Source organism: Erythrolamprus reginae, chromosome 3 (genome assembly GCF_031021105.1).
Source record: "Erythrolamprus reginae isolate rEryReg1 chromosome 3, rEryReg1.hap1, whole genome shotgun sequence".
NCBI classification, from domain to species: Eukaryota; Metazoa; Chordata; class Lepidosauria; order Squamata; family Dipsadidae; genus Erythrolamprus; species Erythrolamprus reginae.
The window spans coordinates 21,787,704-21,931,882 of NC_091952.1; the positions used below are offsets into that span (position 1 = coordinate 21,787,704).

The following is a 144,179-nucleotide window of genomic DNA, read 5'->3' on the forward strand; positions in this document are numbered from 1 at the left end:
TTTTACAGTCAAGTTTGGAGCGGTTCGTATTAAGTTTGAATCTGTGTGTGCTCTTGTGTTGTTGCGGTTGAAGCTGAAGTAGTCATTGACCAGTAGGACATTGCAGCATATGATCTTGTGGGCAATACTTAAATCATGTTTTAGGCGCCGTAGTTCTAAGCTTTCTAGACACAGGATTGTTAGTCTATTTTCATAGGGTATTCTGTTTCGAGTGGAGGAGTGAAGGGCTCTTCTGGTGAAATATCTTTGGACATTTTCAAGGGTGTTCTTGTCCAAGATGTGGTATGGGTTCCAGACATATGAGCTGTATTCAAGAATGGGTCTGGCAAAAGTTTTGTACGCTCTTGTGAGTAGTGTGAGATTGCCGGAGAAGAAGCTACATAGGATCAGGTTAACAACTCTAGAAGCCTTTTTGGCGATATTGTTGCAGTGGGCTTTAGCACTTAGGTCATTTGATATACTTAAGAGACTGCCACACAGAGAAGGGGGTCAGATTGTTTTCTAAGGCACCAAAAGGCCAGACATGGAATAATGGATGGAAACTGACCAAGGAGAGATTCAACCTGGAAATAAGGAGAAACTTTCTGACAGTCAGAGCAATCAACCAGTGGAACAGCTTGCCTGTGGAGATTGTGAGAGCTCCAACATTTGAGACTTTCAAGAGGAGAATGGTCATTTGTCTGAAATGATGTAGGGACTCCTGTTTGAGTGTGGGGTTGGACTAGATCAGTGTTTCCCAAGCTTGGCAACTTGAAGATATTTGGACTTCAACTCCCAGCATTCGCTGGCTGGGGAATTCTGGGAGTGGAAGTCCAAATATCTTCAAGTTGCCAAGGTTGGTAAAAACTGGACTAGATAGAAACATAGAAACATAGAAGACTGACGGCAGAAAAAGACCCCATGGTCCATCTAGTCTGCCCTTTTACTATTTCCTGTATTTTATCTTACAATGGATATATGTTTATCCCAGGCATGTTTAAATTCGGTTACTGTGGATTTACCAACCACGTCTGCTGGAAGTTTGTTCCAAGGATCTACTACTCTTTCAGTAAAATAATACTTTCTCATGTTGCCTTTGATCTTTCCCCCAACTAACTTCAGATTGTGTCCCCTTGTTCTTGTGTTCACTTTCCTGTTAAAAACACTTCCCTCCTGAACCCTATTTAACCCTTTAACATATTTAAATGTTTCGATCATGTCCCCCCTTTTCCTTCTGTCCTCCAGACTATACAGATTGAGTTCATTAAGTCTTTCCTGATACGTTTTATACTTCAGACCTTCCACCATTCTTGTAGCCCGTCTTTGGACCCGTTCAATTTTGTCAATATCTTTTTGTAGGTGAGGTCTCCAGAACTGAACACAGTACTCCAAATGTGGTCTATAAGGTGTCTTACAACTGTAGTAATCTCTCTATCAAGTGTCTTGACTATCCTCTGCTATGATCCACTGATGGATGACCTCACCTGTATTGTTTTCTGAGATATTTTGTTAGATTTTTAGAAGGGCATTATCAGAAGCCATTTTTGCTCCCTTGTGTTTTGAATAAAATAAAACTATTCTCTTGAAAATGCTACATCATCATCTGTGATGTTGGATTCTGAAAGGGACTTTGGAGGACTTTGAGTCTAATCCCTGACAAAGGCAGGAGATCTTATTGAATCCCTGCATTGACCCTGGACTTAATGAAGCACAGTGGACCAACACCAGCAGATGACATCGCTCCCCAAATCAACACAGACTATGGGAACGTCACACTGGAGTTCAAGCATCTTGCAGTGTGTGCCTCTCCATTCTTCCTCTATACTTGGGGACCTTGGCCTTCTTTTCAGCCATTTTTCACCATCCCCAGGCTTCAGGAAAGCCTCCTTTCACCTTCCCCAGCCTCCAAAGACTTACCTGGAGCCAGGAGAGGGTAAAAACACCCCCAACCCCCCAAAGTCTCCCTGGAAGCCAAAAACACCCATCCAGAGCCTCTGTGCAAGCCAAAAACCAGCTGGCCAGCACATACATGCACATTGGAGTTGAGATAGGGCAATGACTCGCGTGCCAGCAGATATGGCTCCACGTGCCACCTGTGGCACCCGTGCCATAGGTTCGCAATCACAGCTCTATATCATTGAGGGCCACCTCAGGGTTGGGTTTGACCTCAGGAGCCAGGGTGAGTGGATATGGCCTGCTTGATGTCACTCACGTCAGGGGATTCAATGGCTGCCCCAGCGCTCTGCCAGAGAAAACGAGCTCCCGAGCTCCGTTTCCAGTTGTGACCGCCTCTGAGTTGCAGGAGGCCATTGCAGCCAGAAGCAGAGCTCAAAAGCCCATTTCCCTAGCAGAGGCACTCAGGGACAGATTACTCTTACAGCCGCTACCAGGGCGCTTCCCCAGGAAGCAAAAAAATTAGCGAAGATTAGATTAGATTTCTAATTGCCGAAATCTCACACTCACATGCGTCCTGGTGCAAGATTTGGCTTCCTGTGCATGCACAGGAAGCAAACCTCACTCCAACGCATCTGCCTGCCCACCAGCCCGTCTGCACGCCTGCCCACTGGTCAGCGCATGCAGTTCCATTTTCCCAACCAGCACACCATCCCTCACCGTCCCCCCATGAAGCCAATACTGGAGTCACTACAGGCCGATCCCTCCTACTTCCAGGCCAGATATAAGCACTCCATGCGCCAGATTCGACCCATGGGCTTTCAGTTTGACTCCCCTGATCGATCTCCATGGAAGACCTCAGTAGTTTTATTGCAAGCATGCAACTAAAAGAAGTCTGAGTTCTCTGGATTATAATTAAGTCAGGTTTTTTTTTCATGGCTTTAACTGCACTCAAGATGTACATATTCCAGGACCCCCCGCAACGAGCGGAATTTTGCAAAGTAGCGCTGCGGAAGTAAAAACACCATCTGCGCATGTGCAGATGGTGTTTTTACTTCCGCAGTGCTAGCGAGGAGCCGAAGATTGGGGGCGGCGCGGCTGTTTTAAAACGTTGCCGCCGACATGGGGGGCTCGCTAGCACCCCCCCTAACCCGGGTTGGGTGTTCGGGGGGGTGCTAGCGAGCCCCCCATGTCGGCGGCGACGTTTTAAAACACCCGCGCGGCTTTCCAATGAGTCCCGAAGACAAACGTCAAACTTCCGCGTTTGTCTTCGGGACTCATTGGAAAGCCGCGCGGGTGTTTTAAAACATCGCCGCCGACATGGGGGGCTCGCTAGCACCCCCCCGAACCCCCAACCCGGGTTTGGGGGGTGCTAGCGAGCCCCCCATGTCGGCGACGACGTTTTAAAACACCCGCGCGGCTTTCCAATGAGTCCTGAAGACAAACGCGGAAGTTTGACGTTTGTCTTCGTGACTCATTGGAAAGCCGTGCGGGTGTTTTAAAACGTCGCCGCCGACATGGGGGGCTCGCTAGCACCCCCCCGAACACCCAACCCGGGTTAGGGGGGGTGCTAGCAAGCCCCCCATGCCGGCAGCGACGTTTTAAAACACCCGCGCGCCTTCCCAACTGAGCCCTCAAGCCAAACGAACCCGGGTGGCCGGGCGAGCAGCGAGCGAACGGCGGGTGGCCGGGCGAAGGGCGGGGAGCGGCGAACGGCAGGCGAGCGGGTGCTGGGGAGGGCTTCTCGCTCTCCTGCCAGTAAGAGGGGGAGCGAATGGCGTGGGCAGGCTGCGGACAAGCCGTTCGCTCGGGCCGCTTCCCAGCTGAGTACTCAGCTGGGAAGCGGCCCGAGCAAACGGCGTGGGCGGGAGAAGGGCGCGCAAGCCGCGGGCGCGCAGGCAGGCTGCGGACAAGCCGTTCGCTCGGGCCGCTTCCCAGCTGAGTACTCAGCTGGGAAGCGGCCCGAGCGAAGTGGCAGCAGCGAGGAGTTTGCGTGGGCGGTGGGGAAACTCCTCGCTGATGCCCGCCAAGAGGGGGAAGACCTAGGGAAGCCGCCCAGAAGCTGATCTGCCCGGCGCCATCTACGCATGCGTGCCCATAGAAAAAAAAGGGCACGCATGCGCAGATGGTGTTCTGACTTCCGGGTTCAAAAATCGCAAATTAGCCTGTTCGCAATGGTCGGGGACGCAATAACCGGGGGATCACTGTATACTGTATATATGAGTTGGTAACTTAACCCAAGTAAACATTTTTTCCCAATAAGATTAATTAATGGTTCTGTTTGCTCTCTCCCTCTCCACCTCTCCATCTCTCCCTCTCCCATATTTATTTATTTATTTATTTATTTATTTATTTATTTATTTATTTATTTATTTATTGTAAATAAATAAATAAACTTAACCCAACTGAACATTTTTTCACTTAAGGTTAATTAACGGCTGCATAAGTTCCCCCCTCTCTCTCCTCTCTCTTCCTCTCCCTCTCTCTCCCCTCTCTCCCTCTCCTTCTCTCTCTCCCTCTCTTCTCTCTCCCTCTCTCTCCCCTCTCTCCCTCTCCTTCTCCCTCTCCCTTTTTCCCTCTCCCTCTCCTCTCTCTCCCTCTTCTTCTCTCTCTCCCTCTCTTCTATCTCCCCCTCCCCCTCTCCTTCTCTCTCTCCTTCTCTCTCTCCCTCATCCTTTCTCCCTCTCTCTCTCCCTCTCCCACATTTAATGTATCAACAGTTCTAAAGTCAAGCAATGAAGGCAATAAATACCCAGCATTCTTTCTGAGGTTTCACAAACTGGGAGAGTGGACACACTCCGAAATTTCAACAAATGAATGGGTTTTACACAGCCTAAGTGGGTGTATGATTGCAAGTAATGTATCTTGATCTTTAAGTGTCAGGTTCTCAAGCCCAGAGTGAGGATGAGCTGACAGAACTGATATGTCTGGTTATGTTTTTATGCTCTGTTAGCGGTGTTTGGGAGCAGATGCCTGTAGCTTTTCATTAACGTCTTCCCTGGGAACATGTAGGAATTTTAACCTTTCTTTGCTGGTGCGATGATTGCACTGTATTTCTGGGGTCTTGCTTTAGTTTATATAGACACCACAATGTACAGTGTTAGGGCAACACCTTTTGGTCAAGCAGAGCACAGCAAAGAAGCTTGTCGAAGAGAAATGATCACAATGTTATTTTTTCTTCTGTAATCATGAGTGTTGAGAAACTCCTACAAGGTCAGAATAAAAAGGATGTCGAGACTCTAAAAAGAATACAGAGAAGAGCAACAAAGATGATTAGGGGACTGGAGGTTAAAAGATATGAAGATTGGTTGCATTCTTCTTCTGGTTGCAAGAACTAGGTATGTTTAGTTTAATGAAAAAAAGGACTAGGGGAGACATGATAGTAGTGTTCCAATATCTCAGGGGTTGCCACAAAGAAGCCAAACTATTCTTCAAAGCACCTGAAGGTAGAAAAAGAAGAAGTGGGTGGAAACTAATCAAGGAGAGAAGCAACTTAGAACTAAAGTGTTGTGGTTCAGCCTGAGGCTGCTCAGGGACCGACTGTGTCTCTGCTGGCTCCATGCCCGGAGGAGGAGGACAGCGAAGAGGAGGGGGCTGAACAGTCGGACTGGGGAGAGGAAAGTCAGGAATGGGATGAAGGAGAACAGCATGAGAGCCCCGGGGGGGGGGGCCCTCTCCCCAGCCAGTAGCTTGGAGTCATTAGGTGATGAAGCACAAGCCGTCATTGACATGCGACAGAGACATTCAGATCAAAGAAAGGAGCAATTAAAGAAGTATTATCAGCACTTAATTAGGAACAGCTGGGCTTGGGTGTGGTCCTCCTTAGCAGGGTTTAAAAGGCAGGCTAGCCCTTGAAGCCATGTGGAGTGTTATCAGTTGGAGTTACGGTGTCCTGCTTTGTTCTCGGCGTCTCTGTTCCTGGCTTGTGGCCCAGCAGTTTGAAAGACCCGTGGGAGGTGTAGGTCTGCTATCTACAGCCTCGTCTTGGCAGCAAGAATCCTGTATTGCTGCATGGACTTTTGCCTTCGTGGATATATCTGAAGATACAGCATTTTCCTGTTTGTAAGGACATTTTCTGTTACCTGTGTTTTTCTTGAATTTTATAAAACTGCCTTTGCCTTTTACCGGTGTGTTTGGCTTCTCTTTTTGGGTTGGTATTGGCTTCCGGAGTGACCCAGACAGAACATAAAGAGAAATTTCCTGACAGTTAGAACAATTAGTCAATGGAACAGCTTATCTCCAGAAGTTGTGAATGCTCCAACACTGGCTGTTTTTAAGAAAATGCTGGATAACCATTTGTCTGAAGTAGTATAGGGTTCCCTGCCTAAGCAGAGCATTGACTAGAAGGCGTCCAAGGTACTTTCCAATGTTGTTGTTGTTGTTATTATTGTTGTTGTTATTGTTATTGTTATTGTTATTGTTTTTGTTTTTGTTATCGTCATCTTCATCATCATCATCAGCAGCAGCAGAAGGCAATCATGAACGAATACCTAGAAAGCATAATAGTGTAGATAGAAACTTTTTTAAAAAAAAAGTTGAAGGATTTTGTGTCAAAGTCAAATGCACACACATATGCACACAAACACAAGTGATTGTGAAAATTCCATTTGGTCTTTAATGGAGACAATTAAATGAATCCTGCCAACAGCAAAATGACCCCGTCTCATGAGCATCAGATGAGGGGGAAGAAAGAACAGGGTTTGTATTTAAAATATCTGCACATTGTATATCTTGTTGGGGGAAGAGGGAACAACCTGAGACTTCAATGAAGTTCCTGGACCAATTTTTATGTAGCTTTGGAGTCTCATTTGTCTACTAAAAGTTGTGGGACAGTGGTTAGAATGTGGTATTGCAGGCAGACTCTGCCCACAGTCTAGCCTTTGATCCTGACCAACTCAGCTTTCTATCTTTTTGTAGTCAGTAAAATGAGGACTCATGTTGTTGGGAGGTTATCAAACATTATTCAATTCAATTCAATTTATTAGATTCGTATGCCGCCCCTCTCCATAGACTCTATTCATTTTCACCTATTTTATGGACTAAATATGATAAATGTGTTTAGTTAGGTACATCTAAGATTTAGGCAGGGAACCCTACACTACTTCAGACAAATGGTTATCCAACATTTTATGTACATCTAACCAGGCTAAATCTTAGAAAAGCCAAAGCATCTGTTCTGTCTCACATGGCAGCCGGCCAGTAATTAACCTCAAATTAAAACTCAAACACAAAGGTTTCAAAATGAGCAAGAGTCATGAACAATGATGTTTGTTGGAAAGCACAAACAAGGATCAATGAATGTCTTTCAACTGCCAAAGTTCAGGCAGAAGGCCAAGTTGATAAGATAAATTCCCAAATAAGTGATTCTTAAGCCAAGGATTACTTACAAGATTCTTAAAATTGTCCAGTACTGCAGCAAGGTTTGGTAGAACAACAGGCCAAAAACAACTCTTCATATGCTCTTCTCCTCCGGAGGAACAAATGTTGGCTTTTTGCAAAGGACACCTCCCAACTCCTCCCCCTTATATACCCTCTGGGAGTGCAGACTATGCACAGCTGTGCTTACTTCCACCTTCTGAGCCTGCTTAACTGCTCTTGCCTCCCCCGCATCCTTCTGACCCATACATCCAGAATCGGATCCTCCTCTTCCTCATCAGACCCAGGCAAATCCCCAGTTTGGGGTTCTATAGCCTCTGCAGGCTCCTCACACCCAATCTCTCCCTCCTCCTCCTCACTGTCCGACTCCTCTGACAGCCACACAGGCCGACCATGCCTAGATAACCACAGTTCATCAGACTCAAAGTCTGTTGCCAGAGGACCTGGATGTGAACCAACCCACAACAGGATCTGGCTATGTTTTAGGTAAAATTTTATCTTAAAGAAGTGAACTTAAGAATAAAGGTTTATTTTCTGTTTGTGAGAGCTACTAAACCGCAGGACAGGTTCTTCCTGAAGTTACAGATAGTAATCTCCATCACTAAAGATTTTCAAAGTTTGAGCAACCAGCCATTTATCTGGAATTATTTTAGAACTCTCTAGGATTAGTGCCATGGGCAGGGGGGTTATACTCTAAATCAGAGGTCTTCAAACTTGGCAACTTTAAAACTTGTTACTGATTGGAGAATTCTGGGAGTTGAAGTCCATAAGTCTTAAAGTTGCAAAGTTTGAGGCCCCCTGCCCTAAATCATTTTAACCATAATTATGATAGTTAAGGTCATAATGTCAGGCCAAAGCCATTGATTTGGAGACTTTGGCCTGCCACATATTAAGCATTAGACCGTGTTCATGCTGTGGGGATTTGGAAGGGGTTTCTGCATGAGGGAAGTAGAAATGCCATAACAAATACCTTCTAGTGTCTCAAGGTCATCCTTTGTTCATCACCTGCCCGGAAGTTGATGGGAGTAACGGACACTTTGGCGTAAGGAGACTGGTCAGCGCGATGAACTTGCAGGTGTGGGAACAAAGGAATGAACTTTAAACTGGGTGGAGAAACCCTGTACCCTTAGATTCAGTTTCTCACAAATGTGCCAACATGGCTCTACTAATAAATTGCAACTTTGAGGTATGCTATGCCTCAGACTCTGATTTAATTTCAGATGCTATTTGGAACCCTGACACACAAGCTATCCTTTCTGTATCACAATTGGAAGCAGAATTTCCATTGCTAAGCAAGGGAATTATTAAGTGACTTGTACATGGCTTTAGAGGTTTTTTTTGCCATGGCTGTTAAAGTGACTCATATGGCTTCCTCCATTGACTCTGTTTGTTGGAAGTTGGATGAGAAGGTCACAAATGGCCTGAATTGCTGTAAATACATGCTGGTTGCCAATTCCCTGAATTTTGATCACATGACTATGAGGATGCGGGGTGGCGCAGCAGGTAGAGTACTGTACTGCAGGCCACTGAAGCTGACTGTAGATCAATCAATCAATCAGTTCAAATCTCATCACCGGCTCAAGGTTGACTCAGCCTTCCATCCTTCCGAGGTGGGTAAAATGAGGACCCGGATTGTGGGGGCCATATGCTGGCTCTGTTAAAAAGTGCTATTGCTAACATGTTGTAAGCCGCCCTGAGTCTAAGAAGAAGGGCGGCATAAAAATCGAATAAATAAATAAATAAATGCTGGAGTGGTCCTAAGTGTAAGAATTGGTTATAACTCCCTTCATTTCAGTGCCATTTTGCTAAATGAATGGTTATAAATTGAGGACTACCTGTCATTAACACGCCATCCAGTGATGGGCTCCTACGGGTACAGTCAAGTACCCAGAACCAGTAGAAAAATTTTGAATTTTCCCCCCTTTTTTTCCCTTCTGGGCTCTGGGTATATTTTTCCTAACACAGTAAATGAGGTAGAATGTGTATAATTTTAGAAGAGCTGTGCATGCGTTTGTATGTGTACATACACATACAGTTAATGTAGTAGATAATTTATAGCTTTGTGTGCCTGTGTGTAATATGTATGTACACATATGGCATATATACATAAAACTAAATAATAAATTTTGGATGTTCAGTAATAGTAAATAGATAGGGAAATTGTATCTCTTTGAGGCAAGGAGAGGCCAGGCACCCGAACCCGAACCCTTGACACGAGTGACATCAAGTTGGCCATCTTTAAGCCAGTCACATGACCTTTTAGCCATCCCCGGTCACATGATATGGTCATATGGTCAGCAAGCCACACCCACAAAATAAGCCATGCCCACAGTGTGGTAGTAAAATTTTTTGCAGACGTTCACTGATGATATCATATTAGAAACTGCAAATATTTAAAAGCTCTGCTCTGTATTCTGAATAGGTATTGAACCATTTATACAATCTGAACAAAGGTGATATTCACTTGCCTGCAAGCTGCGTATTATTATTATTATTATTATTATTATTATTATTATTATTATTATTATTAATTGGATTTGTATGCCGCTCCTCTCCGCAGACTCGGGGCGGGTAACAACAGTGATAAAAAACCAGCATGTAACAATCCAATACTAAACAACTAAAAAAACCCTTATTATAAAACCAAACATACAAACAAACATACCATGCATAAATTGTAAAGGCCTAGGGGGAAAGAATATCTCAGTTTCCCCATGCCTGACGGCAGAGGTGGGTTTTAAGAAGCTTACGAAAGGCAAGAATGGTGGGGGCAATTCTAATCTCCGGGGGGAGTTGGTTCCAAAGAGCCGGGGCCGCCACAGAGAAGGCTCTTCCCCTGGGTCCCGCCAAACAACATTGTTTAGTTGACGGGACCCGGAGAAGGCCCACTCTGTAGGACTGGTCGCTGGGATTCGTGCAGCAGAAGGCAGTCCCTGAGATAATCTGGTCCGGTGCCATAAAGGGCTTTATAGGTCATAACCAACACTTTGAATTGTGACCGGAAACTGATTGGCAACCAATGCAGACTGCGGAGTGTTGGAGTGACATGGGCATACCTGGGGAAGCCCATAATTGCTCTCACAGCTGCATTCTGCACGATCTGAAGTTTCCGAACACTTTTCAGAAGTAGCCCCATGTAGAGAACGTTACAGTAGTTGAGCCTCGAGGTGATGAGGGCATGAGTGACTGTGAGCAGTGACTCCCGGTCGAAATAGGGCCGCAACTGGTGCACCAGGCGAACCTGGGCAAACGCCCCCCCTTGCCACAACTGAAAGGTGTTTCTCTAATGTAAGCTGTGGATCGAGGAGGATGCCCAAGTTGCGGACCCTCTCTGAGGGGTCAGTGATTCCCCCCCCCCCCCAGGGTAATGGACGGACAGATGGAATTGTCCTTGGGAGGCAAAACCCACAGCCACTCTGTCTTATCAGGGTTGAGTTTGAGTCTGTTGACACATATCCAGACCCCAACAGCCTCCAGGCACCAGCACATCAGTTCCACTGCTTCGCTACAATCTGAACAGATGTGATATTCAGCTGGTTCAGGTGCACACTGGCCTGCAAGCTGCATATATGAGCAAAGAGGGAGCATGCACACATTTTCAGGGCTGAGCAATCTGATAGGTAAATTATGTGAATCCCACCTCTGAATCTGAAATCTTTACAACGCATGTTAACATGGGGCTTAAACAGAAGTGTTGCTGGTGCCAAATAGAGTAGTAGTATTACCTACAGAATCCTGGGCACTATTGCTCTTCTTGAATAGCCCAGAAAAGTCACAGGTGTAATCTTTCTAACAATATGGGAAAGGTTTGGGAGTATGATATGTACCGAAAGTAAATAGTTTGGAATTTGGAATTTATTCTTTGGATTATACATGACTAATTAATGAAATATTGTTTTTATTGTAACATGAACAGAAGATATTTTGTAATGTATTGAAAAAGTTTGTATGGAGGAAAAAATAAAAAAAATATACCTGTAATGTGAATTAAACAAAGAGACACAAGAATTATCTTTAGATAGCTTAGCTGAGACAAAACCAGACTTTAATAGACAGGGAGACAACTGATTTCAGTTCCTAAAAATAAGCAACCAGTCTTAAAAGTGGAAAAGTGCTACAGTCAGCGTTGTAACAAGAAAATAAAACCATAAACTACATTATTAAAGAAATCACCGAAAGGGATGAACTAAATGTTGAACAACTGATAGCAAAGGACAAATCAACAGCAGAGATTCACTACATATGAAGCCCATACTGAAATAAAGTGTCTTTGTTCCAGGTGTGATTATGAAACATTGCAGATTACAAATGATAATTTTCAAGCCCAGTCTCCTCTTCTCCTGAAAATTAAGAAATAATCTAGCAGTTATAATGCAGTCTTTCTTCCTTTCATCTGCTTTATTTTTGATGTCCAGGTCAGTTGCAAGCCTTGCTGTTGGATCAGTCCATTTCAATGCATACACACACAGCTTGTTAAAGTCCTTGGCTCCGTTTTATCAATGTTCTGACCGATAGGTGGGAAATGTTTCTGTTCTGTGGATCTTCAGTGGGCTATCTTCTCCAAATCAAAGAAAAAAGGAGAAAGAAAAATGATATCATCAAATAATCACACATTCTGGATGTAATCAGTTTCTCTGATTGAGCAGCTGCTCACTTTCACCGTTAAAATTAAGATTTGAGATGACAACGAAATCCTGCCAAAGAAAAGTACTGTGTTTTTCGGATGCACTTTAGTTTTTGGGAAGGAAAACAAGGGAAAAAAATTCTGCTTCTGCCTCCCAGCAATTTGCCTCCCAGCAAACAGCACGGATGATATACCCTGTTTGTTGTGTATTTCGGTGCATGTATGCCTGACCCATAGAAAGAGCAAAGAATTTGAGAAATCTACATTATGGCAGTATAATAATGCCAGAAAGTTTTCTTAAGTGTAGTCACAATTATTTAAATAGATCTACTCCAAACATGACTAAGTCAAAATTTAACTCAGCTGCCTTATTTTAATACTAAACAGGACACTGTTACGTTTCAGATGATACTTTTACAGATCTTTAAAATTGATATGGCTTTCTGAAAGTATAGTTATTCTCTCTTATTTAAACCACTGGGCCTCTTCAGATCAAGCATTTATTTTAAAAAGCTTTATTTTGTTGTCTAGAACAGTGTTTTTCAACCAGTGTGCCGTGGCACACAAGTGAGACATGGTCAGGTGTGCTGCGAAGCTCAGAGAGAGAGAGAAAGAAAGAGAGAGAGAAAGAAAGAAAGAAAAAGAAAGAAAGCAAGAGAGAGAGAGAAAAAAAGCAAGAGAGAGAGAAATAGAACAAGAGAAAGAAAGCAAGAGAGAGAGCAAGAGAGAGAGAGCAAGAGAGGGAGGGAAGGAGGGAGAGAAAAAGACATAGAGGGAGGTAAGGAGGGAGAGAAAGAGAGCAAAAAAGAGAGGAAGGAAGGAAGAGAAAGAAAGAGGGATGGAGAGAGAGAAAGAAAGAGGAAGGAAGGGAGAGAGAGAGAGAATTGTTTTGTCTAAACTGTTTTAGCCCCCCCCCCATCCACCCCGCTCAATGTGCCCCAGGGTTTTGTAAATGTAAAAAATGTGCCGTGGCTCAAAAAAGGTTGAAAATCACTGGTCTAGAACAATAATAAAGCAGTCTTTAAAAATGAATCTAATAATTTGAAAATTCTACAGACAATTATAGTTATAGTCGTCAGAGAGGGGCGGCATACAAGTCTAATAAATTATTATGATTAATTATTATTACTGACTTACCTTCTTGTATCCAGTTCAGTATTTTTATGCATACAATAAAAATCAGTGTCTCCTTCCCAGCAATTTGCCTCCTTGCAGCTAGTTTCACTTTCAGTTTAGCAGTGGCCCAACCTCAAATCAGCTGGGAAGCTGATAATGAGTTGTTTGGTTTAACAGGCTCTGTTCTGTTTGCTGCAAAGAGGCAAACTGCTGGGAGGCAGGGGCCGAATGGGGTAGGACTACATTCAGTGTGTAAGACGCACCCATGTTTTCACCCTCTTTGGGGGGTAAAAAGTTGTGTCTTACACTCCAAAAAATATGGTATTTTTCCCTTCATTCTAATGTTCAGATTTTTATAAAGCTTTACATATTGTTATTCATTCTATTTGCCTGAGATGTTGAAATGCCAATTCAAACCTCCTTCACTTTGTCCTCACCCAAAGGTTTCTGTAGAAACTATATTGTATTATGTTTTCATATAGACAAATGTCAGGGTCCAAAAACCAACAGACACTGAGATTCTTCTAAGCAATTTCCTTTATAGCAATAGCATTTACACTTATATACAGCTTCAGAGAGCTTTACAGCCCTCTCTAACTGATTTACGGAGTCAGCATAATGCCGTCAACAATCTGGATCCTCTTTTTACTGACCTTGGAGGAATGAAAGGCTGAGTCAACCTTAAGCCAGTGAGATTCAAACTGTTGGCAGGTGGCAGTCAGTAGAAGTAGCCTGCAGTACTGCATTCTAACCAGTGTGCCACCATGGCTCATGGCTTATAGTTTCTCACCTATAGGTAAAAAGTACTGCCAAACTCAAGCAGATTACATACACCGTGAGGCATATATAAACTTCAGATCGTGCAGAATGCAGCTGTGAGAGTAATCATGGGCTTCCACAAATATGCCCATGTCACATCAACACTCCGCAGTCTGCATTGGTTGCCGATCAGTTTCCGGTCACAATTCAAAGTGTTGGTTATGACCTATAAAGCCCTTCATGGCACCGGACCAGATTATCTCTGGAACCGCCTTCTGCCGCACGAATCCCAGCGACCAGTTAGGTCCCACAGAGTGGGCCTTCTCTGAGTCCCGTCAACTAAACAATGCCATTTGGCGGGACCCAGAGGAAGTGCCTTCTCTGTGGTGGCGCCGGCCCTCTGGAACCAACTCCCCCCCCCAGAGATTAGAATTGCCCCCACCCTCCTTGCCTTTCGTAAGCTCCTTAAAACCCACCTCTGCCGTCAGGCATGGGGGAACTGAGATATTCTTTCCCCCTAGGCCTCTACAATTTATGCATGGTATGTTTGTATGTATGTTTGGTTTTATAAATAAGGGTTTTTTAGTTGTTTTAGTATTGGATTGTTACATGCTGTTTTTATCACTGTTGTTAGCCGCCCCAAGTTCACGGAGAGGGGCGGCATACAAATCCAATAAATAAGTAAGTAAGTAAGTAAACAAACAAACAAATAAATAAATAAACAAACAAATAAATATATTCTGGGAACTATTAAGGAATAGCCATATTTACCTTTTTTCTCTCGCACAAACGATCTAAACTAGAAACATGGTTGCACAATGGTTAGAATGTAAAATTGCAGCCTGACTCTGCCCACTGCCAGGAGTTCGATCCTGACTGGCTCAAGGTTGACTCAGCCTTCCATCCTTCCAAGGTCAGTAAAATGAGGACCCAGGTTGCTGGGGGAAATATGCTGATTCTGTAAATTGCTTAGAGAATGCTGCCAAGCAATATGAAGCGGTATATAAGTCTAAATGTTAGTGCTATTGCCACTTTGTCTCTTGGTCCTCTGGAATGCACCCCATCCCTCCTGGGAACCTAAGAACATTCCATTGCAAAGGGTAGATTAGGGTTTTGATGATACAAGTATGGCAACCAACTTGTCTTTCTTGATCTGCTGTGGACCGCCCTTCCTGAACAAAAAGATAATTAAAACACTTTCTTGCTTTCAGTCAAAACTGTTTTATTATTTATTTATTTATTTTATTTGTCAAACATGTATAGGATAAGGTGACCAGATGTCCCACTTTCCGCGGGACAGTCACGCTTTTGAATCATTTGTACCGCATCCCGCCGGGTTTCCAAAATCTGGTACTTGTTGTGGTTAGCTCTGGCCCTGCTCCTGCCCCAAGGACTGTGGATGTTGGGGAGACATCCACATGCTGCAGGCCTGTTTTGCCCCCAGTGGAATCTGCTGATGAAGGCTCCTCTGACCAAGAAGACATGAGTGACAGGAAGGAGGAGAGTGTGGCAGACAGCTCAGAAGGAGATCAATTATCTAGCTCCTCCTTGGATTCAGAACAAGAGTTAATGATACAGCCACGCATGCGGAGAGCGATGCATAGGGAACAACAACTGAGAGATTATTATCAAAGAAAATGAGGCCACCTATGGTTGGGTGGGGCTGTGGTAATTAGTGAGGCTGCTATAAATAGCAACCTGTGGGTTTGGCCATTGTGGAGGATTATCTGATCCTTGTGTTTCATGACTGCTTTACTGACTTTGACCTTTTGTGTGCTGATTTTTCCCCACTTCGAAACTAAACCAGAGCAAAGTGTGTTTCACCTTGTAAAAGAAGAAGCACTGTGAATTGCCTCACAGCTACAAGCTAAGTATCACAGAACTGATAAGGGACTTGTACAAATTACCAGTTTGTTTGGAGACAAGTGCTCTTTGCTATACCAAAAGAGGGCTTAGTTTAAGTGACTTTTCATTATAAAGAACATTGTTTTGAATTTTCAAACATGTGTGTGTCTGAAATTTGTACCTGTGAATTTTTGGGAGAAGTCTGCCAGAGAGCCCGACAGAACAGGTACTTGGTAACCAGATACTCTTTACAGCTGTTTGCAGCTCTCCTGGTCATCTTACTGTAATTTGTGACATTTTTTGACAATTTAGAAACATAGAAACATAAAAGATTGACAGCAAAAAAAGACCTCCTGGTCCATCTAGTCTGCCCTTATACTATATCCTGTATTTTATTTTAGGATGGATATATATTTATCCCAGGCATGTTTAAATTCAGTTACTGTGGATTTACCAACCATGTCTGCTGGAGGTTTGTTTCAAGCATCTACTACTCTTTCAGTAAAATAATATTTTCTCACGTTGCTTCTGATCTTTCCCCCAACTAACCTCAGATTGTGCCCCCTTGTTCTTGTGTTCACTTTCCTATTAAAAACACTTTCCTCCTGAACCTTATTTAACCCTTTAACATATTTAAATGTTTCGATCATGTCCCCCCTTTCCCTTCTGTCCTCCAGACTATACATATTAAACAATTTATGTTGTTTAATTTTGGTTGCCAACAGCACTGGAGAATATGAATTTGCTTAACAACCAGTGGGGATCATTTAACCTGACTGTCATGTTCACTTAGCAACTGCTGCAAAAAGAAAAAAAGTGTTGAAAATTTGGATCTGGTCATGTTATGCCTTGATTTACAACCATAACGTATGACTATTCATTCAATTACAGTTGTAAATCAAGGACTACACATACATATTTTTTAAACCTTTCGTAACACTTCATTTTCCATTACTTTTCTTTCCAGTCCCTCCCAAATAAACTACTGTATATTGGATGTTATATAAACACTTTCCTTGGCCACTAGATGTCCTCAGAGATTATAAAACAAATCAGCAAGATTTGAACTGAAGCTACAAAAATATGGGCAATATTTTCATCTTACTAGAAAAAAAGTGTATTCAGGAGAGAGAGAGAGATGAAATGTGCTTTTGTTTGTTTGTTTGTTTGTTTGTTTGTTTGTTTGTTTGTTTGAACAAGTATAGGATTGTAATTTGTATAATTATAACATAAGTAAGGACATTTTGGTATATGATTTTATAAATTACTGTTAGATCAGACCATAAGTGACGTAGTTGTAAATTGTCTAATCACAGTATTTCAAGTCTGGTGAAATAAGGTGTTTTGTTGTCAGAGGAGGAGCGAAGGACTCTTCTTGTGAAATATTCATGGCATCGGGCCAGAATATATCCGGGACCGCCTTCTGCCACACGAATGCCAGCGACCGGTTAGGTCCCACAGAGTTGGCCTTCTCTGGGTCCCGTCGACTAAACAATGTCGTCTGGCGGGACCCAGGGGAAGAGCCTTCTCTGTGGTGGCTCCGACCCTCTGGAACCAGCTCCCCCCAGAGATTAGGATTGCCCCCAGCCTCCTTACCTTTCAGAAACTCCTTAAAACCCACCTCTGCCGTCAGGCATGGGGGAATTGAAACATCTCCCCCTTGCTCATTTAGTTTTTATGTATGATTCGATTGTGTGCTTGTTTTTTATATATTGGGGCTCTTTTGGATTTATTTTAACTTAAAACTGTAATTTAGATTGCAAAATATTAGATTTGTTACTATGTTTTGTTTACCATTGTTGTGAGCCACCCCAAATCTATAGAGAGGGGTGGCATATAAATCCAATAAATCTAATCTAATCTAATCTATTTCTGGACTCTCTCAATGTGATATGCAATGTGGGTTCCATACAGGTGAACTGTATTCTAGAATTTGTCTGATAAAAGTTTTGTAAGCTCCAGTTAGCAGTTCAATGTTTTTGGAGAAGAAGCTACATAAGATTAGATTAACAATTCTTAATGCTTTAAAATTATGCACAACACCATCTAAGCTACTACAATTAGAGGTGCATTTGAAAACTAATAATATTTTTTTCTATTGAGAATAAGAAATAAAACATTCAGATTGTTTACCAGACTGGGAAGCAAGTTTGGAGTTTGATGCTTGTTATTTCCTAATTTTGAAGAATTGTAGATACATCCATTTCTTAAACTTTCACACCAGAGAGGTGTTGCATGTAAGATGTGCTCATTTACAAGGTTTGATATGACAGCTGCTCTGCCCAAATAAATATTTTTATTTATATTGAGTACTAGAAGGTCATCAGGCGTGAATAGGAATGAATTTAGGATGAATGTATATTAATACCCTACCTTGTAACCCAAAGAGCTGTCCAGTACTGTGCTGCCTTGTGATGTGCTGCCAATAGGCACTCCTGGGCAAAGGGACCATGGTGCCAAGAGAAACAGCTCGGTCAGTCATTTTCATCTGAAGCTGAAAGAGAACCCAAGACATAATGGGATGAATACCTGAGGACCAAATGAAATTCATCTTCAACTTGTATCAACCTACCAACCACTACTAACCTTAAATAGAAACATAGAAGAAACATAGAAGACTGACGGCAGAAAAAGACCTCATGGTCCATCTAGTCTGCCCTTTTACTATTTCCTGTATTTTATCTTACAATGGATATATGTTTATCCCAGGCATGTTTAAATTCAGTTACTGTGGATTTCCCAACCACGTCTGCTGGAAGTTTGTTCCAAGGATCTACTACTCTTTCAGTAAAATAATATTTTCTCATGTTGCCTTTGATCTTTCCCCCAACTAACTTCAGATTGTGTCCCCTGGTTCTTGTGTTCACTTTCCTATTAAAAACACTTTCCTCCTGGACCTTATTTAACCCTTTAACATATTTAAATGTTTCGATCATGTCCCCCCTTTTCCTTCTGTCTTCCAGACTATACAGATTGAGTTCATTCAGTCTTTCCTGATACGTTTTATACTTAAGACCTTCCATTAACAATAACTCTCTGATGTCTATGCTTCAGCCAGCTTGAAATCCACTGAACTATCCAGGGATTAAGTCCAATCTTCACTAATTTATCTATCAGCTCTTTATGTGGAACCGTATCAAAGGCTTTGCTGAAGTCCAGATAGGCAATATCCACGGCACCACCTTGATCCAACACCTTTGTGACATAGTCAAAGAACTCAATGAGATTAGTCTGACACGATTTGCCTTCAGTAAAGCCATGCTGATTTGGGTCCAATAAGTTATTGTTTTTTAGATGCTGATTTATCCTCTTTTTGAGTAGAGTCTCCATCATTTTAACTACAACTGATGTCAAGCTAACTGGCCTGTAGTTACCAGCTTCTTCTCTACTGGCCTTCTTGTGGATAGGCACAACACTGGCCATTCTCCAATCCTCAGGAACATCTCCTGTTAACAGGGATTGGTTAAACAAATCAGTCAGGGGGGTAGCAATGACAGATCTGAGTTCTTTAAGAACTCTGGGGTGGATGCCATCTGGACCCATTGCCTTATTTATCTTTAATCTTTCAAGTTCTTCTAAGATATCGGCTTCTAAGATCACTGGAGCTGAATCCGTACAGCTGGAAGCAATGCTATACCCCTCTATAGTATTATTATTATTTTGTAAGGTGTCTTTTGAGAAAACTGAACAGAAGTAGCTATTGAAATGGTCAGCGATCTCCTTATTCCCATCAATGCATGTATTATTCCCGGTACTAAGCTTTGTGATGCTGCAGTTTTTCTTCTTCCTATCACTAATATATCTGAAGAAGGTTTTATCCCCCTTCTTTACAGATTTTGCTATTTCTTCCTCTTTTGAGGCTTTAGCAGCATATATTATCTGTTTCGCCTCCTTCTGTCTCATTTTATACACCTCTCTATCAGCTATACTTCCAGACTCTTTATACCTCCTATAGGCAGCCTTTTTTTCATTGACTATAGCCCTTACATCATTGCTAAACCATAGCAGTTTCTTCTTCCTAATTAACACAAGAAACATCATAAACATTGTTAGTACAGGGTGCATGATTGTTAGGGATTGCCATTGTAAACTGCTTATTGTAAACTGTACCAGACTTGTACTTAAAGAGTTAATGTGCACTTAACGGGTTAACTTGTACTTGAAGAGTTAATATTCAAGGCTGTTTCGTCACTTCCTCATTGAAGCTATAAAAGCTCATTATTTTGCTCGGTCATTTACTTTACTTTACTTTTGCCTGAGACGGGGGAGTTGTGTCCAAGCTTCGTGCTTGTATAAGCTTTGTGCTTTTATCTGTATTGTATTTTAGCTTTGTGCTTGTTAACTATATTGTGTTTTGCTTTGTGCTAATCTTGTCATTGCTCAGTACGTATTATTCTGTATTTGCTTCGTGCTTATTCTGGATTGTTTATATTTTGTTTATATGTAAATAATACTTATTTAACTAAGTCTGTGTCTTGGCTTTATCACACATCCACACTCTGCTAAAATTCTCTGCTTGGAATTGTCGAAGGTTTCATAGCTTAGCTAACCGAGACAAGCCAACAAGCATCAAATCATATTTTCGAAGGGAATCGAAAATAAGTCGGTAAGTGTTGTATTGTCTCTGTACAAATCGATGGTGAGACCACACTTGGAGTACTGTGTACAGTTCTGGTCACTGCACCTCAAGAAGGATATAATGGAACTGGGAAAGGTGCAAAAAAGGGCAACAAGAATGATCAAGGGAATGGAACATCTCCCTTATGAAACCAGGTTGCAACGCCTTGGTCTCTTCAGCCTTGAAAGACAGCGTTTAGGGGGTGACTTGATCAAAGTGTATAAAATCATGCATGGGATAGAAAAGGGGGCACTAGGACAGGGGGGCACTCCCTAAAGCTCATAGGTAAGAAAGTGAGGATAAATCAAAGGAAATATTTCTTCACCCTGAGAGTCGTTGGTTTATAGAATTCACTTCCAGAAGAGGTGTTGACAGCTGTCAGCCTGGATAGCTTCAAGGCAGGATTAGATAGATTCATGGATGCCAAGTGTATTGGTGGTTATTGAAATGGATGTCCATGTGCCACCTCTATGTTGGTTGAGGCAGACAGGATTCCCCTGAGTACCATTTGTTGGGGGGCAGGGGAAAGGGAGGGTCTTGCATTCTCTTTCTGCTCATGATCCCCAAGGACAATTGGTGGGCCACTGTGTGATACAGAATGCTGGACTCGATGGGCTTTGGCCTGATTCAGCATGGCTCTTCTTATGTTCTTATAAACAAAATGCCTGAACTCCTTCTCTTATTAAATATTGCTGTGAGACATGTCTAAATGCATCCGTCATTGACCCTATTATCACAGTAAGAGACTATCATGTTTACCAGCCTGACTGTGAAACCCACAGGGGAGGTGGAGTAGCTATCTTTTATAAAAAGTCATTAAATAAAAAGAATACTCAAAAATTATTTTGAATATTCAAAAATATTCAAAAAAAAATTACACATGAGCTTGCTCTTCCTAAAACCATCATCTGTGAACTGTCCTTAAATACCACACTTTGCTTCCTACTATGTTACAAAGTCCCTGATTACAACATTGCACACACAAACAAGTATGTGTGATGTCGTAGTGCGATGTCACTACTAGCATGGGCAGCCTCTTGCCCATGCCTTCTAATCTTTCTTGGTGACCCCAATCTACCTCTTATTAATTGGACCCTAAATGAATATACAACTGAACTCATCCATAAAACCCTGTAAAACGTTGTTACTAATCTGGGACTAGATCAATTAGTATCTAACAACATTAGACTCAACAACTGCCTTGATCTCATCTTGTGCAACAATTTAAACCCAATGTATGGACCACAAACGTGGCATCAAAACCTAGGTCTTTGCAATGTGCAAAAAGGAAGCTCATATATAAAATTAAAGATAGTTTATATAACTGAAGAAAGCAGAAGAATGTTAGAATAATCTGCTTATTATCTTCAATATCTTCAGTCTGGAATTCAATTCTGATGGCTTGAGGTTGACTCTGTCTTCCATTATTCAAAGGCTGGTAAAAATGAGGAGCCAAATTCAATTCAATTCAATTCAATTCAATTTATTGGATTTATATGCCACCCCTCTCCGAAAACTCGGGGGCAAATTGTTGGGGGCAATATGCTGAGGCTGCCCATGTTAGTAGTGACATCGCACTACGACATCACACATACTTGTTTGTATGTGCAATGTTGTAATCAGGGACTTTGTAACATAGTAGGAAGCAAAGTGTGGTATTTAAGGACAGTTCACAGATGATGGTTTTAGGAAGAGCATATGCTGACTGTATAAACCACATTTATTTATTTATTTATTTATTTTTATTTATTAGATTTGTATGCTGCCCCTCTCCGAAGACTCGGGGTGGCTCACAACAATAAAAACAATATTATAATAAAACAAATCTAATATATTTAAAAACCAAACAGCACATTCATACCAAACATGAAACAAAATATAAAGAAGCCTGGGGGGAAAGGTGTCTCAACTCCCCCATGCCTGGCGGTATAAGTGAGTCTTGGGTAAATTACGAAAGACAAGGAGGGTGGGGGCAGTTCAAATCTCCGGGGGAAGATTCCAGAGGGCCAGGGCCACCACAGAGAAGGCTCTTCCCCTGGATACAGTGGTGTATGCTCAATCTATGTAGAGATGTCAAGTTTCACACTGAGAAATCCTTTGAGAAAAGTGATCCCATAAGCCAAGATTTTACCATATTACCTTGGCTGAGAAATCACACTGGTGCAATTTTGGGCATTTATACAGCCTTCCTTTGTTGGGTTTAAGATGAGTAATTTAGGAGGTAAAGAATTAATGACACATCATGCATTTGACAGCATTGCATTCAAAGGTGGGAGATATGTTCAAAAGCAATTACCAGAATTAATTACCAGAAGCCATTCTACCAATTTGTCTCTTCCAAGACATGTACACACACACACACACACAGAGAGAGAGAGATTTTGGGTCTCTGGGACAGATGAATCACTGAAATAAAAACTGGATGACATACTTTTTTTTTATGAGAATACCATAATCTCCTTCTTGACGGCCAAAGAAATAAGTGATTTCTTAAGATAATTGATAACAATGGGAGACAAACCATGATTGCTATATAGCAACTCCACACACACACACACCTTTATGCCTTGTTCCACATGAGTCATTTTACTTCTGTGGCTTCTGCTCTCTTCTATCTTTACATTGGTCAATGAAAGCAACTTATCCTCCATTTCCAGCACAGTATCACAACTTTCCTCAGTTCTTGGTAAGAAGTTTAAGTAAGAATGACATCGTTCATAACTGTTTGTATTTCAGCTTGAAGTTGTTTTGGGATTACAACTTTGGCCATAGTTTAAAACTGATTGCAGTCATTCTCTGATATACTTTTCCACGAATGAAAATGTGTGATTAGATTTTCACAGTATAAAATGGAAAAAAAAAAAGAAAAGCATGCCATTTGCTGGAAAGTCGATTTCATAACAATTCTACCTTAGGGAGTTAGGAGGGAGTTAGAATAAGCTACAGATTATCACACTTGTTCAGAACAAACAAGCTATTCTAAGAGTAGGGAAAATAACACATGACATTTAAACATGCCTGGGATAAACATATATCCATCCTAAGATAAAATACAGAAAATAGTATAAGGGCAGACTCGATGGGCCATGAGGTCTTTTTCTGCCGTCAGACTTCTATGTTTCTATGTTTCTATGGCCATTCAAGGACAAAAACACTGGGAAAAATATATAATTCTTCTCCCCTGGGGAAAAAGCATGAATTTTAACAAACTATATTCCATTAACGTCAAAGAACGTTGTCACAATTTCTTCTGGAAGAAAATTTGCAGACTGCATTTTCCTCACAGGAGCCTGTGTCAGGATGAATATTAGGTACAGATGAGGTTTTGTCTATTTTTTCCTCCTTTCCCTCCTTCTCTTTCTCCATATGCACACAGAAAAGGCAGAGCTGAAGAATAACAGTTTTCAAAAGAGAAGTTGATGACTTCCGACTTTGGCTTAAACTTTTACGAGTTGCTGTAACTCTCATAAAAGAGAGATATGGTTCTACCATTTCTTGGGTTGACCGGGTGACAAAATCATGCTAAATATCTCCAGGGAGCACCAGAGAAGAGAAGTCTACCACTACAGTGATAAGCCCACCAAAGTTTATGAAGGTTAAAAATATCTGAAAAAGTTCTTGTAGATTTTCAAAGGCGGTAACTTTTTTTTTTTTTAAATAATTTTATTTATTGATTTTTAACAATTTTAAAATCACACAACATAAAACAGTGCGTAGTGAAATGTGAATTGTGCCCACCACCCCGACATACACACATTCCCCACCACCAAATTGGGGGTATTTCTTTTATAATCCACTTAACCCAAGAGCAATATATCTGTCTATATATTATAGAGTGATTCTAGTTTATTTCTTGTAGCTTGGTCTCGGATTCTACTCGTCATATATCGTCTTACCTTGTCCCACCGTCCCATCAGCCGTCCCAAATCAGTTTCATTATCCAAATTTATCCTTTTTTCCATAATTTCAAATTGAATATGATCCACCATGTACCTATACCAATTTTGCATTGTCCATTTTGTCGCATCCTTCCAACCCAAAACTATTACTGCCTGAGCACTTTCTATTGCTGCTTTTTTTATTTCTCTAAATTCTCCCATCGCATTGCTTTTTACTAGTACTGCCATTTCTTTAGTGATTGTCCATTGTATATTTAACATTCCATTGATATCCTCTTTCACTTTTTGCCAAAATTCCTGCACTATCGGGCATTCCCAAAACATATGCATAAACACTCCTTTATCTTGACAACCATGCCAACAATTCCCCCTGACATTCTGCTGAAAATGTGCAAATTGAACGGGAGTAAAATACCACTTATGTAATATTTTCCTTCTCATTTCCCTAATTCTTGTATTTTTAATTTTCCTTATATCTTCTACTATATTTTCCATTTCTTGTACCTCTACTAATATCTCATTTTGCCACCATTTAGTCAATCCATCAATCGTGTCCCCCTCTGACTGCACTAGCAGTTTGTATATATTAGTTGCTTGCGCCTTTATCCCCTCACTTTTTTCTCTTATTATTTTCTCTAATCCTGTCTCCTCCCGCCATAATACTTCTTTGTTCTCCCTTTCATTTAGATATTTACATATTGCATTTATTTGTAGCCACCTTCCCTTACCTAACCACCATTCTATACGATTTCTACTTGCCATCCTTCTCGTATAACTGTTCTATCTTAGTTATCCCTCTTCCCTTCAACTCTCCTATAACCCTATTTAAGTTAATTTCGTTTTCTCTATTTATTACATAAAGCGATGACAGTTTAGATTTATATAATCCTATTTTCCCTTGCCATTTTTTCCAAATTTCCATAGTCCCTTTCATTGGGCCTATTAATTTACCTATATTTCTCCTATTCCACTTCCTAAAAATTGAGATTGTGCATGTGCCGAATTGCTTTCTAGGCATTTCACCTCTGGCTCCGAATAAATATAAAATGTAAAGAGTTTTCTCCCCCTTAAAAAGACTATAAATCTTCCTTAGAAAAATATAGGAAGAAACAAGAATCTGTCGGCATCAAAGTGAATTTGAAGATTTATGATTTCAAGCAAAGACGGAGGCGCTTTCGCTGTAACAAGGAAGTGATAAGTGAGTACAATAAATCTTAAAATGGCGGAGGGAGGGAAAAAAGAAGACCTCTCTAGCCTGGCTAATATTGAGAGAAAGCTGGATAAACTGCTCGATATTTGCAGTGGGTTTGAACAGAGATTCAACAAAGTTGAAACTAAAATGGAACAGATGGATTTAGAAGTTAAACAAATTAAAAAGGAAGGGGATTCTTCTGCTGGAAAGATACTGAAAGTTGAGAAACAAGTGATGGATTACGATGGAAAAATAAGACAAATAAATGACAGAATTGCAAATTTGGAGGACAGACAGAGAAGGAGGAATTTGCGTTTACGAGGGTTCAGAATGGATTTGTCCTCTGATTTTAAGTTAACAGAAGCTGTCTGTGCTTGGTTAAATAAACAGACAGGCGTGCAGGTCAGCGTGGAGGAGCTGTTGCGTGTTCATTGGGCAGCCCCCAGGAGAGATGGCAGACAGAGAGATGTGATCATCGCATTCCTCAGTGAAAAAAAAGCAGAGATGATTTATAAAACTTTGAAGACTTCGACGAGCCTTAAACAAGACGGAAATGAGATAAGGGTTCTGAGGGATCTTTCCTGGGAAACCCTGAGAGCGAGAGCTGTGTTGAAACCAATTGCAAGCCGGCTATATCAAAGTGGAACCAGATTTAGCTGGGGCTACCCAGTGGCCATCTTGGTGTTCCAGGACAATAAAATGTACAGAGCACGTTCATTGGAGGAGGGAAAGGCTTTACTGGATCAACTGGGGATTAAGTTTGATGAAACTGGAGCACTAGCATATGAAGAAGAAGAGGCTTTTGACGGTCGGGGTACCCCAGATGAGGAGGAAAGACGAAGGGAAGAGCAGCTGAAGGAGTTAAGCGGGCAGGTGGAGGCCATCAGAAAGGAGCAGAGAAGAACACGGGCTCAGCGTGAGAAGAGAGCCAGAAAGTGATGGTGTTTGGTCCCTTGTCTTGTTGTGGGGGGGGGGGGGAAGGAAAAGGAAAAGAATCAAAGGCGGTAACTTCACCCACACAAACACACACACTAGATCTATTAGTGCAGTGATGACCAAGACTTACGAAGAGAGACTGTGGGAACTGGGCATGGATAGCCTAGAGAAAAGGAGGACCAGAGTGGACATTATAGCAGTCTACAAGTATACGAGGGGATGTCACAGAGAGGAGGGGATCAGTTTATTCTCCAGGGCACCAGAGGGCCGGATGAGGAACAATGACTGGAAGCTGACCAAGGAGAGATTCAACATGACGGTCAGAGCGATCAACCAATGGAACAACCTACCAGCGGACGTTGTGAACTCCAACACTCTGGACATTTTAAAGATAAAATTGAACTGCCACTTGACTGGTGTACTATAGGGTTCCTGCTTGGGCAGGGGGTTGAACGTGATGGCCTTCATGGTCCCTTTCAACTCTAACAATAAATAAATAAACGACGAACCTTTTTTCTCTTGGGTGCCGAAAGAGCAGTTGTGTACACTATTGTGCATGCGTGAATGTCCATACCCATAATTCAATGCCTGTAGAGGGTGAAAACAGCTTCCCCTGCCCCCCCAGAGGTCCTCTGGAGGCCAGAAATGGCCTGTTTTTCAACTTCTGGTGGGCCCAGTATGCTGGTATTTCACACTTCCCAGGCTTCAAAGGCTTCCCTGGAGCTGTGGTGAGGGTTAAAATGCGCCCCAGAGGCTTTTGGAAGCCAAAAATGCCCTCCCAGAGCCTCTGTGAGAGCCAAAAATCAGCTGGCTGGCACACACATGCATGATGGAGCTGAGATTGGCAAAGGCTCGTGTGCCAGTAGATATAAACATAGAAACATAGAAGTCTGACGGCAGAAAAAGACCTCATGGTCCATCTAGTCTGCCCTTATACTATTTTCTGTATTTTATCTTAGGATGGATATATGTTTATCCCAGGCATGTTTAAATTCAGTTACTGTGGATTTATCTACCACGTCTGCTGGAAGTTTGTTCCAAGGATCTACTACTCTTTCAGTAAAATAATATTTTCTCATGTTGCTTTTGATCTTTCCCCCAACTAACTTCAGATTGTGTCCCCTTGTTCTTGTGTTCACTTTCCTATTAAAAACACTTCCCTCCTGGACCTTATTTAACCCTTTAACATATTTAAATGTTTCAATCATGTCCCACCTTTTCCTTCTGTCCTCCAGACTATACAGATTGAGTTCATTAAGTCTTTCCTGATACGTTCCACCATTCTTGTAGCCGTCTTTGGACCCATTCAATTTTGTCAATATCTTTTTGTAGGTGAGGTCTCCAGAACTGAACACAGTATTCCAAATGTGGTCTCACCAGCACTCTATATAGCGGGATCATAATCTCCCTCTTCCTGCTTGTTATACCTCTAGCTATGCAGCCAAGCATCCTACTTGATTTTCCTACCGCTTGACTGATATGACTCCATGTGCTACCTGTGGCACCAGTGCCATAGGTTCACCATCACTGTATTAGTATCTATGTTAATTTCTTCTCTGTGACTGCTCCGTCCCTCTGGAATCAACTCCCCCCCGGAGATTCGTTCACAAAACAATAAAAAGATAAAATCCAAAAAAACTTTAGAAATAAAAACTTGGTGGTCTGGGGGAAACCAGTCTCCAACACATCAGTGTTTTAGCTTGCTGGGTTTCAGCCTCATTCTTTCTACAGGCATCTGGATTACAAATACACAATGCACTAAAAGCTTCTACCCACACTGTTAAATAAATATGTTCCATCAGGTAAACCTTCAAAAGAATGTGCAAAATTATCCTATATTTTACTGTCATGGAAACAATTAGAAATCTATTTTAGTAACTGTAGCACATTTTAAAAGCTTGCATTTGAAAACAGCTTTAAAATGTATCCCTTCATATCGTTCATCCTTTTGAATGAAAGGTATCTTTCTTGTTTAAAATAAAAGACAAGTAAAATATTTTTAAAAGATTACTTTTAAAGAAACTTCAAATACTCTAATAGAAGGGCTGGAGAAAAGCATTTAATCAAAGGAAACAAATAGATTTAAATAAACCTTATTTTTAACAAGAGAAAAACATTGAAAAGAACTGTATAAGGAAAAAAACTTATTTATAAATCACAAGCAATTAATAGATTAAGGAAATATACCTAATAACAATTTCTAATAATTATTATTATTGCCATATCAAAAAATCTTGGACAAGCCTGTGCACTGACAAATTTCCATCTATCAATTACATTGTCTATATCGGCACATATAGTATACCAGGGATGGCGAACCTTTTTTCCCTCGACTGCTGAAAGAGCACGTGCGCTATGCTGTATGTGTGAGTGTCCACACCCATAGTTCAATGCCTGGGGAGGGCTAAAATAGCTTCCCCCAACCCAGGGAGGCCCTCTGGAGGCTGGAAACAGCCTGTTTCCCAACTTCTGGTGGACCCAGTAGGCTCGTGTTTCGCCCTCCCCAGACTCCAAAGGCTTCCCTTGAGCCGGAGGAGGGTAAAAATACCCTCACTCATTCCCTGGAGGCTCTCTAGAAGCCAAAAAACCCTCCAAGAGCCTCTGTGAGAGCCAAAAATCAGCTGGCCAGCACACACATGTACGTTTAAGCTGAGTTAGGGCAACAGCTCACATATGGTTCCATATGCCACCTATTGCACCAGTGCCATAGGTTCGCCATCACTACAGTATACTATGCTAGTACATTATGTCCTAGGTCAGTGTTGCCCAACCTTTTCGGCATCAAGTGCTGAAATGGGGAGAACACCAGAAACTCGAAGAGCATCTCCCCAACAGGCATGTGGGGGAGCACCAGAAACCACAAGAGTTGCTCCCTGGTGCTTACACATGGGAACGCCAGAAACCAGAAGAGTTTCGCAACAATGTGAACTGACAGCTGTCAGTTCTTTAGCTAATAGAAACATAGAAGACTGACAGCAGAAAAAGACCTCATGATCCATCTAGTCTGCCCTTATACTATTTTCTGTATTTTATCTTAGGATGGATATATTTTTATCCCAGGCATATTTAAATTCAGTTACTGTGGATTTATCTACCACGTCTGCTGGAAGTTTGTTCCAAGGATCTACTACTCTTTCAGTAAAATAATATTTTCTCATGTTGCTTTTGATCTTTCCCCCAACTAACTTCAGATTGTGTCCCCTTGTTCTTGTCTTCACTTTCCTATTAAAAACACTTCCCTCCTGGACCTTATTTAACCCTTTAACATATTTAAATTTGCCGATGACTCTAAAGTGTGCAATAGGGTTGATATTCCTGGAGGGGTCTGTAATATGGTAAATGATTTAGCTTTACTAGATAAATGGTCAAAGCAATGGAAACTGCAGTTTAATGTTTCCAAATGTAAAATAATGCACTTGGGGAAAAGGAATCCTCAGTCTGAGTATTGTATTGGCAGTTCTGTGTTAGCAAATACTTCAAAAGAAAAGGATTTAGGGGTAATGATTTCTGACAGTCTCAAAATGGGTGAACAGTGCAGTCAGGCGGTAGGGAAAGCAAGTAGGATGCTTGGCTGCATAGCTAGAGGTATAACAAGCAGGAAGAGGGAGATTATGATCCCGCTATATAGAATGCTGGTGAGACCACATTTGGAATACTGTGTTCAGTTCTGGAGACCTCACCTACAAAAAGATATTGACAAAATTGAACGGGTCCAAAGACGGGCTACAAGAATGGTGGAAGGTCTTAAGCATAAAACGTATCAGGAAAGACTTAATGAACTCAATCTGTATAGTCTGGAGGACAGAAGGAAAAGGGGGGACATGATCGAAACATTTAAATATATTAAAGGGTTAAATAAGGTTCAGGAGGGAAGTGTTTTTAATAGGAAAGTGAACACAAGAACAAGGGGACACAATCTGAAGTTAGTTGGGGGAAAGATCAAAAGCAACATGAGAAAATATTATTTTACTGAAAGAGTAGTAGATCCTTGGAACAAACTTCCAGCAGACGTGGTAGATAAATCCACAGTAACTGAATTTAAACATGCCTGGGATAAACATATATCCATCCTAAGATAAAATACAGAAAATAGTATAAGGGCAGACTAGATGGACCATGAGGTCTTTTTCTGCCGTCAGACTTCTATGTTTCTATGTTTCTAAATGTTTCGATCATGTCCCCCCTTTTCCTTCTGTCCTCCAGACTATACAGATTGAGTTCATTAAGTCTTTCCTGATAAGTTTTATGCTTAAGACCTTCCACCAGTCTTGTAGCCCATCTTTGGACCCGTTCAATTTTGTCAATATCTTTTTGTAGGTGAGGTCTCCAGAACTGAACACAGTATTCCAAATGTGGTCTCACCAGCACTCTATATAAGGGGATCACAATCTCCTCTTCCTGCTTGTTATACCTCTAGCTATGCAACCAAGCATCCTACTTGCTCACCCATTTTGAGACTGTCAGAAATCACTACCCCTAAATCCTTCTCTTCTGACGTTTTTGCTAACACATAACTGCCAATACAATACTCAGATTGAGGATTCCTTTTCCCCAAGTGCATTATTTTACATTTGGAAACATTAAACTGCAGTTTCCATTGCTAATGTTGACCTTCATAAGCAGCAAGTTATTCCCAAGAACTTAGGATGGTGATGGCACGTGTGCCAAAAGTAGCGCACAGAGCCATTTCTCCAGGCATGCCAACCATCGCTCTTCTGGGTTCTGGTGCATGAATGTGCACCGACCACCTAGTCTTCTGGTTTCTGGTTTGCATGAAGACCAGCTGGCTGGCATGCATGTGTGTGCAAGAAATCAGAAGCTCAACTTCCCAGCACAAGTGCCAGGGAGCAGCTTTTCCGGTTTCTGGCGCTAACGCATGTGCAAAGACCAGCTGACCAGCATGCATACACTCACCAGAACCCAGAAAAGCAACAGGCAATGACTGTTGGGGAAAACTTGGTGCTTAGAAAGTCAACATTAGCTAAAGAACTGACAGCTCTGACTTCACATTTTTGTGACAGGGAATTATAATAAGCATCAATCGAGAGTTCCACTTGAACCCCATCAACACTGACAAAATCACCAAGAGCCAGTTACAAAAGGCAGCTTTACATGGACCAACTTACATCCTGCAACCATACCTGTAACACCACCCAACAATATCTGCCTATATCCCAGATCCTTGGGAAGGAATTGATAGATGGGTAAAAATTCCAAATCCAACCCTAATAAACTAATCTAACATCTCAGGATTTGCATGACAATTTTAGGTAACGGCTGATCTATCTCTGGTTCAATTTCCATAAAGTCAAAGAATACATTCCTGTTTTCCAGCACAATTCCAGGGAGATTTGGGGCAAAATATCACATATATTCCAAATGAACTTTGTAGTTTAAGATACATTTGTTCTCAATTGGATAGTTTTCCTCAATCTCATATTGAATCATGAAGTTTGTTGATTTAAAACTGGGTAAACAAGTCAACACAACTTTGGTCAAGGTAAAAAATAATGGCAAGATGTTTCCCATTTGGGAAATGGACTAAAATCTGAGGAGGACAAGCTTATCGATCCAACTGTTTGGTTTAATGCAGCAGTTCTGTACATGAGCCACACAGGGATTACCTATCTGAGATGCCAAACCTTTCCTTTCAGCTCCTATTATAATGTGTACTTGATTTATCCAAATTTCACATTGAAGAAAAATCTGGGTACAAATAAGCAATCAAATCATATTAGGAACCAGTCAATATAAATTGTAAGGACACAAACAACAAAGTTATAATCATGCAGTCATTTGTGGTGGAAGACGGGTGATGGGAACAATGGAGATTAATAGTATTGCAGGGTTAGTAAATAGTTTGACAGTGGTGAGGGAATTATTTATATAGCAGAGTGATGGTGTTCAGGAAAAAACTGTTCTTGCGTCTAATTGTTCTGGCTCTATATAATTGTTTTGAGGGTAGAAGTTGAAGCAGTTTGTGTCCAGGATGTAAGGTTTACAATATCTGGTAAAATTCTACAGATTTGCTCAGAAAGGCAGTGTGAATAGAATAATACCCCAAAACCTTACCTTATAATGTCTTTTTTTTTCTTACTTGTTTTATACACACACACCGCCCCAAAGACTCATGCCTTTACAAGGAGCAGGGACTTGGTGTTCTTTTAATACTTAAGGGTTAAATGAATAGCTCAGCAACAAAGGTGAAGCCAGGAGTAGATAAACTGCAGTCCTGGAAATACAGAGTTCCAACTACCCTTCTGCCAAGCCCTAGAGCAGAGGTGTTAATCCTTGGCAAGGCAAGAGAGGGTGTGACCCATAGGGACCCAGTCCTTTTTGACTATGGTCGGTGTCATTCCCATCCTTGGAGACTAGCTCCACCCACTATGGAGAAGTGGGATTCCAGCAGATATCCAGGAGATAGGAATAATTACTCAGTCATACAAGACAGATATATTGTGAGCTGCCCCGAGTCTTTGGAGAGGGGTGGCATACAAGTCTAATAAATTATTACTATTATTATTATTATTATTATTATTATTATTATTATTATTATTATTATTATGTATAAAATAGTGTTTACTTTAGAAATAGCACAGTCACGTTAAACAGTCCAATCATACACATTCAACTCAGTCAATATCTCTCAATACAATAATAATATTACAAGCCTGTCTCTGTCTTGCATATCAATCATACCTTACAGTTTACAAATACAGCAAATTAACACAGAGATTACTACATCAGTCACAGTGAATCAGCAGAAAGAACAGAGAGAGCAGAGAGAGAGAATCATGCTTTCTGGCTCCCTCTTATGGCAATTTGCAACACTACCTCTTAAAGCTATAATACTTCAATACATAAAAGCATCCATTGTTAGCTTGTTTATATATTGCAAACCCAACTGTTTTGTACAGAGTACTAATATGGTCCACAAGTCTTCAAAGTGCCAAGGATGGCTATCCCACCCTAGAGGATATCCCAATACCTGATTCTGAAAATGAGAGGCAATGTGGCCTACTGTTCTATTGCACAGGCTAATCAATCCATCAGGATACTTGAGGTAGCTTTCATTTGCCATGTTCATCAATCAAACAGCAATTGCAGCTACAGGTTGACTCAACAAACCCATTGCTTAGAAACAAAGATGTGGAGAAAGCTAGCAAGAGCAAGCATACTGCTTTGCTGTTCGTAACATCCAACCTGAACACTTGCTTAAGGCGGTGACTTGTTTGGCTCAATAAATTAGAAGGCCTACCATGGAGGTTTTCACACTCTGCAGTAAGTGGTCGTGTTGTTCTGCTATGGTCAAGGCAGCTGAGTGGACTTTCTGATAGATTGCCTCCCCGTCTCTTGTCTGGAAGATGAATAGGCCTTCCCCAGTATCACACATCCTGCCAGAAAAAAAGAACAGAGTGTGGTTCCACATGATCAGAATAATTTATAACTGTGCATTCCTACAGCAGGGTCTCTGCTTGGGGGAAAGAAAGGGGCAGCCAAGGATGAAGCAAAAATAGCAGATAACAATGTATTAAATTCAGATTAATTTCTGCCGGCCCCATTTCTTGCAATGTTACCACGTTTCTTGATGCAGAAGTTGATCCAATTCCAATTTTATGCTCCTGTGTAGCTTTTCCATTGCAAAATACTGCTATAGAAATACATTTATCTGTGGGTCTTAATATGCAATTTTTCATAAGGTATGTTTTTACTGTTGCGCTGTACCACAAGATGTAGAAATATGAAAGAAAATCTAAGGTTCTTTAGAGTCCAGTTTGCACATGCTTCTCGTATTCAAATTTAAACCACCATCATTAGTCAAACATAAAGTAAGAAAGATAAGAGAATGTGAGGATGAGAGGGAAATATTAAGAAGTGGGGTGTATAGGAGACTAAATGAGAATAAAGGAATAAAGAAGCACAATGGGAAATATGATACATATAAGTAGACTGTGTTAAGATCAATATGTGTAGTTGTATTTGATTATGATATGATGAATGAAATACAAAAAGGAAAAGAAATATAGTATATAATTAAAATTGTTTGAATAGTAAATATTAATGACTGCAATAAAGTTAACTGGTGAAAGTAATATCTATAGACAGAAGCTAAATATATATAGATTAATATTGGTGAATGGAATAGGTGATTGATTGTTTATTAGATGATGTTGGATAGTTGACGAAGGAAAGGTAAATAAGAAAATATTGGGAAATTTAAAAAAAATGTTAATGATATAATTAAAGGAAAGAATGGGTGGCACGATAAAATGAATTGTATTATGATTAACATATATTATTGTAATACTGGAACAAGAAGATGATATAATGAATGAAATAGAAATAGGGGGAAATGTTATATATACAGTGGTACCTCTACTTATGAACTTAATTTGTTACGTGACCAAGTTCTTAAGTAGAAAAGTTTGTAAGAAGAAGCAATTTTACTCATAGGAATCAATGTAAAAGCAAATAATGGTTGGGGAAACCACAGGGAGGGTGGAGGCCCTGTTTCCTCCCAGGAGATTCCTAGAGAGGCTCCACGGAGGCTTCTCCCTGCCTTTTCTGGTTACATTTTCGGAGGCTTGGGTTTGTAAGTGGAAAATGGTTCTTGAGAAGAGGCAAAAAAATCTTGAACACCTGGTTCTTATCTACAAAAGTTCATAAGTAGAGGCATTCTTAGGTAGAGGTACCACTATAGGTGTGGGTGGGTGGGTGGGTATAGCTAAATGGAAAAGGTATTGAAATGTATTGTATTATAGTAAATGAGAAATAAGGAATTAAGATGGAAAGGACTGTTTTTTCAAGGGTATTAAGTAGATAAGGGAAAAAGAAAGCTTTGGGGTAAGCGCAAGTGGTGATATTGTTTAAATGTAAGAAAAGAAGTAGGGAGAAAAATAGAATTTTAAAAACAGAGAACAAATATAATGGCAGAAATGGGAAACAAATAAAAATTATGTATAAAAATTGTGTGGATGTTCTAAACACTGAAAGATATTGAAAGAAAATGTAGGGCATCCTGCATAAGCCACACCCAGTGTGGTAGTAAAAATTTTGGTAGCCCTTCACTGGTTATAAGCTATAAAAAAATTGACGAATGATACTCTGTTCAGAAAAAATACATTGTTTGTATGTCTGTATGTCTAAAACAATTTAGTTATGCTGCCATTTTGGCTAATTATTTCAGCCAGGTTAAATCTGTACATTTTAAGAGAACTTTCACTACAAGGAAAAAAAATCCTTTTTTGCTCATCTCTAAAGCAGAAAAGATTGTTCTTCGAGTACTGGATTTATTTATTTGTTTGTTTGTTTGTTTGTTTATTTATTTATTATTTATTGTTAGAGTTGGAAGGGACCATGCAGGTCATCAAGTCCAACCCCCTGCCTAAGCAGGAACCCTATAGCATCCCAGCCAAATGGCAGTCCAATTTCCTCTTAAAAATGTCCAGAGTATTGGAGTTCACAACGTCCGCTGGTAGGTTGTTCCACTGGTTGATCGTTCTGACCATCAGGAAGTTCTTCCTTATTTCCAGGTTGAATCTCTCCTTGGTCAGCTTCCAGCCGTTGTTCCTTGTCCGGCCCTCCGGTGCCCTGGAGAATAAAGTGATCCCCTCCTCTCTGTGACAACCCCTCGTATACCTGTAGACTGCTATCATGTTCGCTCTGGCCCTGCTTTTCTCTAGGCTATCCATGCCCAGTTCCTGCAGTCTCTCTTCGTAAGTCTTGGTTTCTAGACCCCTGATCATTTTGGTTGCTCTTTTCTGTACCTTCTCCAGAGTTTCAATGTCTTTTTTGAAGTGTGGTGACCAGAACTGAACACAGTACTCCAGGTGTGGTCTGACCAGGGCGTAGTCTTGGAGTGTATTCCCCTGTTGATGCAGCTTGGGATTGTATTGGCTTTTTTGGCTGCTGCTGCCCATCGTTGGCTCATGTTTAGTCGATTATCCACAAAGACTCCGAGATCTCTTTCGCCGTCGCTACTGCTGAGAGGGGTTTCTCCCAGGTTGTATGTGTGTCCAGGTTTTTTTTTACCTAGGTGAAGGACTTTGCTCTTGTCGATGTTGAACATCATTCTGTTGGTGTTCTAATTAATATTCTAATTAATCCATTCTTAAATGCTCTACCACCCAGGCCCAAAATTGTACTCGTGTATGAATATATATGTGTGAATATATATGTATATAGGTGGGAAATATGATTTTATTCTTCCTTTAAAATTATCCTGAATAGAAAGCAAACCTGGTGTATGTATGTTGCATAGAGAAAAATATAGGTTTGATTCTGCCGCATTGGGCTAAATATTATATTTTTTTAATGTAGAAGGACCCCCAAAAGTCCTTGTTACCCAATGTAACACCAGAAAAGATACAGTCCAGTCTGAATCGCGCTTTTATAGTTCACAGTGCAACTGACTGCAATCAGATTCACACTTGTCAAGAGATTTAAAATATTGGCTGTTCTCCCAAAATCAAATAGACCTCTACTTCCTCTGCCATCAAATACTGTATATCAGATGTTATATTAATAGGACAGAGAACAGTTGTTGCTGCTGTATATGTCTGTGGCTTGTTGTGTGTCTTGAAGGGGTTCCAATGCAGAGGGGATTTCCTGCTTTCAACAACAAAGAAAAGAAATTGCTCACCTTCCAGCTTCGAATGTAAACCATGTTGAATCCCTCCCATATCTCCGGAGGGCACTTAAAGGCCAAGATACGAGTTTTATTCTGGGATTCTGTATGTCCCAAAGACAGATATTTTCAAATGTTATCTGCAAGGTACATTCCCCATGGACATCTAAATTAGGCGACGGCATCAAATACACATGGAATCTCTCTGGGGGAGAAAAAAAACAAAAGATTTAAATTAAAAACCCTTGCAAGAAGAACTAAAAGCCAGCATAATCATAACAAATCGTGCAACAATTTTTTGTGGCATTTTCAAATTGATCCATAATTATTCCAACATTTTTTTTTCGTTCTTAACATCCTACAAAGTGAAAGAGCAATCTTGCACGGCTTGGAGGACTTTTGTTTCATTGTACCACTTCCACTGGCAGAAGAAAATCATTATTTTTGCATGTCAATGAAAAAGACGACTGGTTCACGGAGGATAAAAGTTCAATTTAGTCAGGCATGTCTTTTGCCTGACATGCTATGTTGCTCTACGGTTTATGCACATAAAATCACTTTAAAAACACAGAGCCCCAATGCAATTGTTAAAACTTAAATTCTGAGAATTTGGGGTACTGAACTGTGCATGATGTCTACAGCCAAAGAAACAAACTTTCTGTTTTTGGAAGTTAGGAAGTCAACAGGATAGATAGATGATAGAAAGATAGATGGATAGATGGATGGATGGGTGGGTGGGTGGGTGGATGGATGGATGGATGGATGGATGGATGGATAGATAGATAGATAGATAGATAGATAGATAGATAGATAGATAGATAGATAGATAGATAGACAGACAGACAGACAGATAGATAGATAGATAGATAGATAGATAGATAGATAGATAGATAGGTGAATAGATAGATAGGTGAATAGATAGATAGGTGAATAGATAGATAGGTGGATAGGTGGATGGGTGGATGGGTGGATAGGTGGATGGATGATAGAATTCTTTATTGGCCAAGTGTGATTGGACGCACAAGGAATTTGTCATTGGTGCATATGCTCTCACTGTACACAAAAGAAAAGAAACATTTGTCAAGAATCATGAGGTACAACACTTAATGATCGTCATAGGTACAAATAAACAATTAGGAAACAATACTAATATAAATTGTAAGGATACAAGCAACAAGTAACAGTCATGCAGTCATAAGTGGGTGGAGATGGGTGATAGGAACAAAGAGAAGACTAAGAGTAATAGTAATGCAGCCTTAGTGAATAGTTAGACAGTGGTGAGGGAATTATTTGTTTAGCAGAGTGATGGTGTTCAGGAAAAACAACTGTTCTTGTGTCTAATTGTCTTGGTGTGCAGTGCTCTATAGTGTCATTTTGAGGGTAGGAGTTGAAACATTTTATTTCTAGCATGCAAGGAAAAAGTAACTTTTTTCACAGCCCTCTTTTTGACTCATGCAGTATACAGGTCCTCAATGGAAGGCAGGTTGGCAGTAATTGTTTTATTCTGCAGTTCTGCAGTTAGTGATATAGAAGAGCAATTGTTGGACATGAACACAAGGTGCAATCCAAAAAACCCTTAGATCCTACTAGGATAAGCCACTGTTCAGATAGAGATTTTTAAAAATGCATACTGTTAAAATTGATGTTCACCTAGCAGAATAACAGCATTGGAAGGGACATTAGAGGTCTTCGAGTCCAACCTCCTGCTCAAGCAAGAAACCCTATCTATACCATTTCAGACAAATGGCGTCCTATCACAGCATTCCTTGCATTCCTAAACAACAGGTGAGATTTATTCTCATTTCACATAATTTCTCCTTTGCTTAGAAGCATAGGACTGAAACATTATTGATTGATTGATTGATTGATTGATTGATTGATTGATTGATTGATTGATTGTTAGAGTTGAAAGGGACCATGCAGGTCATCAAGTTCAATCCCCTGCCTGAGCAGGAATCCTAGAGCACCCCAGCCAAATGGCAGTCCAATCTCCTCTTGAAAGTGTCCAGAGTTGGGAAATTCACAACCTCCGCAGGCAGGTTGTTCCACTGGTTGATCGCTCTGACCATCAGGAAGTTCTTCCTTACTTCTAGGTTGAATCTCTCCTTGGTCAGCTTCCAGCCATTGTTCCTCGTTCAGCCCTCTGGTGCTTTGCAGAATAGAGTGACCCCCTCCTCTCTGTGGCAGCCCCTCATATACCTGTATACAGCTATCATGTCCCCTCTGGCCCTCCTTTTCTCAAGGCTATCCATGCCCAGTGCTTGCAATCTCTCTTCATAAGTCTTGGTTTCAAGTCCCCTAATTATTTTGGTTGCTCTTTTCTGCACCTTCTCCAGAGTTTCAATGTCTCTTTTGAAGTGTGGTGACCAGAACTGGATGCAGTACTACAGATGTGGTCTGACCAGGGCATAGTAGACTGGTATTAATACTTCCCTGGTCTTGGAGTGTATCCCTCTGTTGATGCAGCTTAGGGTGGTGTTGGCTTTTTTGGCCGCTGCTGCACATTGCTGGCTCATGTTTAGTTGATTATCCACCAAGACTCCAAGATCTCTTTTGCAGTCGCTACTGCTAAGTGGGGTTTCTCCCAGGCTGTATGTGTGTCTAGTTTGTTTTTTTTACCAAGGTAAAGGACTTTGCTGTTGTCGACGTTGAACATCATGTTGTTAGTGTAGGCCCATAGTGTTAATCTGTCTAGATCTTTTTGTATTTTGAGCCTGTCCTCTCGGGTGTTGGCTACACCTGCCAACTTGGTGTCATCTGCGAATTTGATTAGTTCCCCTTCTACTCCCACGTCCAGGTCATTGATGAAAATATTGAAGAGTACAGGGCCCAGCAATGCTGAATGTTCCTCTGCTGAGCGACACATAGTTTAACTGGCAAAAGGAAAGAATGGGGCAAGAAAGAGGAGGACAGAATCTAAACAGAGATGTCACTTGCAGATTTTTTAAAAATGACCAAATTAAAGAAATTAACAAAGGAGCATTTCCGGATTTTATCAAGCCGTTTTGAAGACACCCTGAATGTGTCTACTTGTGGTTACATACAACATGTATTTACTTACCATTCTGTTCCCTCTCCACACCAGAAGCCAACAGGTCAGGTTCTCCCAGGCTAATATCATTAATCTGAGTCCCCAGGCACTCGATTTGAAGGACTTTGCACCATTCGTCTGCTTCAAGTTCTGCATACAAATGACCAAAAATTTGCAGGTTGTTATGAAACATTTGTAATATTTACAACTACCACAATTATGCACACACACATTAGTCAATGTCACTGCTTCTCAATTGTTTTCTATTATGCCCCCACCTTCAGAAAGAAGAAAACAACTCTCTAATCTGGGGCCCAATGGAATTTTAATATTAATATTTATCATTTTAATTATTATAAGCTGCAAGCAAACTATTGGCAGGGGAAGGCTCCTCTACCCACTTACCTGGGAGTAAGTCACATTGAGCCTAGTGGAGCCTGTTTTCAGTTAGATAGCCACTGCCACCATGGTTAGGACCCTCTTTTGACACAGAGCCAGGCCAACTTAATCAGGCTGATGTTTTGGGGTTGCCAGACTGGCCCATAAGTGCCAGCTTTGCTGGGCACTCATAGCAAATGGTGTGGAAGGAAGCTTTAGGGTGCTGTTCAAATCTTTTGCAAAGCTGCAGAGGATGCTTCTCCTTGTCTAGCAACAGGTTCTCCACACTGTTCGTGGCTACTGCAGTGCCCCCTGAGAACAACAAGAACCCACGCAGCCACTCTACCCCGCCTGGCCACCTTCTCTTCCTGGCTCAGAGCAGTGTGCAACTGGGAAAATACTCCCCATCGGGGAATCAACTGAGAGAGATCAAGCGTGTTTCCTCGGATCACATTAGGTGCGGGCAACCAATCCCGGCCCTACTGGAAGAGGTCGGGAGTGCGACCCCGCACCAAGGCAGAAGCGTGAGCGAACAAGATTTCCATGTTTTTTCACTTCTGCTCATGCTGAAATGGGCAAAGGTAAATGCTCGCTTGCTGCTGTCCAATGCCGTTTGCCCCACCACCACCCACTCGCCACCATTCACGCTATGCGGTGGCTTGCCCCCCACCTGCTTGCCACTATGCAGTGGCTTCCCCCACTGCCTGCTCACCGCCGTTCGCATTACGTGGCGGCTTCCCCCCCTCCGCTGACTTGCCACCATTCGCGGTATGAAGTGGCTTCCCCTCCACCACCTGCTTGCCGCCGTTCACCCATCCCTGACCACACCACGCGCCTCTCACGCCGGCTTTCCCACCACCACCACCCACTCCAACCACCATGCCATGCTGCGAGCGGCCCACTCAGTCCTTATCTTGCCTGCAGGGACACCGTAGGCATCTCTCTCCTGTGGCATGAGAGAACATCATGTGATGGGAGCTTGGCAGCAGCCAGAACAGGCAGGCCACTTTTGGCAACTGCCTGTCTAGGCGCCGCAGCGAGATTCCGGCTGCTGCGCATGTGCAGCAGCCAATATCTCGCACGTGGACATCTTTCCAGCAGTAAAAATTGCCAGTTTCTTTGCTTCCGCGCATACACGCCAGCAAAAAACCTGGCAATTTTTTACTGGAATCGCTCCGGCTGCTCATGCACACGCATGCACCAGCAACTTGAACCGGAACAAGCCTACACGCTTCACTTTCCACAGTGGAATGTTCCGGCTGGAGCCCATGACTGGGCCAAATGCAGTAATGGCCTGCTACTGGAATGTTAAGGTGCTATGTTCCGGTAGCAATTTTCAGGATGCGCATGCAGCTGAACACCCCCAATATGCACCTATGTGCTCCTGAGGGAGATTTTGCATCTGTGCATGTGCAGCAAGTGAAATCTTGTGTGAAGATGCTCACACAAGCAAGATTTCAGTGATTTGTGGCTATTTTTTTGCTTCTGTGCATGCACAGAAGCAAAAATATTGCTGAAAAATTCTGAAATCTCATTCACAAGTGCATCCTCACACAAGATTCCGCTTCCTGTGCATGTGCAAAAGCCAAATCTCATGTCAATGGGCGCATGCACGCCCATCAAACATGTGCACACCAGCAATGGCCTCAGAGGGCGCACCAGTAGTGTTGAAGACTGCAGTCCTTCGCTGGTTACATGAGCCCCCCTAACATCACTCTGCGCCTCCACAGGGGGATGCACCCCGTGATGGGCTACCAAAAGTTTTACTACCAAACTGTGGGTGTGGCTTATGCATTTTGTTTTAACATCTTTCAGTGCAAATTGGGTGCTCTGGGGGGGAGCTCCATTTTTGCTACCCCACTGCGTTCCACCCCCACCCCCAAACCAGGCAGCAGTAGCCCACACCTGGTTATCTACTATGCACAGCTCTTCTAAAATTATACACATTCTGAAAAGTCAGGACTCCGGTGGTTTGATCAGAACAGGTTTTTATTCATAACAAGACAGGATACAAGCACTGGAACAGTAATTTCCGAATTGAGGGCAACGGCTACTCCGTTGCCCTATTTATACTCTTAAAAACGACGGGCTTTCTTTAACTGACAATGATTTAACCTTCGCGGCTATTTTCTAAATAGCCGCGTCTTAACCAATCACCGAATTTCTGTGAATACTTTTAAAACAAACACAACACCCCTCCCTCTTTAGACGAAACTATGATTACGTGTTAATCCACGTCACATAGTCCTGTAAGCGGATTGGTGGCTTTACAGATCTCTGGGACCTGCGCAGTTCACTTTGCTGGGAGCTGCTTGCCTGGACGGCCGGCTCTGTTGCTCCGCTAAGGCTAGTCTCTGACGGGCCTGGTTGCGATGATGCATTTTGATCTCCGCCGGCCGCCAGGGGCAACATGCAGCCATCGCTGGAGTCTTGAAGTGGTTCTGGTAAGTCCTCTATTGGTTTTTCTATAGTAGGCAAAATGTCTGTGTTAGCTTTAACTCTTTTGCGTAGTTGGTCGATATGTCGATGCCAACTACGCCCATCTGTTAATATTATGACATAAGTCTTTAACCCAGTTTTTTCTAATACTGTTCCTTCTTTCCATTTATCATTCGAATCATAGTCTTTAGCGTAAATTAAATCCCCAATGCTAAACTGTCTCTCATTTTGTAATTTAACTTCTTTTTGGTCACTTTGGTAATTTGGGTGAATTCTGTCTAATTTGGAGCGGAGATTCCTGCCCATTAAAAGTTCTGCCGGGCTTTTGTTCATGGATGCTGATGGTGTTATGTGCTGAATGGTTAGAAATTCATCGATTTGTTGCTGCCAATCTCCTAGTGGTGCTTTGTTTAATGCTTCCTTTGTGGATCTAACCATTCGTTCTGCTTGCCTATTCGCTTGGGGAAAATGAGGTGGAGTGAGCACATGTTTTATGCCCTGGTCTGCAAAAAATAGTTCCATTTGACGGGCTGTTAACTGGGGCCCGTTGTCAGAGACCACAATGTCTGGAATACCATGTGTGGCAAACATTTTCCTTAATGCCTTTATGGTTGCACTAGTAGTGGTAGATGCCATGAGTTCAATTTCCAGCCATTTGGAGTATGCATCTACAACTAGTAGAAAGGATTGGCCCCTGATTGGTCCTGCAAAGTCAATATGTATTCTGGACCAGGGCCCTCTTGGTGTTGGCCACTCTGATGGTGTGGCTTTTGGTGGATTGGGTCTTGTTCTTTGGCAGGGCACACAACCACCAATCCATGATTCTATGTCCCTGTCCAAACCAGGCCACCATAAATGACTTCTGGCAATAGTTTTCATTTTGACTATTCCTGGGTGACCTATATGCAATAATTGCAATGCTTGCTTCTGTAAGGCTTTTGGAATAACAACTCTATCTCCCCATAATATACAATCTTTTAACACATTTAATTCAAGCTGTCTGTTCTTAAAAGATTGAAATTGATCTGGTTGCTGTTCATTTGGCCATCCTTTTAATATCCATTGTTTAATATATTTTAAAATTGGGTCTACTTGTGTCTGTTTGGCTATTTCTGCTGCTGTTAATAAATCTTGTTTACTTGTTTCAATTAATAAAATACTTGAGGCAGGAGCGGGATCACTGACCAATTCTTTTTGGGGGCACCTGCTTAATGCATCGGCATTTCCTATATCCTTCCCCCCCCCTGTGGATTAAAGTATAATTGTAAGCGGCTAGGAAAATAGCCCATCTAGTCATGCGAGGGGAAAGAAAGGCGGGAGTTTGTTTGTTTCCCGCCAAAATGCCTAAGAGCGGTTTGTGGTCTGTAATTAAAGTAAAAGAACGACCACAAAGGTAATAATGACTCCGTTTAACTCCGGCTACAATGGCCAACGCCTCTTTGTCAAGTTGTGAGTAATTTCTTTCAGCTGAAGAGAGAGTTTTAGAGTAATAGGCAATTGGGGCTTCTGTGCCATCGGGAAAATTATGGCTAAGGACAGCTCCTATGCCGAACGGTGAAGCATCGCAAGTTAAGGTTAAAGGCATAGCGATATTATATTGTACTAAGACACTGTTAGATGAAAGCAAATTTTTTACTGCGGTAAAAGCGGCTTGTTCTTTTGGTCCCCACATCCAGGCAGATTCTTTCTTTAGAAGATTATGGAGCGGTTCTGCCACCGTCACTTTCTGTTTAAGAAAGACAGAATAAAAGTTAAGGAGTCCTAGGAACGCTTGTAAATCTGTCTTATTTAAGGGGGTGGGAGCATTTTTTATAGCGTCCACTTTGTCATTCGTGGGGTGAATTCCAAAGCTCTCTATGGAAAAGCCTAAGAATTCTACATTGGGAACTGCCCAGGAACATTTGTCTGCTTTTAAATGGAGCCCTGTCTCTTTAAATTTAGTTAAAACGCGCCTGATTCTGTCCTACAATTCTGGTTTAGATGTGGCCGATATTAATACGTCGTCGAAATATGGGACGACCCCTGGAATATTGTTTAAAATTCGTTCCATGAGACCTTGAAAAATGCCAGGGGCGGTAGAGACTCCAAACTGGAGCCTGGTGCATTTAAAGGCACCTCTGTGCATTACAATCGTCTGGGCCTCAGAGGTGTTCTGATCAACGGGAAGTTGCTGATATGCCTGGGCAAGGTCCAACTTCGCAAAGATGGACCCATTTCCTAAAGTGTGCAAGAGTTGTTGCACGACTGGTATTGGGTAGGCATTGTGCTGTAAAGCTTTATTAATTGTGGCTTTATAATCTGTGCAAATTCTAATAGATCCATCCGGTTTAATAGGGGTTACGATAGGAGTTTCCCATTTAGCGTGATCAGTGGGAATCAAAATGCCCTGAGCTATTAATTTGTCCAATTGTTCATCCACTTTAGGCAAAAGTGGAATGGGAATTCTGCGGGGCTTTAAACGGATGGGAGAAATGTTTGGGTCCAAATTAAAGGAAATGGGGCTGCCTGTATATTTACCCAGGGTGCTAGAAAAGACTTCGGGAAATTCTTTCAATAAATCATTTGAGTCAAAAGAGTCACATACATTGTTAACCCCTGAAATTTCAATGCCTAGGGGTTGTAACCATCTAAGTCCCAATAATGTGTGTTTAGGACCGTCAACCACTATAAGAGGTAAAAACCCTTGAAATTTTTTAAAGACAATTGGCACATTTAAACATCCTAAGACTGGAATCCTATGTCCCTGAAAATCACTCAAACCCGGTTCCCACGGTTCTAAATCAGTCTCTTTTACACGAGGTAAATATAATTTAAGTTTTTTCCAAGGCATTATGGAATGTCTGGAGCCCGTGTCCAATTCCATTTCGCAGGGAAGGCCGTTTAGGAAAAGAGAAACAAATAGCTTGTTTTCCGAAGTGGGGAAATTGAAGTTTACAGAAGAAGGGCAATTACCTCGTTGGTTAGGAGAGTGTGAGCTGTCAGCTGGGCGGGAAGTGTTGCGTGCGAACGGCGGTCGTCGATTCCTCGGTGAGAAATACGGCCTTTGGTTTTGCGGATTTGCCGGAGTTGGATTGGCGGCGCGGCAGACTTCTGCGATGTGGCCGCGGCGCTGGCAACGGCGACAATAGGCATCTTTGAAATGGCAGCGAAAATGTGGGTGATTCCCGTTGCAGCCGGCGCATCTGTCAGAACGGGGTGTCTCTTTGGCGTCGTGGTCGGAAGATCTGCGGATTTGGAGGCAGGTGTCGTCTGGAGTGGTGGATTCTAGGTGTTTCTCATCGGAAGGGCCGGTGTGCCAATTTGATTCATCAGGGATGTGATGAATGGTTGAGGTTGAGCGTTTAATCTCGGCAACAGAAGTTTCAGAAACCTCGGAGGCTTTTTCCGCCTTAAGAATGTCCTGGAGGGAGGCATCCTCATCTACTAGGTATTTTTTCTGTAGCGTGATGTTGGTTAACCCGAAAATGAGGCGGTCAACCAGTTGTTCTTCAGGATCCTTGTATTTGCATTTCGGAAGGAGGGCGCGGAGCCGAGTAATGAAGTCGTTGGTAGATTCTCCGTCCGCTTGCCGCATTTGAGCGAATTGGTGGCGGTATACACGGACAGGAGTTGTCGGCTGGTAATGTGCGGCGAGTTTTGCTTGGAGAGTTGACCATGCGACGGTTTCCAGAGTGTCTGGGTCAACGAGTGTAGAGGCTAAGCTGTAGACTTCTGTGCCGCAATAAGTCAGGAATATGGCTTTCTTTCTTTCATCTTCGGCGTCATGTAGATTGCTCGCTTTGAGAAAAAGTCTGAATTTGGACATGTACGAGGTCCAAGCTTCTGTTTCGGAGTTGAACATAGGCGGTGGTGGAGCCATGGCTGAGTTCATGGCTGCGTTCGCGGGAGTTCGACCTCCTCGTCGCCACTGAAAAGTCAGGACTCCGGTGGTTTGATCAGAACAGGTTTTTATTCATAACAAGACAGGATACAAGCACTGGAACAGTAATTTCCGAATTGAGGGCAACGGCTACTCCGTTGCCCTATTTATACTCTTAAAAACGGCGGGCTTTCTTTAACTGACAACGATTTAACCTTCGCGGCTATTTTCTAAATAGCCGCGTCTTAACCAATCACCGAATTTCTGTGAATACTTTTAAAACAAACACAACACATTCAACCTCATTTACTGCGATAGGAAAAACATACCCGGAGCCCAGAAGCGAGAAGGACTGGACTACGTCATTAGACCTACCTGATTCACAAGCAAAAGTCCTGGATGTGTCATCATTAAAATATATCCCTACAGCATGTTTCCTTGTACCTTTTGGCAACCGCAATATATTCTTCACATGATTAAGTTCTGTAACCTGGAATTAAAAGTTAAAATATTTTTTTAAAAAAACACCACTAGTGAATCTCCTTAAAGTTGTTTCACAATGAATATTGTAGGTAACAGTTGCAACCTGACACATCGACACCAACCATTTGAGGTAAAGAACTTAAATAACTTTTTGTTTTGTTTTCTACATCCATTTCCATGGCCAGATAAGCTTACCTGTGCCTAGACAGGGTCTGGATTGTAGCTACTGATGCAGGAAAGGAGAAATGGAAATACAGCATAGTATACAGGTGGTCCTTGGTTTACAACCATAATTGAGCCCCACAATTCTGTTGCAAAGCAATACATCTGTTAACTGAATGTTGTCCCATGTTATAACTATTCTTGCCACAATTTGTTAAATGAATCACTGCAGTTATTAAATTAGTAACATGGTTGTTAAGTGAATCTGGCTTCCCTGCTGAATTTGCTCATTAGAAGATTGCAAAAAGGGAATCACATGAACCCCAGGACAGAGCAACTGTCATAAATAGTCTGCAAATGTCTGAATTTTGATAATGTGACCATGGAGATGCTGCAACAATTGTAAGTGTGAAAAACGATCATAAGTCGCTTTTTTTTCAGTGCTGTTATAACTTCGAATGGCCACTACATAAAACTGTAGTAAGTCAAGGGCTTCCCATATTAACTTAAAAGGAGAAATGAAGAGCAAAGAACTGGAATATGCTTTATCAAGGAACTGGATTATGAATGTTGAAAGATTAGCAGGGTGACATATGGTTTGGTGGCCCAACAGAGGGGAGATAGGAACTGGCCCATGCAAGTATGTGCCGACCCTCCACTCCTGCAAGCAGTGGACCATTGCCCAGGGTTTGCGGACCCCCGTAATATACAGTAGTCTCTTGGACTGAAAGGGCACAGGAAAACTACCACATATATATTTTGTTTGTTTGTTTGTTTGTTTGTTTGTTTGTTTGTTTGTTTGTTTGTTTGTTTGTTTGTTTGTTTGTTTATTTATTTATTTATTTATTTATTTATTTATATTTGTATGCCGCCCCTCTCCGCAGACTTGGGGCGGCTCACAACAAGACACAACAAATCGTAACAAATCCAAATAAATTTAAATATTTAAAAAGTTTAAAAAGAACCCCAATATACTAACACACACACACACACACAAACATACCATGCATAATTGTACATGCCCGGGGGAGGTGTTTTAGTTCCCCCATGTCTGACGGCAAAGGTGGGTTTTAAGGAGTTTACGGAAGGCAGGGAGAGTAGGGGCAGTTCTAATCTCTGGGGGGAGTTGGTTCCAGAGAGTCGGGGCCATCACAGAGAAGGCTCTTCCCCTGGGGCCCACCAACCGACATTGTTTAGTTGACGGGACCCGGAGAAGGCCCACTCTGTGGGACCTAATCGGTCGCTGGGATTCGTGCGGCTGGAGGTGGTCTCGGAGTAGTAGCCTATATATAACATGTCTGTTATATATAGGCTACTACTAAACTACTAAGCAATGCTCCCAATTTTTATCCACCTATGCATGCAGATGTATTTTCTCTCTCTGGGGGTGAGCAATACCGTAAAGAGTGTACAAAAGGAACAAAGAATTAAAAGCTAAAGAAATTAAAGGCATGAAATAAGAAAGAGAAAACTGCTAAGTCAAGTTATCCAACATGTCGTTCGCTATTCTCCTCTATATCTTTCTATTCTTGCCAAGCTTCTTTGTTTGCCTTGTTCTTTAAATGTTTCTTATATCTTTCTGAGGATCCACTCAACTTCAAGCATTCTTCTTAAGAACATTCATTCTTTCTTGACATATTTATTTTGCGATTCATTCTAAATTGATTCCACCTTTATGACCAAACTATATCCATTCCTTTCTCTCATTCATTTTTATATTCGATCCATAGACATTCAAGCAACGGTTGCATTCTTGACCTCATCCTTTCTTCTTTGATTGTACACACATCTTAAGTGTTCCATTTAATCTACAGTACATTCAAGCCCTACTTCCATATAACAAAGAAGGCAAAATCACACACTTGGGTTTTATATCTTCCTCTTTCAATTTTTTCACTTGATCACTAACATTTATAGCATTGGTTTTCCATCCATTCCTCAACATCATACTATCATACAATCCTATCGCCTCTAAAATACTCCTTCCAGAATTCCAACATTTCAGTTTCAATATGAATATTGTGAAGTATGCTTACACTTTTTTTTCTTACTGTATTGTGCAAGATCAATCCTTTCAGTTAGTCTGCAACTCAATGTACCGTATTTTCCGGAGTATAAGATGCACCGGAATATAAGACACACCTCAGTTTTGGGAGAGGAAAATAGGGAAAAGAATATGCTTACCAGGTATTCATCTGGCTAGCATCCTTAGTCTGGTCAGCTTCAGCACATTATTTTATCCCCTGGTTAAGGGCTTAAACATTCTTGGCAGAGATTAACAATGAAAGAACTTGCAAGCCCGTAAGAGCTGGGAACATCATTAGCACCTGGTTAGGGCTGGAAAGAAACTTACTCAGAGCAAGTTAGAGTAATAAAAAAAACCTGCAATGACTTAGGGTTTGGAAAACATTCTTTGCAGAGAGAAACAATGAAAGAGCCTGCAAGGTAAGTGCTGGGAAAATCATTAGCAGCTAGTTAGGGAGGGGGGAAGCTACAATCAGAGTATAAGAAACACCCTAATTATCAGCCTATTTTAGGGAGGAAAAAGGTGCATCTTACACACCCAAAATACGTTAATTGTGCAAATTCAGAAATTGTGCAAATTCAGGTTCAGTGTACTGGACAGACTTACAACTATTAAAACCGGCCTCTGGGGAATAGAATATTAAATTCCTCTACTTGGTTTAATTTGTAAATACTTCTAGTTTTAAATGTTAATCTGTTATCTCCTCTACCTGCTGGAAGAAAAATCCAGGTCCAGTTGTAAACTGGGAATAAAATGGAGGCTGATTGGAAAAAAAGATTTTATTTATTGGTGAATCGAACCAACACGCACAGCAGGCAGTTCTGGGACAGCTGGCAAAATGGAGTTGAGAGTAGGGTGGGTTTTTATACCTTTTTGATTTCTGTGGGGTCATGTAAGGGTCAGGGCTGGCTCTATAGGTAAAAGGGAGAATGCAAATCCTAGGTGCTTGCCTGAGCTAATCTTGTCTTGCCTAATTACTTATCTGGAGTTTCCGTCTGACCCAGTCTTTCTGAAAGGATTACCAAATCTGCATTTCTAAAAGATGGCCTTTCTGCTTGGAGCAGGTAGACTGGTGCTGGTTTCTACTTCCCTTAATATTTTTCCCACTTCTTCTGTAGGGGAAATATTCTACCCTACCTTTTTTAATATTCCTCCAAATATTTCATTCTCTAGAGCAGTGATGGTAAACCTTTTTTTTAGTGCCGAAAGCACATGCACACACAATATTGCACCTGCACAAGTGCCCACACCCATAATTCAATGCCTGGGGAGGGTGAAAATTGCCTCCCCTGTCCCCCCCCCCCCCCCCCGAGGCCTATGGAGGTCAGAAACAGCCTGTTTCCCAAACACACTTTGTTCTGCTTTAGTTTCAAAGCGGGGGGAAATCAACACACAAAGGTCGAAGTCAGCAAGACAGGCACGAAACACAATGACCAGATAATCCTCAACAATGGCCAAACCCACACGCTGCTATTTATAGCAGCCACACTAATTACCAGAGCCCCACCCAACCACAGGTGGCTTCATTTTCTTTGATAATAATCTCTCAGTTGTTGCTGCCTATGCATCGCTCTCCACATGCGTGACTGTATCATTAACTCTTGTTCTGAATTCAAGGAGGAGCTAGATAATTGATCTCCTTCTGAGCTGTCTGCCACACTCTTCTCCCTGTCACTCATGTCTTCTTGGTCAGAGGAGCCTTCATCAGCAGATTCCACCGGGAGCAAAACAGGCCTGCGGCATGTGGATGTCTCCCCCACATCCACAGTCCTTGGGGCAGGAGCTGGGCCAGAGTTAACCACAACACGTGCGCACATGCACATTGGAATTGAGCTAGTGTAATGGTTCACATGCTGGCAGATTTGGCTCTGGGTGCCACCTCTGGCACCCGTGTCATAGGTTCGCCATCATTGCTCTAGAGCAGGGATAGGCAATTAATTTTGCCATGGGGCCGCATGAGAAATTGGGATGGTTTCGAGGTTTTAGAATTAACTCAGTTCTACCCTCTTGATCCTTATTTATTCATTTGCCCCTCCGCTCTCCTCCCCCTCCTCCCTTCCCTTCCTCACTCACGCTGCCCCTCCCCAGCAGTCTATACCCCCATTCCCGGCTGGTCCTGCCCCTGCATTATCACAATAACACTCATTTATGGCACAATAACACCCAATATGGCATGAAGCCGTCTGCCCACCTTCCTCCCCTCTGTGTCAGCCCTCACCTCCCCCAGCAGACCTCTGCCTTTACATCCGCCCCGAGTCTACAGAGAGGGGCGGCATACAAATCTAATAAATAAATCCTATCCTCTGGGCTGTTGCCCCCCCCCCTGGTCTCAGCTGCCCAGCCTGTTCCCACCTCAGCAACTGCCCCCCCCCATCCCGCTGCTTTTTGTCGGACACCGCAAAGAGGAGACAGCCATGAGGAAGGAGGGATTGTTGCTTTCCTGCGGCCAAATGAGACTAAAAAGGGCAACCCCAATTTGTCCTACGATGGTGGGGCTCTAAGGGAGCCTTGTTGGCGGCAGTGTTCCCTCTAATTTTTTTGGGGGGTGGGCGGAAAAGTATAGTGTCTGAGCGGCAGTCCCTTCGGCACAGAAATATTAAATAAATAAACAAACAAACAAACGAACAAACAAACAAACAAGTAAAAAACCCACCCTGTTTTGCCTCAGAGAATTTCAAAATAAAATACTGTACTGTGTGTCTATAACAGTGAGCTCATAATAGGGCAACTCTATCAATATCAAAATGCCACTTAAATAGTTGAGCTAGTTTCAAACTAGATTTTGATTTTCTTTCTCTCTTCCTTACTCCCATTCTTTTTCTTTCTCTTTTCCTTCCTCTCTTTTTTCTATCTGTTTCTCTCCCTTCCTCTCTCTCTCCTTCCCTCTCACTCTTTCCCTCTCGGCTTCTGGGCAGGTTTGGAAAACTCTGAGTTGATTATGATTTTTAAGTGAGCGATTGCTCACTGCTCAGCTTAGAGGGAACTATGGTTGGCGGGTGCTTTTTTGTCCTGTTCATTCGAAGCGCTTGTTCCTCCCCCCCCACACACACACTCCATGGCTTCCTCCTCCAGGAAACCGGTCACAGATAGCAGGCGGGCCAGTCACAGGCAGCAGGCGGGCCGGATATGGCTCACGGGCCGCCCCTTGCCCAGATCTGCTCTAGAGGGTGGGTGGATGCTGACTTTCTTCATGCCACAGAACAACCAGAAGCCAAGTAGGTAAGAATTGCCTCCTTCTACCTAGAAGCCCGGCCTACATTTAAATTTCTCCCTGGGAAAAAAAACACACCATACATCTAAATTGTATATTTCAATAGGCATAATTCAATTTCATGGATAAGCTATAATACATAAGCCAACAGTTTCTTGAATATGCCTATAATGTGCCTATTACCTATGCCTAGAAAGTTTAACAAAATTCTTATCAAAAAACAGTTTCCCAAATCTGGGATATCAGAAAGAAGTAGGTACTTATAGAAACTGGGGAGAGAGGGGGTTAAACTTTAAATATACTGTAGTTAGAATGAAAATGTCAGAGCAGATAATCGATAAAGGTTGCTACTCCCTGTAAAGAAAAGTTTCAGACTGTCAGAGATCTTTACTTCTAAGGATGAAATTCAAAAATGTCTTTGTGAGAGAATGGTTTCAATAGATTCAAGAAACAACAACACAGTCTGCGTATGTTTGTGTGTGTGTGCATGTGCATACCTGTATTATTATTATTGTTGTTGTTGTTGTTGTTTTGTTGTTGTTGTTGTTGTTGTTATTATTATTATTATTATTATTATTATTATTATTATTATTATTATTATTATTATGCTGTCCTTCTCCGAAGACAGGGTGGCTCACAGAATACGTATGTGTGCATGTGAGTATACACACACACACACACACACACATTGAGGGGATAGAGATTATTATTAGGGGGCTGGAGGCTAAAACATAAAGAATGGTTGCAGAAATTGGGTATGTCTAGTCTAGTCTCTTGGATAGCAGTGATCCAATATTTGAGGGAGGTGGTCAACCTCTTTTCCAAAGCACCAGAAGGAAGACAAGAACTAATGGATTGAAACTAATCTAGGAGAGAAGCTAAGTAGAAGGAGAAATTTCTAGTGATGGGTCTGTACAGAATTTTGCGGTGTTCGGTATGCCGAACATGAACCCGAATTTTTTTCAAACTTCGGGCAAAGTTTGGGGTCGTGTTCGGCGTTCGAAGCTTTGACGTCACCGGCAGGTTGCTAAGGATGCCAAGGTGATCACTTCCTGTGTATATGTATCTTTGACCACTCAGAGATAACTCTGCACACTCCCTAACAGGGGGTTGGGTTAAAAGATCTGCAAGCTCTCTTCCAACAGTTTTTCTATTATTTTTTATCTCAGTCTATACCATTGGGACCACATCGAATAGAATAGAATAGAATTTTATTGGCCAAGTGTGATTGGACACACAAGGAATTTGTCTTGGTGCATATGCTCTCAGCGTCCATAAAAGAAAAAGATACATTTGTCAAGAATCATGTGGTACAACACTTAATTGGACTTTATTTTCCACACCCTCTCTAGGTTCTCCATGTCCTGGTATATTTCTCCAATTACTCATAATCCTTTCTGATCTTACTATCACTTGGCATTGCTGTATCTATCACCAATCTATATACACATCACACAGATACACATTTCTAGATGTATTATTGAAAATTAACTTTCTGTCTCTCGCAATTATCTATAACACTTTGTCTTTGGTAACAGCTTTTTTTTTTTTTCATTTTTCTACCGCTGAAATCTGAATCTTGCCAATTCAATTTCTTTGTTAAGGTAACTAGATATACAGTAGATGAGATATGAGCTACTGACTGCCCATAATGGCTTTATGAGGTTTAGGAGAGAATGGTGTAATACAAAAGATGTTTCCCAATCTATTCCCATTATCAATTCATCCTTAACGGTCAGATGGGGAAAGAACAATTGCTTTGTCAAAATTGAAAATAAAGAACGATGAGTTTCAGCAAACATTTCGCAAGCCTCACTTCACATCTGGTGCTTCAGAGTTCATCCATCCGAAGAGCAAAATGGGTTTGCTTTGGGTTAGTTTGTTCTCCCACATCTGCACTTTATCAGTTCATAAAGCAGACAATGAAGATTGTTCATCACCAGTGACTATTATCTAGATTGAATGAGGTTCTGATTTCATACTACAGATAGCAAGAAAGATTAATGTTCTGCACCCAACAGCTTGACTCAAACATCTGCGAACCAAGGCAATACACTGATTAGGCAGAATTTCATTAAAAATTCCCAGGGGGACAACGGAATCTGGAATGGAGTCTGAAGTCACATTGAATGTTTTCAGAGAAGCCAAGTTCAAACTATTGCAATCCTGGAAAACACAGAGCACTGTTCATATTAGAACACCCCTTCTAACACAGAACTCAATTGAGAGGTGAGGTGTGGTGGGAACAGCAACCATTTTACATTGTTGTTCATTCTGAATTTCAATTAAGCTACTTATTCAGAATGATAGAAGATAACAACGACCAATAAACAATGATCATCCCTAAAGAGATACCTGGGCATCCCTACATTTAATTTCTGTGAATGGCTGCAAGTTTTAACATTACTAGAATGTAATGTTTATGCACATGTTTATGCTAAGCAAAACATATGTGCCTATATGTGATTCTCGATAGCTACCAGTCCTAGACAACTTTTTCAAAATCAACAGCCCAAATTTTGTCATTTAAACAAAGGATGCTATGAGAATAGTATAGAGGTCACAAGATGGAGCATGACCTTATTTTTCTTGAGGACTTTTCATATAATTTTAATGTTTTGAAATGCCTCTCACGTTTTTAATAGCAATAGCATTTAGACTTATATACCGCTTCATAGTGCTTTTACAGCCCTCTCTAAGTTATTTACATAATCAGCATATTGCCCCCAACAATCTGGATTCTCATTTTACCCACTTCAGAAGGATGGAGGCTGAGTAAACCACCACCATCACCAACCCCCCCAAAACCCTAGCCATTTTGCCACTGATCTAGGGGGCTATAGAGTGCAAACTGAACATTATTTTATTTATTTATTTATTTATTTATTCATTTGTCCAATACACAAATACATAGGAAGAAAAATAGACATGTAGTAATATATATAAGCGTAAAAGTGAACTTAGAGGAGAGGATATATAAAAGAAAGAAAATATATATGATAAGTGAGAGAAAGGAAAGACAATTGGACAGGGGATGAAAGGCACACCAGTGCACTTATGTACGCCCCTTACTGGCCTCTTAGGAACCTGGAGAGGTCAATCGTGGAGAGTCTAAGGGAGAAGTGTTGGGAGTTAGGGGTTGACACAATTGAGTCTGGTAATGAGTTCCACGCTTCGATAACTCGATTGTTGAAATCATATTTTTTACAGTCAAGTTTGGAGCGGTTCGTATTAAGTTTGAATGCAGAGGTAGATTGATTGATGCAGAGGTAGATCCCTCATGGTTCACATGGTTCACCCATGTTAGTGACATCATGAAGCCAGTTTGTTGGTTCCAGGCCATGGTCGCCACCATCTATTTTTTGGATTGGGGGGGGGGGGGATTTTTTGCTGATTTTTTCTTCTGCCCATGTGCAGAAGCCCCCAGCACTGTGCATGTGCAGTTTTTTGCTTTTCTGTTTTGAGGGGCAATTTTTTGTGAATTTTTGGCACTACACATGTGCAGCACAACCATGCGGCATTCAATGCACATGCAGCCATGCGGCATGAAAGGAAGCCAACCAGAGGTGAGGTAAGTTAGAACCTGCCTCTGCATTGATGGCTATGGTGTCCACATCTACCCTAAATTTAAATGCCCCAGATGTGTATCTGTGGGGTCGTTGGTGCTTTCTGAGCTTGGTTATTTCCTTGTGGAGATTCCATTATAAACTAGGTGACATCATGATGTTGCCTAGTTTGGGAATGAAATGACTGGAACAAAACAACCAAGATCAGAGAGCACCAAGGACTACATGATTTACTGATTGTTTGCTTGTTTGTTTGCTTGTTTGTTTGCTTGTTTGTTTGCTTGTTTGCTTGCTTGCTTGCTTGCTTGCTTGCTTGCTTGATTGATTGATTGATTGATTGATTGATTGATGCATGGATGGATGGATTGTTTGATTGATTGTTTGATGGATGGATGGATGGATTGATCGATTGATCGATGGATTGGATTGGATTGGATTTGTATGTTGCCGCTCTCCAAGGACTCGGGGTGGCTCACAACATATCAAACAATATACAATGTACATCTCTAAAAACTCCAATTAATGTCACTTTAAAACTTTAAAAATTCTAAGATTTAAAATCATTTCTTCAAATTCACACAGCAAGACATACTACCCTTGTTGGCCAGGGGGCTAAGGTCTAATGGCCCCAAGCCTGGCAGCACAGATTGGTCTTTAAACTTTTACAAAAGGCGAGGAGGGTGGGGGCAGTGCGAATCTCTTGGGGGAGCTGATTCCAGAGGGTCGTCCTCCCCCCCCACTGAGAAGGCTCTTCCCCTAGGTCCCGCCAAACGACATTGTCTAGTGTACAACCCTGTGTTTCAAATACGAATTCTCTTCTGTACTATCTGTTCTCACAGGGAAACTGTGATATTTTAATATTTTATTTTATTTTATTTTATTTTATTTTATTTTATTTTATTTTATTTTATTTTATTTTATTTTATTTTATTTTATTTTATTTTATTTTATTTTATTTTATTTTATTTTATTTTATTTTATTTTATTTTATTTTATTTTATTTTATTTTATTTTATTTTATTTTATTTTATTTTATTTTATTTTATTTTATTTTATTTTTGATTGATTGATTGATTGATTTGATTTGATTTGATTTGATTTGTATTCCGTCCCTCTCTGTAGACTCGGGGCGGCTCCTTATTCTCCTTATACTGCTGCTAACTTTTGTTACTTAAAATTAAATTGGTCAGATTTGAATTGAAAACTCCTTTCCAATGCACATTGGAGGATTCTGACACATTGAGCCGGGGTGGCACAGTGGTTAGGGTATAGCACTCCAGCTAACTGCTAGCTGAAGTTCAGGAGTTCACATTTCACCACCAGCTCAAGGTCCACTCAGCTTTCCATCCTTCTGAGGTGGGTAAAATGAGGACCCAGATTGTTGGGGGCAATAGGCTGATTCTGTAAACCGCTTAGAGAGGGCTGTAAAAGCACTATGAAGTGGTATGTAAGTCTATGCTATTACTATCTTTGTCTTTATCATGTCTTTATCATGTTTTAGATGTTGAATTTTGTTCCTTGCAAGGAAGAGTTTACAATCAGATGAAGAAACATTCGTCCTTCCTGATGATGGAAAAGTTCATCCAAGACTTCATATCTATAAATAAGAGTGTTAGTTATAAGTTAGCCTAAGATATCACCCAAGGAGCTAAGCATAAGTCAGCTGAACAACTGCAATAAATCATTAAAGTGATAAGAACAAAATTATCAGATCTGGCTCTGTGAAATTAAAACAAACTTCAATCTATGATGCTTATTGGAACACACAGCAAGTTCAATATCTTCAGTAATGGCTGTTCAAGCTTTATCATTCTAAATCTGACCATAAAAAACATTATATAATTAGGTCTTATCAGTAATGGCCACCCCAATTTTCACCACTCATCATCACCCTGCAGTAGATTTCAAACTGTTGAATTCTTGATGGTAATTGAAAATGTGTATTTATTACTACAGTGTTCCCTCGATTTTCGTGGGTTCGAACTTCGCGGAAAGTCTATACCACGGTTTTTCAAAAATATTAATTAAAAAATACTTTGCGGGTTTTTTCCCTATACCACGGTTTTTCCCACCCGATGACGTCATATGTCATCGCCAAACTTTGTCTGCCTTTAATAAATATTTTTTTAAATAAACTTTAATAAATAAACATGGTGAGTAATAATCTGAATGGTTGCTAAGGGAATGGAAAATTGCCATTTAGGGGTTTAAAGTGTTAAGGGAAGGCTTGTGATACTGTTCATAGCCAAAAAATAGTGCATTTACTTCCGCATCTCTACTTCGCGGAAATTCGACTTTCGCGGGCGGTCTCGGAACGCATCCCCCGCGGAAAGCGAGGGAACGCTGTACTTAACAACATGTTTCAAAACCAGTCTAAATTGCAAGTCTATTCCTAGAGAGGCCCCACAGAGGCTTCTCCTCACCTTTTCCAGCACTGTTTCCTCCCAGGAGATTCCTAGAGAGGCCCCAAAGAGGCTTCTCCCTGCCTTTTCCAGTTACAGTTTCAGAGGCTCAGGTTTGTAAGTGGGAAATGGTTCTTGAGAAGAGGCAAAAAAATCTTGAACACCCAGTTCTTATCTAGAAAAGTTCGTAAGTAGAGGCATTTGTAGGTAGAGGTACCACTGTCAGCCGCTCTGAGCCCATTTCAGAATGAGCAGCATATAAATACAATAAAATAAATAAATAAAATCCTTCCAAGGTTGGTAAAAGGAGGACCTAGATTGTTGGGGGCAATATGCTTACCCTCTGTAAACCACTTAGAGAGGGCTGTAAGCCACTGTGAAGCAGTATATAAGTCTAAATGCTATTACTATAATAACAACAGGAATTAGACTACAAAAATCCAGACCACAGGGAAAAAATGTAAATTAATAAAGCTAATATTAAAACTTTATTAATTCTCACTGAAATATCTCAATATATTTTATCTATCTATCTATCTATCTATCTATCTATCTATCTATCTATCTATCTATTTATTAGATTTGTATGCCACCCCTCTCCGAAGACTCGGGGTGGCTAACAACAATAAAGAAGACAATGTAACAAATCTAATATTAAAAACAATCTTAAAAACCCCAATTTAAGAGACCAATCATACAAACAAGCATACCATGTATAAATTCTATAAGCCTGGGGGGAAGGGGAAAAGTTCAATTCCCCCATGCCTGACGACAGAGGTGGGTTTTAAGGAGCTTGCAAAAGGCAAGGAGGGTGGGGGCAACTCTGATATCTGGGGGGAGGTGGTTCCAGAGGGTCGGGGCCGCCACAGAGAAGGCTCTTCTCCTGGGTCCTGCCAAATAACATTGTTTATATCCTAAATCAGGGGTGTGAAACTCAATTTCATTGAGGGCCACATCAGGGCTGTGGTTCTAAAGATGGATCTCCCCAATTTCTATAAGCAAACAAATGAAGAGGATAAAAGAATTGGTTAGATTTAAAATACATCTTTAGTTTGGTCCTCAGCAAAACAAGCACAGTTGCATAACACAGCAAGGAAAAAACCCAGCATATTCAATATTTTCATAGTATAGAGCAGAGGTCCCCAACCTTTTTTGCACCAGGGACCGGCTTTCAGCTAGACCAGTTTTCCATGGCCCGGTGGGGGGGGGGGAGCTAGCTGTCAGCGGCGCCGTAAAAGGGGCGATCAAGAGAGGAATGGGTGAATGAATGGACGGAGGGTGGGAAGGAAGGAAGGAAAAAGGGAAGGTACAGGAACAGAAGAAGGGTGCAAAGAAGCAAAGAAAGGTGTGAAAGGGGAGAGTAAGAGAGGAAGGAGTGAAAGAAGGGAATGAGGGAGGAAAGAAGGGAGGAAGGAAAAGGAAAGCAAGAAATGGAGGGAGGAAAGGAAGGAAGGAAGGAAGAAAGAAGGAAAGAGGGAAGGGACAGGAACAGAGGAAGGAAGCAAGGAAACTTATGAAAGGGGAGAGTAAGAGAGGAAGGACTGGAGGGAGGGAGGGAAGAAGGTAGGAAGGAGAAAGAAAAGAAATAGAGGAAGGAAACGTAAAAGAGAGAAAGAAAAAGAGCAAGAAAGAAAGAAAGAAAAAGAAAGAAAGAAAGAAAGGCAACTTCAAAGAAAGGCTCACTGAGCATCTCTCACTCTCTCTCTTTCTATCCCTCTTTCTTTCTTTCTCTTCCTTTCTCTCTCTCCTCTTCCTTTATCTCCTCTTTCTCTCCCCCCTCTCTCCCCCTTTCCCTCTCTCTTTCTCTCTCCCTCTCTTGCTATCTCTCCCCCCTTTCCCTCTCTTTCTCCCTCTCTTTCTCTCTCTCCCCCCTCTCTCTTTCTCTCTCTCTCCTCCTCTTTCTCTCTCTTCTTCTCACTTTCTCTCTCTTGTTTTCTTTCTGTCTCTTTTGCTTTCTCTCTCTCTCACTCTTTCTCTCTTGTTTTGTTTCTCACGCTCTTTCTCTCTCTTGTTCTCTCTCTCTTGCTATCTCTTTCTCTCCCCCCTTTCTCTCACTCTCTCTTTCTCACTTTCTCTCTATCTTGCTGTCTGTTGCTTTCACTCACTCTCGTTCTCTCTCCGTTCTTCTCAGCGGTGACGCGCGCACGCCCTGCCCGCCTCACATTTGCCGAGAGGACTTTCGCCCCGGGCTCTCAGCAAGGGGGTTTGCATGAGAGGCGGGGCCGGCGGAAGGTGATATTCAATGTCGGGGGCGCACGGGCGGTCTTGCGCGCGCTCCCTATCTCCCTGCTAGCCCACTCGGAATACGTATTCAAAATAAGAAAAGCCTTTGCCGGCGAAGGCTTTTCTTATTTTGAATACAGTATTCCGAGTGGGCTAGCAGGGAGATAGGGAGCGCGCGCAAAACCACCCGTGCGCCCCCGACATTGAATATCACCTTCCGCCGGCCCCGCCTCTCATGCAGCCCCCTTGCTGAGAGCCCGGGGCGAAAGTCCTCTCGGCAAATGTGAGGCGGGCAGGGCGTGTGTTCCGGGTGCGGGAGGAGCTGCGGTGAAAGGCAGGAGGTGGCAGAGGAGCAGAGGGGGCAAATCGGGCGGGCGGTGGGCAGCGCGGAAAGGCCGAGGGGTCCCTGGTGCCGCGGACCGGCTGAAAACCCCCAACGGCCTGGTCCCGGTCCGCGGACCGGCGGTTGGAGACCCCTGGTATAGAGGAACAAGGAATTGGACTAACCAGCATAGGCATTTCAGATAATAAGTTCTTCCATATCAAATAGCACATTTAATTATGTGATGCAAATTAACAAAGACCAGACCATTGGGTCAGTATCTGTATGCAGCAGCACAGATATTGGTCATTTTGAAAAGTCCTTGGCCTTGGCCTTGGCCTTTTCTCTGTCCCTCCCCACCCCATGACATGATTTGGAAATCCGTACGTTTTTATTACTTAAGATTGCATGGCACATCATTTCAAAGCTTTAATAATCAATACCATGCACATTATGCAGCAAGCAAAGTAGACAGATGGGATAAATTTAAGGGGATTTAAAAAGATTCAAATGCAGTTTACACATGATTTTTATTTCTTAAATGTTTCTCAAGTCAAACAAAACTGGATCAGCTACTATGAGCTTATCTTTTTTGCTCCAAGGCTCCTAAACGCCACACCTAAATCCCATTTTTCTAATATGTGAAGATGCGCTGCCAAAGCTTAAAAAATAAGTAAAGGTCTAGTATAGTTATCATAGCGCAGCATGGAATTATACATATATTTTGCAGACATAGTATGTGACCCTCATGTAACAGGGACACATACACTCACTCACTCCCCCCACCCCCCATATTCCACACACATACGCAGAGAGAGGGGGGGGCAGGGAGGGAGGGAGAGATTATTAATTTGCAATGCTAATAAGCATTTATTATAATTTATTATTATTATGTCAATACAACACAGCAAATGAGATCACTATGCTGGATTTCATATTTCATCACCAGTCGGGCACTTCCCAAGCACCTAGGACTAGGTGATGTGTTATTATTGTTATTGTTATTGTTATTTATTAGATTTGTATGCCGCCCTTCTCCGAAGATTGAGGGAGGCTCACAAGAAAGCTTCCAGTTTAACTGGGTGTTGTACACATTCTGTGTACAAAATCTCAAAATAATCAACTAATCACTGCAGTAGAATTCCTTAATGCTTCTGCTCATATTTGGATTATTAAGTCCAAGAATGCTCACTGAGCAAATAGTCAATAAATATCTTGGCTGGAAAAATGTCACAACTGGAAGAAGACATCTAGAGGGCACTTAAGAAGATCATCTCTGTGTCTAATATGCCAAACACAATTCCACACCCCATGAAATAATTATTTATGATATATTGTATAGCTGTCTTCCCAGGCATATGGGCTGGAACATCAATTGGAGCCCAGGATATGGTTATGTTGATAGACGTTTGTTGATAGATGGGTTATGTTGATGATGGGCTGGAGCATCAATTGGAGCCCAGGGTATGGTTATGTTGATAGATGTTTGTTTTATCTTAGCCACCAATTATATATTTGTGTATTCAATTTTTGTTACATTATATTGCAACTATTGTCACCCACCCAGAGCCATCCTAGTAAGGTGAGTGGCCTCATAATGAATGAACCAAAAATACATAATGAATACAAAAAGCTGGATCAAAATACTACCAGTACATATATTATCATCTATTTCACCAAATAAATTCAGACCACCATCCTAACATCCCAAAAACTGAAGCAAGACAACTAAATATTTTGTTACCAATTCGCTTAATAATAAAGAAACGACAGGCAAAAGTGTTAATATTATGACATCTGTCATTTGGCAAAGCATGGAATATTGCATTTAAACTCTAATAATTTTTCATCTTTTTTGTGGGGGGCAGTCTTTAGTATAACAATTATATTAACATTTAACTAGAAGGGCTGAAGATTATTAAACTTGCATGCCTTAATATTTTCCCCCTTTATTTATCTATAGCATCCAATTCAACCAAATGACTCTGGTTTCTATATTGGTATAGGTAACATGATTAAGCTGGAGCATGGAATGCAAATACAATAATACCTCGTCTTACGAACTTAATTGGTTCCAGGACAAGGTTCGTAAGGTGAAAAGTTCGTAAGATGAAACAATGTTTCCCATAGGAATCAATGGAAAAGCCAATAATGTGTGCAAGCATATTAGGAAAATCCAAAACATTAAGGCTTTTTTTAAAAAGCGGAGGGCAGACGAAGCTGAGGCGAATGGAGTGAGGGGAGGGACAGTCCCAAGCAAGGCGAAAACAGCCTCTCTTGAGCTCCATGAGTCCCTCCCGTTTTTGCCCACCTCGTCCTGCTCATTTTCCCCACACCTTTCTCCTCTCTTGAGCTCTATGGGTCCCTCCCGTTTTTGCCCACCCTGTTCTGCTCATTTTCCCCACACCTTTCTCCTCTCTTGAGCTCCATGGGTCCCTCCCGTTTTTGCCCACCCCATTCTGCTCATTTTCCCCACACCTTTCTCCTCTCTTGAGCTCCATAGGTCCCTCCAATTTTTGCCCACCCCATTCTGCTCATTTTCCCCACACCTTTCTCCTCTCTTGAGCTCCATGGGTCCCTCTCGGTTTTGCCAACCCCATTCTGCTCATTTTCCCCACACCTTTCTCCTCTCTTAAGCTCCATAGGTCCCTCCCATTTTTGCCCACCCCATTCTGCTCATTTTCCCCACACCTTTCTCCTCTCTTGAGCTCCATGGGTCCCTCCCATTTTTGCCCACCCCATTCTGCTCATTTTCCCCACACCTTTCTCCTCTCTTGAGCTCCATGGGTCCCTCTCGGTTTTGCCAACCCCATTCTACTCATTTTCCCCACACCTTTCTCCTCTCTTGAGCTCCATAGGTCCCTCCCATTTTTGCTGGCAAAAATGAAGGGAATCGAGGAGCCTCAGGGAAATCCCGGTGGCTGCTCGGGTTCGTAAGGTGAAAATAGTTCAGAATAAGAGGCAAAAAAATCGTAAACACTGGGTTCGTATCATGAAAAGTTCGTATGAAGAGGGTTACGTAAGACGAGGTATTACTGTACCAAGATGGTGATTCAGATCTCATGGTTAAACTACCTTCTTCATTTCCTTTGTCCCCACCGAGACATCCGTAGATTAAGTGCTACTAAAATCAGAACTATCCCATCTTTAATCCTCTTTAAACGTCATTCAACACTGTATGTCTTTAGATGATTTGGCACAAAAGGCCAATTTAAATAATTTGCATAAGATTTTCATCACGGCATGAAACTGCAGGAGAAGCATCTCACCCAACACTTCAACTGTTCTTACCTTGTGATAACATCTGAAGTATGCGGCACGTTCATCTGAAAATTTCTCCATTCTTCTGGGCCCTTTGCTGGATGCTTTCTTGAAGACTAACCAACATCTCTGATAAATCTATGAAAAACATACATAAATTCCCCGTGACTTGTATGACAATGGTTTTATGAAAATATACACTCATAAATATCTATACTGTACACACCTATCCATCTAGATATGTTTAAATCTTCCATCCAGGATTTAAAATAAGGTCTATGCAATTTATCCCAGTGATTCAAAGAGACTTGAAGTCCAATTATTTTGGGACCGGGTTCAGCAATTAAATGTCACAAATAACATCTTAGTTTTGGGATAAGAGATTATACTGTTACTGTTCTGTCGAGCTCTCTGGTAGACTTCTCCCAAAAATTCACAGGTACAAATTTCAGACACACACACGTTTGAAAATTCAAAACAATGTTCTTTATAATGAAAAGTCACTTAAACTAAGCCCTCTTTTGGCATAGCAAAGAGCACTTGTCTCCAAACAAACTGGTAATTTGTACAAGTCCCTTATCAGTTCTGTGATACTTAGTTTGCAGCTGTGAGGCAATTCACAGTCCTTCTTCTTTCACAAAGTGAAACACACTTTGCTCTGGTTTAGTTTCAAAGTGGGGAAAAATCAGCACACAAAAGGTCAAAGTCAGGAAAGCAGTCACGAAACATAACGATCAGATAATCCTCCACAATGGCCAAACCCACAGGCTGCTATTTATAGCAGCCTCACTAATTACCACAGCCCCACCCAACCACAGGTGGCCTCATTTTCTTTGATAATAATCTCTCAGTTGTTGTTGCCTATGCATCGCTCTCCACATGCATGGCTGTATCATTAACTCTTGTTCTGAATCCAAGGAGGAGCTAGATAATTGATCTCCTTCTGAGCTGTCTGCCACACTCTCCTCCTCCCTGTCACTCATGTCTTCTTGGTCAGAGGAGCCTTCATCAGCAGATTCCACCGGGGGCAAAACAGGCCTGCAGCATGTGGATGTCTCCCCCACATCCACAGTCCTTGGGGCAGGAGCTGGGCCAGAGCTAACCACAAGCTAACCATAGGCCAGTAAATAATTCAAACTGTGCAACTATGAAAGTTTTCAGATCTTTTCACTCATCGCTTTGTTTTTTCTCTTACATTCACTCATTAATTCAAATTGTACTAGACATGGAAGCCCTATTTTTGAATGACCAAATTAAACAAGGAGAGAAGCCACCTAGAACTAATGAGAAATTTCCTGACAGTGAGAACAATTAATCAGTGAAACAACTTGCCTCCAGAACTTGTGGGTGCTCTAACACTGGAAGTTTTCAGGAAGAGATTGCACAATCATTTGTCTGAAACGGTACCGAGTTTCCTGCTTAAGAAGTGGGTTGGACTAGAAGACGTCCAAGATTCCTTCCAACTCTGTTATTCTGTTTTATTTTATGTTTTCTGTTATTCTGTTTTCTATTTTGTTTCAATAGTCTCTAAGAAGTTCTTAGATAACACAAGAATCCTGTTGTAACTTTCTTTTTGACTCTGTGGTATTTTCATGTCATTTAGCTTTTTCCAGGTACAGTGGTACCTCTACTTAAGAACTTAATCCATTCCGTGACCAGGTTCTTAGGTAGAAAAATTTGTAAGTAGAAGCAATTTTTCCCATAGGAATCAATGTAAAAGCAAATAATTTGTGCAAACCCATTAGGAAAGAAATAAAGGCTCTGAATTTGGGTGGGAGGAGGAGGAGGAAGAAGAAGAGGAGGAGGACAGTCGCTGCCGAAGGAAGAAGGTGAGGTGAGGAGAATCAAAAATATCCAAAACTTTAAGGCTTAAAAAAAATAAGAGGGACTCTGTGGTGGTGAGGAGAAGCATATGCCTCCCATAATCCCGGCGTTAGGCTGCCTCCCATACACTGCGCCAGAGAGAGAGAATGGCAGGAAACTGGCTGGGCATTTGTGCCACTCTCAAATTTCCTGGGAAATTTTCCACACTCGGGTTCTTAAGTAGAAAATAGTTCTTAAGAAGAGGCAAAAAAAAATCTTAAGCACCCGGTTCTTATCTAGAAAAGTTCTTAAGTAGAGGTGTTCTTACGTAGAAGTACCACTGTACTACATATGGGATAAACATATTTTAGTATTTCTAGACTGCGCTCAGTGAGATTATCTTTTACACCTCGAGTGATTGTCTTAGCAGTTTAAAAACTAAGGAATAATATCAATATCAGTCACAATCACTGTCTTCCTCACTAGTGTTTCTCAGTTTTGGGCAGCTTTATGATGCATGGACTCCCAGAATTTTGTAGCCGGCTCGACTCCATCAATAATTTAGGAGAATTTTTCAGGACTAGCTTTATCATAAGGAGATTGCTTGGCGGCGGCTATTATGTCATTATAGAATGGAATGTAGAACTGAAGAGGTGGTGGGTGAATTATTAATGCTATATCCACTGGTGGGCTGCTGCCAAAATGGCTAATTGCACGCAGCTCCACGGCTCTGGCATGTGAGTGCGGGATCAAGTATAATTTTGCTTCCTGCACCTGTGCAGGTAGCAAAATATTGCACGGGGATACAGGAGCATATGTGTTTTGCCAAGGTTTTTTGCTTGTGGGGAGGGAAACATGTGCACTCATGTGTCCCCATGTGAGATTTTGCTACCTGCACAGGTGCAGGAAGCAAAAGTGTGCTCAATCCCACAGTTGCACACCAGAGCCATGGAGTTGTGCGCAATTAGCCATTCGGCAGCAGCCCACCACTGCTATATCAACTTTGCAAACTATTCCGCCAAAGTCAGGTGCAATCTGCCTGAATTAAAATATAATTCAACTATTATTGTAGCCTCCCTGAGTCCTTTGGGATTGGGTGGCATACAAGTCAAATTAAACAAAATATATAAAATAAAATAAATAGTCAGTTTCTATGCATAAAATCCAACAAGGTAAATAGTCAAGGGGGGGGGAGTTCCATTTTACTACATGCAACAAACCACCACTGAATGGTTTGATGTTATCTCTGAACATTTACATCAGCAGGATGTCATTCTTCTTCCATCTCAGTAAGGCTGTGCTAAACTAAAAGTTTATAAAAGTTTACAATTTTGTACTTTGAAATCAGTTGCTTCAAAGCATGCCTGTTGATTATTATATTGCCAAGGGAGTGTCAGAGTAGACATTGATCAACAGCTGGAAGAGGGAATGAAAGCCCCACCCCAATTCATGATGATGATGATGATGATGATGATGATGTGCAATCAGGTTGTTGTTGACAAATAGACAAATTCTTTGTATGGATCTAAGGTCACATGGTTGGGCATGATCAGATTATTATTATTATTATTATTATTATTATTATTATTATTATTATTATTATTTATTAGATTTGTATGCCGCCCCTCTCCAAAGACTCGGGGCGGCTCACAACAGTAGTAAAAACAATGTCAAAGAACAAAGGGGCTACCTTTGAAAAGTGTTCGGAAACTTCAGATCGTGCAGAATGCAGCTGCAAGAGCAATCATGGGCTTCCCAAGGCATGCCCATGTTACACCAACACTCCGCAGTCTGCATTGGTTGCCGATCAATTTCCGGTCACAATTCAAAGTGTTGGTTATGCCCTATAAAGCCCTTCATGGCATTGGACCACAATATCTCCAGGACCGCCTTCTGCCGCACGAATACCAGCGACCGGTTAGGTACCACAGAGTTGACCTTCTCTGGGTCCCGTCGACTAAACAATGTCATTTGGCGGGACCCAGGAGAAGAGCCTTCTCTGTGGCAGCCCCGACCCTCTGGAACCAGCTCCCCCCAGATATCAGAGTTGCCCCCACCATCCTTGCCTTTCGCAAGCTCCTTAAAACCCACCTCTGTCGTCAGCCATGGGGGAATTGAATTTTTTTCCCTTCCCCCTAGGCTTATAGAATTTATACATGGTACGCTTGTTTGTATGATTGGTCTCTTAAATTGGGGGTTTTTTAGATTGCTTTTTAATATTGGATTTGTTACATTGTTTTCTTTATTGTTGTTAGCCGCCCAGAGTCTTCGGAGAGGGGCGGCATACAAATCTAATAAATAAATAAATGAATGAATGAATGAAGGAAGGAAGGAAGGAAGGAAGGAAGGAAGGAAGGAAGGAAGGAACGAAGGAAGGAAGGAAGGAACGAACGAACAAACAAACAAACAAACAAACAAACAAATAAATAAATAAATAAATAAAAGAAACACATATAAAACCCCTCATTTAAAACCAAATAACGCATACATACCAATCATAAAATATAAAAGCCTAGGGAGATGTGATCCAAACCCACTTTGGGTGCTTAGTTCACATTATGCTGTTAGCATAGGTTAGCATGAGCTTTGGGTAGGCCTGAAGGCCTGGGAAAATTCTAGCCTGGGGGAATTCAAGCTTGTAGCAAAATGTAACAGGAGTGCTTTTGCTGATACCTCAAAGCCTACTGCTAAGACTTCCCTAGATTTTGCCTTTGCATTTTGCAACAGGATGAATGCTTACTGTTCATTGTTTATGAATGACCACATCATGTAAACTGTGCATGTACAGAGCAAAAGTTACATAGAGATAATATTCCTATAAGAAAGCTGGCTGGGAAGAAGTTAGGATTGCTTGATGGATTGATGGATTTTGATACATTCGCTCTTGGAATAAAGTTGGCTTCTTTCGCTCCTACAATGGTCTCTTCTTATCTTTGAACCCTTCCCCGTTCTACAATTGAATCTACCAGGGGTGTGTTCTAATTTACCTCATTGCCAGTTTGCTTCTTCCTGCACCACATGGGTGGATGTGCATTGGGAGAGGGTACATGCGCAGTGACAAAAACAAACTTCTGCATATGCACAGGAGACAAAACCAGCTTCTGAGCATGCAAGATTGCAACACCCATGGACCAGCACTGACAGAACCGGATCTGTGACATCATCGTTGGTTTACTAGCGGTTCTAAAGAATCAGTTAGAACCAGTAGGAACCACCTCTGGTATCTACATAGATTTTGTCCATGTTTGTCTGCCCTTAAGGATTAGTCCTCTTCCAATAGTGCACACAACACTATCATAACTAATTCCACCCATTTTGCTGCTGGTCATGTTCTTCTCTATCCTTCCATTTTTTTCCAATATTAGACCCTTGTCTAGAGAGCTATATCTTCATATAGCGATGTCATGAAAATATTGAAAGGGGATAGAAGCTGCAGTACACTGCAGCTTGTATTATCTTAACAAAAGTATCGGCACCTGCAGATGTCTTGGAAAGAATGTAGGATTGTGACTTCAAATGTATTATGCTCTTACTGTCGCCCCCCCCCCTTTTTTTTTTTTTTGCTTAGGTTAATTTTAAAAAAATCTGTTTCAGTCTTATGTTATTCACACATTACCAACTGTGGTGTTCATAAAATGATTAAATGTTGTTTAGCAGGAATATGAACTGTAAATGGGAAGGGTCTTGAATAAGAATGATGCAATCAAAAACATCTGAAGATTTTGATAATTGTAAATACTTATATATCCTGGTTGCAATATTTTGATAAGTTGGAATGTTAGAAGATAAATGTGAACTGTCTCTCAGGATAAGCTTAACTTTTATTCATAGACCAGGTAAATCAGTTGTAATCATATAATGACAACCCCTACCCCTGATTGAGTCTTCATTTAGTACATAAGAGCCCTACATGGCATAGGATCAGATTATCTCCGAGACTGTCTACTGTCACACGATTCCCAGCAACCGGTGAGGTCTCACAGAGTTGGTCTCCTTAGGGTCCCGTCGACAAAACAAGGTCGGCTGGTGGGACCTAGGGGAAGAGCCTTTTCTGTGGGGGCCCCAGTCCTCTGGAATCAGCTCCCCCCAGAGATTCGTACTGCCCCCACCCTCTTTGCCTTCCGAAAAAGTTTAAAAACTCATCTTTGCCGCCAGGCCTGGAGTTCCTTAGACCTTCCCCCCCTGACCGATGAATGCTTAGTTTGACTGCTGAATGAATGATAGTGATAGTTTTTAATTAGAATTTTAAGATTGTTTTTTAAGGTATAATTGGATTGTTATTATTGTTTCCTGTTTTTTCTGTACATGCTGTGAGCCGCCCTGAGTCCTCGGAGAGAGGCGGCATATAAATCCAATTAAATCTAAATCTAATAAGGTCAGCAGTTCAAATCTCATCACTGGCTCAAGGTTGACTCAGCCTTCCATCCTTCCGAGGTGGGTAAAATGAGAACCCGGATTGTCGGGACCATATGCTGGCTCTGTTAAAAAGTGCTATTGCTAACATGTTATAAGCTGCCCTGAGTCTAAGGAGAAGGGCGGCATAAAAAAATTGATAAAATAAATAAAAAATTATGGGGATGCCCTGACTAAATGGCTAAGGTGCTGAGCTTGTTGAGCAGCTCATCAATTCAAATCCGTAGCGTTGCATAACGGAGTGAGTTGCCATTACATGCCACTGCTTTTGCAATTCAAAAGCAGGTAAAAATGCAAGTAGAAAAATAGGCAACACCTTGGTGTGAAGGTAACAGCTTTCCATGTGCCTTCGGCATTTAGTCATGCCAGCCACATGACCATAGAGTCATCATCAGACAGTGTGCGCTCTTTGGCTTAGAAATGGAGATGAGCACTGCCACCTAGAGTCAGGAATGACTAGCACGTATGCACAAGGAAAACCTTTACCTTAGTGTATAATCTCCAAAATCTCAATGGAGAGTTTATAATTTAAACACCAAGCTGAGTTTTTGGGAGATCGTTATTTTATCTTGTCTGATGAAGAGCTCTATTCTTCTTTGCTCTGTTCAGTCTTGATAAATGTACTGACCTACAATGGTTAATAGATTTTCTTTTAAGGGACTAAACTTTACTCTGTTTACTTTACAGAATGCGGGAACTTCTGATAGAATAGATAGAATGCAAGAAGCTGGATTCCTAGGAGATAGGAAGGTTCATTCCAGACAAATAAGGAAAACTCAGTTGAGATATCCAGTGGGAGAGAAAGAAGGTGAAGACAGTTCCTCCCTAATAGTTCTTGGAGTATATGGCAGATGCAAATAATAGAGTGTAGTCTGGCAAGATTCTGTCTACAGGTAAGGACCAATAAAGAATTCAGTTTGAAAGAATCACTACATATCTTTCTTTGTTTGGGGGCCTAGCAAACTAGGAGTACTAAATCCAGTACCACCAAGATTCTGAGCTAACTGAAATGAACATAAATGACACATTTATAAGCTAAAAATGCAGGCCTTGTAGCTAGAGAGTCTACTATTTCATACTTCAAAACAGCAACAGTTATTAACATGCCAATTGTTATGTTGGGTGTTACAATTGTAACACACAATCAGCCTTGTTCTTGGTTAAAATGTATTTCCTTGGCAACAACTTGTGCTGCTGTGGTTTTAGAAGGCTGTGTACCAGTAAGTACCTCTTATTTGTAAGGGTAAGACTTTTTGTTAGACTTGCGATTTGTTCAAAATTACAGGTGGGTGGATGAAATCTCTGGAACAGAAATTTGACGGCTACAAGTTTAAAATTCAGTCATCAGTGCTTCCCTCTTTTAACCAGAACATATGCAATCAAACCATTTTTTGATTCAATTTATTACAGTCAACGTAATGGCAGAAAGTTTTTGAATTTTGTGAACGTGCCACATTAAACATTAAATGTTTACCAATTAAATTATTGTTATTCAATTACATTATTGTTTCCATGAATGCTATCATATCCATTCACAGCAATTATGCAGAGCATCTGTTTGTGTCTTTCTGCTCAACTGAATGTGGGTAAAAGAAGCTGCCTGAAGAACACTGCTCAATTGATGCTCTCATTTTTTTTTTTTCCTTTTTTTAAGCTACTGTCTTTGACAAGCCATTCAGGTGATAAAACTGTTGTCAGAGCATCAAGAAGGAAGTCTCATACCAGAGCATCAACATTTTTGGAATTTATTCTAAACACGTATTGGCAGGAGAGAAACTTTAAATTTAGTCTACTACTTCATTTTCCTTTGGGGAAAATATCAAGGCTCAAAAATACAACGTCCATCTTTTGCATGCAAGACAGCTATAGCATCTCCAAGTAGCATTAGGAAAAAAAAAACCTTCTCTGTCTCATCACCTGGGCAGATGTTGGAATTAACCATTGTTTACCTTGCTTTTGATTAACCTAGGAAGTGACATCTGCATTGGTTGCTGATCAGTTTACAGTCACAATTCAAAGTGTTGGTTATGACCTATAAAGCCCTTCATGGCATCGGATGAGAATATCTCCAGGACCGCCTTCTGTTGCACAAATCCCAGTGACCGGTTAGGTCCCACAGAGTGGGCCTTCTCCAGGTCCCGTCGACAAAACAATGTTGTCTGGCGGGACCCAGGGGAAGAGCCTTCTCTGTGGCGGCCTTGACCCTTTAGAATCAACTCCCCCCAGAGATTAGGATTGCCCCCACCCTCCTTGCCTTTCGCAAACTCCTTAAAACCCACCTCTGTCACCAGGCATGGGGAAATTGATTCCCCTGGGCCGTTTCCACTTTACGTATGGTTTGTATGAGATGTATGATTGTTTTTTATATTAAGGGTTTTTAATTGTTTTAACCATTGGATTTGTACTGTTTTGTTGTTGTGAGCCACTCCAAGTCTCCAGAGAGGGGCGGCATACAAATCTAATTAATTAATTAATTAATTAATTAATTAATTAATTAATTAATTAAAACAACAGTAACAGTAACAATAACAATACAGTGGTACCTCGAGATACGAGTTTAATTCGTTCCGGACCTGGGCTCTTAAGTCGAGCAGCTCTTATCTCGAACGACTTTTCCCCATAGGAATTAATGTAAATAATTTTAATTGGTTCCAGCCCTCAAAAAACTCACAAAGTTAGTCTAAATTATGCAGAAAGACATGTTTTTAATGAAGAAATGTACATGTACATATAAATGAATAATGAAGTTTCTTTCACTTAACTTGTAAACTTTCTTAAACTTTTAAATTTACATATGTTCAACTTCTCTGCCACCCAATCCTGTAGGACAGAGGTCCCCAACCCTTTTTGCACCAGGGACCGGCTTTAAGCGATCAAGAGAGGAATGGGTGAATGAATGGACGGAGGGTGGGAAGGAAGGAAGGAAAGAGGGAAGGGACAGGAACAGAGGAAGAAAGCAAGGAAACTTATGAAAGGGGAGAGTAAGAGAGGAATGAGTGAAGGGAGGGAGGGAGGGAAGAAGGTGGGAAGGAGAAAGAAACGAAGAAATAGAGGAAGGGAAGGTAAAAGAGAGAAAGAAAAAGAGCAAGAAAGAAAGCTGCAAGCACCCCCCCGAGCCCCCCAGGCCGGCTGCAACCTTTTAAAACACGCGCGCCACTTCGCAGCTGTCTCCTGAAGCCGAATGCGGAAGTTAGCGTTTGGCTTCAGGAGACAGCTCCTTGGCGCTTGTATCTCGAATTTGGGCTTGTAAGTAGAACAAAAATATCTCTCCCCTCCCAGCTCTTATCTCGAGTTGCTCTTAAGTAGAGCAGCTCTTATGTCGGGGTTCCACTGTAATGGTGTTGATTTTTAAATCCTGAGAATTCCAGGTAGAATGGATAATGACAAGGGAAGCTGGGAGTGGAGGCTCAGTAGCATAAGAAAGCCCACACCTTGATCAACTTTGTGTTATGTCTTTCCACTATCCCTTTCATCAGGTGGGGGAGAAGGAGGAGGAGGAAGAGGGGGAGGAGAAGAAGCAGGGGGGGGAGAAGAAGGAGGAGGAGGAGGAGAAGAGGAAAAGGGGGAGGAGGAAGAAGTACTAGTAATACATCCATCAGCTGGGGGAGGGAGTCACTCCTCTCCGCACCCCTCTCCCAGCTGGACATCTCCCCAAGGGCTTTGTCTGCGGTGGCTTCCCTCTCTTTCAGCCCCCTCCCCCCCAGCTGGCTTGTCTTTCGTACTGAGTTTTTCTTTCATTCTGAGAGCCGGGGTTTTTGAGGGGAGGGTCAGAGAAGCGGAGAGCCACCCTCCTGGGCTTGGGGGTGCCGAGAGGGGTGACTCCCTCCCCCAGCTGAACATCCCCCCAAGCGCTTCGGCGGCAGTGGCTTTCCTCTCTCTCAGCCTTCTTATGCACGTCCAGAGGTGGGAAATCCCGATGGGGCGGGAAGTAAATGGGAAATCCCGGCGGTGACAGTCACAAGGCAGGGGAATCCCTGCGGCAGTAAGCGAGTGCATGCACCCGGGCTCGAGTTTGTAAGACAAAAATGGTTCTTAAGACAAGGCAAATAAATCTTAAACCCTGGGTTCGTATCACGAAAAGTTTGTATGCCGCCCCGAGTCTATGGAGAGGGGCGGCATACAAATCTAAATAATACTAATACTAATACTAATACTAATACTAATAATAATAATAATATAATAATAATATAATAATAATAATAATAATAATAATAATAATAATAATAATAATAATAATATGAAGAGGTGTTTGTAAGACGAGGTATCACTGTATAAGTATTGCAGAAAAACATGCATAAGGACAAAGGAGGCATAATGTATACCGGAATGCTGATTCTTCAAAATGATTAATTTGCTGCTTTCATTAAAGCCAAGGAATAGCAAGGGCTACACTTTTCTCTATTGATCCCAAGCATATGGCAACTATTAAGGCAGGTTTTTAACAGCCAAGAAGCTAAGTGGTAGCTGTTTGTTCTAAACAAGGAGGATCAGATATCTGAAGGAATGCCAGAAGTTAAATGAGGTTGGGTCATTTCCACCAGCCCCAGACAGGCACTTACAACTTCAGCTCAACATCTGCTTAAACAAGCTGCCAATAACTAGGAAAGCTCACCTAATGGAACTTTAAAACCCTGACAGTATAAGGGGGAAAGACAATTAGTAGATTCTGACAATAGAGCTTGGCATGGCTCTTAATTGTAATCTGCATTAGAATTAAGTGTCTCGTCTTCCAAAGCACCTGAGGGTAGGACAAGAAGCAGTGGATGGAAACCTATCAAGGAGAGAAGCAACTTAGAACTAAAGAAAAAATTCCCGACAGTTAGAACAATTAATCAGTGGAACAACTTGCCTCCAGAAGTTGTGAATGCTCCAGCACTGGAAGTTTTTAATAAGAGATTGGATGACCATTTGTCTGAAGTGGTGTAGGGTTTCCTGCCTAAGCAGGGGGTTGGACTAGAAGACCTCCAAGGTCCCTTCCAACTCTGTTATTCTGTTCTGTCCTGTCCTGTCCTATCCTCTCAATCTTTAAGCATTTCTGCACTCTGAGTTATGACAATGCCTCCATAAAACCCCCTAAAAAGCACTTTGTGAACTGAGTTTGATCACTATGGCATAATTTAAGCATACAGTAGGCATTGATTAATGGTATCAACTGAGACTGGAATTTCTATCAGTAAGCAACATCATATGCCCGCATCACTTAGTGATGACAGTTATATGATGCATTTCCAGTTGCCATTGTTAAGCAAATCATTGTGGGTCATTAAGTAAGGATGTCATGTGGTCTCCCTCTGTTTGCTTCCCCATTGACTTTTGTTCTGTCTGGGTCACTCCGGAAGCTATGACCAACCCAAAAAGATAAGCCAGACACACCGGTTGAATCCAAACACAGTTTTATAATGGTAAAGAGTCAGGAAAACACTGGAACTCCAAATAGATATACGAAGGCAATTGTTCATACAAAAACACAGGATCCTTGATGACAAACGAGGCTGTTGCTAACAGGCACAAACCTCCCACTGGTCTTCAAGACTGCTGGGCCACGAGCCAGGAACAAAATGCTGAGAGAAAAGGTAGATAACTCCAACTCCACTGTGATAACACTCCACGCTGCTGGAATGGTTCTCATGCCTTATAAACCCTTCCCTGCTAATGAGGACCACATCCAAGCCCTGGTGTTCCTCATTCAACGCTGATAATACCTATTCAGTTGCTGCCTCCTTTGATCTATGCGTTTCTGTCGCATACTAATGATAGCTTGTGCCTCATCATCCAATGACTCCAGAGACTCCAAGCTACTGGCTTGAGAGAGCCCCTCCCCAGGGCTCCCAGGCCCCTCTTCCTCATCACTTTCCAGATTGTTATCTCCCCTGTCTGGCTGCCAAGAACTCTCCTCTTCGCTCTCAGCCTCCCCCGGGCATGGAGCCAGCAGAGACGCAGCTGGTCTTTGATCTTGCTCAGGCTGAACCACAACAACTTTGCTTGTAGAAAACAAGAAAACAAGAAAAAGGGGCCCTGGTACATTGCAACTTTGTAATTGAGAGTCAAGTATCCGGACTGTGACCATATCATTATTGGGGTGTTGTGACAATCATAACTTCAAGGTTTTATGGGTGTTTATGGGACTGCCAACACAATTAGCAAAAGTTGATAACAAGCATTCACCAAAATGCTGGAAATATAAAAGAGCAAATGGCTCGTATTATCACATGGTGACTATGCAGCAAAGCAAGGATGATTTGAAACAAGGTGCTAATTTGATTAGAAGAAATATTAGGAAGTAAAACTGAAAAAACTCCAGAATTATTTCTACTAGGACTAGCCCATGAAAAATATGAAAAAAAATCAATTTCATCTAATTTTGTATTTAGCAGCAGCAGCAAGGTTAGTTTTCCAATACTGGAAAAACTAAAATACTGTATACACACTGACGACAAGTTAATAGACAAAATAATGGCATATGCAGAAATGAATAGACTAACAATGGAAATAAAAGATAAAGATGAGATGGACTATTATAATTTTGGGAGAAATTTTACCAATGCTTAGAAAAGAGAAAAAGCCAAAAAATAATCAACAGGGATAGAAGGAGAAGGAGGATCTGTAAAAATTAACAGAAACAAGGGGTGTTTATGTAAGAACTTTAAATGATGAAATGTAAATAATAATGATAATATGTGTTATGAAAATATCATTATATGGAACAAGTTACAGGATGGTCATAAGGCGCTTTTAAATGTTGGTTTTCTGTGTATGTATATAAATAGAGAAATTTTCTATATATAAAAAAAGAACTTCAAAGTTCAATTGTAAGTATCAAAAATTCAATGCTTCCGCAGGTTCCAACAGTCACTGAACAATTTGTTCATTAAACGAGGCCTGCCTGTAATTTATTGAACAAACTGCTGTTGGGAGGATACACACAACATACTATTCTGAACAATGGTTGGGTCAACCGTTGTTCCAGTGGCCAAGATCCTCAGAAGGGTTGAGACCCACCATCTTGCTGATTGTCCTTCCTGTTAGTGATTACTTCACTTTCAACAACAACAACACAAGAGCACGTAATAGATACAGTACAAACTAAATGTAAATCGCTCCAAACTTGACTGCAGAAAATATGACTTCAGCAAGAGAGTGATCAATGCCTGGAACTCACTACCTGACTCTGTTCTTTCTTCCCCTAACTCCAAGATCTTCAACCTTAAATTATCTACTGTTGACCTCTCCCCTTTTCTAAGAGGTCTGTATGCGGCATGCATAAGCGCACTAATGGTGCCTACCATCCCTGTCCTTCTGTCCTATTATCCTTTTTATCACTTCTTCATATTTTGTTACATTAATACAAACTATAATTCCATACTTGTTTGACAAATATAATAAATAAAAAATAAAATAAAAGGACACATCACACATGTAAATTGAATTTTCAGCAATTTTGTCTTTAAAAAGATGTTATTTTGCTTCATATTTTAGGGCTAATACGTATGAAGGTTGATTCAAAATGAGAGATAGTGCCCCATCAGTTTGTAGCAGTCACAATGAGAGAGACCTTTGAGAGTTGCAAAATTCTGACTCTCAAACAGGATATTTTAGAATGTTGTATGAGAACATAATCTCAAGAGATTTCAACTTTCCTGGGTAATATCGCAAGTTTTTTTTTCTTTTGTATGCTTGGAACTCACAATGAAATCCTTTTACCTCAGATGATTACGGTAGATAAAAAAAGAAATGTATACCATTGGATTTATTTATAAAACATGGGAAAAATATGGGTATGGACACTTGCACATGTGCAATAGCACATGAGCACAGGGAAAAAAAGGTTCGTCATCACTGCCCTAGGGGATGGGACCCGCAACATTTCTTGCATCCCCACTTTGGTGGATCAGATATATGTGACCATTAAGAGACGGTCCCTAAGATAATCTGGTCCCAAGCCATGAAGGGCTTTAAAGGTGACAACCAGCACCTTGAATTGCACCTGGAAACAAACCGGCAACCAATACACCTCCAAAAGGAGAGGTGATACAAACATATGCACAGCAAGGTCTGCACCAAACCATGCAGGTATCTGCATTTTGCACCAACTGAAGCTTCTGGATGCTCTTCAAGGACAGCCCCATATATAATGCATTGCAAAAGTTAATATGGGAAGTGACTAGGGCATGAGTGACCGTCACTTCTACTCCTATCTTAGGCATTAAAGCCAGCTGGATAACACTCCCCCCTCATTATTTATCAAAACAATAAAGGTGGAATATAAATAAAATATTCAATAAAATTAAATTACTTTCTGGAGTGTGGCTTCTGTCTATTTATAAACAGTAAGTGGCCTGTAGAGAAAAAATTCACATCTGTTCTTAATGCTTCCTTTTCCAAGGTTCAGAATAATTGAAAGAATAACTTTGCAAGCTTTTGACCTTTCACCAAAATTGTAGCAAGCATTAGAAATTCAGTAGCTAAGTTTTGAATGGTCTATTTTTTGGGCTATTAACTCAGCTTCCTTTTTCATATCTTAATTTGTGTGGGAGATTTATTGTACCCATCTAGAAAATTACAGTGTGATCAAAATTTACAGATATTGAGAGCTATTATGATAACCAATTGTTTTGCATTCATGTGCTGAGCACTTTAAACTTTATTACACAATATAGTCCAGACAGGAGAACATCAAGACCTTTATTATGAGTCAGTATTTGGGAGCTGAGTAAGATCACATAGAGCTACAGTTTCACTGTGGTTAAAGTGCAGTACTGCAGGTTACTTCTGTTGATCACTGGCTACCAGCAGTTAGGCAATTCGAATCTCACCAGGCTCAAGGTTGACTCAGTCTTCCATCCTTCCATGATTGGTAAAATGAGGGCCCGGATTGTTGGGAGCAATATGTTGACTCTGTAAACTGCTTAGAGGGGGCTCTAAAGCAGAGTCTCCAACCTTGGAAATTTTAAATCTGGAGGACTTCAACTTTCAGAATTCCCCAGATGTATATAAGAAAATATACATCTAAGTGCTAATGCTATTGCTAGCCTTCATTAATTAACCTGCTCATTAGATTTATATAACAGCTTTTCAATCAGCTCAAAGCAATGTGCATATCACACTCCCAATGTGTATATGACTCCTCCCTAGAACAGCAACTTTGTTAGATTGATTAGGTTGGAAGTGTCTAGTTCAAGGACATCCAATGAGTTCCATAGTTGAGGGTCTTACTGATCATAAGTTTCCCAAGTCTTGGTTCAATAGATTCCCCCCCCCCCCAGAGAGAAAGTATCAATAGCTTTGCTTAACATCCTTTCTTATGACATTCCCAAAATACATCAATTATTATAATTATGTCAGTACAACACAGCAAACGAGATCACTATGCTGGATTTCGTATTTCATCACCAGCCGGGCGCTTCCCAAGCACCTAGGACTGCGTGATGTAGCGGCGAATTATGTTTGCCAATCCCAGTAAAGCAGCCTTTTGCAATTGACAGATGGAGATTTTGTCAATTCCGATTGTTTTTCAAATGTCCGCTGAGATCCTTTGGTACTGCGCCCAGCGTGCCAAGTACCACTGGGACCACTTTCACTGGATTATTATTATTATTATTATTATTATTATTATTATTATTTAGATTTGTATGCCGCCCTTCTCCGAAGACTTTAAGAGGACAAAGAGAAGTCAGATGGCAGTATCATATATTCTAAACCAGTGTGCTTCAAACTTGACAACTATGAGATATGTGGACATGCTGGCTGAGGAATTCTGGGAATTGAAGTTCCCACATCTTAATATTTCCATGTTTGAAAAACACTGTCCTTAAACCAAACCTTTTCAGTCTGCATTCTGCACAACTATGGGATTTTGTGAAGTTTCTTGGGCAAACTGAGTCTGCGGAGAGGGGCAGCATACAAATCTAAATAATAAATAAATAAATAAACTAAACAGAAAATCACTTAAGCACCTTTTTAATCCCTAGAGATGTTACTCTTTATGAGAGATTCTAGAAAACAAACAATTATACATGCATGTAGGGGGTTTTTTATCCCAGGGATTCCAAGGAACATGAACGACTCTCTTAAACTAACAAGATGTACAGTATTTTATATATCTAATCTCTGCTTTAAGATCTTTAATATCCTTCAGCTATGTTTAAATGGTTGAGAGTCTAGAAATGAGGTATAAGTCCTTAAACAGAAACCAGGACAGAGAAGACCATTGATAAAATGAAGCATTGTCACTATAACAAGATGCAGATCTAATTCCTGTATTCACAAATCACCACCAACATCCAACGATCTTCATAATTAACAGTATAGTTAAACCAATCCATAGTAAGATGCTGTGATACTTATCCACTTTAGTCAAATATGCCTGAAATTTATTAAGCACGGCACTGTTATCACCCTCCTGCTGCTCTAAATGTGTTTGTTAAACACATTTCCAAAGTGCACATATTACATTTTACAACCTCTACAGAAATATGATGATGCTCAAAAGTGTAAAAAATAAAATAAGTTTTAACTACTTTCTTTCTGAAAATTATTTGTCATAATTTGTCGCATAAGAAAAATACAAGGTCATACATTCCGAGACACTTATTGTTCACCCATAAGATCAAAGAAGTTGCCACTGTAGCTCTATCAGTGCAATGATGAAAATAGTTCCATAAAAGTTTTGCATGCAAGATTTATGTTAGGTAAACAGTGTATTTTGCTGATGTAGTGTATGTATGTATGTATGTATGTATGTATGTATGTATGTATGTATGTATGTATGTATGGACGGACGGACGGACAGACAGACAGACAGACAGACAGACAGACAGACAGACAGACAGACAGACAGTAATAGCATTTCGACTTATAGATCGCTTCATAGTGCTTTTACAGCCCTCTCTAAGCTGTTTACAGAATCAGCCTATTGCCCCCAACAATCTGGGTCCTCATTTTACCCACCTTGGAAGGATGGAAGACTGAGTCAACCTTTAGCCGGTGATGGGATATGAACTGCTGAACTACAGCCAGCAGTTAGCTGAAGTAATTTGCAGTGTGGCACTCTAACCACTGTGCCATAGATAGATGGATGGATGGATGGATGGATGGATCAGACTTCTCAGATTATACAAAAAAATTCTTAGGAAGACGTGTGGTACTCTACATCTGAATGAACATTTAGTCTGAAATTTTTATTCTATAGTCTGACAGTTGTCCCTGGGATTTTGAAGAAATAAAATGGAAAGAGTACTGACATGTTTTATTTTTGGTTTTGGAGAAGACTCCTGAGAATGCCATGGAAAAAGAATACAAACACAGAATAAACCAATCCAGAGTTCTATTTTTTGAGGCAAAAATGATCAGACTCAGATCATCATATTTTGAACATATTATGCAAAGACCTGACTTTCTTGAGAAATACTTGGAAAGGAGTGGGGTAGAGAGAGAAGAACATAACAACCACCATGGATTCAACTGAAGCAGTGGTGGATGCCCAATAGACTGGACACAATGGACTGGGATGATATAGGGTTTTCTGCCTTGAGCAGGATGTTGGACAAGAAAACCTCTGAGGTTTCTTCCAACTATATGACTCCAATTAAGTCAAGAGCTGATTGTTCTTGAGAATATGTATCCCGCGTAGTCAATATCTAACTGGTGGCACAAAATCAATCATTCAACAATTCCATAGGCTGCAAATATGTCCTGACTACCTTTACTAATATCCATTTTGTTTCAATTCCAAACAAAACTGAGTAAAGTTGATGAGTAAGGCTCCTTATGCATTGTCTAAGTCTATAACAACAAAAGGCTCAAAAAACACAGGTGAGTCAACATGCTTCCGGTTATTGATTAAGCTTCCACTACTGCAACATTCTTTTTTTTAAAACGACTCAGTTCTTTAATAACACAGACAGACAGTCAGGACAAGATATTCAATAACTCAAACATGGATAGATTTTGTAATTTAGAACCAAACACGACTGGAAGAGAAGGAGTGGATACTAATTCTGAACAAGCCAAAAGCACATTAATGTCACCTGAATGTTCTGTCGGGCTCTCTGGTAGACTCCTCCCAAAAATTCACAGGTACAAATTTCAGACACACACATGTTTGAAAATTCAAAACAATGTTCTTTATAATGAAAATTCACTTAAACTAAGCCCTCTTTTGGTATAGCAAAGAGCATTAGTTTCCAAACAAACTGGTAATTTGTACAAGTCCCTTATCAGTTCTGAGATACTTAGCTTGCAGCTGTGAGGCAATTCACAGTCCTTCTTTCACAAAGTGAAACACACTTTGCTCTGGTTTAGTTTCAAAGTGGGGGGAAATCAGCACACAAAAGGTCAAAGTCAGTAAAGCAGGCACGAAACACAACAATCAGATAATCCTCCACAATGGCCAAATCCACAGGCTGCTATTTATAGCAGCTTCACTAATTACCACAGCCCCTCCCCAACCACAGGTGGCCTCATTTTCTTTGATAATAATCTCTCAGTTGTTGCTGCCTATGCATCGCTCTCCGCATGCGTGGCTGTATCATTAACTCTTGTTCCGAATCCAAGGAGGAGCTAGATAATTGATCTCCTTCTGAGCTGTCTGCCACACTCTCCTCCTCCCTGTCACTCATGTCTTCTTGGTCAGAGGAGCCTTCATCAACAGAGTTCCACCCGGGGCAAAACAGGCCTGCAGCATGTGGATGTCTCCCCCACATCCACAGTCCTTGGGGCAGGAGCTGGGCCAGAGCTAACCACAACACTGAATAGAATAGAATAGAATAGAATAGAATAATAGACTTTTATTGGCCAAGTGTGATTGGACACACAAGGAGTTTGCCTTGGTGCATATGCCAGTGTACATTAAGAAAAAGATACGTCCGTCAAGAATCATAAGGTAGAACACTCAATGATAATCATAAGGTACAACACTTAATGGATAAAAATAAGCAATCACCCACAAAGAGTCAACCAAGCCTGGGGCTCAAAAGACAACCTACAAAGTTACCCTTGCATGGCCCCCATGGGAGCCTGGCAGCCAATCAGAACACAAGCTCAGAACACCCAGGCACTCTAAGCATCTCTGCCCTTTTTCGCCCAGGATCTCAAGCCATATCATCTTGTTCATCAATAAACCATCTTTCCAAGCAGTCTCCAGGTTTCCATGGTCTTTCTCCCCACTTGAACTGAATCCAGATGGACATTTCTTCCCACAGTTTGTTTTGTCCGTTCCCTAGTGAGACCTGGTTCAATTTAATTCCTGCCGTCTGATCCAAAAATATGTCGTGAGGTTGTATACTATGCACTTAATATCTTCCTGAGAAATCCTTACTCGATCTTTTCTTGGAATGGAAATCCAACGGGCTTCTAAGCTGTTTGTTCCGGTAATGAGATCAACGTAAATTCTCACATAAGAACATAAGGAAGCACTACTTCCATTGCTTCTGATTTCACTGGCTCACATGAGCACAACTTCTTTTATAACACTATTTTTAAAACTTACTCAGAAACTGATTTCCCCCCCCCCCCATTTAAACAGGATACCCTGCAATGTTTCAGGCATAGGACACAATATAAATAGGAATTATATGGACAAATTGTAAAATTGAGCAACTGAAAGAGGGTGCAATACATATATTTCTCTATTTTTTAAGTACGGATGACATGTGACAAGGAATAAGCAACCTATTTCCCTTTGACTAAGATAAATAATTGATTTTATTCAGCATATAATGTGGCAGTTCTATTGTAAATTTTGTTATTTTCATACTTTGTTCACTAGAAGAGTTGTTCAATAGAACTCTACAATAATTGGTCAAATAGTTTGCCATTCCTATAATATGCAATTTACTTTAATGAATGTTTGGAGTGTAAATTAATTTACAATAAAGTAAGCAGAACACTATTCATTGAAAAATATTAGCATTCTTTGCATACATTTTCCCCCTACTGTATAGACAACAACAACAACAACAACAACAACAACAGAGTTGGAAGGGAACTTTGAGGTCTTCTAGTCCAACCCCCTGCTTAGGCAGGAAACCCTACACCACTTCAGACAAATGGTTATCCAACATCTTCTTAAAAACTTCCAGTGTTGGGGCATTCACAACTTCTGGAGGCAAGCTATTCCACTGATCAATTGTTCTGATTGTGAGGAAATTTCTTCTTACTTCTAAGTTGCTTCTCTCCTTGATTAGTTTCCACCCATTGCTTCTTGTTCTACCCTCAGGTGCTTTGGAGAATAGCTTGACTCACTCTTCTTTATGGCAACCCCTGAGATATTGGAACAGTGGTATTCAATTCATTTGTCTTTGTGTGAGAGCTATAAGAGAGATGGGGGGAGGGAGAGAGAGAGAAAGAGAAATCTGGCACAGTGATCTTGGAAAAAGCCATTATCATTGTATCTTCCATCAATTTCTATCTCAAAACAGCCTAAATTAACAGGCATTTTATTTTCCCCAATTCAGAAATTTGCAACTTGGAAACATTTACATTGATTTTAATCAGAGTTGGCAATCTTGATAATGTCATTATTATCTAATTAGCTTGCCTTTTGTTCCCTTGTGATGGGAAAATAAAATGGAAGGATGGGGGTTCGGGGGTGGGGGTTTGCATTCCAGCCTGTTTGTTTTAATACATTTTATTCTGAATTTTGATAGTTGATCAGATTACACAATTTGAAGTAAATCGTCATTTTTCTAGCCTTGACCCCAAACTCCCCACAGAGATTAGAATTGCCCCCACCCTCCTCACCTTTCGTAAACTTCTTAAAACCCACCTGTGCCGTCAGGCATGGGGGAACTGAGATATTCTTTCCCCCTAGGCCTTTACAATTTACGCATGGTACGTCTGTATGTATGTTTGGTTTTTATAATAAGGGTTTTTTTAGTTATTTTAGTATTGGATTGGATTGTTACATGCTGTTTTTATCATTGTTGTTAGCCGCCCCGAGTCTACGGAGAGGGGCAGCATTCAAATCAAATCAAATCAAATCAAATCAAATCAAATCAAATCAAAACAAATCAAATCAAATCAAATCAGGTCTTGGATCTGGATATATAAAACTCAAACAGATTATTGTTTCTTGACTCCAAATGTGGCTATGTTTTTTAAAACGATGTGTTGCAAACAAATTTGAGAAGTTGCATCACAGAAAGAATTATGCATTCACATTATATGAGTTCCTTCTCACCATCTTTTCCCTGTCTTATCTTTCCATATTCTTTTTAAAAGGACTTCTACAAAATGCTGAAATAATTCACTCTTTTTTTAAATTACTAACATAGAAATGAGATCAATCTGTCCTTCTCGTAGTCTTTGGACATTCGTTCATTTTTCTTTTCTTGCTGTGGTTTCTGAAAATATGTGTATTTGGGGAGGGGGCAACCTATTCCCTTTGATTACAGGGTTATCACAGTTATTTTGATACCACCAAGAAAAAAAAAATACATATGGTCTGCATCAGAATCCCCAAACTTGTGGACTTGTGAACTTCAACTCCCAGAATTCTGGGAATTGAAGTCCACAAGTCTTCAAGTTGCCAAGTTTAAAGACCTCTGCTTAATGTCAAAGGAGGTAATATGGGAAGGATTAAAGGCGTCCATGGGTGCAAATATCTGGAAATTGCAAGGCACTAGAATAGTAAGAATATTCCCCAAGAGGAAAAGGTAGTACTGAACAGACCAGTATATAATCAAGGAGACTTCCCTGCTCAAATGGAGAAGTCAAGAAGTAGAAAAAGAACCAGTCAGGTGAAGATTACATGAAACACTAGGATCACTTTATAATGCCTTGGTAAGGCCGCACCTGGAACACTACATCCAGTTTTTGGTTACCACAATTTAAAAAAGATATCGAGACTTTGTAAAGAGTACAGAAAAGAACAACAAAGATTATTGCAGTGAGGGGAGGCAGAAACAAAGAATGGTCGCAGGAATTGTGAGGCAGATTCCCATGATCACCACTACCAGTGCAATGTGTGCACAGCTTCAGGTTTCTTGCATGTGTGCGCATGTGTTCCAGTCTGTTTTTGCTTCTTTGCATGCGCAGAAAGCAAGATCTTGTGAGAAAACATGAACATGAACAAGAGAGATTTCGGCAATTTTTTTGCTCCCGCGCATGCGCAGAAGCAAAAAATCACCAAAATCTTGCATGCACGCATGTCCCATGAGATTTTGTTTCCTGTGCATGTGCAGAAGCAAAAACACACTGGAGTGTGCACATGCAAGAGACCTAAAGTGCCGCCCTATACCATACCGGTAGCAACCCACTACTGGGTATATCTAATCTAGAGAAAAAAAGGACCAGGGGTGATTTGATAGCAGAGTTTCAACATTTGAGGGGCTTCCACAAAGAAGAGGAGGTCAACCTATTTTCCAAAGCACCAGAAAGCAAGAAAATGGATGGGATCTAATCAAGGAGAGAAGTAATGTTTCCTGTCAGGAGAAATTTTCCTAACAGTGAGAACAATTAACCAGTGGGATACCAGTGGGATGCCTTCAAAAGTTGTGGATGCTTCATTGCTGGAGGCTTTCAAGAAGAGACAGACATTTGTCTAAAATGATACAAGGTCTCATGCTTGAGCAAAAGGTTGGACTAGACCTCCAAGGTCCCTTCCAATTCTGTTTTTTTATTAGGTCTTGTGATGACTCCATTATGCACGGAACATCCAGTCCTGCTGACAACACACTGCAACCCAAACTAGAATTTATGGAGGTTAGGGTTTATGAAAGAAGCAGGAATAGCATAAGACAGTGATGGCAAACCTTTTCTTCCTCGGGAGCCAAAAAAGTGTGGGTGTACGCTGTCGCACATACGTGAGTGCCCACACCCATAATTCAATGCCTTGGGAGGACGAAAACAGCTCTTCCCATCACCATGGAGGCCCTCTGGATGCCAGAAACGGCCTGCTTCCCAACTTCTGGTGGGCCCAGTAGGCTCATGTTTTGCCCTCACCATGCTCCAAAGGCTTCCCTGGGAGCCCGGGGAAGCCAAAAATGCCCTCCCAGAGTCTCTGTGCGAGTCAAAAATCAGCTGACCAGCAACACCTGCACATTGGAGCTGAGCTAGGGCAACAGCTCACGTGCCAGCAGATATGGCTCCACGTGCCACCTCTGGCACCCGTGCCACCTCTGACAACCATGCCATAGGTTTGCCATCACTGGCATAAGAGATCACAGCTTAGTAACCAGTGCAGAATTGCCTTATGGCCAAATTCTTCCTTCTTTGTGACTCTGGTATATTCATGTACGTAGCTTCATTCTTTTCCACCCTGCTCCTGCTTCCTTGGAAGCCCCGTCCTTTGCAAACTAGCATTCCAACATCTCATTTGCAGTTATTTCTAACATACTTAAAGACATGTTGCTTCTACCTCAACTCCTTCACTTCCACTGATCATAAAATTGCTGAAGAATGTGAGATAGAAGTTACAAAGAAATAGATATAACTACTCTCACTTGTTGGGGGAGGCAGAAGGCTGTGAAGACTTTGGATGGCACATATCTAAGACTGGATAGTGGCAATTCCATATCATGTCCTCAGATTCCCTTATTTAAATCGGATATCAAAGTTGCAGGAAGGAAGTCAACTATGGAATGTCCAGTTCAATCCTGTTCACATTCTAAAAATAAGCACAAGCTCTCCGCGTGGAATTCTTCTTCATGTTACAGTCAGTGGCAGGAGAGGGTATTATTTATGATTGCAGGGCCTGTAACATGTGAACATGGATTTTGATAAGCCATGCGAAATCGTTAGGAGGCCCAGTAGGGTGATTTAAGAACTAGGAGGAATATTAAGAGACCACATTGGAAGAAATGCCTATGTCTAGACAAACGCTTTAGAGAGAAGATATGGGGACTGTTTTTTTAAGAGTAGAATGTTTCAGTCACAGTAATTGTACAACAGCTCATTAAATTCACCGACAGGAAGCAGTGAGTTTGAATTAGAACTTGTAAGCAGATAACCTCTATGTCAGGAAATGGAACACAAAATTCCATTTTGCTCATGGATAATCTCTATAATGGACTGTATTATCAAGGCATTATTACTATGGAAGCAAACTACTTTTGTGATTAAAAGGAATTCATCCTGCAACATGGACACTGTCACATCCAAACAAAATATTATGGTGAAACAGCATTTGACATAGTATTTCCACATTGAATTAAATTCACCCATAGATATTACAATTTAATACAGTCTATTGTGTTCAAATGGACTTACTCCCAAATAAATAGCTATACAGTGATACCTTGTCTTACAAACCTAATTGGTTCTGGGACGAGGTTCTTAAGGTGAAAAAGTTTGTAAGACGAAACAATGTTTCCCATAGGAATCAATGGAAAATCGATTAATGCGTGCAAGCCCAAAATTCACCCCCTTTGCCAGCTGAAGCGCCCGTTTTTGCGCTACTGGGATTCCCCTGAGGTTCCCCTCCATAGGAAATCCCACCTCTGGACTTCTGTGTTTTTGCGATGCTGCAGGGGAATCCCAGCAGGGGAATCCCAGCATCACAAAAACAAGTGCTTCGCTGGCAACGGAAGTCCGGAGGTGGGGTTTCCCATGGAGAGGAGCCTCAGGGGAATCCCAGCAGTACAAAAACGTGTGCTTCGCTGGTAACGGAAGTCCGGAGGCGGGGTATCCCAGCGGCGGCGGTGGGTTTGTAAGGTGAAAATAGTTTGTAAGAAGAGGCAAAAAAATCTTAAACCACAGGTTTGTATCTCAAAAAGTTTGTATGATGAGGCGTTTGTAAGATGAGGTATCACTGTATGTTCAATGTATAAAATAATAATTTTATAAACTAAAAATTGCAAGTATTTTTTTTTAAATAAAATTGTCATTCTAACTTGAGTCTGGAAGTTACCATGGCTTCCTTTTCTGAGTTAAAAATGGGAAAGAATGTTCTAAAATAAATATAACACTTAATATTTTTCTCTTTGTAAGCAAAGGATGGAATTTTTTATATGTATAAAATGACATGATGTAGAGATGTGATAATTTACTACAGAGCATACCTGCTCCTATAGAAATAATTCTTTTTAGGAAATTGCCCACTTAAACTGCATGTAAAACTTACTTTTTGTTTTGTTTTATTATATAAAGAATAAACTACCTATGTCTAAATTAGTCTTTAGCTATCCCTCTTTTTCTTGTAGCACTTATTTGCAACTGCTGCTGCCTACATCTGCACATATACACTGTTTAAAAACATAAAGGGAACACTTAAACAACACAATGTAACTCCAAGTAAATCAAACTTCTTTGAAATCAAACTTTTCACTTAGGAAGCAACACTGATTGACAATCAATTTCACATGCTGCCGTGCACATTCAATGTTGTACAGAACAAAGTATTCAATGAGAATATTTCATTCATTCAGATCTAGGATGTGTTATTTGACACATTAATTTTTTTGAGCGGTATATATATGTAGATTACTTTATATATTTTAATGTTTTTGTGTGATTTTATACATTTTCCTTGGTTATGTCACAAACTATCTATATAAACTATCAATTGTGTTTCATTTCAACTAATTCTGATATTTAACAATACAGTGATATCTTGTCTTATGAACTTAATTGGTTCCGGGAGGAGGTTCGTAAGGTGAAAAGTTCGTAAGACGAAACAATGTTTCCCATAGGAAACAATGGAAAACCGATTAATGCATGCAAGACCCCCCCCCCCAAAAAAAATTGCAAAAACAGTGCTCCGCTGGGTGGCGCCACCCAGCTGTCACCTTCTGAAACAGCAGAGTGCTTCTCGCCGTTTTCCCAAACGCCGAACCCGGAAGTTCGGCGGAAGTTTGGCAAAAGTTTGGGTTCGGCATTCGGGTTTGGGAGAATGCCAAGAAACACCGCCACCCAGCTGTCACCTTCACAGAAGAGCCGTGGAGCTGTCGGCCAGTCAGGAGGCTCAAACAAAGGTGGGGAATCCCAATAGGGAATTCTAGGGGCAGAGCTTTGGTGTCACGAAGATGTCCTTCCTGGAGTCCATGTTTCGGCCAGGAAAGAAGTGCCCTGGCTGTTTCGGAAGGTGACAGCCAGGTGGCGGCGCCCAGCAGAGCGCCCGTTTTTGCGATCCTGGGAGGTAGGGTTTCCCATGGAGGGGAGCCTCAGGGGAATCCCAGGATGGTAAAAATGGGCGCTTCGCTTGCAATGGAAGTCCGGAGGTGGGGTATCCCGGCAGCAGTGGTGGGTTCGTAAGGCGAAAAAAGGTCGTAAGAAGAGGCAAAAAAATTTCAAACCCCATGTTCGTATCTCGAAAAATTTGTATGATGAGGGGTTCGTATCACGAGGTACTACTGTATTATAGAGTGCTTAATGGTCTTGGAGCTTGGTTGGTTTTTGCAGACATTTCATTACCTGACAAGGTAACAAAATGATTTATTTTTAATTCCTAGCTTTTTTCCTCAGGTGCAGACTCCACTTTTTGAATTAACCAAGCACCGATCCACTGTTTGTAACAGGAAAGACTGACTGGCTTGTTGCCTAAGCCTGATGTTGTTGCCTGAGATTAAGTGACTGTTCCAAAGTCACCCAGCCATCTATCATGGCTAAGGTAGGACTAGAACTCAAAGTCTCCTGCTTTCTAGCCTGGTGCCTTAACGGCTAGACCCCACAGAATATTTTCAACCCTGAGCTATTCCCTTTTATTTAACATGAAATAGAATGAAAAGCACAGTGAAATCCATTATGGTGACCAAAATCCATTGTGCTCATTCATATCATTTTGGAAGCAATGAATGCTGCTAGATCAATGGTTCTCAACCTTTCTAATGCTGTGACCCCTTAATACAGCTACTCATGTTTTGGTGACCCCCAACCATATGTCTAGCGCCAATTCTCCCAACAGAACTTTAAGCTGATTGGCAAGAAGGTCAGAGGGACACCCCCACTGTAAACACCTGATTGGTCGGATTGTAAAAATATGTTCCAAGGTGCCAGAATAGAAGCTTTAGTTCCTAACACCATGGGAAAATTGTCATTTCCCATGGTGTTAGGCGACCCCTGTAAAATGGTCATTCGATCCCCAAAGGGGTCCCGACCCCAGGTTGAGAACCACTGCGCTAGATCAAGACTAAAGAAACAAAACTGTATGATTATTAAAAGAAAGCAAAGAAATACAGAAATCCATTGCTCTCTGTAGCGACATGGGGTCATTTTTGCAGGCTAAATCTCTGCCTAAAAATAAGAGATTTCAGTCTGTATTATTATTATTATTATTATTATTATTATTATTATTATTATTATTATTATTATTATTGAAACATAGAAGACTGACGGCAGAAAAAGACCTCTTGGTTCATCTAGCCTGCCCTTATACTATTTCCTGTATTTTATCTTACAATGGATATATGTTTATCCCAGGCATGTTTAAATTCAGTTACTGTGGATTTACCAACCATGTCTGCTGGAAGTTTGTTCCAAGGATCTACTACTCTTTCAGTAAAATAATATTTTCTCACGTTGCTTTTGATCTTTCCCCCAACTAACTTCAGATTGTGTCCCCTTGTTCTTGTGTTCACTTTCCTATTAAAAACACTTCCCTCCTGGACCTTATTTAACCCTTTGACATATTTAAATGTTTCGATCATGTCCCCCCTTTCCCTACTGTCCTCCAGACTATACAGATTGAGTTCATTAAATCTTTCCTGATACGTTTTATGCTTAAGACCTTCCACCATTCTTGTAGCCCATCTTTGGACCCGTTCAATTTTGTCAATATCTTTTTGTAGGTGAGGTCTCCAGAACTGAACACAGTATTTCAAATGTGGTATTATTATTATTATTATTATTATTATTATTATTATTATTATTATTATTATTATTATTAACTCTGCCCCGCAGATGCCTTTCATTGAGTTACATTCCAAACCGTTAGGACTGTATTAGCTGAAAGGTCATCCATAAATACTGTTAAATAAATTCTGAGCTGACCTCTATTTATACAGGACTACTTAAAAACAAGAAGAAAATAAAAGCAATTTGTGGCCCTTAAAATGATTTTATCCACTTCCCACAGGCCAGTGGACTTCCCATCAGCTCTGAGGTCTTTGCACCCACTCCCCTTGATGCCCTTTGGATGAGCGATGGAAGTATTTTACAACTCTTGGACACTATTATAGGTCCCAAAGTTCTCTGGAAAGGCTTTAAATGGGCAATAACCACAAAAGCATCTGATTTATTATTTTTCAAGGTAAACGATGCAGAGAGAGCCTTCATGTTGTGTGACCTTGCTGCCACCACTTGTAATACACAGCTGGGATCTATGGCTTTTCACCTTTGCTGCAGCCTTTCTTTCTACACATGGGTTTCATTCTTCAGTATTAACAGCAGCATAAAAGGTGACTTTAAGCTCTCCCAGGCCACTTTGCTGCAGTGAATTCTGGCCTCCCGGCAGGCCATCTATCCACAGGGCATATAAATTTGGGGAAGGGACTGTAGGCAAGCAGAGTGTGGTACAAAGTCATTAGCCACTCTTAAATCTCCTGCAAACTAAAGCTTTATAGATGGTTTGTAACATTTTTGTACCATCAAGAGAATTTGGGTGAAACCTATAGACACTTCTCAGATAAAAAAGAATTGGATTGCATAAAACACCTATAGATATTATTACAAAGGAAGCCAAAGATCCATAGTTATCAAAATATTTTAAAAATAGCCAATATGGATATTATTAATACAGGCAATTCTTTATTAATATATTAAATCAATGCCAATGCTTGTTTAATTGTTTTATTTTATTTATGTTATTTATTTATTTATTGGATTTGTATGCTGCCCCTCTCCGTAGACTCGGGCAGCTAACAACAATGATAAAAACAGCATGTAACAATCCAATAAACCCACCTTTGCCGTCAGGCATGGGGGAACTAAAACACCTGCTCCGGGCATGTACAATTTATGCATGGTATGTTTGTGTGTGTGTGTGTTAGTATATTGGGGTTCTTTTAAAACTTTTTAAATATTTAAATTTATTTGGATTCGTTACGATTTGTTGTGTCTTCTTGTGAGCCGCCCCGAGTCTGCGGAGAGGGGCGGCATACAAATCTAAATAAATAAATAAATAAATAAGCAAGTAAGTAAGTAAGTAAGTAAGTAAGTAAGTAAGTAAGTAAGTAAGTAAGTAAATAAGTAAATAAATAAATAAATAATGAAACAACTAAAAACCCTTGTTATAAAACCAAACATACACACAAACATACCATGCATAACTTGTAATGGCCAGGGGGAAGGAATATCTCAACTCCCCCATGCCTGGCGGCATAAGTGAATCTTGAGTAGTTTGCGAAAGACAGGGAGGGTTGGGGCAGTTCTAATCTCCAGGGGGAGTTGGTTTATGCCTGTTTTATGCTGCCCATAATTGCTTGCTGAGATGGGCAGATGTTGAAAATAAATGAATACATACATACATACATACATACATACATGCATGCATGCATGCATGCATGCATACATACATACATACATACATACATACATAAGGTAAGCCCCTTTTGAAGGTATAATAATTTTAGTGATTTACTTATTGATGTTAAGAGGGAGTCACTCTATTCTCCAGGACATCAGAGGGCCAGACAAGGAGCAACAGAGGGAAGGTGACCACGCAGAGATTTAACCTGGAAATAAGAAGAACTTCCTGATGGTCAAAGCAATCAACCAATGGAACGGCCTGCCAGTGGAGGTTGTGAACGCCCCAATTTTGACATATTCAAGAGGAGATTGAACTGCCATCTGGCTGGGGTGGTGTAGGGTTTCCTGCTTGAGCAGGGGGTTGGACTTGACCCGCAGGGTCCCTTTCAACTCTAACAAATAAATAAAAATAAATAAATAAGAAACATTTTGCCATAAATTAATTTGTTGCCTATCTCTAGGGTGGGCTCCAGCCAGAACGCCCGGAACAATCGTTTAGCTGGGGAAAGCAGAGCACGTAGGCCCGTTCTGGTTCCAGCTTCTCATGCATGCATGTGTGTGCATGAACAACCAGAGCGATTCCAATAAAAAATTACTTTGCGGAAGCAAAGAAGCCGACAATTTTTGCTGCCGGAAAAATGCCTGTGCGCCATTCCGGCTGCTGCCCATCTCTATCCGTACCATGCCTGCAGCGCCCTTGCAGGCAAGATAAGGACCGGGTGGGCCGCTCGCAATACAGCACAGCGGGCAGGAGAGGGTGGTGGTGGTGAGCCGCTGCCACAGGAGGCGTGGGAGAAGCCACTGCCATGAGAGGCACTGAGGTGGGCAAGGCAAAAGGTGGCCAGCGGCTGCAGGCAGCCACTGCCACGAAACGTTCCGGGGCAAGCAGGGCAGGCAGCTGCTTCCAAGAGAGGTTCCAGGGCAAGCAGAGCAAAAGGCAGCCGGTGACTGCAGGCAGCCTTTGCCATGAGAGGCCCCAGGGGTGGGCAGGGCAAAAGGTGGCAGAGAGCCACCATGACATGCGCATGAGTGGGGGAGCGAAAGGTGGTGAGCGGGGCAAACAGCAGCGGCAAGTGGCCACTTACCCTTTTTTAGGCTATTTCTGGGTTTTCTTTGCTTCTGGGCATGCACAGAAGCAAAAAAAACCCCTGGAAATCTCATCCTTGCACAAGATTAGGCTTCTGTGCATGTGCAGATGCTGAATTCTGCACAGGGAGTACACGCAGGGTGCGGGGACACGCAGGAGTGGGGGCACACATTCCCAGCCCGTTCTGGTAGGGCTGGGAATTGATAGCCCACCCCTGCCTATCTCTTTTACTGAATGAAAAGCTACATTTTAGTTAGAGATGAGTGAAAGTCAAGTTGATAAGTTTCTTCCAATCTAAATTCACATATGCCCAGAAAGAACATGGACCCCAGGTTGAGAGCTCTTATTCTAGATCAGGGATGTCAAACTCAATTCCATTGAGGGCTACATCATGTTTGTGTTTGACCTTGGGGAGTCTGGGTGGGTGTGGGCTGGATGGGTGTGGCCAGTTTGACATCACTCGTGTCAGGGGAGCCTGTGGTGACCCAAGCACTCTGCCAGCAAAAACAGGCTCCCATGCTCCATTTCTGGCTGTAACAGCCTCCTGCAACTCTCTGTCAGTGAAAATGGAGCTTGGGAGGGCCATATGTGGCCCTCCCAAAATCTATTTTTGCTAGCAGAGGCATCTTGGGCCGATCTTTTGTTGTTTCCAAATTAGGCCCCATGGGCCAATTCTTATCACTCTGTGGGCCAGATTCAACCTGTGGGCCTTGGGTTTGACACCCCTGTTCTCGATGGTCCTCTAGTACATGGGAATGGAAAGATCACAATCAACTGCTCTCTTCATTCCTTTTTTCAGTTTCTCAGGTTCAAGAACCACTCTCCATAAGGGACTAAGCCCATACACTTGAAAAACATGTAATGCACAATGAGGATCCTTTAAACAGAGGAGAATTTGAGGGGAATTTATAGAATAGCCCTCTGTAGGTGTAATTATTTGACATGATTAACTTTACTTAAGTTAGGCTTTAAAATCATTTCAAGGTGAAAACTATGGTTAAGGTATACCTTAGCCACAATCCCGAAGTATGGTTTGTAGTAATGTTACATTAATTACTCCATATGCAATCTAAATTCATATTCTTGGTGAGGTGGGCTGGTGGGAGGGATTTTTAAAAATTCAAATTTATTCCATCTCTTTGATTTATATCTCGTACTAGCAATAGCCTTGTCCAGAAAGCTAAAAGTTTGTTAAGAATCAGAATAATGATTTAAAACACTTATTTATTTGCTTCTCTGATTTCTACCCTACCTTTTTACATTGATAAGTACTCAAAACATCTACAAAAATTAGCAACAAAAACAGAATATTAAAAAGATAAAAATACCAATTAAAGGAACAATAAAATAAGTGGTGTTTATTTATCATACTTGTTTTATGATATTATGTTTTATCATAACTATGCTTTATGATGACTCCCAGTGGATCACAACATATGCATACACATAAAATATCCATAGTAAACCAATTAAAGTAATTAAGTTTAGATTAATCAAATTAACAGAGGCATAGTAATGGTAATAATCATGATAATAAACATACATAAAATGTCAGAGCATCATATAATTACTATATGATTATACCATGGTATTAACAAAATTATCTACGTCTTCTATGACTACCAATTAACAATTAAAAGCCTGTTGAAATGAGTTGCTCTTCTAGAGGCAAAGATCTGGGGAGTAAATGCAACCCAAAGGACTTTATGCAAGAATTCTTCTCCCATTTCCACAGCAAGAGACCTCTCACAATGGAGACCTCTTCAGATGTGGCCTCCTAAAAGACAGAATTTAAAAACAAGGGGCAGAATATAGCCAGCTTGGTGGAGCCCAAAACAGTTAAGCAAGGTCCTATCTTCTTAGAACTTGAATGGATAACCAGAAAGATATATCATAGCATAGGTTAAACTGGGAAGTCAAAAAACACCCTCAAAGGCAATAGTAACCTTTCATACTGTTAAGCAGGAAAATTACAGACATGTCTATGAAATCCAGAACTGTCAACTAAATGCCAAAATGTGCATTGGGGTTTAATCACATAAGCTCCGTCCCTTACATACTTAGAAGCAACACCAAAATTCACATTAAGTGGGGATTCCATTTGCTTCTGCTTTGCTCTCACCATAGAGGCCAATGTACATCCATGTACAGTTTACCAGGAGTCACGATTGATTCACAGTTTTCTTTACTTAACCAAACATGGCATGTTGTGCTTAGTACACAATTTGCTATCAATACAGATCCTTCAAGACAGCCTTTGTGTGATGTAGGAGCCTAACTGCTGAATTTTGCATCATTCATTCATTCATTCATTCATTCATTCATTCATTCATTCATTCATACTTGCTTTTTTGTAAATAAATAAAAAGTAAGATTAGCATATATGACAGCTCCTGTTCCAATAACACCTTTCTTCTTGATCTGAAATGAAGAGTGAGCAGGGTAAAGTATCCTGTGTGTATTTCTATAGTTCATGGGAGACTTGAAAAAATGAGGAGTCCTTGGTGCTCTCTGAACGTAGTTGTTTTTTTACAGGTGTTTCATTACCAAACTGGGTATTACCATCAGTGTTAGTAGGGAGTGAGATTTGCTCTCATTTTATATCCTACTGGCTTGCCCTGTCTGGGTTGTTTGGTGTGGGTTTGATGGGTCTTTGCTTGGGCTATTTACCGTCAGTTTGCATGGCAGTTGCGTAATTAGGATATACATGGCACGAGGAACATTCTAATGAAGTTCAGCATCTCATCTGGCCACCACAATCACCAGACCTCAACATTATTGAGCATTTATGGTCAATTTTAGAGATTCAAGTAAGAAATCAATTTTTTCCACCACCATCGTCTCTAAAAGAACTGGAGGGTGCTTTAACTGAAGAATGGGCTAAAATTCCTTTGGAAACAATTCACAATTTGTATGAATCAATACCTTGGAGAATTGAGGCTGTATTTGCCGCAAAAAGGTGGACCAACACCATATTAAAAGATATTTTGATGATTTTTCATGCTGTTTCTATTTTTCTGTCCACCCCCTGTAATTTGCTTCTTGGTTGTTAGTATAATGTTAATCCTGATGGTTAATCTCTGCTCATCTGGGTTTTGGTTGCTGTTGAGGGGTTTTTTGGTCTTTGTGTTCCCTTTTTGATCTCTTTTGAATAGTATGTAGACTTGAAGAAGGATCCTTCAAATTCTTACTTGTCCTTTAAACTGCATCCCACTAGCTCTCGGTAGCCTGATGCAAGTGTGCTGCGGTAGTTAACATGGGCCTACATATTGAATGTGATCAGCCCAGGAAAAGGGACATTTATCACACTAGATATGATTGTGAAAAAAATAGTAATCCCCGAGGATCAAATAGCACTCCCAGTCAGAGAGGGCTGATCCTTCAGTAGAAAACTGTCTAATCTCAGTTAAACTTTCATCCTTGTCATATTTACCAATTCATCTTCTCTGGATTGAATGTCAACTTGTTCTCCCGCATTCACCCATTATCAACAAAAGAAATCTTCCTTTTATTCTGAAACTGGAGGACCAGACAGACTTGAAAGTGGACATCTTCCTGCATCAACTTATTTTCAAATTCTTGGTTGGTGATAATGGAAGTTACCTCCTTGTTCTATACAGCCAGCGGGGTATAAATGTTATAATCTGGGACTGACACCCAAGGAGTGTCAGGTTCGGTTTAGCCATAAAGTTCTTTAGGTTAGTGCAAATTATTGTTCACACATCACATTAAGCCCTGTATCTGGTTTGGTTTAGCATATAATCAAAAGTAAACACCATTTATTTCCTAAGAACAATTAAACAAACTATACACTAGTGCCATATAGAAATCACATAATGGTCACTCACTCTTCCTAGTTGACCTTATGTATACTGCTTCAAAAAAATAAAGGGAACACTTAAACAACAGAATATAACCCTAAGTAAATCAAACTGTCAACTCAGGAAGCAACACTGATTGACAATCAATTTCATTTTGTTGTCAGAACATTCAACTTTGTACAGAACAATGTATTCAATGAGAATATTTCTTTCATTCAGATCTAAGATGTGTTATTTGAGTGTTCCCTTTGACCAGTGTATTTATTGTAAAACTAAAATGGAGGAGGAAAAGTAGACATTTTTTAAGCATTTTGGAGGAGATGCTTACTTACCTACTTAATAACTTACTAATTTACTAACTAATTTACTAATTTACTAACTTACTTCTCCTGCGGACTCAGGGCAGCTAACTTAATAAAGTCAATACAATACAAAATCTGAGAAACCCAATATAAAATTGAATATTTATATTTAAAATATTTATATTTAAAATATTTATGTTTAGAATATTTAAAATTGAACTGAAATTTTAACACCTTGCCCCACTCAATGAATGAATGTGTGATGGATGATGAGTGAATCTGTTGTTAACTTTTAATTATGGGGATTTTAATCTGTAAATTTTATTTAGATTTCTACATGTTGTAAGCCGCCCTGAGTGCCTCAGGAGAAGGGAGGCATAGAAATCAAATAAGTAAGTAAGTAAGTAAGTAAGTAAGTAAGTAAGTAAGTAAGTAAGTAAGTAAGTAAATAAATAAATAAGCAATATAAAACAATCTAAAACCCCATGTAATTAAAAAGCATTTAACTAACATTCACTCATGATAATTCATTCATACAGTTGGCTGGAGCATGAAGGCAATGCTCAATGGCCTCAAGCCTTAAGAGAGAGGAAGAGGAAGTAGAAAAGGAAGGGAGAGAGAGGAGGGAAGAGGGAAAGAGAGAGAAAGAAGGTAGAGGGGAAGAGGGAGCTAGAGAGAAGGGAATAGTATGAAATATAGAAGGGAGGCAGACAGGAAGTTAAAATATAAAAGGAGCAAATTAAGGATATGTGTTTATGATAGTTTGGATATAAATGTATAACTGTGCATGTTTTTATAATATGATACATGTATGGATGTTTGTGTAAGTTTGGTGAAAAAATAAAACAAAATTACAAAAAGAAAAGAAGCAATGGGTAGAAACTAATCAAGGAGAGAAGTCACCTAGAACTAAGGAAAAAGTTTCTTAAATTAATCAATGGAGCAACCTACCTCCGGAAGTTGTGAATGCTCCAACACTGGAAGTTTTTAACAAGAGTTTTGATAACTTGTGATGTAGGATTTCCTGCCTAAGCAGGGTTTTGAACTAGAAGACCTCCAAGGTCCCTTCCAACTCTGTTATTTTATTCCACCAGGGCATTTATTCTTTACAACCACATGGCTTTTCCAACACTCACATATATGCAGTATACAGCACCAAGTTTACATTGTGTGAACCTTTCCGTTATAAAGAAGCTCTCCCACTTTTACAGTAGCCAGTGACATTTACTATCCACCTGGTGAAATGAAGGGCGCCTGAGTTGAAATTATTTCTTTTGAATCGGAGGCATTGGCTCAGTTGTTTATCAAAGCTGCAGACAATGTGCCTCCAAAGAGTTAAAGCCTTGCAGATGTCTATGAATCAACTTCTCAAGGGAAATCACAATAACTGCCAAAACAGCATGGGCAACCGTCTGGTACAAAACAGCCCAGTGCACAATTTTAACAGAAGACTCCTAATATTTTTTGTTTTGTTTTGTTGTTTTGTTTTTCACTGAAAAAGTGTGCTGGATACATAAACAATGAAAGAAATGCTTAAACATGAAAGGAATGCTCCAAGACAAATGTGACAACCAAATTGAAACCCTTCTGAAAATCAGAGGTGCGAAGCAGTTCCAAGTATTTTTATGACAAATAAGAATTCCCATGCTGAATTTTCTACACAGCCAAACTCAGCAATCCGCTCTGCACAGTAGGACTTCTGGTGGATTGATCATATGGATGTTATCTCCTTAAGACTCCAGTTTGAAATTTACCTAAATTTACTTTCTATGTCAAAGGCCGTGGCTTACTGACTTCCCAGAGCTATAAAAAGTTTCATGAATGAAAGAATCCTCCCGGGGGAAACACGCCACCAACTTCTGACTCGGAGGAATGGTTTACTTGAATGGCATTTCCATGTGACCCACATGCAGAGTGACAGCACATTTTAAAGAGACAGACAAATAAAAGCATGATGGGTTCATCTGGCTGGAATGGTTTAGTATCACAGAACTTCAGAATTGTCTGGTGCCGCTGATGAGATACAAGACTCACTAAGTGAAAATATTTTTTTTTCTATTTGCAGGGCTGGTTTTATTCAAGTAGGATGAACCCTGCACTTTTATTCCTGAGTGTGTTTATGTGTGTCTGTGTCGGTGTGTACGTGTATTGCATTCCTATCCTCTTATCTCAGTTATGCCAGCACAAGTCGATATGTCTGTTGCCTTGACGGCAAGTCCATGCACATTTTACTTAAAAGTATTAAAGTCTACTTCTTTTTAAGCCAATATTGCACCGTTGCACATCACCCACCACAGGTCTCATTTCTGAGTGAAGTAACCTAGGAGGCACATCTCCAAGGTGCCCAAGACTTTAAGCTAAACCCTGTTGCAAATGCAAACTACATAGCTAATCCTGAAGTTTGCTTTCTCTGGTTTTACACTTAAGGGGCTCCTGTTCAGGAAAGGGAAGGAAGTGGGAACTTAAGGAGACAACAGACTGCTTCAATCAGTCAATTCCCGATTTCTAAATCCGTTTCCTACAAGACACTCGCTGTTCGCTCCGGTCCCGTTCGAGGAAGAATTCTGTGACATCCAGTGCTTGCTACTCTATCCTACACAGCTGAGCCCCTGAAAATACCCATTGAAATGCCAGCGCGCATCTCCTCTTTTCCATTCGCTGAACCGCTATCTTAGAAACGCGCCTTTGCGAGCCCGCCGGGTATGTAACGCAGGGATCTGGAAAGGCTCAACTCTCCGCAAGGTATAAGTAAATAAACAGAACACCCAAAGCAGCCGTCGACTCGCTTTTCTTCCCCATTCAGACACGCCGACCGATCCCACCAACCCACCCGGCGGCCGAGAGAAGCATCTGCAAGCATCTCCAAACCTCGGCGCTGAGTCTCGGGTGAAAATGCCGAGAGGAGAAACCGGGGATGGGGAGAGAACGAACAAAAATGGGGGGAAGGCAGGGAGACACACCCCAGAGCAATCGTACAATACTTACACCCAAACGTCTGCTCCTAATCTTGACGTACCCTTGCTTTACTATATCGTTAAAATTGGAAGCCATCCCGGATCACGGCGGAGGAAGGCAGGGCTGGAGGAAAGTTGCAAAGGCAACCCAGTTTTGTAGCGGCGCCTGGCTGGTTTGTCTTCTCGCTTGTCTGCCGTTTGAACTCCCCTCCAACCCCAGATGATCGATCCGTCTTCGGGATAAATCCTCCAATCCAGACCCAGAAGCTCGCGTAACCGGCAAGGCTGTTTTCCTGCTCTGCAACTCTCTCCCTCTCTGAGAGAGAGAGGAAGGTATACAAGCTTGAACGCTGTGGAGGTCGCAGCGGAATGAGAGAAGGGAATCAGCCCAAATACTCTTCCTCCTCCTCCCACCTCCCTGGTTCTTTCTTGACTTCCCTAGTAAGGAGTGCAGTTGCCTCTCTTGCTTCCTGGATGCAGGAGTAAGTTCCTCTCCTTGTGCAACCTCACTTTTGAAAGGGCAGAGGTACCATCCACAACTAGAGAGGAGGGGGAAGTGAAAATCCTATAGTAAGACACAAGGAAGAGGTGGGAATCTGAGTTCAAGTCCAGTAAGCTTCTACTTATGATATATAGTGATACCTCTACTTAAGAACTTAATTCATTCCGTGACCAGGTTCTTAAGTAGAAAAGTTTGTAAGTAGAAGCATTTTTCCCCATAGGAATCAATGTAAAAGCAAATAATGCATGCAAACCCATTAGGAAAGAAATAAAAGCTCGGAATTTGGGTGGGAGGAGGAGGAGAAAGAAGAGGAGGAGGACAGTCGCTGCGGAAGGAAGAAGGTGAGGAGAATAAAAAAATATCCAAAACTTTAAGGCCTAAAAAAAAGAGGGATTCTTAGGTGGAGAGGAGGAGCATGTGCCTTCCATACACCTGGCGCGAGGCTGCCTTCCATAAACTGTGCCAGAGAAAGAAACCCAGGCAGGCGAGATGGGGAGTGCCACCGAAAGGCTCCTCTGGCAGCCCAGAAAAGCCCGAGATGGCCATGATTAAAGGGGGAATGGTAGGAAACTGGCTGGGACTTCCTGCCGCTCTCAGGTTTCCTGGAAAAATTTTCCGGGCTCAGATTCTTAAATAGAAAATGGTTCTTAAGAAGAGGCAAAAAAAATCTTGAACACCGGGTTCTTATCTAGAAAAGTTCTTAAGTAGAGGCGTTCTTAAGTAGAGGTACCACTGTATTCTACTTATTATTTTACTTATTGAGGTCTTTGAACTATGTATGGTGCTGGAGAAAACCTCTGCGAATCCCTTGGACTTCAGAGGGATCAAACCAGTTAGTCCTAGAGGAGATCAACCAGGACTTCTCTTTAGAAGGCCAGATGCTGAAGATGAACCTCAAATACTTTGGCCACCTAATGAGAAGGAAGGATCATGTGTTGGTGATATATTGTGTCTGGCAATATATAAAATAAACCAACAATACATTAGAACATTATTGCTTTAGGAGCTAGTGTTACGGATTGCCATTTTATACATTTAATGTATCTTGTTTGTATTACTGAATTATTACTCGTATCTCTGAGCTATCAGCTGAATATCTGCTGGATTTCTACGTTTCTTCTGTGTAGGTGTATCTTTGACCACTCAGAGATAACTGCACACTCTAACACAATGGAGAAGATTCTAATGCTGGGGATGGCAAAAGAAGAAGGGAAGGGCAGAGAACAGGAAGGCCTGGAGGAACATTGTCCATGGGGTCATGATGGGCCGAACATGACTTCGGAAACTAACAACAAAAGCTTCTACTTCAGCTTCTTTCACCAATGCCAAGAACAGACTGTCTTGATTATCAGACTAAGAATGAACCAGGTTTCCTCAAGCTGTTGTCCTTCAGATGTGGTGATCAATAGCTTCTATGATAATTGAAGTTCTACACATCTAGATGAATAAATAAATGTGCTCCCAGAAGATACAGAGTCCCATTTCTTAGAGTGGGTAGCTATAACTATATAGTTATGCAGCATGCATAAGCGCACCAGTGTCCTAACGTTTCTCTCTTGCTAGTATCATGTATATAAACACTATTGTATCTTTTTATACTACCAATTCATACTTGACTAATTAAATAAGTAAATAAGTAAATAAATAAATAAATAAATAAATAAATAAATAAATAAATAAATAAATAAAGTGAATTACCAGTAAAATAATATTGATTATTAGCTATTCAGAGCATCTTCATGTTGAACGTTATCCTGAAGCAAAATAGAAACAGCATCAATGAGTTTGAAGTTTGGCATTAGCTATAACTCCTATAAAACTATGGATAGCCAAAGATAAATGGATCCCTAAGCAAATCAATTCATAGTTCTCACCCAAGGCACAAATAATTAAGCTCAAATTATCTTACTTTGGACTCATTTTCTGACGATCTAGTCCTCTGGAGAAGGCTCTAATGCTGTGACCGTGAATGGAATGAAAAGAAAATGACCATCACCAAGATGAATGAATAACCAGTTATGGTGGTGATGGATTGAAAGATCTGAAAGAGCAGGAAGAAAATCATGGTATGTGGTCAGTAAGAATTGACACTGACTTGATGGAAATCAAATATGTATTTAGTAAGACATAGGAATGTTGGGAATACAGTGGAACCCCGACATAAGAGCTGCTCTACTTAAGAGCAACTCGAGATAAGAGCTGGGAGGGGAGAGATATTTTTGTTCTACTTACAAGCCCAAATTCGAGATACAAGCGCCAAGGAGCTGTCTCCTGAAGCCAAACGCTAACTTCCGCGTTCGGCTTCAGGAGACAGCTGCGAAGCGGCGCGCGTGTTTTAAAAGGTTGCAGCCGGCCTGGGGGGCTCGGGGGGTGCTTGCAGCTTTCTTTCTTGCTCTTTTTCTTTCTATCTTTTACCTTCCCTTCCTCTATTTCTTCTTTTCTTTCTCCTTCCCACCTTCTTCCCTCCCTCCCTCCCTTCACTCATTCCTCTCTTACTCTCCCCTTTCATAAGTTTCCTTGCTTCCTTCCTCTGTTCCTGTCCCTTCCCTCTTTCCTTCCTTCCTTCCCACCCTCCGTCCATTCATTCACCCATTCCTCTCTTGATCGCTTAAAGCCGGTCCCTGGTGCAAAAAGGGTTGGGGACCTCTGTCCTACAGGATTGGGTGGCAGAGAAGTTGAACATATGTAAATTTAAAAGTTTAAGAAAGTTTACAAGTTAAGTGAAAGAAACTTCATTATTCATTTATATGTACATGTATATTTCTTCATTAAAAACATGTCTTTCTGCATAATTTAGACTAACTTTGTGAGTTTTTTGAGGGCTGGAACCAATTAAAATTATTTACATTAATTCCTATGGGGAAAAGTCGTTCGAGATAAGAGCTGCTCGACTTAAGAGCCCAGGTCCGGAACGAATTAAACTCGTATCTCGAGGTACCACTGTATTGTTTTTTATGTTGTAGGTTATATTAGATTCTGAATCTAGAAAAAAATGGATGAAAACAAGGCCCACTTTGTCAAGGTCATCCTAACTCAGTGACCCCTTTCTCCTTTTGGATATGGTATTAAGTCAAGAGGAGATATATACAGTGTTCCCTTGATTTTCGAGGGGGATGCGTTCCAAGACCACCCGCGAAAGTCGAATTTCCGCAAAGTAGAGATACGGAAGTAAATACACTATTTTTTGGCTATGAACGGTATCACAAGCCTTCCCTTAACACTTTAAACCCCTAAATTGCAATTTCCCATTCCCTTAGCAACCATTTACATTGTTACTCACCATGTTTATTTATTAAAGTTTATTAAAAAAAATTATTAAAGGCAGACGAAAGTTTGGCGATGACACATGACGTCACCGGGCAGGAAAAAACGTGGTATAGGGAAAAAACCTGCGAAGTATTTTTTAATTAATATTTTTGAAAAACCGTGGTATAGACTTTTCGCGAAGTTCGAACCCATGAAAATCGAGGGAACACTGTAGTGGTAATATATCAATAATACCCGAAGAAGTACAATTTGCAGAGGAACATAATTTTCTAAGAAGTTGGAGAGAAAAAAATGTGAACATATGAATGATAAGAGATGTTGGGTTCCTGGTGTTTTTGCAATCATTCCCCCACCCACCCACTCATCATCATTTATTTCAAAAATAATATGTCCAAACATGTGTTCTGTATCCAAGGAGCATTGTAAGTATTATATTGTCAATACGATAAAGATTCTACTTCACACACTTTGGGTTCAAAGATGTGCTGATTGCAAATTCTGAAGCTGTAATCTAACACCATCTCAAGAAACTTAATTCTATTGGAAATATATCTCTCAAGCCTTAACCATGTATTTTTCCAGCTCAACACCTTGCAACTTCTAATACCAAATGATATCACAAAATTGAACATGAACATTTTCTACAGTCAACACTTGTACTGTATATGATAATGATAATATAACAGCAACTAATGACCTTTAAAGCCCTTCATGGCATTGGACCAGAATACCTCCGGAACCGCCTTCTACCGCACGAATCCCAGCGGCCGATAAGGTGCCATAGAGTTGGCCTTCTCCGGGTCCCATTGACCAAGCAATGTCGATTAGCGGGCCCCAGGGGAAGAGCCTTCTCTGTGGCGGCCCCGGCCCTCTGGAATCAACTCCCCCCGGAGATTAGAACAGCCCCCACCCTCCTTGTCTTTCGCAAGTTACTCAAGACCCACCTATATCGCCAGGCATGGGGGAATTAAAACATCTCCCCCAGGCTTTCTTATATTTTATGTTTGGTATGTATGTGTGGTATGGTTTTTAAATTGTTGGGGTTTTTTAATATAATTTTATTACTAGATTTGTTCCATTATTATACTGTTTTTATTATTGTTGTGAGCTACCCCGAGTCTTCGGAGAGGGGCAGCATACAAATCTAATAAACTGAATTGAATTGAATTGAATTGAACAACTGCTATTTAGCATTAACTCAGTGTTGATTCTTATAGATTACATGTAGATATTCTACAGGATGAGTTGTCCCTTTAAGTTATTGCTTTCCATCTATCTTTCCCAATATTATGGATTTATCTAGGCAACTGGGTCTATACATGTGCCCAAAATATTCTGGTTTGAGACTGTTAATTTGTGCTTCAAATGAGAATTCCAAATTGATTTGTTTTATAATGAGATACAGATTAACAGAGTTCGAAGGGACCATGTAGGTCATTTAGTCCAACCCCCTCCCAAGCAAGAGACCCTCCACCATTTCTGACAAATGGCAGTCCAGTCTCTCCTTGAAAGCTTTCTGTTCTGCCGTCGTGTTTCAACCGCCCGTAATTACAGGGTAATTAGTCCAGGAAGACACACACCACACGATAAAAGGAAAACCCAAAAGTTTTTATAAACAGAAAAACAGAAACAGCTCCCTTTTTAAATGTCAAAGGGATTTTCTGGTACACACAAGGCACAGGTTAAATGCAATCCAATTGCTCACCCAATAACTGGGAAATTGAGTCCAATTCTAAAGTCCAGAGAGACCACACACAATTTTGAACAGCACAAAAACCACGATCTTGACGAAACAATGAATCAGATAAACTGCCATGAGGCTAAAACACCAAGCTGCACTTTTATCTGTAGCACTAATTACTGGAGCCCCATCCAACCACAGGTGGCCTCATTTTCTCTTGTAATAATCCTTCAGTTGTTGTCTCCTATTCATCACTCTACGCATGCATGGATGTGTCATTAATTCTTGTTCAGAATCCAGGGATGATACAGATGATTGATCTCCTCCTGGGCTGTCTGCCAAACTCCCCTGTCACTCACGCTTCCTTGGTCAGAGGAGGCTTCGTCATCAGATTCCATCGGGAGCAAAACAGGCCTGCAGCATGTGGATGTTTCCCCCACATCCACCTGCACATTCCTTGGGGCAGGAGCTGGGCCAGAGCTAACCACAACAGCTTTCCATGATGAAGCTCCTACAATTTCTGAAGGCAAGGTGTTCTATTTGTTGATTGTTCTGTCAGAAAATGTCTTCTTATTGAAGACATTTGAATCTCTCCTCGATCAGTTTCCATTAATTATTCCTTGTATAGTCTTTGGGTGCCTTGGAAACTTGCTTGACCCCCTCTTCTCTGTGGCAGCCCCTCAAATATTGGAACACTGCTATCATGTCTCTCCTGGTCCTTATCTTCACTTGACTAGCCATGCCCAGTTCCTGCATTTGTTCATCGTGGTATTCTCAGGAGTTACGTCCACCTCTGAAGTTCTAGGCATCAGTTTGCTTTCTCTTCTGTTTCTTTAATGTCCAATTTTTACATTTGTGGAGTAACACACAGAAAACTATTGACTGCATCATTCTAATTCTTGCACAGTTCATATAAACATGTCACAGCATCTTCTCCAAGATCTTCACTGACACCGTATTAAATGTTAATCTGGAGGCAATTTCTTGACTGCTGGATATTTTATTGTTAATAGATTATCTGAAAAGGCAAAAAATAATAATAATCCACATTTCAATATCTTCATGGCCAATTCTAAGACTGGTTGCTGAATCCATTGTGATTGATTTGATTATTTTTATATTTAACTGTAGTCTCAATTTTCACTGTGCTCTGTAACTTTCATTATTAGAGCTTGCAATTGATTTGCATTTTGGCTATCAAAATCCTGATAATGATTATTGATACTTTTTTTTCTCCAAATATAAAACTACATATAACTTCCACTCCAGCTTCTCTCAATCTATATTCTGTATATAGATTGAATAAATAAGGAGAGCATATACAGTCTTACTCCATTCTTTTGCTGATTGAGCACCAATCTACTTCACTGAATGAGTTGAAGAAGTTTGTAAGAAATTGGAACAGATTAATGGAGTTGGAAGTGACCTTGTAGGATATCTAGTCCAACACACACACCCAAGCAGGAGACCCTACCTACACCATTACTGACAAATGCCGCCTAATCTCTTCTTGAAGGCTCCAGTGATGAAGCTTTCGCAACTTCCAAAGGCAAGCTTTTCCATTGGCTGATTGTTTGCACCATCAGAAAATTTCTCCTTATTTCTAGGTTGAATCTCTCCTTGATCAGTTTCCATCTGTTATTGATTTGATTTGATTTTGATTTTATTGGATTTGTATGCCGCCCCTCTCCGTAGACTCGGGGCAGCTAACAACGGTAGTAAACAGCATATGACAATCCAATATAAACAGTTAAAAACCCCTATTGTAAAACCAACATACATACAGACATACCATGCATAAAATTATAAAGGACTAGGGGGAAAGAGCATCTCAATTTCCCCATGCCTGGCAGCAGAGGTGGGTTTTAAGAAGCTTACGAAAGGCAAGGAGGGTGGGAGCAATTCTAATCTCTGGGGGGTGTTGGTTCCAGAGGGTTGGGGCCACCACAGAGAAGGCTCTTCCCCTGGGTCCCGCCAAGCGACATTGTTTAGCTGACCTGGAGAAGACCCACTCTGTGGTCGCTGGGATTCGTGCAGCAGAAGGCGGTCCCTGAGATAGTTTGGTCCGGTACCATGAAGGGCTTTATAGGTCATAACCAACACTTTGAATTGTGACCGTAAATTGATCAGCAACCAGTGCAGACTGCGGTGTAACGTGGGCATATTTGGGAAAGCCCATGATTGCTCTCGCAGCTGCATTCCGCACTACCTGTCTGGCCTTCAGGTACCTTGGAAAATAGCTTGACCTGCTCTTCTCTGTGGCAGTCTCTCAAATACTGGAACACTATCTTCATGTCTCCCCTGGTCCTTCTCTTCACTAGATTAGCCATGGCCAGTTCCAGTTTCTTGGACGAGAAGCGAAAAGTCTCCAAAGAAAAACAAGAAATACCAGAGTGCTGGAAATGTAAACAAGTACCAGGACCAGTGTTCCCTCTAATTTTTGGGGTGGGTGGGCGGAAAAGTATAGTGTCTGAGCGGCAGTCCCTTCAGGCGGCACAGAAATAATAAATAGATAGATAGATAGATAGATAGATAGATAGATAGATAGATAGATAGATAGACAGACAGACAGACAGACAGACAGACAGACAGACAGACAGACAGACAGACAGACAAACAAACAAACAAACAAAAAACCCACCCTGTTTTGCCTCAGAGAATTTCAAAATAAAATACTGTACTGTCTGTCTATAACAGTGAGCTCATAATAGGGCAACTCTATCAATATCAAAATGCCACTTAAATAGTTGAGCTAGTTTCAAACTAGATTTTGATTTTCTTTCTCTCTTCCTTACTCCCATTCTTTTTCTTTCTCTTTTCCTTCCTCTCTTTTTTCTATCTGTTTCTCTCTCTTCCCCTCTTCCTCTCTCTCCTTCCCTCTCACTCTTTCCCTCTCGGCTTCTGGGCAGGTTTGGAAAACTCTGAGTTGATGATGATTTTTAAGTGAGCGATTGCTCACTGCTCAGCTTAGAGGGAACTATGACCAGGACCTTACTATCATATGTGGTGAACATGTCTAATGGCAAAAAAAAGAAGGTTAAAGATAAAAAGGTGGTTAGAAGAGATGCACAACAAATAGATCTAAAACCAGAATTATTCTTACTAGGCATACTACCAGGGAAATATAATTTAAAAAATCACTTATTTAATGTTACATGTAATAACAGCAGCTAGAATCACTTTTGCACAAAATTGGAAAAATGAAAGCATTCCCATAGGCAAAAAGGTAATAAAGAAAATATTAGAATGTGCCAAATTAGAACTTAAGGATGGAACTTAAGGATAAAGAAGATTCGGAGTATTACTCAACATGGGATTTATAGTTAGATAACAGATGTAGAGATTAGTAATTTAATAATGATAGAAGTTTAACATAATAGAAATAAATGCAGTTATATGGAGATATATATAAGAATAAATGCTGTAAAAATATTACTATTGGACTGTAGGTGACTATAGATTAAAATGTATATAGAGATAAATATATAGAAGGTTATGGTGTAATCAGTGATGGGCTACCAAAATTTTTACTACCACACTGTGGGCGTAGCTTATGCATTTGGTTTCAACATCTTTCAGTGCAAATTGGGCGCTTTGGGGTGGAGCTCCAAATTTTGCTACCAGTACTGTGTTCCTGACCATACCTGTAGGAGCCCATCACTGGGTATAATTATGAAAATAATAGTTATAACTATGACGTACAACATTATGCATTTAAAAGAGACTATAACATATGATTAAGGGAATACTAGTTATAATAAGGGTGTATAGTGTATACGTAAAAGCACCTTTAGGACAATCTACTTCATTTTTTTCTGCCCAGACTCGCTTGCAGTCCAATTTCTTGTTGATTGTGTTGAGTATTGGAATGTTCACAGCCTACATCAGCAAGCCATGCCACTGCTCGATCACACTCACCGTCAGAAAGTTCTTCCTTATTTCCAGATTGAATCTCTCCTTGGTCAGCTTCCATCCATTGCTCCTAGTCTGATCCTCCGGTGCCCTGAAAAATAGTGTGATCTCTCTGTGACAGCCCCTCAAGTATCTGAAGACTGTTATCATGTCCCCCTTGGACCTCCTTTTTGCTGAACTATTCATGCCCAGTTCCTGCAACCTTTCCTTATATGTCTTGGTTTCCAGTCCTTTTATCATTCTGATTGCTCTCTTCTGCACTTTCTCTACAGTTTCAATGTCCTTTTTATGGTGTGGTGACCAAAAATGTATACAGTACTCTAGGTGTAGTCTAACTAGGGTGGTCTAACTCTGTTGTTGTTATCATCATGATGTTTTATTTCATTCCACATTCCTCTGATTCCCTATCAATGAGACACAGGACTTCCAAGACAATTCTCTTGGAAGTTCTCCTTAAAAAATGATGAGATCACGGACACTTTCATCATGGAAACTGGTCAATCTCATTCTTCCATTTCATATTTGAAACTTGCATATTTGATCCGTTTCATACTCAACCCCTGATTGTATCTTTATTGTTATAACTGAGACCTTCCATCTCCTTGCAAGAATAATATCGACAATTTGTTTTCTGTGTACTCCATCCAGTGATATACATATACAGTGATACCTTGCCTTACAAACTTAATTGGTTCCAGGACGAGGTTCTTAAGGTGAAAAGTTTGCAAGACGAAACAATGTTTCCCATAGGAATCAATGGAAAAGCAATTAAAGTTATTGTTAATGGCGAGTATTCTGAGCAGAGTCAGGTTACAAGCGGTGTGCCACAAGGATCTGTTCTGGGTCCTATTCTTTTTAATATATTTGTGAGTGACATAGGGGAAGGTTTGGTAGGGAAGGTTTGCCTATTTGCCGATGACTCTAAAGTGTGCAATAGGGTTGATATTCCTGGAGGCGTCTGTAATATGGTAAATGATTTAGCTTTACTAGATAAATGGTCTAAGCAATGGAAACTGCAGTTTAACGTTTCCAAATGTAAAATAATGCACTTGGGGAAAAGGAATCCTCAATCTGAGTATTGTATTGGCAGTTCAGTGTTGGCAAATACTTCAAAAGAAAAGGATTTAGGGGTAGTGATTTCTGACAGTCTCAAAATGGGTGAACAGTGCAGTCAGGCGGTAGGGAAAGCAAGTAGGATGCTTGGCTGCATAGCTAGAGGTATAACAAGCAGGAAGAGGGAGATTATGATCCCACTATATAGAATGATGGTGAGACCACATTTGGAATACTGTGTTCAGTTCTGGAGACCTCACCTACAAAAAGATATTGACAAAATTGAACGGGTCCAAAGACGGGCTACAAGAATGGTGGAAGGTCTTAAGCATAAAACGTATCAGGAAAGACTTAATGAACTCAATCTGTATAGTCTGGAGGACAGAAGGAAAAGGGGGGACATGATCGAAACATTTAAATATATTAAAGGGTTAAATAAGGTCCAGGAGGGAAGTGTTTTTAATAGGAAAGTGAACACAAGAACAAGGGGACACAATCTGAAGTTAGTTGGGGGAAAGATCAAAAGCAACATGAGAAAATATTATTTTACTGAAAGAGTAGTAGATCCTTGGAACAAACTTCCAGCAGATGTGGTAGATAAATCCACAGTAACTGAATTTAAACATGCCTGGGATAAACATATATCCATCCTAAGATAAAATACAGAAAATAGTATAAGGGCAGACTAGATGGACCATGAGGTCTTTTTCTGCCGTCAGACTTCTATGTTTCTATGTTTCTAATGTGTGCAAGCCCAAAATTCACCCCTTTTGCCAGCCGAAGCACCCGTTTTTGTGCTGCTGGAATTCCCCTGAGGCTCCTCTCCATGGGAAACCCCATCTCTGGACTTCTGTGTTTTTGCGATGCTGCAATTTCACTGAGGTTCCCCTCACTGGGAAACCCCACCTCCGGACTTCTGTTGCCAGTGAAGCACCCATTTTTGCACTGCTGGCATTCCCCTGCAGCATCGCAAAAACACGGAAGTCCAGAGGTGGGGTTTCCCATGGAGGGGAGCCTCAGGGAAATCCCAGCAGCGCAAAAACGGGTGCTTCGCTGGCAACGGAAGTCTAGAGGCGGCGCATCACAGCAGCGACGGTGGGTTTGTAAGGTGAAAATAGTTTGTAAGAAGAGGGAAAAAATATTAAACCCCAGGTTTGTATCTCGAAAAGTTTGTATGACGAGGGGATGGTAAGACGAGGTATCACTGTATTGTTATATTGCCTACAGATTATGCTAGCATCTTCCCATCTTTTCTTCCCCGTGGGGAGAAAATTGACATTCTCTTGTTATATTTGTCCTGGATAAGCTGAAAACTTAAATAAAGAGAAATGCTACCACTCTGGAAATCTTCAAGCTTTTTCCACTACATTACCATTAGGCAATCTCAACTCTGTGTTAGCATTTATAATTGTGGGAGAACAAAAGGTCAGACTGAAGTATTAGTGGATCCATTATTAATAATTTACATGGATAGTAATTATAATTACATTATCCTGTAGAGTGGGGGAAAATGTTTTAGTTTGTGGTGCAGCTTCACAAAGATTTATTTTGGCAAGAGAAGGAGAAGCACTAAATGGTTCAACCAAAAGGATCGGCAACTCATTCCAGAGGTCTTCTGGTTTTTTTTTTGTTCCCCCCCCCTCTGAAATTCTCTTCAGGAAGACAAGAATATGAAAGATCCCACTATTTTTTAAGTCTATGAACAGTAACATCAACCTTTAGTGGTGTTTTCTGAAATTAGAAAACCAACACCTTTGTAGAGCATACAGCCCATTCAGCTCTTATGCTAGTTTTGAAAGATATTATTGGTCTGCATACCATATTTTTCTGAGTATAAGATGCACAGGAGAATAATAAGTAATAATTAATAAATAATAATAATAATAATAGCAACAACAACAACAACAACAACAGAGTTGGAAGGGACCTTGGAGGTCTTCTAGTCCATCCCCCTGCTTAGACAGGAAACCCTACACTACCTCAGACAAATGGTTGTCCAACACCTGCTTGAAAACTTCCAGTGGTGGAGCATTCATTCACAACTTCTGGAGACAAGCTGTGCCATTGATCAACCATTCTGACTCTATAAGATGCACCTCAGTTTTTGGGGAGGAAAACAAGGGAAAAGGGCCTCTGCCTCTCACCAAGTTGCCGAACAACAAACAGAAAACAGCACAGATGATATACAGTGATCCCCCGATCATTGCGAGGGTTCCGTTCCAGGACCCCCCGCAATGAGCGGGTTTTCGCGAAGTAGCGCTGCGGAAGTAAAAACACCATCTGCGCATGTGCGCCCTTTTTTTCATGGCCGCACATGTGCAGATGGTGTTTTTTACTTCCGCACCTGGGAAGACCCCCGCCCAACAGCTGAGGAGCCGCCTGCCTGCCCGCCTGCCTGCCGCTTGTCCGGCCACTGCTCGTGCCGCCGCCGCTCGTGCCGCCGCCGCTCGTGCCGCCGCTGCTGGTGCGGCCACTGCTTGTCCGGCCGCCGCTCGTGCCGCCGCTGCTTGTCCGGCCGCCGCTGGTGGCGCCGCCGCTGGTGGCGCCGCTGCTGGTGTGGCCGCCACTTGTCCGGCCGCCGCTCGTGCCGCCGCCGCTTGTCTGGCCACCGCTCGTGCCGCCGCCGCTCGTGCCGCCGCTGCTGGTGCGGCCGCCGCTTGTCACTCAGCTGGGAAGCGGGGCTGGGGTTTCCCCGCCGCCCACGCAAAGGGGAAACCCCGGCAAGAGGGGGAAGACCCAGGGAAGCCGCCCAGCAGCTGATCTGCCCGGCAAACTCCACCATCTACGCATGCGTGGCCATAGAAAGAAAAGGGCGCTCATGCGCAGATGGTGTTTTTTACTTCCGGGTTGAAAAATCGCAAATTAGCCTGTTCGCAATGGTCAGGGACACAATAACCGGGGGATCACTGTATACTATGGAGTCTATGGCACATATAATATATACTACGGAGAGGGGCGGCATACAAATCAAATCAAATCAAATCAAATCAAATCAAATCAAATCAAATCAAATCAAATCAAATCAAATCATCAACCAACCAACCAACCAACAAACAAACAAACAAACAAACAAACAAACAAATAAATAAATGTGTGCCTGACCCATAGAAATAGCAAAGAATTGGAGAAAAGTACATTATGGCAGTATACTATATTCATGTCAGAAAGTTTTCTTAAAGGTAGTCACACTAACTCCTCCCAGTTATTTAAATAGATCTACTCCAAACATGACTAAGTCGAGGTTTAACTCAGCTGTGTTATCTTAATACTAAACAGGAGACTGTTACATTTCAGATTATACTTTTACAGATCTTTAAATTTGATGTGACTTTCTGGAAGTATAGTTATTCTCTGCTATTTAAAGAAGATACAGTATTTGGCCTCTTCAGATCAAGCATTTGTTTTAAAAAGCTTCTTCATTTTGTTAAGTTGAATAGAACAATAATAAAGCAGTCTTTAAAAATAAGTCTAATACTGTAATTTGACAGTATAGACATTTTTAGTTATTGACTTACCTCCTTACAGTTTCAGCAGTCTAACATCGCCAGCAGTTCACCTCTTAGCAATCTGACCCCTTGCAGCTAGTTTCACTTTCAGTTCTAGCATTAATTCTAGGTTAATCAGGGTCTGCGCTGTTTGCTGCAAGGAGGTAAATTGCTGGGAGGCAGAGACCAAAGGGTGGGGGGATGGCTGGGTGGGCTACACTCCATGTATAAGATGCACCCAAGTTTTCACCCTGTTTTGAAGGGTAAAAATGTTAAGTGTTAAGTGTTCAGTTCATTTTGTACTTGTATTTGAATTTGTTTTTATACTTTGTACTGAAAGAAAGAAAGAAAGAAAGAAAGAAAGAAAGAAAGACACACAAAAAAGAAACACAAAAAGAAAGAAAGAAAGGAAGAAAGTTATACTCCAAAAATACATTATATGGATGCTCTTGCATGTACATCCATGTTATAAGCACTGGAAAAGCTAATATATGAATGAGCTGAGTCTATAGATATTCAGCAATATTTGCTAGTTTTATGGATCAGCCTAAGGCTCATTTTTGGCCTTGCAGTGATCAACTTGATGATTTCAGGATATTCAGAACAAGCACTGTCTGTCTGTCTGTCTGTCTGTCTGTCTGTCTGTCTGTCTGTCTGTCTGCCTGCCTGCCTGCCTGCCTGCCTGCCTGCCTGCCTGCCTGTCTGTCTGTCTGTCTCTCTATCTCTCTCTCTCTCTCTCTCTCTCTCTATCTATCTATCTATCTTTTTTCTATTCATCCATCCATTAATTCATTCATCCATCCATCAGCAAGACAAGGAGATGATGTTGGAAGAAGAGAGAGGAACCTGCTCCATTTTATATCAAGGAGGGCTGTGTGTGGAGAGTTTCCTCTTTTAAATTCCTGGGAGTCTACCTCAGCAAAGATCTCACCTGGAAAATCAACACAACCCAGGTGGCCAGAAAGGCCCAATAGAGACTCCAAAAAACAAAGTGGAACAACAACTGATGACCTTTTACTGGTGCGCAATAGAAAGGGTCCTCACTTGTTGTATTATGGTAGGCTGTGCCCAGTAATGGGCAGTCAAAATTTTTACTGCCACACTGTGGGTGTGGCTTATTTTGTGGGTGTGGCTTAATGGTCATGTGACTGAGTGGCTTGCCGGCCATGTGACCAGGTGGGAGTGGCTTGAATGATCATCATCATTCAAGTGAACTGTTAAGTCCTCGACTTACAACCTCACCAGTGTCGCTCTCTGGGATGACAATTTGCTTCGCGTTTCTGCCATCAGGAAGGAGATATAGAAGCTTAGGCAGCCATGCAAACAGGCTGAAGAACAGTTTTTATCCATGGGCTGTCAGACTTCCGAATGGGAAATAAATTTACAACAATAAAGTACGGTTGCCTTGCGGAGCCAGCACTATGTGCAATAAGTTCGCATGGAGTGGTAGGATTGTGTGTTTGTAGTAGGATTCACTGGGTCAGGGATTTTGTGTCTTTCACTGTGAGTTGTATTGGGTTGGGGGAATACACAAAGGGAGGCTCAGCCAATCTCATTGTACACATGTTGTGCTCTGACAATAAAGGCTTGAGATGAATTCAAGCCCGATATCTTGAAATACTAAATTCTGCTTCATCTAAGGATGATGCAGCTAGAGAGTTGTGACATTTCATGCTTTGTTACCTGCATCAGATAATTGGTTTTATCTGACTCTTGAAGAACTTTTGCTTCTTCAAAGAGAAAAACAAATAAATGTTATTTCTCTCTTTGTGTGTTTGTTTGTGTCTCTGTCTGTCTGTCTCTCTCGCTTTCTCTCTCCCTCTCTTATACACACACACACACACAGAGAGAGAGAGAGAGAGAGAGAGAGAGAGAGAGAGAGAGAGACTCATACACACAAACTTAATGTAAATCGCTCCAAACTAGACTGCAGAAAATATGATTTCAGCAATAGAGTGGTCAATGCCTGGAATTCACTACCGGACTCTGTTGTTTCTTCCCCCAATCCCAAAATCTTCAACCTTACATTATCAACAGTAGACCTCTCCCCTTTTCTAAGAGGTTTGTAAGGGGCGTGCATAAGTGCACCTTTGTGCCTACCATTCCTGTCCTAATGTCATTATTAATATTATTATTATTATTATTATTATTATTATTATTATTATTATTATTATTATTATTTATTGGATTTGTATGCCGCCCCTCTCCGTAGACTCGGGGCGCTAACAACAGTAGTACAAAACAGCATGTAAATCCAATAGTAAAACAGCAAAAAAAAACTTATTTGTAAAACCAAACATACATACAAACAAACATACCATGCATAAACTGTATAGGCCCGGGGGAGATGTGTCAATTCCCCCATACCTGACGGCAGAGGTGGGTTTTAAGGAGCTTACGAAAGGCGAGGAGGGTGGGGGAAATTCTAATCTCTGAGGGGAGTAGGTTCCAGAGGGCTGGGGCCACCACAGAGAAGTCTCTTCCCCTGGGCCCCGTCAAACGACATTGTTTTGTTGATGGAACCTGGAGAAGGCCCACTCTGTGGGACCTAACCGGTCACTGGGATTCGTGCGGCAGAAGGTGGTCTTGCAGATACCCTGGTCTGGTGCCATCTTTTCTATCTCTACTTTATACTATACAGTGATCCCCCGATTATCGCGAGGGTTCCGTTCCAAGACCCCTTGCGATAATCGTAAACTCGTGATGTAGCGGCACGGAAGTAAAAACACCATCTGCGCATGCGCGTCCTGTTTTCCATGGCCGCACATGCGCAGATGGTGGAGTTTGCGTGTGGGCGGCGGGGAAGACCCCTTCGGCCGCCCAACAGCTGATCTGCTCCGCAGCGCGGTGCTGCAAGCGAGCAGCCGGGCGGGCGGGCAAACGGGCAAGCGGCAAGCGATCTTGGGGTTTCCCCTTTGCCTGGGCAACGGGGAAACCCCAAGATCGCTTGCCGCTTGCCCGTTCGCCCGCCCGCCCGGCTCCTCGCTGCTGCGGCACTGCAAGCGAGCAGCCGGGCGGGCGGGCGAACGGGCAAGCGGCAAGCGATCTTGGGGTTTCCCCTTTGCCTGGGCAACGGGGAAACCCCAAGATCGCTTGCCGCTTGCCCGTTCGCCCGCCCGCCTGGCTCCTCGCTTGCAGCGCCACAGCAGCGAGGAGCCGAAGATGGGGTTTCCCCATCGCTGGAGAGCAAGAGGGGGAGAGATAGAGAAAGAGAGAGAAGGAAAGAAAGAGATGAGAGAGGGAGGAAGAGAGCGTGAGAGAGGAAGAAGCAAGATAGAGAAAGAGAGAGAGAAAGAAAGATGAGAAAGGAAGGGAGTGACGTCATCGGGTGGAAAAATCGCGATATAGCGATTCGCAATGATCGGGATCGCGAAACTTGGGGGATCACTGTATATTATGTTAAACATACCACAATACAATACAGTGTTCCCTCGATTTTTGTGGGTTCGAACTTCGCGAAAAGTCTATACCACGGTTTTTCAAAAATATTAATTAAAAAATACTTCGTGGGTTTTTTCCCTATACCACGTTTTTTCTCGCCCAATGACGTCATATGTCATCGCCAAACTTTCATCTGCCTTTAATAAATATTTTTTTTAAATAAACTTTAATAAATAAACATGGTGAGTAACAATCTAAATGGTTGCTAAGGGAATGGGAAATTGCAATTCAGGGGTTTAAAGTGTTAAGGGAAGGTTTATGATACTGCTCATAGCCAAAAATAGTGTATTTACTTCCGCATCTCTACTTCACGGAAATTCAACTTTCGCGGGTGGTCTCGGAACGCATCCCCCGCGAAAATCGAGGGAACACTGTACTATATTTGTATGACAAATAAAATAAATAAATAAATAAATAAAAACAAATATTCATATTGCTTGCTAAGATTTCTTTTTCTTTTTTAAAAAGCCATTCTTGTTTTTTTCCAGCTCTGAATGAATGCAAACATTATCTGGAACTCACTGAAGCTTAGCCTAATAAAGCAATTACTGCAAAATCTTAATGAAATGGCTCACTAATTAGCATGCCAGGCTTTTGTTGGCACATAAGAAAGCAACCCTGTGCATTGACTAAAGAAGAATCCAGGCAAAATAGAAACAATACAATCAGCAGATTAGGGGAACAGTAAGCGATGAGCAGGCGTGTCTTCCATGGCCCATTGCTAGTGTTCAAACTCCTCAGATTGAAGGTTATTTCTGCACTCAGCAGAGTGGCTGAAACTCCAGGTTTCTAGAAATTGGAAATAATTTTCTGCAACCCCAACTTTAAGGTCGTCTGAAGAGATCAAGAACACGTGTGCAGCTTTTTCTTATTCACACCACTACATTGGGAGGAAATGTGCTGCTTTTAAAAATGCTAATTTTTTTCTTAAGCAAAAAAAAACCCAATTAAAATTTTTGATTTATTAAAATGACTGCTATGATTGTTCTTCTCGGATGACTGACAACCTTGGTGGAGCAGCATGTGATGATGGTGGATCGATCTTGTGCCAGGGTTTCCCAAGAGGTGGATGTCAATGTCTAGGGACTTGAAGGAGGTTTTCAATGTGTCTTTGTATTGCTTCCTTTGTCCCTCGTGCGATTGCTTTCTTTCAGACCAGTGTTTCCCAACCTTGGCAACTTGAAGGAATTTGGACTTCAACTCCCAGAATTCCCCAGCCAGCGAATTCTGGCTGGGGAATTCTGGGAGTTGAAGTCCAGATATCTTCAAGTTGCCAAGATTGGGAAACACTGCTTTAGACAGCTCACTATAGAAGAGTGTTTAGAGATGCAATGGTCTGCCATCCTTGCAACATGGCCTGCCCAGCATGTCTGGGCTTTCATCAGCAGGGTGGGAATTGATGGCAGGCCTGCTCTGGAGAAGACTTCTGTGTCTGACACCTTAGCCGCCCCGAGTCTCCTGGAGAATGGCAGCCAAAAATCCAAGTAAATAAAAAAATTAAATTAAATAAATAAATCCGGATAGAAACATAGAAACATAGAAGATTGACGTCAGAAAAAGACCTTATGGTCCATCTAGTCTGCCCTTATACTATTTCTTGTATTTTATCTTAGGATGGATATATATGTTTATCCCAGGCATGTTTAAATTCAGTTACTGTGGATTTACCAACCACGTCTGCTGGAAGTTTGTTCCAAGCATCTACTACTCTTTCAGTAAAATAATATGTTCTCACGTTACTTCTAATCTTTTCCCCAACTAACCTCAGATTGTGCTCCCTTGTTCTTGTGTTCACTTTCCTATGAGGCGAACACAAGAATTCTCAGAATTCTATGGAGGCAGGTCATGTGAAAGTGGTTCAATTGCCTAGTATATCTTCTGTGTACAATCCAAGCCCATACAAGTAGATGGCACTTTGGGTTGGAAAAATCAAGATTCTTTATCAAATTGAAGCTTTGGTACTTTCGTAACGCTTAATAAGAAGCTCCTTTCAGCTCCCAGAAGACAGTTATTTAGCCAATCTGGATTCCTTTGAATCAACCTTCTTAATAGCCCTTATGTTCTGTCAGGCTCTCTGGTAGACTCCTCCCAAAAATTCACAGGTACAAATTTCACACACACACACGTTTGAAAATTCAAAACAATGTTCTTTATAATGAAAATTCACTTAAACTAAGCCCTCTTTTGGTATAGCAAAGAGCAGTCGTCTCCAAACAAACTGGTAATTTGTACAAGTCCCTTTTCAGTTCTGTGATACTTAGCTTGCAGCTGTGAGGCAATTCACAGTCCTTCTTTCACAAAGTGAAACACACTTTGCTCTAGTTTACTTTCAAAGCGGGGAAAAATCAGCACACAAAAGGTCAAAGTCAGTAAAGCAGTCACGAAACACAAGGATCAGATAATCCTCCACAATGGCCAAACCCACAGGCTGCTATTTATAGCAGCCTCACTAATTACCACAGCCCCACCCAACCACAGGTGGCCTCATTTTCTTTGATAATAATCTCTCAGTTGTTTTTGCCTATGCATCGCTCTCCGCATGCGTGGCTGTATCATTAACTCTTGTTCCGAATCCAAGGAGGAGCTAGATGATTGATCTCCTTCTGAGCTGTCTCCTCCTCCCTGTCACTCATGTCTTCTTGGTCAGAGGAGCCTTCATCAGCAGATTCCACCGGGGGCAAAACAGGCCTGCAGCATGTGGATGTCTCCCCCACATCCACATTCCTTGGGGCAGGAGCTGGGCCAGAGCTAACCACAACACCTTATATGACCCTGTTCCCCCAGGTTCACCTGAATTGGAAGTGTGCAATCTTGGAATAGCAAGAAGGATTGCATTGTATGCTGGAGTTAGATGGTGTCTCATTACTCCCATTCTGTTGAAGAAGGGGTGTTCAGTTCTGACATGGATGGATTCTTTTATCCTTCTTTCAAACCAATGGCCATCTCTATCCAAAATACAGTGGTACCTTTACTTAAGAACTTAATTCGTTCCGTGACCAGGTTCTTAAGTAGAAACGTTCTTAAATAGAAGCAATTTTTCCCATAGGAATCAATGTAAAAGCAAATAATACATGCAAACCCATTAGGAAAGAAATAAAAGCTCGGAATTTGGGTTTGAGGAGGAAGAAGAGGAGGAGGAGAGTCGCTGCTGAAGGAAGAAGGTGAGGTAAGAAGAATCAAAAAAATTCAAAACTTTAAGGCTTAAAAAAAAGAGAAACTCTGAGGCAACGCCCAGAAAAAGGAAATGCTCCATTCGCTCTGGGCTGCTAAAGCCTCCTTAAGCACCATCAAAAGGCTCCTCTGGCAGCCCAGAGAAGCCCAAGATGACTGGGATTAAAGGGGGAATGGCAGGAAACTGGCCTGGCCTTTGTGCTGCTCTCAAATTTCCTGGGAAACTTTTCTGGGCTTGGGTTCTTAAATAGAAAATGGTTCTTACGTAGAGGCAAATAAATCTTGAACACCTGGTTCTTATCTAGAAAAGTTTTTAAGTAGAGGCGTTCATAAGTAGAGGTACCACTGTATGGACTTTGCTGTCCTCAAAAAAGTGGCCTTTATCTTGTAAGGAGTGTTAGATAGATTGGGTGAGGTTTGAATATGCTTGATGTTATCTCCGAGACCGCCTTCTGCCGCACGAGTCCCAGTGACCGGTGAGGTCCCACAGAGTTGGCCTTCTCCGGGTCCCATCGACTAAACAATGTCATCTGGCAGGACCCAGGGGAAGAGCCATCTCTGTGGTGGCCCCGACCCTCTGGAACCAGCTCCCCCCAGAGATTAGAATTGCCCCTACCCTCCTTGTCTTTTGTAAACTTCTTAAAACCCACCTCTGCCACCAGGCATGGGGGAATTGAGACATCTCCCTCTGGCCTATACAGTTTATGTATGGTATCTTATATGTATGTTTTCTTTTAATAAGGGGTTTTTAGTGACTTTTAATTATTAGATTTGTTAAATACTGTGTTATTATTGTTGTGAGCCGCCCCGAGTCTATGGAGAGGGGCGGCATACACATCTAATAAATGGAATTGAATTGAATTGAATTGATGTTACCATCGGCAAAAATCACTTTGCCTCTTTGGTGTCTCCATAGAATTTATTTCTGATGCGACTGTTTCAGAAAACTTAAAATAATGTATGAAGGGCTGGGATATTTGTGTATGGACCTAACAATACTGAAAAATGCTGTGCATAGGAATGGATGAAATGAATTTCACAAACCTCTCCTCTTATGTTTCCATAGCCCAGAGCAGTTTGCAAAATGAAATCTTTAAAAAGGGAATTGGATAGATGTGTTTGTTGAAGTGTACATTTCTTAGTAGTTTTTAGATCAAATGTCATCCATTTACAACTTGGGCAATGTTTTCTTTCTAATTGCCAGAGCTGACATCTAGCTGAGATGCAAACGTCAAACTGGAAGAGCAATCTCGATGCTGTGTCTTCTGCACCATCAATTGAATTTAGAATTTAGCTTCTCAAGTCTCATCCTGCTTGCAATGAAGCATGCAATACATTTTCAACGCAGAGTCTGAAAAAAATCCCAAAGCCTAAGTGTGATGCTGTTGGGCTGAAATTCTAAAATGGCCAGGACTTGCTACCGCAAAGAAATATATGTGTCTGAAAAGCTCCCCAAATATCTGCGATATTTATGCTTGAAATTTGGGGCTTAGACAGCTCAAAACTTTGCCGTCTTTGACTTTTTTTAGGAAGATTCTCATTCTTCAAATTCAATTATTTCCCAAATCTCTTTGCAGAAGAGACGGAGTAACGACACGGACACCAGAGCTGGATTTAAACTTGGGTCATTTTTATTAAAATAAATTTGCATAATTTATTAATTAAATTAGCATTAATTAGCATAAATTTGCATAAATCAATATATTCAACTATGACCCGGAAACAGTGGACCTGCAGGGTCAAACAAACACTTCCGGGGCGGAAATGACGTAAAAGGTCAACATTCCTGGGCAACTAAGGGCGTAGCTCGATGCTGGTCCAGGTGAGGGACCTCTCCCTCACCTGAGACCCTGCCATGCACTCGCATGAGGGGGGTCCCGCCGGCTCACCCCTACCCTGGGACTTCAATAGCGGGACCCAAAGACAGGTTCCCCCCAAGTGCGCAGGTAGCACCCACCATGAGCTTGGAGAGAACCTGTCAATCATCCCCAAAGATGCCCAAGGGAGAACGCGCAGTTGCTGAACCACCACCCAGATTTCCGCCCCTAACCTGCCTACCCAAATGACCAAAGGTAAGCCAATTAACCTATTGAATGCAAGCACCCCCTAACCGCACATCCATCTCCCCAGTGTGGAATGGGCGAAAAAACAGCCATGCGAAATGGGCAAGGCTGCAAAAAATTCCCATTCGGCCCCCGCGGGCGACCCACCAATAGCACACTGCAAATTAGGGAAGGGCGGGTGGGTGTCTGCTCCTATGACTGGGTCCGGGCGAACAGGCTTGGCCCAGGGCCTGCAGCCCTTAAATAGGGCCAGCAAGCCCCGCCCGGTCCCCACGTCATTCCAGGCCACGTGGGCCTGGCTTTCCCGGCCGAAATCTCGTCTCGCGAGATTTCGGCCGAAAACAAAGATGGCGGCCGCCATGGAAGAGTCCGGTGTCTGCCCAGCCCTTCCGCAAAAGCGCCGTGGCCGGTAAGTCGAGCCGGCGATATTGCAGAAGAGACGGAGTAACGACACGGACACCAGAGCTGGATTTAAACTTGGGTCATTTTTATTAAAATAAATTTGCATAATTTATTAATTAAATTAGCATTAATTAGCATAAATTTGCATAAATCAATATATTCAACTATGACCCGGAAACAGTGGACCTGCAGGGTCAAACAAACACTTCCGGGGCGGAAATGACGTAAAAGGTCAACATTCCTGGGCAACTAAGGGCGTAGCTCGATGCTGGTCCAGGTGAGGGACCTCTCCCTCACCTGAGACCCTGCCATGCACTCGCATGAGGGGGGTCCCGCCGGCTCACCCCTACCCTGGGACTTCAATAGCGGGACCCAAAGACAGGTTCCCCCCAAGTGCGCAGGTAGCACCCACCATGAGCTTGGAGAGAACCTGTCAATCATCCCCAAAGATGCCCAAGGGAGAACGCGCAGTTGCTGAACCACCACCCAGATTTCCGCCCCTAACCTGCCACGGAGCGGGGGTCAGATCTCTATCTTGGCCCCCCGACTCCCCCCTCTAACTGCGCCAGCTCACGCAGAGACACTGCAGGTCCTGTAAGAAAGTGGTGTTCCTCAGTTCTGACAGAGGAAGACCAGCAGCCAGGTAAAGCCACAGCTGATCTATGGTGATGCGGGGATGGGCCACAACCACCCCGCCTAACTTTCTGACTACCGTCCCCCAGGCCTTAACTCCCCTTCTAACCCGGTGAAGGGCCCTAAGGGAAATGGCGTCCCACCAAGCGATCCCCAAGAGGATCTCGACCACACCACTTGCGCGGAGGGCCGCACAGTGCGAAGCCACCGCAGGCTTCGCGAACCTGGCAGATCGAAACGACCCCCAGGCCCACACAGGTCCTTGCCACCACAGTGCAAGACCCATCACCTGGGCGCCGCAATGGGATGCAGCCCTCCCAGTACCATCTGGGCGCAGCAATGGGATGCCGCCCTCCCAGCACACATCCAGGCGCAGCAATGGGATGCCGCGCCCGGCACAAACTGGGCGCAGCAATGGGATGCCGCCCTCCCAGCACCAACTGGGCGCAGCAATAGGATGCCGCCCTCCCAGCACACATCCAGGCGCAGCAATGGGATGCCGCCCCCGGCACAAACTGGGCGCAGCAATGGGATGCCGCCCTCCCAGCACACCTCCAGGCGCAGCAACGGATGCCGACCCCCGGCACCGACTGGGCGCAGCAATGGGATGCCGCCCTCCCAGTCCCAATTGGGCGCAGCAATGGGATGCCGCCCTCCCAGCACCAACTGGGCGCAGCAATGGGATGCCGCCCTCCCAGCACACCTCTGAGCGCAACGATGGGATGCCGCCCCTGGCCACCGACTGGGCGCAGCAATGGGATGCCGCCCTCCCAGCCCCACTGGGGGCAGCAATGGGATGCCGCCCCCCCGACACCACCTGGGCGCAGCAATGGGATGCCGCCCTCCCAGGACCAACTGGGCGCAGCAACGTGATGTCACCCTCCCAGCACCTCCTGGGCGCAGCAATGGGATGCCGCCCTCCCAGGACCACCTGGGCGCAGCAATGGGATGCCGCCCTCCCAGCAAGCGGTAGAAACGCCGGTCCCACCGCACACCCCATCTCCCCAGCCAGACAACCAGGACCCAGCCGCCACAACGGCAGGGTCCCCACCCCCGATGGCAACTTGTTGCTGAGTGGTCTCGGAGCGCTCATGACCCCAAGCAACACCGTCGGTCGCGTCCTGGCGGGGTTAAATAGAAGGGGACCAAAGGAGGCACCTGGCCTAAGATCTTACCCGGACCCTCAACAGGCCGTTCGTACACTAAAACAGGCCGTTGACCGCCGGCGAGCGACTTCCCGAATCCTCCGTATCGAGAGGCCGTTACCGCACTAGTGGCAGCGCCTCTCGAGAACGAGCGTTCCCGAATGGCGGGATCCATACTTGGCCTGGCCAAACCCTACATACTAGCCCCCACCTAACTGAGGTAATGAGGTGGAAGGTACAAAATCACCTGACGGCCTGCGATAAGGCCCTGGCCCCACCTTCCGGCACCGTCACGATGCGGAAGTCACCGTAAATCAATAACCCCGCCCCCCGCCTTAGACAAAAGGCGAAGCCGGCCAACCTGGACCATAATAGTCCTAACTGAAAGGCCACGCTGCCTAAGCTGGACACAAATATGGCCGGGTACACAACTGGGGCAGGCCAGCTATAGGGGTAACCCGTATACTGCCTGCAATCCCCAAACTCTTCACCTGCCTGCTGCTAAGCCCCCCAGAGTGCCAGACACTCCCGAGAGTGCCGTAGCCCAGCAAGCCCCTACTCTCCACTGCCCAGGAGCCCACCCAGGCTCCAAAGGACAGGAAAAAACCTCTGGCGACACACGTGCCCACGGGGCCAGGGTCCGAAACCGGGACAACTGACCCCGGGACAAGGCGTCAGCAACCCCGTTATTCAACCCGGGGACATGCCAAGACACAAACAATGTGTTCAGGGAGAAGGACCTGTGCACCAAATGGCGGAAAAGCCGCATGACCCTGTCATTCTTGAGGACAGGGCGTTCACAACGTGGACAACCACAAGGCTGTCGCACCAAAATGCACAGTCTTGCCCTAGACTGCTCACCCCAAAGCTCTAGGGCCACTATCAAGGGGAAGAGCTCCCAAAAAAGGTCAAATCCTTAACCACTGCAGAGGCCCTCCATTCTGGAGGCCACGCAGACCAGCACCGCTGGTCACCTAACACCCTGCACCTAACACAGGTCCCCGCAGCATCAGAACACAACTGCAATTCAGCTTCCAAAGAAGCTCTTGCCTCCAAAAAGACAACCCCTTAAAACTTTCTAAGAACTCCCGCCACACGCAGAGGTCAGCCCTGACCCCTGCACATAAGCGGGTACGATGATGGGGCAAACGGAGCCCCCTCATCGCAGCATATAACCACCTAGAAAAAACCCTGCCCGGCACCACGACCCGGCGGGCAAAATTAAGTATCCCAACTAGTTTCTGGAGCTGCCAAAGGGTGACCTTCCTGCAGCCCAGAACCGTACCCGGGTTATCCCTAATTATAGTCAACTTGTCCAGGGGCAATCTAGAAGATTGCACCTCTGAGTCCAATTCAATACCGAGGAAGGTAATCCCGGTGGCGGGGCCCTCGGTCCCCGCAGGGGCTAAGGCACCCCCAACAGAGCCGAAGGGCTTTGAAGACCCGCAGCAGAGCAAAGCAGTGCTCTGCCCGCGTAGTCCCCGCCACCAAGAAACCCTCGAGGTAGTGAACGCCGAGCCCAGACCGCTGCGCCTCCTGAGCGCCCACTCCAATAAGGTGCTCGAGCTCGCCCAAAAGAGAGCATGAGACGGAGCCACCCGTGGGTAAAACCCCGACCACATAAAAACACCCATGAAATGGAAGCCCAAAAGCCCGAAGCCGACCGGGTGCATGGGGAAGAGCCGGGATGCTGACTTAATGTCGCATTTATCCATAAGGGCTCCAACCCCACACTGCCTTACCATGGCCACGACCGCATCAAAGGATGCGAGCCGGACTAAATAAAGTTAGTCAGGAACGAAATCCTTCACTGACTCCCTTTTAAGAAAAGACAAGTGGTGAATCAACCTAAATTCATCACCCACCTTGCAGGGGACCCCCCTAATGGGGAGACCCCAAGATTCGGGAAGGGCGGCTCCGGGAAGGGCCCAAGGCCCCTCCCCATGTCCACCTCTTATGCTATTCCGGACCGAACAATGCCGTCATGCCCCACAACCAACCTGTGGTTGTTGAACCCAAAGGCTTGCTCGAACCCATGTAAGGGATCCTGAATCCCTTGGAGAAACCTAGCAAGAGAGCGGCCGCTCTCGAGCGAGGGTGGTCGTCCCTCAACCAACCCCAATGTTGTTGTTGTTGTTGTTTTGTAAATTAATTGGGCAGGGCCCAGCTTTCCCCCCAGTAGGGGGGTTTGTACCCTGGACCCCCTCTCCTCCTAACCGTCCCCTTTTAGGGGCAGGGGCACATTGAAGCGGCATGGGAGCCCCGCCGTCCCACACGCATGGCTGCACATACAAAAGGGGGGAAACAAGCCCCTCTGCAGTAAACCCATGACATGCAAAGAACGGGTCCCACACTGTGGTGGCCCCCATGTCCAATCTCCCTGGCCCCGACGGGTAAGCCGTCAAAAGAGGCGAAGGCCCTACAGCCTGGGTTGGCGGGGTCAAACCCCCCCGCCCCCGACGCACCAGGCCCTGGCAAAAGCAGCCCCAGGGGCCTGTGTTCCTGCACTAGGAGCCTGGGGGGGGGGCAAACCTGGGTACAGGTGTCCCCCCCCCCGAAACAAAAACCCCAAGAAACTGGGACCGAGTGGCAACAATATTTAAATAATTAAGTTGGACCATAACTGCACTGAAGTTTGTCCATGATTTCACTGAAATGCCAAGGCTTGGAACAAACTTCCAGCAGGCCCGGTAGATGAATCCACCGCAACAGAATTCAAACATGCCTGGGATAAACATATATCCATCCCAAGATAAAATACAGAACAGAACAAGGGCAGACCAGAGGGACCAATGGGTCTCTCTTGCCATTATGTCCATGGTTCCATATAAATGTGAAATAATAGAACCATCATCAGTCCCCTTATTATTAATATAATCTTGTGTACCCGTGATTCTTGTTTTACACATGAAGGAACCGGGGCCACCAGGGCCCCCAAGAGGGCAGCAAAAGGCCCCTGCCCAAACAGGCAGCGCAGCAGCAGGAAGCTGCCACGGGCCCAACTGTCCTCCATTTTTATTTACTGTTATTTATTTTATGTTTATTTATTTTTCTTGTTTTTCGGGGGCCACGCAACGGGAGGGGCCGCACACGCGAGCCCTCCGCCCGAGCCCCCCACGTCCCCAAGGGGCCTTTTTTATTTTTTATTCATTGATGTTTATTTATTTTTATTTCCTTTATGTCTTGTTTTTTTGGGGGCCGCGAGACGGGAGGGGCCGCACACGCGAGCCCTCCGCCCGAGCCCCCCACGTCCCCAAGGGGCCTTTTTTATTTTTTATTCATTGATGTTAATTTATTTTTATTTCCTTTATGTCTTGTTTTTTGGGGGCCGCGAGACGGGAGGGGCCGCACACGCGAGCCCTCCGCCCGAGCCCCCCACATCCCCAAGGGGGCTGCCAGAAAGATCCCCCCCCCAGAAAGGGGGGGGGGCAACAGCCAAACGGCACCAGGCCTGGCCTTCCCGCCAGACCCGAAGCCCCCCAAACCATTCCCCCGAGCCTCCGATGAGGCTCTCAAAATGGCGACCGCAACACGCGGCCGCCTTTCCGCTGGGTGGGGGTGGGAGGCCTCACACGTCCACAAGCCCGTTGCTGAACTCCTTCGGCAGACGGGCAGACCGCCAGCCTCGGATGGGCCGAGCCTGCTGCCCATGACGAGCAGGCCACCTCCAGCCTCCAACGAGGCCTCCAAAGCGACGGCCGCCTCCACGCGGCCGCCGAAAGGCTCCAGGAGCAGACAGCCAAGTGTCTGCTCCTATGACTGGGTCCGGGCGAACAGGCTTGGCCCAGGGCCTGCAGCCCTTAAATAGGGCCAGCAAGCCCCGCCCGGTCCCCACGTCATTCCAGGCCACGTGGGCCTGGCTTTCCCGGCCGAAATCTCGTCTCGCGAGATTTCGGCCGAAAACAAAGATGGCGGCCGCCATGGAAGAGTCCGGTGTCTGCCCGGCCCTTCCGCAAAAGCGCCGTGGCCGGTAAGTCGAGCCGGCGATATTCTTGGAAAAAAGCAGTTCGTCCATTCCCTTTTTCCATATAACTTCTGGAATATTGGTTCAGGGTTCTTTTTCTCTTTTACTTTTGTCTTTCACTTGGAATCCAATATTCTGCTCAAGGCCATTTCATACACATTCTTCCAGTAAATTTCATTTTCAGATGAATCCAGGTTATAGTCATTCCCTTACTTCAGTGTTTCCCAACCTTGGCAACTTGAAGATATCTGGACTTCAACTCCCAGAATTCCCCAGACAGCATTTGCTGGCTGGGGGATTCTGGGAGTTGAAGTCCAAATATCTTCAAGTTGCCAAAGTTGGGAAACACTGCACTACTTTATGATGTATCTCTTTCTGTCTCTATTCCTCTATTAACAATTCTTACTAGTTTTAACTCAAGATTAATACCCTTTCTCGGCTGATAAGCATGTTTAGATTTTGGATAGCATGGGATAGCATAGATGTCCTCGCAAAATGGCAGCTTGGTAGGTCTGGCCAGTCAGAATATGGCCTTTTACTGAAAAGCAAATTCACAAAATTGCACGCTCTGCTGAATTAGCGGCCAGGCAGAATTTGCACCGGGGCAAGGAGAACACAGCCTTGGCGTGCGCCTTGGCCGGCGCATCTGCGATCTTGCATAGCAACACAAGATCGCGGGGGCCTGTTTCGCACCTACTTGCACTACCTTGTGGCCAGCCAGGGAGGAGGTGCTTGCGAGCCCTATAAAAGGGCTGCACCTCGTGCTTTCCTCCTTTTTCTCCCAGCTGCTGAAAAGCGAACACCCGCCCGCCCTCCGCTATGTCTCAGTGTGTTTAATGGGTTGCTCTTCGGGGGCTGAATAGGAATATTTTGCATTGGAGAAATGGTACCAATGGATACCTAAAATCCGAAACAACTAAAAAAGATAATTCAAATAACAATATACAATTGAAAATACCGATTTCCAGAAGCCGTCTGGGTTCAATCCTACCGATATACCTACATAGCTACTAATAAATTAATTCCATTTTACCTTTATTCCCTACATTCTTTATTATCCTTATTTTCTATACTCACCATACAACAAGAATGACAAGTCGTTAAACCTTAATGCCTGCTATTGGTGCAGGTAACCCCTTTCCCTGTGCATTACACTTCCCTCTCCTTACCCAACTCCTACCCTTTCAAGTACTCTCTAAAAATCACAATCCCTTACTAACCTCACTCCCAACCATAATATGTACCAGAGGAAAAAAATATGGAATACAATAAGACTAATTATATTCCATTGTCTTGAACTGACAAATATTAAGCAACATAAGGTATAGATAATAATTTATCTATTTGCTTATTGAAATTGTAAACCGTGAATGTAACATGAATAGGACTATTGTAACAATACTAACTGGTATACAACAAGGTATATATATTATAGAGTATAATGGATATGTGTAATTTTTACTCTCAAGTTCCCTATATTTGTACTCCCTTTCTCCCCCTCCCCCTCCCTCTTGAAATTTGTACCTCCCTTCCCCGTCCCTTTTTCAATAAATCAATAAATTATTTTTTTTTTTAAAAAAAGAAGGAATATTTTGCATTTGCAATGCTTTAATTGCGACTGTTTTTTCACCTATTCCACACTGGAAATGAGGATGGACTCATTAGGGGGAGTGGCACTTTGTAGTTCAAAATCTGGTCAATTTGGCTTTCCCTCTGGTCACTAGGGTTGGCAGGTTAGGGGCGGAAATGGGCTATGGTAGCAACTGTGTGTTCTCCTTTAGAGTGTCAGGAATTAAAAATCCCTGGGTAATATCTCAATGCAGAAAGTAGGCCTCTGTTGAGAATGCTGAGTCATTCAGAGGAAGTTGAGCGTGCAGCAACCTAGTAATTATGAGAATAGAATAGAATAGAATAGAATAGAATTTTATTGGCCAAGTGTGATTGGACACACAAGGAATTTGTCTTGGTGCATATGCTCTCAGCGTACATAAAATAAAATATACATTTGTCAAGAATCATGTGATATGACACTTAATGATTGTCATAGGGGTCAAATAAGCAATGAAGAAGCAATATTGATAAAAATCTTAGGATACAAGCAACAAGTTACAGTCATACAGTCAACATGGGAGGAAATGGGTGATAGGAATGATGAGAAAAACTAGTAGAATAGAAGTGCAGATTTAGTAGAAAGTCTGACAGTGTTGAGTGAATTATTTGTTTAGTAGAGTGATGGCGTTCGGGAAAAAACTGTTCTTGTGTCTAGTTGTCTTGGTGTGCAGTGCTCTGTAGCGACGTTTTGAGGGTAGGAGTTGAAACAGTTTGTGTCAAGGATGTGAGGGGTCAGTAAATATTTTCCCCGCCCTCTTTATTATAGTATTTAATTAGGCAAGAGCACCCTGCTCTTTCTCTGTCTGTTCTCTCTGTTTGTTTGCTGTTAGTTGTGTGCTGTTGCTGTTCATGAGAAATATGCTTTGAAGAAGCTGAAATGCTGTACAAGTTGGTTCCTGTGAGGTGTTGAAGTAAGATAGTTGTAGCAAGGTACTAGTAAGAGACTAGTTTATTGTATGTATAGTATAGACAGTAGTAGTAGTATAAAGAAGTAAATATATTTTTTCCACAACTTTCTACTGCTGCTGTGTTTCATTGAAGACTTCAACTCCATTTCTACTGGTCTGTGGCTGGCTGGTTGGGTTGGTGGGCTGGCTGGACTGGATTGCTGCCTGGGCACAAATAGGCTAGTTTCTGCAAATGCAAGCTCTGATATAGAGCATCTTTTGAAAGATGATGGGCAGCCTCTCGCCAGGAGCTTATGGTATTGCACAACCTGGGCAACTGGAGGGGGGATGCCCTTGGGACTCACCTATCCCATAACTAGAAGGGACGGGACACCAAGGCAAGGCCAGGAACCAGGTGAAGGCATGGCACCCTCACCTGGTTCAGCAACGAACTATGCTCATAGTTGCCCAGGAAGTTTATCTGTAAATTACTTTCGCCCCAAAGTTTATGAACTCTGAAGGTCCTGATTTTGTTGATATTAATTGAAGTTCATTTAACTTTAATAAAGTGACCCATTTTTAACCCAGCTCTGGTGTCCATGTTCTTATTCTGTGTCCAGTGCAATTATTCCCTATCACCTCATTTGGCTTCTCAATCTAACAGAGCTTCCTCATCCCAGGGTTTTTTTTGCTTTCATTTTCTGGGGCAGGTACATTCGTTACCTGTTCCCCCATCCATATGTGTTTAGAATTCTATTTCATTAATTATTTAAATAACTTCTTTAAAAGGGGGATGTAGAGACACTTATGGGCATTTTGTTTCTCATGCGCTGCCAATTTTCTATTAGATTCTAATTCACTAAGCCAGGGGCCTCGGGTATTCTTTGCTGTAAATAGTTAAGTTAATAATATATCATATTTATGAATGGAAGTCCCTAAATAATAGATGACACCAGAGGAATAAACTCAATCATCAAAGGAAAAAAAGTTATTTTTCTTCCCTTTTAGCTTATTGTGGTAAAAAAAATAAATAGTGTAGCTTAGACATATGCTTCACACTGATCTTAAATAAGTTTTTCCCAAGCTCCCAACAGAACAGCTTTAAAATTGGAGACGCCCTACTGTCTCGACGTATGTCAAAAGACCTTGTCTGCAATTCAGCATGTGTGGAATTGCCACATTATTCTAATCATATTTACTTTTCACTCAAAATTACTATTCTCCCTTAGGCAGTTTTGTCCCTTTCTGGAAAAAGTATACATATGTGTTTGTGTGTGTGTGTCTATATGCAAGGAGGCAGTTATTTGAGATAATAACTTCTATTGTTTTGTACCAAAATGTAGCAATAGCACTTAGATTTATATATAGCTCCAGAGTGTTTACAGCCCTAAGTGGTTTACATAGTCATCTTTTTTAGCTGTTTTTTAATATTAGATTTGTTTCCATTGTAACATTGTTATTATTGTTGTTGTGAGCCACCCCGAGTCTTCGGAGAGGGGCGGCGTACAAATCTAATAAATTATTATTAAATTATTATTATCTTATTTTCCCCAACAATCTGGGTCCTAATTTTACCAATCTTAGAAGAATGGAAGGCTGAGCCAACCTTGAACTGGAGTGATTCGAACTGCTGAACTGCAGGCAATTGGTTGTCAGCAGAATTAGCCTGCAATGCTGCATTCTAACCATTGTGCCACCATGGCTTCTTGTAGGTCTCTTGTTTCTGGAGATGTGTCACTATATGGTCAGTTGTATTAACTCAAGTTGACAGAAAAGTAGAATGCACTTTTAACTTACTCTATAAGGCAACACAACACTTGATCAATGGGGTGGAGGATGCTTATCTCTATGCTGAAATCTTGCCAAGTTGGTCATTTACACATACACACGTTATTGTTATTGTTATTGTTATTGTTAGTGTTAGTGTTAGTATTAGTGTTTTATTGTTTTATTGTTTTATTGTTTTACTGTTTTACTGTTTTACTGTTTTACTGTTTTACTGTTTTACTGTTTTACTGTTTTACTGTTTTACTGTTTTACTGTTTTACTGTTTTACTGTTTTACTGTTTTACTGTTTTACTGTTTTACTGTTTTACTGTTTTACTGTTTTACTGTTTTACTGTTTTACTGTTTTACTGTTTTCTGTTTTACTGTTTTACTGTTTTACTGTTTTACTGTTTTACTGTTTTACTGTTTTACTGTTTTACTGTTTTACTGTTTTACTGTTTTACTGTTTTACTGTTAATTAGATTTGTATGCCGCCCCTCTCCGAAGACTCGATGCGGCTCACAACAGTAATAAGAAACAGTGTAACAATGGGACAAATGTAATAATAAAAAATATATAAAACCCAACAATTTAAAACCATACAGCACATACATACCAAACATGAAATATAAAAAGCCTGGGGGAGATGTCTTAGTTCCCCCATGCCTGGCGATACAGATGGGTCTTGAGTAACTTGCGAAAGACAAGGAGGGTGGGGGCCATTCTAATCTCTGGGGGGAGTTGGTTCCAGAGGGCCGGGGCCACCACAGAGAAGACTCTTCCCCTGGGGCCCGCCAAATGACATTATTTGGTCGACGGGACCCAGAGAAAGGTCCCAACTCTGTGGGACCTTATCGGCCGCTGGGATTCGTGCAGTAGAAGGCGGTTCCGGAGGTATTCTGGTCCAATGCCATGTAAGGCAAGCACAGGAAAGGAAGATAGTTGCAGAATTCTAAAGTCTGAAAAGTTACGTCCATTTATTTTAATGAGATTTTTTTCTCTCTTTGTTCAATTGTGTCCGGGTTTATTTGCAGACTGCCTGGACAAGTCACTCCCTCTTAGTGTTAGGAAACAGGCAATAGCCAACCACTTCCAAAATCTCTACCCACAAATGCTCCGTCCTACACATTGGTAAAAAGAATCCGAATACTAAATACATACTTGGTAAAACTGAACTAACAGAGGACCCTCACTCAGTCAAAGACCTTGGAGTACTCATTTCCAATGACCAAAGTGCTAGAGCCCTCTGTAACAGCATTGCCAAAAAAGCATAAAGAATTGTAAACCTAATCTTACGTAGCTTCTTCTCTAGAAATACTGATTTATTAACCAGAGCATACAAAACATTTGTCAGACCTATTCTAGAATATAGCTCACCTGTGTGGAATCCACACTGCATATCAGATATTAATACAATCGAAGGAGTCCAAAAATACTTTATAAGAAGAGTCCTTCACTCCTCCTCACGTAACAAATTACCCTACTCCTCCAGACTTCAAATACTAAATCTAAAAAATTAACAAGCATGTCGCCTCCTAACTGATTTAACTGTTGTTCATAAAATCATACATCATAATGTACTCCCTGTCAGTGACTACTTCACCTTTAACAACAACAACAACACAAGAGCACATAATAAATACAAACTGAATGTAAATTGCTCCAAACTTGACTGCAGAAAATACGATTTCAGCAATAGTGGTCACCACCTGGAACTCATTATCTCACTCTGTTGTTGCTTCCCCCAACCCCAAAATCTCCAACCTTACATTATCTACAATAGACCTCTCCCCTTTTCTAAGAGGTCTGTAAGGGGCGTGCATAAGTGCACTTTTGTGCCTAATGTCCCTGACCTACTGTCTTATTATCCTTTCTATTACTATGTTCTACTTATGTTATGATATGTTAATATACACTATAATTCTATACTTGTTTGACAAATAAATACCGGTAAGTAAGAAATAAAATAAAATAAAATAAAATAAAATAAAATAAAATAAAATAAAATAAAATAAAATAAAATAAAATAAAATAAAATAAAATAAAATAAAATAAAATAAAATAAAATAAAATAAAATAAAATAAAATAAAATAAAATAAAATAAAATAAAATAAAATAAAATAAAATAAAATAAAATAAAATAAAATAAAATAAAATAAAATAAAATAAAATAAAATAAAATAAAATAAAATAAAATAAAATAAAATAAAATAAAATAAAATAAAATAAAATAAAATAAAATAAAATAAAATAAAATAAAATAAAATAAAATAAAATAAAATAATAAAATAAAATAAAATAAAATAAAATAAAATAAAATAAAATAAAATAAAATAAAATAAAATAAAATAAAATAAAATAAAATAAAATAAAATAAAATAAAATAAAATAAAATAAAATAAATCTTACCTAGAAACTGCAGGGACCTGCCCAGGCAGTCACCAGGAGTCAAATCTGACTCAAAAACACACATACCCAAACTTAGCCAAAAAACATTTTGACATTTAATGCTCAAAATCGGAATCTCCAGTCCTTCCATGCGATATAAACATGGTCACAAATACACGGTGTCCATAAGAACCCAGTGGAAAAGCTGCTTGATGAAGAGCAGTTATAAAGAGCAGGGGAACCATTGTGGATAAAAAGAGAGACAGATGTCTTATAAGTTAATTTCCATTCCACGTGAGCTTCATTTTCTCACCTGCTCAGAATGCATGAAATGGTTCTGGTTCTGCTTGCAGATGCTCGCACCAAAAATGTGTCCTTCTGCCCGGCTGCCCCAGAAACTAAATTCAAGCTGAAACATTGGAAGCAAATGGCTTTTAGAATAAAATTAACAGCTGTTGCTGTATTGGCCTGAGGCAGCATTTGCTCAGTGTTTGATAAGAGGGGGAGGTGGAAGGTGGTGGAGGGGAAGAAGAAGAAGTAGGAAGGAGAGGAAGAGGAGGAGGAAGAAGAAATCAGACAGATATTTATACAGTGGTACCTCTACCTACGAACGCCTCTGCTTACGAACTTTTCTAGTTAAGAACCGGGTGTTCAAGATTTTTTTGCCTCTTCTCAAGAACCATTTTCCACTTACAAACCCGAGCCTCCAAAATTGTAACTGGAAAAGGTGTGGAGAAGCCTCTGTGGGGCCTCTCTAGGAATCTCCTGAGAGGAAATAGGGCCAGAAACTCAGGGCGAAGCCTCCATGGGGCCTCTCTAGGAATCTTCTGGGAGGAAACAGGGCTGGCAAGGCAGGGAGAAGCCTCCGTGGGGCCTCTCTAGGAATCTCCTGGGAGGAAACAGGGTCTCCACTGTCCCTGTGGTTTCCCCAATTGCACACATTATTTGCTTTTACATTGATTCCTAAGGGGAAAATTGCTTCTTCTTACAAACTTTTCTACTTAAGAACCTGGTCATGGAATGAATTAAGTTCGTAAGTAGAGGTACCACTGTACCGGGCTTGGCATTTTTTCCACCAATTGAGTCCTTTCCAAGAATCAGGAAAAGGCAAATGTTGTTCCATGGGGATTGTTTCAGCATGTGAGCTGTTTCAAATAAAGCTGATTTTTGCAGTTGACTGATGGTAATTTTGTCAATGCTGACTGTGTTCAAGTGATGCTCTAGATATTTTGGGACTGCACCCAAAACACTTATTATTATTCTCTGTTCACAAGAATATGAAGCCAAAGCTGCCAGCTCTTTAAGTGGTATTGGCTTTTATACGCATCAAGTTATTCCGAAGAACCGAGGATGTTGTAACCTATTAGCATAATGTAGGTCTAGATCCAATCAGCGTGATCTTTTGCAATTGACAGATGGAAATTTTGTCAATGCACAATGTGCATTCCAAGGGTTTTTTGGTATGCACCTGGTGTGCTGATAACCACTGGGACCAATACAATCTGTTTATGCCTTCCTCTTTCAACTTTCAATTGTCACATCTTGATACGTTATGATCTTCTCAATTTTTTCTATTATTCCCTGGTTTTGTCATCTCAATTATCATACTTTCTGGTGTGTTATGGGCCAAGACTTGTATTTGGAAACCCTACACTATTTTAATCTGCTTATTTTCAACTAGTATTACTACTACCATTACTGCTTTCACTACTACAAGACAAACTTGGCAGTTTAAAACATGATTCAGCCACACGATTCCCTGCAATTAAATTCACAATAATTAAGAGACATTTTCTAAAAATAAATTATCCCCCCCAACCCACCCACCCACCCCACATGACATATCTGAAATTAATTAGGGTATATTTGGATCTTTGTTGTTGCGTAACAACAACACAAAAGCTCCTATTATTTAAATAGTTCTTCAGTTAAATCCTTGGGAGTTATGCTTGAGAGTTGTCAGCTTATTTTGCTGCTGTAGTAACTATCGGGAGCATTTTATGGATAATTTCCATTGCTTTGATTGCCCTGTGCTAAGTTTTGTTATGATGGGACCATTTGAAGGTTTACTTTTATCACATTCTCAGAGCTGAGTGTTACTACTGTGCTTGATCCTAATAGTTAAGGTCGACATTGATTGTTTATTTATTCCATTTATATATATATTAACTCCTTAACCATCCATCTCTCTGGAATGCAAATGACTCAAATTACATACATTTTGATTTTTGAAATTATGTAGTTTAGGCCATGATGGTATAATGCAGGCAACATCCTGATTTTCACAAGATGATTATGGTGAGAATAACATAATCCTTAGAATAGAAGGTGCCAGCATGTTTCCCCCTTAATCTGAAAAATGAAAGCAGAAAGCTATTACAAAGGCCCCTGGCTGTGCAATCCTTCTTGCTGGCTTTAACCAAATTGGTTTAATGTTCAGTTGGCTACCAGCTGGTCTTAAATGGTAAATAACAACAGTTGATTAATATATCCTTACTGAATTAGTGCCCGCTACTAAGGTTTGAGTACAAAGTCTATCTAAACAGCAAAAAAAAACCCTGCTTTCTAAGCCTGTAAGTGATGTCATCTTATTACCATTTAGATAATTTGCTATTACAAAGAGCCATGCATTATTTAATGCTGATTTGAGGACAATATGCACCAATGACAAATTTCTTGGGTGTCCAATCACACTTGGCCAACAAAGAATTCTATTCTAGAAACAGAAACATAGATTGATGGCAGAAAAAGACCTCATGGTCCATCTAGTCTGCCCTTATACTATTTCCTGTATTTTATCTTAGGATGGATATATGTTGATCCCAGGCATGTTTAAATTCAGTTACTGTGGATTTACCAAACAAGTCTGCTGGAAGTTTGTTCCAAGGATCTACTACTCTTTCAGTAAAATAATATGTTCTCATGTTGCTTTTGATCTTTCCCCCAACTAACCTCAGATTGTGTCCCTTTGTTCTTGTGTTCACTTTTCGATTTGATTTGATTTGATTTGATTCGATTCTACTCTACTCTACTCTACTCTACTCTACTCTACTCCATTCCATTCCATTCCATTCAACGCCATGCCACGCCACTCTACCCTACCTTACCCTACCCTACCCTGTCTAGAACAGGGATGTTAAACTTGATTTAATTGAGGGCTGCATCAGGGTTACGTTTGACCTCAGGGGGGGGGGTGCCCAGGGTGGGCGTGGACATCTTGATGTTACTTTTGCCGGGGGTGCCTGTGCCCGACTGCTTTGCCAGTGAAAACAGACCCCAGAAGCTCTGTTTTTGGCCAGTAAAACCAGAGCTTGGGAGGGCTGTCCACAAGCTCTGTTTTCAGTGGCAGAGGCATTGTGGACCGGTACTTTGCCATTTCCAGGACAACCTCATGGGCCAACTCTAAGCACCCTGTGGGCCAGAATTGGGCCCCGGGCCTTGAGTTTCACACCCCTGCTATAGAACATTAAAACCAAGAAATAAGATCATTGATTTTGTTTGTTTGGTTTAGGAGTTGTTTCTCCTGTTAACATATAGTCTTTTGAACAGTTCACACTCTTAAATGTGTGCATACACACAGGAGGGAGAAAACTCAGCTTTGTCTCTTTTCCAACTGCCAAAATATTACCATTACCAACCTTGGCAACAATAGTTAGAGCTTCAAACTGACATACGGATTTCTCCCGTGTTTGGGGTTTCTGCCATCTGGACAGGCAAAGCTTGATGTGAATTTCCTGTTAGCAGCTAGAAGGAAATTACATTTTTAACAGTGCATTTGTTCAGATGCTGGTGCTCTTAGATGGTGGGCGTGTGGGAAGGCAAATCAACCTCTCAAAATAACTCTAGGTTTACGTGTGCTCCAGCCAAATCAGTCATCTGTCAACTTAGACTACCAATATTCAGGGACGCTTGTTTAGTAACTGTTTAATAAAGTTAGGATGTTACTTTAAAAAGTGACTTGAGGCTAAATGGCCACTACCCAAGTCTACTTAAGGAATGGTGAAGATTGGAAAAAAAACTCTGCAGGAAACAACTCCCTTGATAGTTTGTTTGTCCCTGTGTCTCTTGTTTGGAAACCCTCTGCTCAGCTTATCTGTTTTGGCTTCTGTTTTGTGGACTGATTCCAGACATCTTGCCAACCTCCATTATCCAGGACTAATTACTTATCTTTGCTTTCTGGATTTATGGACTTATGCCAGCTGTTAATGCGGTATAATTAACAGCTGGGATTTTTTTCAAGAAAAGACTAATTTAAGATTTATTTGTGTGTGAACGCTACTAAGCCATTAGTAGTAGTGGTTAATCAATTAAATATAGGTTTGAATAAACTGAGTGTGTGCTACGTTTTCTCTGGTCTGTAGCTGGGGCAGAATACAAAGCTTGAAAATCCATCTTAGAAAAGGAAAAAGAAAAAAGAAAAAACAGGTAGTCATTGATTTACAACTGTTCTTATAGTGACTGTTCAAAGTAACAATGGTGCTGAAGTAAAAAAAGTGACCTATGAGCAATTTTTACACTAATTGCCCTTGCAGCATCCCCGTGATCACGTGATCAAAATTTGGATGCTTGGCAACTGGCATGTACTTATGACAGTTGCTCTGTTCCTATGTCACGTAATCACCATTTGTAAACTTCAGATCGTGCAGAATGCAGCTGCGAGAGCAATCATGGGCTTCCCTAGGTATGCCCATGTTACAGCAACACTTCACAGTCTGCATTGGTTGCCGATCAGTTTCTGGTCACAATTCAAAGTGTTGGTTATGACCTATAAAGCCCTCCATGGCATCAGGCCAGAATATCTCCGGGACCGCCTTCTGCCGCACGAATCCCAGCGACCGGTTAGGTCCCACAGAGTTGGCCTTCTCCGGGTCCCATCAACTAAACAAGGTCGTCTGGCAGGACCCAGGGGAAGAGCCTTCTCTGTGGCGGCCCCGACCCTCTGGAACCAGCTCCCCCCAGCGATTAGGATTGCCCCCACCCTCCTTGCCTTTTGCAAACTTCTTAAAACCCACCTCTGCCATCAGGTGGTCTCCGGAGAGGGGCGGCATACAAACAAACAAACAAACAAACAAACAAACAAACAAATAAATAAATAAATAAATAAATAAATAAATAAATAAATAAATAAATAAATAAATAAACAAACAAACAAACAAACAAACAAACAAACAAACAAACAAACAAACAAACAAACAAACAAACAAACTGAGACATCTCCCCCTGGCCTATATAATTTATGAATGGTATGTTTGTGTGTGTGTCTTGTTTTTTTTAAATAAGGGGTTTTTAGAGACTTTTTAATATTAGATTTGTGATATACTGTTTTTTGTTATTGTTGTGAGCCGCCCCGAATCTGCGGAGAGGGGCGGCATACAAATCTAATAAATAAATAAATAATAAACTTCCCAGTCAGATTCTGACAAGCAAAGTAAATGGGGCAAGCCAGACTCACCTAATGACCACATGGTTAACTTAACCGCGGCAGTGATTTGCTTAAGCAATGGGGCAAAAAGATGGGGGTTATAAAATGGAGGCGCAGCTCACTTAAGCCTTTCCTAACAAGGGAATTTGTGGGCTATGGTTGTAAGTCGAGGACTACCTGTCATGAAACTCACTGAAATGGTCTAAACTAGAATGAAATCAAATGGAGGAGGGTCATGACAGGGGTCATCTGTAAATACGTTTCAAAACCTTGATCGGATTTCTGAAATTCACCCCTCATAAATCCCTGTTTGTGATAATCCTATTACCTTGGCTCTCGGTAACATCAGTCTGATGACATTTACTATCCTGATGTATGACTTATGTCCTGTTTTCCCCTCATACATTTTAGCTCTTGTTTTTCTCTTACACGATTTGGAAGATCTGTCTTTTCAATTCTGGACCGTTTATTTATCGCCTGCTGCTTCTTTTTGTTTTCTCATTGTAAGTAGCCCGGATGGGGAGCATATGGACTGTAGAGGAATATAGATAATAGGAGCCCCGTTGGCACAGTGGTTAGAGTGCAGTATTACAGGCTATTTCTGCTGCCTGCTAGCTGCCTGCAATTTGGCAATTCAAATTTCACCGGGCTCAATGTTGACTCAGCCTTCCATCCTTCTGAGGTGGGTAAGATGAGGACCTAAATTGTTGGGAGGCAACATGCTGATGCTATAAATCCGCTTAGAGAGGGCTGTACAGATCGCTACAGTGCACCAGGCACAAGAACATTTTTTTTCCTGAACACCATCACTCTGCTAAACAAATAATTCCCTCAACACTGTCAAACTATTTACTAAATCTGCACTACTATTACTACTATTTTTTCTCTTCATTCCTATCACCCGTTTCCTCCATTTTATGTTTTTATGACTGTAACTTGTTGCTTGTATCCTTAAGATTTTTATTAATATTGATTGTTTCCTCATTACTTATTTGACCCCTATGACAATCATTAAGTGTTGCACCCCATGATTCCTGACAAATGTATCTTTTTCTTTTATGTACACTGAGATCATATGCACCAAAGACAAATTTCTTGTGTGTCCAATCACACTTGGCCAGCAAAGAATTCTATTCTATTCTATTCTATTCTATTCTATTCTATTCTATTCTATTCTAGTCTAGTCTAGTCTAGTCTAGTCTAGTCTATTGTATTCTAGTCTAGTCTAGTCTAGTCTAGTCTTGTCTATTCTAGTCTAGTGTAGTCTATTGTATTCTAGTCTAGTCTATTGCACTATAAAGTGATATTTAAGTCTAAGTATTATTGCTATTGCTAACTTGTTGAAAACAGCGCACCTGTGATTCAATCCTTGCAGTC

General features: G+C 41.8%; 1 protein-coding gene across 1 annotated transcript; it reads right to left on the reverse strand.

Moving 5' to 3' along the window:
- Positions 1 to 11,276: 11,276 nt before the first annotated feature.
- Positions 11,277 to 102,361, reverse strand: DOK5 (docking protein 5). Its single transcript, XM_070748798.1, has 8 exons — positions 102,039 to 102,361; positions 64,258 to 64,365; positions 46,947 to 47,061; positions 39,926 to 40,045; positions 36,880 to 37,069; positions 33,496 to 33,631; positions 17,966 to 18,086; positions 11,277 to 11,803 (listed from the first exon to the last, which is right to left on the reverse strand). The coding sequence occupies exons 1-8, from the start codon at positions 102,102 to 102,104 to the stop codon at positions 11,745 to 11,747; spliced, it is 915 nt and encodes a 304-aa protein (XP_070604899.1). The 5' UTR covers positions 102,105 to 102,361; the 3' UTR covers positions 11,277 to 11,744.
- Between the last annotated feature and the right edge of the window lie 41,818 nt (positions 102,362 to 144,179).

Excerpts from the sequence above, each read along its gene's own strand:
- DOK5 (XM_070748798.1), bottom strand. The coding sequence starts at position 102,104 with ATGGCTTCCAATTTTAACGATATAGTAAAGCAAGGGTACGTCAAGATT. Across the intron at positions 40,046-46,946 it reads GACTTTTGCTTGTGAATCAG|AACTTGAAGCAGACGAATGG; the intron begins GTAGGTCTAATG and ends ATTTGTATGCAG. Across the intron at positions 11,804-17,965 it reads ACAGCTCTTTGGGTTACAAG|ATAGCCCACTGAAGATCCAC; the intron begins GTAGGGTATTAA and ends GATTTGGAGAAG.